General features: G+C 33.0%; 1 protein-coding gene and 1 long non-coding RNA gene across 3 annotated transcripts; one reads left to right on the top strand and one right to left on the bottom strand.

Annotated features, from left to right (window-relative positions):
- Positions 1-8,305: 8,305 nt before the first annotated feature.
- LOC114329662 (NAD(P) transhydrogenase, mitochondrial) lies at positions 8,306-103,905 on the bottom strand. Of its 2 annotated transcripts, none has more exons than XM_050647346.1 (19): positions 103,654-103,905; positions 49,899-50,159; positions 40,100-40,254; positions 39,775-39,915; positions 39,408-39,530; positions 38,326-38,513; positions 38,111-38,266; positions 34,765-34,969; positions 34,489-34,707; positions 33,307-33,533; positions 31,841-31,929; positions 31,101-31,299; positions 26,617-26,783; positions 22,690-22,827; positions 22,356-22,576; positions 21,312-21,463; positions 20,938-21,202; positions 19,333-19,575; positions 8,306-10,049 (listed from the first exon to the last, which is right to left on the bottom strand). In XM_050647346.1, the coding sequence occupies exons 2-19, from the start codon at positions 50,129-50,131 to the stop codon at positions 9,940-9,942; spliced, it is 3,231 nt and encodes a 1,076-aa protein (XP_050503303.1). In that variant the 5' UTR covers positions 50,132-50,159; positions 103,654-103,905; the 3' UTR covers positions 8,306-9,939. The 2 variants fall into 2 exon arrangements, with proteins under 2 accessions (XP_050503303.1, XP_050503304.1); XM_050647347.1 differs by lacking the exon at positions 103,654-103,905 and adding an exon at positions 73,619-73,747.
- LOC126882406 (uncharacterized) lies at positions 79,020-81,189 on the top strand. The gene is made up of 2 exons (XR_007697328.1): positions 79,020-79,536; positions 79,864-81,189. It is a non-coding gene; the product is annotated as an uncharacterized LOC126882406 (long non-coding RNA).
- Positions 103,906-126,960: the final 23,055 nt, after the last annotated feature.

Genomic DNA, 126,960 nt, shown 5'->3' with positions numbered 1-126,960 from the left:
AGAATATGGTACTCAGAATGAGGTAGTCAACTGTGCAGAAAAGAACTTTCCGGCACAGAACGTCACTTTTCTGCACTCTAATGTCAAATATCTTATACTGTGAGAAAATATCAAGTTTGCTAACATAAAATTGTACAGAAAAGTACAGTTTGAATAGAGGTTGTAAAAAAGAGTATTGTACGAGAGCATAGGCATAGATAGTACACCTTCCCTTATATGCGAGCAGTATACTGTATACTAATTAAAAACCCGTTTTTCCATGGTCAGTCTTAAAAATTTTGCAACATGGCACGTCAGTAGCGTTCGACTTAGGAATGGGAAAAGCCTACCGGTTATAACGTAACACCGTTTTCTTTTACTCCACAATAATCTGTTCTTCCGGTTTTTTTGCCCAGGTTCTAATCAGTTTTTCCTTTTAAGTAATAACCAGTGAAAACCGGATAACTTACCTATGGAAAAAATAATGACCAGAACAAAAGGGCAAATTCTTTACCACCTCGCGTGCGAGTGAAACATTTTAAGATGATCAAAACCGAAACCGATTTTACAACACTGATGGCCGATTTCTATTTTCGATCCCAATTGGCTAGTTCCAACTTAAAGTTCCCCCTTCCTCATCCCACTAAAAATACATTACACTACCACAATACAAGCCGACGCCGTTGTATATGGATTAATTATCTTGATACCGACATATTTTTCAATAGTATCGATATGGATAATATTGATATCGAGTCTAATTGAGTATCGCAAACTAAAGTGCATTGCAAATGTAACATTGTAGCCTATTTGCTATTGGCTATTGTTTAAAAAAAACGAACCAGTTTTTAGAATAACCGGTTTATTTCAAACGAGCGCTAGTGCGAAAACCATTTTCCATCGTTTAGTAGTCTAGGCAGATTATCGGAGAATAAGGCCATTTTTAGGAAAAGTTATTTACCAGAAATTGTATTGCTGGAATCGAATCTTATGATTGTATATATTAATAATATAGGTATGCAAAGTCCGCAGATAGTGTGCTACTTTTTTATAAACAAAATGGCGCCCGAAAATCGTGTTTTCTTTAAGTTTTGCTCCATAACTCCAAAGATTTTAACTTTACACCAAAGACATCCAAATAAAAATTCACCGCAATTAAATTCTGCATAGAGACGTGTTTTTCCCGATTTACTTCGACGAAAATTTTCCCCGGAAAATGCGGGTTTTTCCAACAAAATCTTTAATTTTCAACTAAAATTTTAGATAAGTAATTGTATATCAATAAATAAATAACTTGGTAATATAAAAGCCCTTTTCGTACAAATTATAATTCCAGAAGCTGATGGAAATTGAATGAATAGTTTAGCAACAATTTAATTGTTAATTAAAATTTACGGTCGCTATAATAACCACAATAATTATGACACATAAGAATAACTACGATTTTTGTATAAAAAGGCACTACCTATCTAATTTACTTTACAGAATTGAAATTGGACTATCTAGGCGGCCTCAGGAATATTTTAAAATTATAAACAATTTTTTGGCTTATAAACAAATAGAATATCTCGGAAAATATTAAATTGCAGTAAATCATGAAAACGGTATTAGAAAAAAAGCGACAGAACGCTGCTTTTAAAAGAAAAAACGTTTAATTGTAATGAGTGGTTCCTGAGATCCAACCGATCAAAGTTGACCGGCATTTACGGCAAATATATAAACAATAGGATCATAATTTTCGAACCATCACCTTTTTATTTTTGTCCTCTTTCTCCACACCAATTTTCGTATCTTTAAAATACTCATAACATATATTGTTGTAATAAAAACTATCGATATTACTAGTGAAAATTGCCAAAAATAGCAAAATTTCAATAAAAAATCAGGTTGGAGAAAATGTAATCTCAAAGTTCAAAATCGGCATATGTTAAAAAAATGCATTTTCTCAGCTTCCCATGGAGCAATTTTCTTCATTCTTTTTTTGTTCCCAAGTAACTCGAGTAGAGCCATCTAACTAACACATTATTAAATGTCAAAGTTGCTTTTGCTTTGTTATAATAAATTAATTTATTGATTATAACAAAAATTTTTAACTTGTTTAAGTAATTATACAGCTTTCAAATGAGAATATTTGTGTTTTTAACGTTAAAGGATACACTTCTAGTAAGTTTATCTAAACAAATTCTGCAACTGGAAAAAGTATGTGTTTTTTTTTTCTTATAAATAAATTAATCTATTATACCAAAACAAAAGTAACTTTGAGATTTAATAATGTGTTAGTTAGATGGCTCTACTCTAGTTACTTGGGAACAAAAAAAGAATGACGAAAATTGCTCCATGAGAAGCCGAGAAAATGCATTTTTTAACGTATACCGATTTTGAATTTTGAGATTACATTTGCTCCAACCTAATTTTTGATTGGAATTTTGCTATTTTTGGCAAGTTTTTACTATTATAATATATGTTATGAGTATTTTAAAGATATTAAAAATGGCGTGGAGAAAGAGGACAAAAATAAAAAGGTTATAGTCCAAAAACTATGATCTTATTGTTTATATCTTTGCGGTTAATGCAGGTTAACTTTCACAGGTTGTATTTCAGGAACCACTTACATACTACAATTAAACGTTTTTACTTTTAAAAGAAGCTTCCTGCCGCCTTTTTTCTAATACCGTTTTCATGATTTAATTTAATTTAATATTTTCCGAGATATTCTATTTGTTTATATGCCAAAAAATTGTTTATGATTTTAAAATATTCGTGAGACCGCTTAAATAGTCCAATTTCAATTCTGTAAAGTACATTAGATAGGTACAGTGTCTTTTTATACAAAAATCGTAGCTACTCTTATGTGCCATAATTATTGTGGTTATTATAGCGACAAATTTTTAATTAACAATTCAATTGTTGCTAAACTGTTCATTCGATTACCATCTCCTTCTGGAATTATAATGTATACGAAAAGGGCTTTTACGTTACCAAGTTATTTAATTATTGATAAACAATTACTTATTTAAAATTTTAGTTGAAAATTAAAGATTTTGTTGGAAAAATCCGCATTCTCCGGGGAAAATTTTCGTCGAAGTAAATCGGGAAAAGCACGCCTCTATGTAGAATTTAATTGCGGTTAATTTTTATTTGGGTGTTTTTGGTGTAAAGTTAAAATCTTTGGAGTTATAGGGCAAAAATTGAAAAAAACACGATTTTCGGGCGCCATTTTGTTTATAAAAAAAGTAGCACACTATCTGCGGACTTTGCATACCTATATTGTTAATATATACAATCATAATATTCGATTGCAGCAATAAAATTGCTGGTAAATAACTTTTCCTTGTATTTTGCTAATTAACCCAGAGTATAGGTGTGGTGACCGACGTTTCTCTTGTCTTCCCTAGGTTTCCATTCTCATAACCTCTTTGTCCATCGCCCTTCTGCCTCTCTAGCTAGTGTTCTGCCATCTCCATTTTAGTTTGGCAATAATCCTTTCGGTGACGTCAGTCACCTTGATTCTTCTTCTGATCTCTTAGTTTTTTGTCTCGCAGAGTTATTCCTAACGTGTATCGCTCCATTCTTCTCTGTGCGACTCAGAGTGTTTCTACTCCGTATGTCAACACTGGGACGACGCACTGATCAGATACTTTTCTCTTCAAGAATGTGGGCAGCTCACTTTTAAAAGTTTCTTTCACTTTTCCACACGCTGCCCAACCAAGACCGATTCTTGTCTTCAGTTCAAGGGTCTGATTAACCTTGCCAATCATAATAGCATGTCCTAAACTAAATTTCCATAAAACATGCAGTGCATAACAACGATTTTTGTTGTTAAAGGTGTTCAACATTTATCTACTCGTTCAAACCGTCACATCGTTTTTTATATACTTTTAAACAATTTCCGTTATTTTCGGCTGATGGTATGTAATTTTCGTTTACAATAATTTCCTATCTTAATTGTCACTTCTATTCCTCCGTTTCTATATTTTCCTATTTCTATCTCCTATAAATGCTCTGACTAGTTTCTAAAGTTCCCCCGTATTCTACTCAGTGACTATTGGGAGCGTGCTAGTTCGGACAAGCGACACCTGGTTTCATAGCTCGGTAACATTTTTCGCACTTTTAATTATATTGGCCAATCATATTGGTCCTGGTTACTGCACAATTGTCAAGGCCATAGCCCAAAAAAATTATAAGAAGAAAAAGTAATATTAAGGTTATGTTATTAAAAGGTAAACAATTGTATGTATTAAATATAATTATTAAAATGCACTACTACAAGCAAAATACAATGAATTAAATTTACCTTTATATAATAATTGCATATAATATCAATATTGTGGAGCAACATATAATATTTCTTCTACATTGACAGTAGATATGAAATATACGTCAATTTGACAATTTCAATCGACAATGAATTATTTAAGAAAGTTCCAAGATTTCTGGGTTATTCGCGCACGATCGTTTCTCGTATCCCTTCCGCAAGTACTTGCACACGGCGAATCTGCTTCGGCGCTGTCACATGGCGTTGAAAACCCCACCAAAAGAGAGGCTTCCTATAGGATGAGTACTCGATACAAATCCTTTTCCAATTCTTCCTCCATAAAGAAAGTAACATACTAAATTAGAATTATTTCGTGGCCAGGTCTTTTTGCCAACCTGGCCATTTGGGACCACTTTGAACCATTTCAACTCAATTTCATAGCAACCTCCGAAGATAAGGCATAACACCAGCCGAAGACCACCCTAGGGTGCTGCAGCAATCAGATCACCCAAGAAAAAGCCGGCCGAACATCGAGAATATCACATGGGAAATCTTAGCTAACTGACATCAAAGAAGCAGGAGAAGTCGGCCGAACATCCGTCGACTGGAGTCCACAACAGCGGGAATTCCTGGAAAAGTTCAGTTAAGTTCATAATTGTTTCCTTAGCTTGGGCATCGATTCCTGATTCGCTGATTTTAATTTTCAAGTTGTCAATTATTTATTTGGTTACATAGTAAGATATAAGCAATAAGATGTAATTAGGTACTACATAGTTGAATAAAGAATATAATGTGTTGAAAACTTGTTCCGTTAATAATTCAAATTTCTTCACATTAATTAGTTTATGCCGAACAACACACCCCTGAGGGGTCTCAATTTACAGAAAGGTGAGCCAGCCGCTTCAGTATCAGTATATTATTTAGTTCTCGATTATTAATTTTTATTGTATAGTAATAGTATATAAATTATTGTAATCACTAAATACATAGATAGTGAAAAAATGATCCTATTAATTAAATTAATGTATAATTTACGCGATAACGTAAAACCTGAAAACCAAAAATATTCAAAACCTGAACCAAATAGCCATCTCTTTCGTTGCTGATGACGACTTCGCTGTCAACTAATGTTTACATCTACTGCACAGCTCATGCCAATAAACTTTCGGTATTTATATTTATCTATGAGTTCTATTTCTTGTCCACTAATAGGGCTTTTCAATGATTCTCATTTGTTTCTGTCATATGTCGTATATTAATATTATACACAGATTATACAACAGATGACAGAAGCTCGAAACAAAAGAATCGTTGAAAAGCTCTATACGGCTTATCAACGAGCTTTTTATTTGTTTCGAGCTTCTGTCATATGTCGTATAATTCGTGTATATTATTTAGTGTGTTCGCAGAGTAGTCAGGGACTAGTCCGTGACAACTTCTAACCTCCTTGTATATTTATCTATTAACGGTATTATTTATATTATTTTAAAGTGGGCATGCGATTTTCTGATAATTTCACTGACTAAGACTCTGCGAACGCACTTATTAATATACCTAATATGACAGAAGCTCGAAACAAATGAGAAGCGTTGAAAAGTCCTACAATGATGTTCTGCTTTGGTACGAAATTTGTAATAATTTTTGTTTTCGAGATAAACCTACATTTTCTGTAGCCTCAACGAGTTCTTGCACCATCTCTCTTGCTATTTCTACATCCTCAGCTATTTTGACTATATCATCGGCGAAAAGTAAGTTATTTAGATACACGGTTATTAGACTTTATTACGGTTGTCTTGACCGACGGTGGTGGGGAGAGTTATATTTTTGACTTTACGTCACAAGAATACACAATCCCATATTCTTAAATGATTTTCGATCATTGAATGTGTGTTATTGTGTATATATGTGTATTATTTGTGTTATTATTAAATAATAAGACAAATAATACACATTCTATCTTATACCGGGTGGTGAATCGTAAAACGGGCCATAGGAAACTCAATGTAAAATTCTAAATTATTGAATTCCTGCCTCCCTAATTATTTTACATCAAAAGTCATGAGAGAATACTTGTAGAGAATTGAAATCTGTATTAAAATCAAAAGTTAAAATTGTTCTACGATTTAAATGCATAGGTATGTATATAAAAGTTAGGCCACACGTTACTATTTAACTGACAGTGCTCACACCATTGACTGAATAAAAAATCTTTATTATTAATACTTTCTCCGCAACTGAGGGTATCTTATCAATAGGGCTTTTCATCGATTGTCATTTGTTTCGAGGTTCTGTCATATGTTGTATAATCTGTGTATAATATTAATATACACAGATTATACGACATATGACAGAAGCTCGAAACAAATGACTGTGAATGAAAAGCCCTATTGTATTGTTTTTAAACAATAAATGATAAAATAAAAATATTGACAGTTCAAAAATGTGAAAATAATGGGTCTATTGAACAAAAAGAAGTATTTGCTTTTACTTCCTCGTATTTAAGTATTTACTTAATAGTCATTAAATAAAGCATTAAAGAAATGGCTTTATTCAATTACTAGGTTACTAGTAAGTAAATACTTGTAAATAAAAGCAAATATTTCTTTTTATTCAATATTTGTGACATTTGCATGTGATTATTGAACTGTGTGTGGCCTAATTTTGGGCTGAAAAACTGAAATGTATTACATTTTTACAAAATTTTGGAATATGTTTAATTCGTAGACCAATTTTAACAGTTGTTTTCAATACAGATTTCAATCCTCTACAAATAGTTTCTAATGTCTTTTGATGTAAAATAATTAGGGAAGCTGGAATTCAACAGTTTAGAATTTTACATTCGAGTTTCCTATGGCCCGTTTTCCAATTCACAACCCGGTACCTATTCCTAGTTTACTTTATATTTTTTATTTGTAATTTTGGTGTTGTTTCCCGTAAAAACTTATTTTGAATTATTCATGAAAGTTGTAGATCGTACCTATTGTAGGAGTTTAAAAAAGAATATATATTTATAAGGTAGGTTAAAACGTTATATTAAAAGTTCATTAAGTATTAACATAATAATAATAATATTGATGACATTTTAGAATGCCAGGTACAGGCTGTAGTGTGGCCAAATTTATTAGGTACCTATTATTTAAATTTTTACAATAAATTATACAAGTAATTCTAATTCACATAATCCTAGCTGACCTCTAAGGATAGTATGTATTCAATAGTTAATCCAGTATTAATGGAAAATCATCGACAAATGTTCAGTGTAAAATGGAGATTGAAGTCCTAGATTTCCGTAAATATTACTTGGATAAATATCAACAGTTTTCCATAATTAGGTATTATAATCCACTAAACATCTTTATTTCTTAACTATCTTGACTATTTTCCATACATAAAGACATAAAAATATCGATTAAGAGGAAGTAAGTACCAAAATGCAAAATTTTGACGCAAGTCAAAATTCTCAATGTTTTAATTGTATTCATTTTTTTCGAATCCTGAAAAAACTAATAAATATTTTTGAAAATTTTAAACACAGAATGAAAGACTACATTATTACCGAGAGCAGAAAGTCCCTGAAAACTTCTATAATGTTTATTTTAATAAGTTATGGGGCTGAAAATAGAAGAGAAGTGTGATATTTAATTTCAAATATTTCATTCAAAAGAAACTGCTTGTTTATTTTAAGGGGCTTTCCGCCCTCGGTAATAATGTAATCTTTCATTCTGCGTTTAAATTTTTCTAAGATACTTATTAGTTTTCTCAGGATTCGAAAAAAATCATATTACGATTCAAATGACAGTTACTCTCGTGACGTAATCGCACTCTTAATGTTCATTAGTTAGTCGATCTAGGCAACCGTAGTAATGTCTAAGAACCGTGGTTTAGATATTCTCCATTTATTTTTATTTCCTTTGTTAGCCAATCCCAATTCTTAAAAGGATGTTCTAGCACCGTATTAAAAAGGTTAGGTGACATTGGGTCTCCTTGTCTAACCCCCTGCTCTAGCGGGGGGTAAACAAGCTTATTCTTATATACTTAATTTTTTTATTTCTAAATAGAAAAATAATTAAATTTTATACTAAAATCTTTATTGCTCTAAAATGTAGAAATAAAATATTCACAAAAAATCATTATTAAAATAATTTAAAATGATGAAATTACAATGAAAGAATTGAATGACATGCAATTTATACTAAAAGTAACATAAAAATACTTATTGCTCGAAACATCGCAAAAAAACAAATAAAATGCAAATTAAAAACAAAAAGCTGTGAAAAAATACTTTTGGTTCCTGAGAAATAAACTAATATCAGACATGATGTGATAGCGACACTCAGACTATTCTTCTCCATTATTATTTGAAGTACACAAAGTTTTTTCACATTTATTTACAAATATATGGACATTTATTTCAAAAAAGTCTAAAAAATATCACTTTTTTCTCGATCTTAGTAAAAGGTAACATTAAACAGCTTTTAAATATGTTATCGACAGTAGAACCATTTGACAATGTGTTAAGAATTGTTCGGTAACACCAGAAGTATGAATGATGATCATTCTTCTAATAAATGCAGTACACTTTAATTTTGATACAAAAATTATCAATAGTAAAACAAGATGGCGCTCGTAAACATACCATATTAGCGTCATGCGGAGATTGAACATTGTAGTCGTAAATTCATTCAAAGATACAGACCTATCTTTGTCTATATAAAATTATATTCAAATTTTACAATGATTAAAATACGATACAGGGTGAACACGCAACACATTAGATTACTTATATACAGTAATATATCATAGATTTCATTCTAAAGGATAGACGATAGAGGTTGACACAAACCTTCAAATTTTAAAACATGTGTCAATTGCCAAATTTTGTAATATTAAGGTGATACAGTAGCGATCAACAGGTAGCCAAAACACGTTCCAAGATTGCGGCTGTAATTTTGAATATTTTTTCGAGATATTTGGCACACGTATTCGTAATATAATAAATAATGGCGGTACAGAGCCCAATTTGAAAAATATATTAATATGTAGAAATTACTCCGTAATTAAATACAATATTAAAAAACGAGCCTGTACCGCCATTAAGAAGAACAAAAAAATACACTTTCTTCAAATAAAATTTTTTATCCGATGCCTAGATTTTGTGTCATTTTGGAACTACTAATGAAATAAAAAATTTTAGTAGTTCCAAAATGACACAAAATCTAGGCATCGGATAAAAAAATTTATTTGAAGAAAGTGTATTTTTGTGTTCTGCTTAATGGCGGTACAGGCTCGTTTTTTTAATATTGTAATTAATTACAGAGTAATTTCCACATATTAATATATTTTTCAAATTGGGCTCTGTACCACCATTCTTTATTATATTACGAATACGTGTGCCAAATATCTCGAAAAAATATTCAAAATTACAGCCGCAATCTTGGAACGCGTTTTCGCTACCTGTTAATCGCTACTGTTTCCTCTTAAGTAAGGTCTTCCTTTTATTATTTTCAGTATTATTTTCGATAAGATGACTGTCCATACACTTTTATCTTTCGGAAAAATTGCAAATACATATTTATGATCTAAATATTTTTGGCACAAGGTTCCGCAGCGTCATTAAAGTTTGGCATTCACCCTGCTATAATACTGTTCAATGTTCCAATGAAGTTATGTACAAAAATTAATGCCTAAAAATTAAAACTATTAACCTATTCTGCTGTAACTTTGGCTAATAACTGATCACATGTCTTCTTAGCGTCACCGAGCAGCATAGAAGTGTTTGGTTTGTAGAACACTGGGTTATCGACAGCGGCATAACCTGAAATTAAAAAAGAAAAAAAAGATAAATCAGTTCAATATATTTTCTTGATATAAGAATTATTAAAAATAGTGTATCTACTGTTTTGTAAACATTATAAACAATGCGTTACCTTACAACGGCGGTAACCTTGTCGATTCAGTAAAGTATTTAAAGTGGTCACGACCTGACATTGAATTAAATATATTTAAGCAGGCCGGAGAAATAGAAATAATAATATTGTCGTAATTATTCTAAGATCCAGGCTGACGTATGCCAGTTTGATTCACTTGATCTTCCACTTCTGTTTCGAGCTTTTCGTAGCTAGATAGTGTGATGCCTAAATATTTAAACTCCATCACTTATTCTATTATCTGACCCTCCAGCTCTAATTTACTTCTTATTGGATTTGCTGTTAAAATCATGCATTTTGTCTTTTTTGGGGAAATTGACATGTTAAATTTTCTGGCGGTTATATTAAATTAATGAATCCAACGATCTGTCAAACTATTCCAATATGTCTGGCGGCTGGCATGCAATACATAGGGCTTTTCATTCACAGTCATTTGTTTGGAGCTTCTGTCATGTGTCACATACTATTAATATATCTACGTCACACGTTATTGGTGTTACCAAAGACGTATTACGTAGATATATTAATATTATGTGACACATGACAGAAGCTCGAAACAAATGACAATCGATGGAAAGTCCTATGGAAGGCATATGATAGTATAGTGTTATTTTAGTATTTTAAAGTAATTTTCGTATTTTATGTCCATGTAAGTATTGCTAAATACTTCTGTGACATAGTAAAAAATATTGCTTACGTCAATAAACTTTAATAAGTAGTTAAAAATTTTTAACTAAGTAACTTGGAAGATTGAAGAAAGCTAGGTTAACAAATTTTATGTTTTATAAGTTTAATAAAAAATAATATTGAGCATCCCTAAAATAGATTTTAGGTAAAATCATCGGGGTAATATATATTTTATTATTTTAGGTACCTAGTAATACCACATTGTATCTTAAATTTGAAATTTTAATTTAAATAAAGTATCCAATAAAATCGCTTGTGTGCAGTGGTGCCAGAGAAATTTTTGTAAATGCACCGGAATGACTGGAATAGTGACACAAAGTACTAAACCAACACATTTTCTACAAAAACTTAAAAAACGTCGTTTAATTATTTGAAGCAAATTTCTTATGTCACAAAGGTCACTTTTAGGTTTTTACTTTAGGAGACTTTAGCATCAAAAGTTTGGTTGTTAATTGTATCAAACTGGTACAATTGTAACAACTCTGGCAACGCTGAACTGCCTGCCATATGTCCTGTCATAAGTCCTGTCATTAAAAATCACGTGGTTTGGGTTGCCTAATTGGTGCAGGGTGCAGCATACGTTATAATCATCTTGTCTTTGAGAGATTAGTATTGCATCTTCTGCATAGCAGATTATTTGTTTAAAGTTTTTCTCCCAATTGGTATCTTTTTTTAATTCTTATATGCCTTATCACATTGTGAGCTTCAATCGAGTCAGTTAGTTCATCTTTTACTTTTATTGTGTTGTTCTGGTAGATGTTTTCGATCGTTTTAATTATTCCTCGAGGTACCTCCCTTGAGTGTAACAAATTGACAACGTCCTTTAAATTGACCATGTCAAATGCCTTCTTAAGGTCCACGAAACAAATATGCCGGTTTATTGTATTCTAATAATTTCTCTTGACCTTGTCGCATTATAAATATGGCGTGGAGCATGATCTTCCCGACCTAAAACCTTGTTGTTCTTCTGCTAATATTATAATTTCATTTAGTTTGTTTGTTATCGCTTTGGTTGTTAATTTTAATGTTGTGTTTAATAAGTTAATCCCTCTGTAATTCTCCGGGTCCGATTTGTCTTCTTTTTTGAAGAGAGGTATTAGAATGCTTGATCTCCATTCTCGTGGTATTCTGTTTTGTTCTATTATTTTTTATATTAGTTTTAATAGTTGCTTAGTCAGATCTGGTCGTACGTACTTTAAGAGTTCGTTCGATATTCTGTCCTCTCCTGGTGATTTTCTATTTAAATTTACTTAATGCTGCCTTTACCTCTCCCTTCTCGATGTTTATTTCTTCGTTTGTCGTAACTTCAGGTGTTATTGGTTCATTATCGTCATCTTCTCAAATAGAGATCGGAAGTAGTGTGGCCATGTTTCCTTCTGAATGTGTTGTGTTTTTATTAATTCGTTCATCTGTTTTCTTTGCCCCCTGATCATTCTCCGTACTTCTTTTTGTGTTCCGTAGAAGTCGTGTTCCATCTGTTTTGAGAAGCTCTACCAGTAGTCCATTCTTTAACGGTTTTTGCTCTAAATTTTAAAGAACCGCTTGGATTGACATGAAATTTGACATACGTATAGCTTACATGTCAAAGAAAAAAAGTGATATTGTGCCGATGTGTGCTTTTGCCCTGGGGGTGACTTTCACCCCCGCTTGGGGGTGAAAAAATATATGTCTAAAATAAGTCCGGAAATGGGTAAACTGACTAATTTTAAGTAACTTTTGTTCTATAGAGCTTTTTCGCCAAGTCAACATTTTTCGAGTTATTTGCGAGTGAATATGTTCATTTTTCAACAAAATAACCACATTTTTAGACGGTTTTTCGCAAATAACTCAAAAAGTAAGTATTTTGTCGAAAAAAACGTTCCTAGCAAAAATATAGCCCATAAAAAAGTAAAAAAAAAAATGATGTACGCGTTAGGTCTCTGGATCTCGTAGAACCAGAGTTATAGCCAATGAAAAATATATTCATATTCACCAAATTTCAAATAGAATATTTCGACGTGAAATATCCAAAAAATTAAGCACTGTTTGGGGAAAACCCATATAACTTTTTTAAAGTGTTTAAAAAAGCTTTATTTCTGTTTTTACAAAAAGTTTCTAGCATTAAATTTAAGCAAGTTACGTTCAAAATAAAAATGGTCCCTTTTGTTTTTGCAAAAAAAAAATCGAGAAGACCACCCCCTAATTAGCAACTTAAATGAAATTAATCGTTACCGCTCCACAAATTATTTTACTTATGTTGTGTTTATATGATCTGTAAATTTCATCGATTCAAAGTGCTTATTTTTGAAAAAATTTGGTTTCAAAGTAAAATTTTTAAAAATTTAAATTTTGAAAAAAATGTTTTTTTTTCAAAATAACTTAAAAATTGTTAGAGATACCAAAAATCTCGAAAAATAAAAAAGTCAGGTTTACTTTTCTGAATATCATGTATTTCTTTGTTTTTCTGTTAGACAAAAATTGATTAAGATTTGGTGTTTCTAAATTTGCATACATTCGTGATCAGTGACTCGTTCAACCCCTTTTAACTACAGCCCTTTCAATAATAAGGACTTTGAACCGATGAAACTTACAGATCATATAAACAATATATACACGAGTCAAGAAACTTGTGAAGTCGTAACAATTAAGTTCATTTAAGATACTAATTAGGGGGTGATTTTCTCGATTTTTTTACCAAAACCAAAAGGGACTAACTTTATTTTGAGTGTAACTTGTTTAATTTTGATGCTAGAATTTTTTTTTATAAAACAAAATGAAGCTTTTTTTTAAACTTTAAATAAGTTGAAATGAGTTTTCCCCGAAATGTGCTTTATTTTTGGTTATTTCACGTTAAAGTATTGCATTTGGAATTTGACGAATATGAACCTATTTTTCATTAGCTATGACTCTGCTTCTACTAGGTGTAGAGACGTGATATATACACCATTTTTTAAAATTTTTTACAGGCTATATTTTTGATAAGAACATTTTTTCGACAAAATACTTACTATTTGAGTTATTTGCGAAAAACTTTCTAAAAGCGTGGTTATTTTGTTGAAAAAATGAACATATTCACTGCCAAATAACTCGAAAAGTATTGACTTAGTGAAAAAACTCTATATAACAAAAGTTACTTAAAATTAGTCAGCTTATCCATTTCCGGACTTACTTTGGACGAATATTTTTTCACCCCCAAGAGGGGGTGAAAACCACCCTCGGGGTAAAACCACATATCGGCACAATATCACTTTTTTTCTTTGACTTGTTAGCTATGTGTTTGCCAAATTTCATGTCAATCCAAGCGGTTCTTTAAAATTTAGAGGTTTTGCAATATTTTACCATTAAAGAACGGACTACAGTGTTTCTTTTTTATTTGTTTGACTAACAGCCCAGTAAATGAATGGGAAATTCGGCGATACCGTGTAATTTTCAGGGGCAACCCGAATTGCATGAAAATTTGGATTTAGGTTCTACTTACCCTCCACTTCAAAGTTGAAATTGTGCCGTTGGTTGCTTTTACTTGGGGGGTGACAGTCACCCCTTCTCGGGGGTGAAAAACATACGTTCAAGATAAGACCGGAAATGGATAAATTGACTGATTTTAAGCAACTTTTGTTCTATAGAGTTCTTTACGTAAGTCAATACTTTTCGAGTTATTTGCCATTGAAAATGTTGATTTTTCGACAAAAAAACTACGTTTTCAGACGGTTTTTCGCAAATAACTCAAAAAGTAAATATTTTATCGAAAAAATATCCTTAGCAAAAGTGTAGCTTATACACTTCGGTTATCACCGAAAAATTAGGCACTTTTCGGGAAAAATCCATTTAAACTTTTTTAAAGTGTTTATAAAAAGCTTTGTTTTAATTGTTAACAAACGTTTTAGCATTAAATAAGCAAGTTACGCTCAAAATAAAGATGGCCCTCTTTTTTTTGTAAAAAATCATGAAAATCTTGCCGTGTTTAGCTCCCCAAATGAAATCAATCGCTACCGCTTTACAAACAATTGACTTACCTATTTTTTATATGATCTGTCAGTCTCACCGGTTTAAAGTGTTTATTTTTGAAAGGGTTATAATTGAGAAAGCTTGAATGGGTCACTAATCACGAGTGTATGCAAATTTTGAACAGCCATATCTTAACCAATTTTTGTCTTACGGAGAAACAAAATGAAACTAGCATATTTATAATAGCAAAATCTACATTTTTTTACTCTTTAAGATTTTCTTATCACTAATACTTTCATGAATGAAATTTTTCAAAAATTTTTAGAAATTTTTTTTGCTATAAAACCAAATGTTTTCAAAAATAAGCACTTCAAACCAATCAAACTTACAGATCACATAAACAATACACATACAGTTAAAATAGATGGTAAAGCCAAAAGATTAATTTCATTTAGGGTGCTAAATAGAGGGAGGTTTTCACGATTTTTTTTTACCAAAAAAAAGGGGCCAACTTTTTTTTCAGTGTAACTCGTTTATTTTTGATGCTGTAAACTTTTGTAAAAAACGAATACAGTGGAACCTCGATTATCCGTCAGGGCACCGGACCCAGGGTATGACGGATAATCGAAAAGATGGTTAACAGAACATTAACAAAACTTAATTGATAAACGACTAAGTGACACAATCAATGTTCGAATTTGAATAAAATTTAATTATGGTGACACACAGATATTGACTGTAATAATTATTGTGCTGTGCATTTTTATTTTCAGCTTGCCATTCTAAAAATAGAATTTTAAAAGCAGGGTATCATTAATTTATCACCTATTTAAATTGAAATTTAATCCAGAGTTCTGAATAAGAACAAAAATTATTTACATAAAAAAATGCGGTGGTGGCATAACTGCACGTGTACATTTCAAGGAATTTCGTTTGGCTTATCGCAATGTTCAAACAAAATGAATTGATGACTAAATTTTTACTTATGTAGTCAATATTACTTATGTAGGTATGGACCCTGACGGTTAACATAGGTGACGGTTAACAGAGGTGACGGTTAACAGAGGTGACGGTTAACAGAGGTGACGGTTAATAGAGAGACGGATAATCGAGGTTCCACTGTAATAAGCTTTTTTTCGATACTTTAAAGATGTTAATAAGTTTTCCCGAAAAACGCTTCTTTCTTCGGTGATTTCGCCTTGAATTATTCGATTTGGAATTAGACGAATAAGAACGTATTTTTCATGAGCTACAACTTTGCTTCTACTCAATTTGTAGACTTTACTGGTACACCATTTTTTTCGTTTTTTTTATAGGCTACACTTTTGCTAAAAATATTTTTTTCGATAAAATATTTACTTTTTGAGTTATTTGGAAAAAAGGGTCTGAAAACGTAGTTTTTTTTTTGTCGAAAAGTCAACATTTTAAATCGCGAGTAACTCGAAAAGTATTGACTTACGTAAAAAAGTTTATAGAACAAAAGGTGCTTAAAATAAGTCAATTTATCCATTTCCGGCCTTATTTTAAACACGCGTTTTTCACCCCCGAGAAGGGGTAAATGTCACCCCCCAAGTAAAAGCAACCAACGGCACAAATTCAACTTTGAAGTGGAGGGTAAGTACAACCTAAATCCAAATTTTCATGCAATTCGGAGTTGCCCCTGGAAATTACACTCCAAAACGGTCATTTATTGGGCTATAAAGTATTCGTTTCGTTTTTGATTCGTTTGCAGTGGTTGTATGTATGTTATGTTGCGTTTGTTTTGTTCTGTATTGCAAAAAGGATTTCTTCTTTTCTTCACATCCTCACTAAACCATGGGGCTTTCTTTTTTGATAAATTTGTTAGTATTCGTTACTTTTTTTCTAGTGATTTTGAAGCGGCAAACATCTTTAAGTCCCTCTTTTTATCACAGGATCTGCAAATGTATTCGCCAGCAGGACATCTTGATCGACCAGTTTCGCCGATATGTATATGACTAAAATAACAGCAGACGGAATATACAGCACAAGAAAAGTTAGTTGAAATTAGTGTTGCCCAAATGCAAGACCAAGACGAGACTTGGAAAGTCTTGGTCTTGGTCTTGCACCAATACACCTGGTCTTGGTCTTGGTATTGCACTCCCAGTCTTGGTCTTGGTCTTGCAGCAAGAGTCTTACAAGTCTCGCAGTTACTCACTAGCATATTGCTATTTATTAAATATTACTTTAGATCTTAGAACAACGTAAACTTATAGGTACATTTTCAGCTTGACTTAAAATAGACATAGTAAAAACCAACCAAATTAATAAATGTCTAAACAACTCACATTGGGTGGGTTTGAACCCACGATCTAAACTATCCCTGCCTATAGTCTAACGTCTAACTAACTGAGCTATCTACCATGTCCCACGGGAGTCAGTCTGTTTCTTAATAAAATTTTGCATTTTGTAGTTGGTGTCCTTCGATAGATTTTTCAAAAATATTGAATGTACTTTTTAATTTTTCGATCTGACATTCATTTCGTGAAATATTCGCTTTTTTGTGAAATTTGTGACTCACCCATTTCCTTACGCCCCGCTCAAATCGTCAGATTTTTTAAATATACACTGTTTTGCATGTACATACTAAACTTAGTACCTTATCTTAATCTGACGATTTCGAGTTTTTCTAAGGATATATATTTTTTCGGGCCTTGCTTAACAAATTCCCCTGTATTAAAAGCCTATATAGGTATGGTAGAGGTACATTTACAGGGTACATCATTTTATTTCAATTTTTTATAAGATATATTTTTGCTTAGAATATTTTTTTCGATAAAATACTTACTTTTTGAGTAATTTGCGCAAGAACCGTCGAAAAACGTGTGTTTTTTTTTTGTTGAAAAATGAACATATTCAGTCGCAAATAACTCGATAAGTATTGACTTGGTTTATTTGTAGATGAATAAAATAGAACAAAAGTTGCTTAGAATTAGTCAGTTTATTCAAACTTGACTTATTTTGAACCTTTGTTTTTTAATCCCCCAAGAAGGGGTGAAACGTGAAACTCATCCCCAGGGCAAAACCACACATGTATCGGCCAGTATCTCTTTTTTGGCGTGTTAGCTATGTGTACGCAAACATGTCAATCCAAAATCCAAGCGCTTCTTTAAAATTTCAAGTTTTTGTAACATTTTACCGTGAAGTGAATGGACTATATTCAGGGTAGCCGGGCATTATCTTATCTAGTGCTTTTTCAGCAAAAATTTTGTTTGGCCTATTGATCTAATATCTAATTGCACACTCTGCAAAAAGTTTATAAGTAGGACGTTTAGTTTTTACGATATGGTATTATTCCCACTAACTGATAAGGAAAAACAATTGACTGGGTGTCGGTATATTAACAGTGGATATGCTATTCCTATTATATTTTTATCAACAAAGGGGACATTATATCTTTAAAAGTTTCAATGCGAAATTCGATATTATTATACTGTCGGCGATGCGTCACACACACAACACAAGAAGATTATTGTATGAAAGGTATTCTCAAAATCTAGTACAATTACTTTCGGAGCGAAGGCGTTGTCTGATATTAGGAAAGAATGAAAATAAATATTTTATTTTTACATTGTAATAATAAACCTCTGAGTGTTCTTATATGGATATTTAATTCGCTATACATATATGTTTATCGTATTGTTCATAATGCGCATAAATCCAATTTTCCAAATTTTTGTTACATATTTTTTTGCGTCTCATTGTCTCTAAGCATATTAGGTCTGGATCCCGCGTATGAAAAAAAAGTTGATTAATAGCAAGCCGAAAATTTGTTAATAGCTTAAGGGTGTCTAGTCGGACAAACTTTGATATATGGGAACACTGGAACAGGGGAAGTTTTAATTGCGGAACAGATTAAAAATTTGGAACGTCAGACCACGAAAACGTCACATGTATTTTGTAAGACAAAACTTCCAATTGATTTGTTACCCTTTCATTAAATTCTCATGCAAAAATCAGACTACTATTTATCACCAAATGGGCATTTTAATGAGTGGAACACGTAGAACATGTCAAATGACAGGAATTATGACAGGTGATAAATATCAGTCTGATTTTTGCATGAGCGTTTAATGAAAGGGTAACAAATCAATTGGAAGTTCTGTCGGACAAAATACATGTAACGTTTTCGTAGTCTGACGTTCCAAATTTTTAACTTGTTCCACAATTAAAACTTTCCTTGTTCCAGTGTTCCCATACATCAAAGTTTGTCCGACTAGACAGCCTTAAGCTATTAACAAATTTTCAGCATGCTATTAATCAATTTTTTTTCATACGCGGGATCCAGACCTATATTCCCGAACTAATATAGTCCATAAAACGACACTCAGTCCTAACTGCAAGACGCAAGAGTCTCGCAGGCTCAGTCTTGTTCTTGCTCAAGTCTTGCACGGTTAGTCTTGGTCTTGCTAAAACGCAAGAACAAGACCAAGACTGCAAGACCAAGACCGATTTTGGGCAACACTAGTTGAAATATACTCAAGTATACATAGTTTTTATTATTAAATTACATACTTAGCTTCAAAGAATCTGTTTACTTACCTACACCTAGTGACCTCTTCATCACAATGACATGTTCTGCATTCCAAACGTTTAATACAGGCATACCAGCGATGGGTGAGTTTGGATCTTCCAAAGCTGCACTGTTAACTGTGTCGTTAGCTCCAATTACTAACACTAGATCAGTTTCTGGGAATTCATCATTGATTTCGTCCATTTCTAGTACATCATCGTATGGAACACCTGCTTCTGCTAAAAGAACATTGAGCTGTCCCGGCATCCTTCCTAAAACAGAAATGAAGACTTTGATTTAACATTTCAAATAATTTACAATGATATATCGAAGTTTGTCTTTATGTTTTATCTGACATTTGTCATATGTTGTATTTCCTGGATTTAGGTAGTTGCTGGCCTGGTCAGACCCATGCTTGCTGATGCCATTTGTCAGTAAAGGATTCAAAATATTCCCTTTCAGTTAAATTTGAAATTTTCGACATTGTGCCATTATTTTTTCAAGTTAAATAAGTTTTAATATGCAAAACAGAAACACAAAATTACGCTTTGTTCAAGCATATTTCCTATCACCTCCCACGCTTCACAAACATGACAATCAAAATAGCCGATTCGAAGCATATATGGCATTTGAAATGTGGGTCTACCATAGAATGTTGCGCATACCATGAAGCGCACCAAGCACAAATAATTCAATAGTAGTAGCAGAACTTAACATAAAAAACGTAAACTCACCACAACTATCAACCAAAATACACTCAGATATTTTGGACATATAACTAGAAGAAGAGAAGGCATGGAACGACTGATAGTTAAAGTCAACGTAGAGGGCAAAAGATCCAGAGGAAGATCTATTTTTTTTTGGGAGGTGGAAATCTGTATCACGAGCCGCCTACCGACTAAACCCACCTCCTATTTCTCCAGCCGACGGGTCTGGAACCGCTCTTAGCGAGCATATCTGACCCATCGACCTTACTCATAGCTCCCCTCTGGCACTCCTAGCGTGCATTCCATGGATTGGTTGGCCGCTCGGCCGTCCGCCCCGTCCACGCCCAGCACAAGACAGACCGGTGAAGCGACCGTCTAGCTCAACCCGTGCGCGGGTAGTCGACCGGGGTGCTCCCAACCCAGGATGGAACTAACCAGAGAATGTCAGTTGGCAGTTATGAGCAACTCCAGTCATTCATACTTTCATCTATGCACGCTTTCGAAGGAAGATCTCTAGCACGATGGTCAGCCCAAAAAACGACATGACTGGTTACTCAATCTCTGAAGCAAAACTACACGCACAGGAGAGAGATAATCGGACAAAAATAGTAAACAAATTACATGACGCTACTACATCCTTACGAAGGGAAAAAGATAGCGAAATATGCAAAACAAAGGTTTTTATACCTAGTTGGAGCAGATGGTTGGTGGCCTTCTTTCTGGCCATAAAAAATGTGTTCAACTGTGCGAATTGGGGAGTAATTACTTCTGGACTACCTACTAAGTTTTCTACTACTAACTTAATCCTGAAAATATTTCGATGTTTTAACTAATTCTTTTCGATAATTTTAAAAGTTAAATATATCAACTACAGAAGGAATAAGTCTTTATGCTTCCTCTTAATCATTTGAAAAATTATTAATTTACCTGCAACAGGATGAATAGCAAATCTAACGTGCTTTCCTGCTTTTTTCAATTTGCTGACCATTTCAGCAATTGGATATTGTGCTTTGGCTACACAAAGTCCATATCCAGGTACAATAATTATATTTCTGGCATTTTTAATAGCTTCTACAGCAGAATCAATGTTGATTTCAGTGTGGGTTCCAGTGATTTCCATTGGTTTGCCAGTACCTGTACTTGATGTGCCATAACCTCCCAAAATAACATTTGCTAGAGATCTGTTCATTGCCTAAAATGCGAAAGTCGAGTAAAATATTAAATTTAAAGTAAACGAAATGAAAGATAAAATAAAAGCACAAAAGAAATGTTAGAAAACTTGCTCAAAAATATATGCTTACTTTACACATAATGTAGGATAAAATAGCACCAGAAGAACCGATGAGTGCACCTACAATGGTCATCAAATTGTTGTTTAACATGAATCCTTCAGCACACAACGCCCAGCCAGAATAACTGTTAAGTACTGTAATAACAACAGGCATATCCGCTCCTAAAACAAACAATAAAAAATATAATAGGCAAGGTACAAATAATCTACAAGGAATTTGTACCAGATTGTTCAGTATCCCTTTAATTTTTCATTTCAAGTGATAGCTATATACAAGCCGAAGGATTTAGAGATGCAAGATCTTATACATATATGCTTGCTACATAATAAGGAGCTAAACGCTCTGGTGTACTTCACCTTAACTTAATAAGCAATTTATTAGAATTTCGAATAGTACTACTACACGTACAATCTGATGCCCACATTGCTGCTGTATTGTGGGCATCCCAAAAGGTTGCTTTTGATCATGAACCATCTAGAAGGTTGATAGGAAAGCATATGGGACTCAATCTTGGGTTCACGCAATCTAAGAAATTGATTAGTGTACAGTCTACAGGATACTAACAACAATGCATTAAAAAAATTCAAAGTTTTATTCACAGTTGTTCTGCATTGCTGCCATTTTCTTCTGTCGCCTTTTTTTGGCAACTATAATTCTTATTTAAGTGAGGTAATTGTTACCTTCCGTTCTTCTTTTAATTGGCTCAGTGTTAACCAACGCTATCTGCTGCATATCTACGTTTAATTTCTCTGCTTCTTGATCAAGCTCTTTAATTGTTTTGAAGCTGAAGTTCAGTTCTATTCTGTTTTCTAAATCATGTACGAAGCCTATCCAATCCGTCGTCTTATTAGATAATGTTGGGTTCTCTTCATTCTATAATTATATTTAATTATTCTTCTATGGCTTACTGTCATTATTATTGAGAATAATCTGATATTATGTCTAGCTTCTCTTGTATTTTAACATAATTTTGTGGAATTTTTCTGGCAATAGGGAAATCTAATAGGTCTGTTATCTTATTCGGAATACAATAAATGATAGAAATTATCTTACCTCCAATAGCAGCAGTTAATGTGAGACCCATAACTGAAGATAAAGCAGCTGTGGTTCCAAGAGCGCTCAAACCTCCAACCATGGTAGGATCGTAGAACAAGTAACCGCCTGCAGCAATATTAGCTAAGAGAAGACCACTATTCAAAGCATGTCGACCAGGTAGCAACAAGGCGTTTGATTTCAAAAGACCTTGTAGTTTTCCGTAAGCCACTAATGAACCGCTAAAAACGTACATAGCAAAAATGTAGAGAATTGGATCAAATAAACGAAAAAGAATAAGTGTTGTACAAGTGTACAACACGATATCTCTATCGACTTATACACATCTTCTTACCTGAATGTAACGCCTCCAATATATGTTCCTAAGAACAAAGCTGTTTTAATGACATTGGCTGCAGGATCGGTGGCAAACGTTGGAAAATCATGGATAAATGTAGCAACACAGGTCAGTACAGCTGCCAAACCAACCAAACTGTAGACAAATAAAATTTTAAAGTAGTAGTATTAAACAAAATCATAAAAACTAGTAGGTAGGTATATAAAGTAAATAAACTTACGTGTATAAAAATCGGTCCACTCAAAAATTTGGTCGATTTAAGTGATTTTTTTATTATATTATAGCCCGATTCTTTAACAGTATCGGTGTAATAATATTGGTGCTAAACAGGTAAATTTTTATTGTATACCGGGTGTACGAATCAAACTGTGTTTTTTTCTCAAAGTTCCCATCACTCTGTGAAATATTCTAGCATACTGAAATTAAAACCCAACTGCAGGTTCAGGTTTTCTTAATATTCTGTTTTTGACTCATTCGTTTATGTAATAGAAAAGTTAGGTACTTTAACAGCTAGACATGTTCTTCATCAATACACGGTGTTTCTAAATAAGTGCGACAAACTTTAAGGGGCAATTCTGCATGAAAAAATAATGACAGTTTGCTTTATAAACGCATGTTTGCAAATGTTTCGTTTCCGAGATACGGGATGTTGAATTTTTTCTTACAAACTGACGATTTATTTACTGCTCTAAAACCAGTTGAGATATGCAAATGAAATTTGGTAGGTTTTAAGAGATAGTTATTGCCGATTTTTTGACATAAAATTAAAAATTTTATATTCACCATTAGCGTGCATACGGATAATATGATCAGCCATACGTAATGACGTAATCGACTATTTTTTTAAATGGGACTAGGGGTCGTGTGCTAGCTCATTTGAAAGGTTATTCAATCCTCTATGCAGTAATATAAACATTAAGATCATTTTTTAGACAGGGTGTCCAAAAAATTTTTTTGAATTATTAATTAAACAACTAATTTAATTTAAAAAAAAATTTTGGACACCCTGTATAAATAATCATGTTAATGTTTATATTACTCAATAGGGAATTGAATAACCTTTCAAATGAGCTAGCACACGACCCCTATTCTCATTAAAAAAATGGTCGATTACGTCATCACGCCCAGATGGATGACGTCATTAGTATGATATAATATGTCAAAAAATCATAATTAAAAAATCGAATTACATTATTTGTTAAAAAACAATTTGTTACAATTAAACATTTTGTTACAATTTTAAATTTTAAAAACATTTTGTTACAATTAAAAACAATATTGAAGAGGCAGCAACAGAAGCTCTAGGAAAACGCAAAGTCATACTGAACAAAAGAAATAACAACAATACACCATGGTTCAGAAAAGAAATAAAAGACAAATGTAAAGAGAAGAGAGACGCCTACATGAAGTATAAAACATCAAACACTCCAGAATCCAGAGACACCTATAGAAGAATACGAAATGAAACAAAGCAATTGGTAAGAAGAACAAAAAATGAACACTGGGAACAGTTTACAAAAAGGATGGAAAGCGACTTCTACGGAACACAAAAACAAATATGGAGATTCATAAGAAACCAACGGAAAGAAATGGCAGAATTGAAGGAATACAATAACATACCAGCAAACGAATGGGAAAGATACTTGACGGAACTGTTTAAAGGAAAGGAAAATCATAATCAAAATAATAACCTACCTGAATTAAGACACGAAATTGAAATCAGTTTTCAGGAAGTAGGGGTAGCCATAAATTCACTCAAAAATAGGAAGTCACCAGGACCAGACGGAATAACCAACGAGCTTCTAAAATACGGAGGAGAAAGTATAACCCTAGAGATGACAAAACTTATACAAAAACTAATATTGCACTGCAAGATACCAGACGCATGGAGAAACAGCATAATGATACCAATGTTCAAAAAAGGAGACAAAGAAGACCCCAACAATTATAGAGGTATAAATCTACTAAACACCGCACTTAAGCTAACCACAAAAGTCCTAACCAACAAAATCAATAAACTAACAACTTTATCAGATGAACAACAAGGATTCAGATCCGGAAGATCCTGCGTAGACGCCGTATTTGTACTGAGACAAATCACAGAAAAGGCCATTGAGTACAATAAACCAGCATATCTATGTTTTATAGACCTGACAAAGGCTTTCGATCGCATCCAAGTCGAAGACGTCTTACATTTACTGTATGGAAGAAACATACCAATCAATATTATACAAACCATCGAAAACATCTACTTTCATAATCGAATACAGGCAAAGATAAATGGAAAACTAACGCAGTTTATACCAGTACAAAGTGGAGTCAGACAAGGTGACTCATTAAGCCCACTGCTCTTTAATATAATAATGGACGAAATAATAGAAGCAGTACGTAAAGGTCGTGGTTACAGAATGGGGAATAAAGAAATCAAAGTATTGTGTTATGCAGACGACGCCGCCGCATTAATCGCCGAGACAGAAGACGATCTCCAAAGATTAACACACATCTTTAATACAACAGCCAAGAAATACAATATGATAATATCAGCAGAAAAAACCAAATGTATGACAACATCTAAATACCCACTACGATGTAAAATCGAAATTGATGGGAAAATAATAAAGCAGGAAGCAAGGTTTAGATATCTGGGAATTGATATAACCAAGTATATTCAAATGGGAAATAAGCCACAATTTTACCTAAAAATGATTTTATTAACGTTTCGACGCCCAAGTCTTGGGCGTCGAAACGTTAATAAAATCATTTTTAGGTAAAATTGTGGCTTATTTCCCATTTGAATATACTTGATTATAAAAATGCCACAAGAAAATAGCTTCAGAACAACATTGATATAACCAGTTACGGAGATGTTGAAGAGGAAGTACGACAACAAAGCTTAAAAGCAAGTAAAGCGGCGGGATCTCTTAATGACACAATCTGGAAGAACAAACACTTAAGACAATACACAAAAGCAAGAATCTATAAAGCAGCAATTAGACCTATATTAACATACACGGCGGAGACAAGGCCTGACACATCTAAAACGAGACGACTACTAGAAACAACAGAGATGAAAATACTCCGACGAATATCAGGGAAAAGTCTGTTGGATAGGGAGAGGAGCGAAAACATAAGAAGATCATGCAATATAGAAGACATAAATGGATGGGTGACAAAACGGAAACAGGAGTGGAACGAACACATTAGTAGAATGGCAGAGGATAGGATAGTACGAATAGCACGAGATAAGTCACCAAATGGACGAAGAAGTATTGGCAGACCAAGAAAAAGGTGGCGCGATAACCTAAACAATTTAGGAGGATAATATTGAAGAAGAAACAGGCTTTAAAGCCTACATACAAGAAGGAAGAAGAAGAAGAAGTATTTTACATTTTTTTTATATTCTGTAAATAAAGCAGTTTAGAGGGGGGGTCAAAATATAGTGAATAGCCCTGTACATTCATTGGGGCCGACCGACCGGCTCTGTCTCGTCATACAGCTGACCGACTATAATAACTTTTATTTATATTCAATTTAGAATGAGTGTACTGATTTTCAGCCTTAGTAAATGGATTTAATTGCCTCCGCAGGTAAGCAACTTTGACAAGCTGTCAGTACCACCTGTTCTACGTTTCGCTTGACCGACCGCAGTATGTTTCTCTACACAATCACAGTAATCAACTGTGAAATAACTAGCTTTAGTAAATTCAGAGAAATTTTTCAGCGCTGCCTGTTGGACTATTACATTTTTTATTCTTATGTACATCTATTTTATTGCGAGCTATGCCGATATCATTTTACATTATTATGCAGTCTCCGTTAATTAGGATTTTTCTCAATGGTTAGTAAAATTAAAGTCGGTGAAGAATCGGTTACACGTTACACCAAACATAAACTAAAAAATAATGGACTAGACCTATAACGTACCTATGGAAAGCTGCAACAAGTTGTGGCAGGTCTGAAATTTGAATTTTCTTGGCTATGAAAGTACCAATACCCCCACCTGCTACCAGGCAGGCGGCCATTTGGGCTAGTACTTCATTGGTTGGTGAAAGTTGACCTAACGTAGCTGCTATCCCTCCAGTAACCCCAATCTAACACAATAAAAATGTATAAGTAATAATAAAAACACTATATTAATAAAAACAAATATTTAAATACAGTGAAAAATCAAGGGAATTCAATGTATGCACATATCGCACCATCAATGCAAGACTATCACAACTCAAAAATTACCATTTTTTGTTTTCTATGAATCTGTAATAGTAATGGGTAGTCTAACATAATGAAAGATTATTATAACTCAAAATTTAATATAAGACATTATTAAACAATATTAATGTTAAGTTATAATACTCTTGCATTATGTTAGACTACCAATTACCATTACAGATTCATAAAAAACAAAAAATGGTAATTTTTGGATTGTGATAGTCTTGCATTGATGGTACGATATGTGTGTTTTATTGATCACAATACAGCATTCGACTGTGGCAGATCGGACAAAATGTGGAAAAAATTGGAGGCAAAGGGTGCTCCAAAACACCTAGTGGCATTGCTAGTCAAGATCTACGTAGAAAAAAGTTTTCTCCAGCTCTCCAGCACATGGAGAACTGTCGGAGACGTTCAGGGTTGGCAACGATGTAAGACAGGGCTGCGTAATAAGCATCGTTCTGTTTGACATAATATGGAGAAGCCATTATGCGCGAAGCAATCTAAGAATGAAAAAGGGACATATCCATTGGCGGCAGAGGAATTAACAACTTAAGTTACGCAGATGATACAACGCTTTTCGTCGAACCCTTGGAAGCATTGACGGAGCTGTTAAAACGAATAGAACGAGTGAGTTTGAAAGTCCATAAACAAATTAAAAACAAAGATTATGATCATAGATAGAAGAAATAACAACCAGCTAGACATTGTCAGAATAAATGACATCGAAGTGATAAATCAATTTTTGTATCTGGACACCCTTATAACCAATTCCTAAATACATGGTGCACTTAAGAAATAAAAAGAAAAAAAAATGTATAAACATTCTCAATTTCTTTGCAACACGAAAATGCAGCAGCTGCATAATACTCTGGTTAAATCGGAGAGTGCAGGAAGAGTCTATACCGGTTTCGGAGGTCTTTTCCCCTCATCAGTAGTCCCATATCCTCTTCTCTCCGATTTCTTCACGTATCATACTTTGGGCCTTTCCGAATTGCAAAGAAAGAAATGTCACGGATGAACTAGAGCCATCTACCGAAAAACAAAGTAAGTTATCAATCGAAGTAGCACAGAAAACGACAATAAATATCGTTCCCATACCACCAGATTGACAACAGGTGGAATACTTTCTTTGGTTACACCTCCTGAGATTTTCAAAATTTATAAATCATACAGGATGCCGAGGAAATTAAGATGAGAGAATTTTAAATAATTCACAACTCATCTGCTCAGCGTGGTAAAAGTTCCAACAAGAAAGATTCCTTAATACTCCTACAAAAGAGTAAATGAATTAAAAATGTATAAACATTCTCAATTTCTTTGCAACACGAAAATGGAACAGCTGCATAACACTCTGGTTAAATCGGAGAGTGCAGAAAGAGCCTATACCGGTTTCGGAGGTCTTTTCCCCCTCATCAGTAGTCCCATATCCATATATGAGAGGGAAAAGACCTTCGAAACCGTTATAGACTCTTCCTGCACTCTCCGATTTAACCAGAGTATTATGCAGCTGCTGCATTTTCGTGTTGCAAAGAAATTGATAATGTTTATACATTTTTAATTCATTTACTCTTTTGTAGGAGTATTAAGGAATATTTCTTGTTGGAACTTTTACCACGCTGAGTAGATGAGTTGTGAATTATTTAAAATCCTCTCTTCTTAATTTCCACGGAATCCTGTATGATTTATAAATTTTGAAAATCTCAGGAGGTGTAACCAAATAAAGTATTCCACCTGTTGTCAATCTGGTGGTATGGGAACGATATTTATTGTCGTTTTCTGTGCTACTTCGATTGATAACTTACTTTGAAATAAAAAGAAGGTTAGTCATCATGGTCAATGAAGCTATGACAAAGCTCACCTAAGTATGGAAAAGCCACAACATCACCATGGATACAAAGACAAGGCTTTTAAAAACAATGATCGTCTCCATTTGTCTATATGGATCTGAATGCTGTTCTTTGAAAGAAGTTGATACAAGCACTATAGACGCGTTTGAAAAGTTTTGCTGGCGAAGAATGTTGCGAATAACCTGGACCGCAAGAAGAACCACCGAGTCTATTCTTAACAGACTTCGAAATCGAAACATTGTGACCGAAAAAATCACCGCTACTTTGGTCACGTGGTGCGTAGAGATGGTCAGAAGAAGCTGACATTGCAGGGGATGATACAAGGAGCGAGAGCCTGAGGAAGATGACCAACAAGGTATGTGTACCACATTAAAAAAAAGATCGGAGCTTCACAAAATCTTTGCTTTCGAGCTGCAAGGGATAGAGAAATATGGAAACAGTTGAACAGAAATCACTGAAAATTCAAGTTAAATTTAAGGTGGTACTATGTCCGAATCGGACAACTGACTAGTAGTATAGGAAACATATGAAACATGGAATAGGATATATATGAGGTCGAAAGTCGCAAAATGGACATAAGTCCGGTTTTATTTTTTTTTTCTGTAAAATTATTTCTCCCTAACTATAATGAAAATTAAGAAGAAACCCTAGGGAGATTAATCACAAATAAGTGGCTGATTTTTGGTATAGGTTTCATTTAAGGGCAATTGTCCATTTTTTAATTACAGGGTGTTACATTTTAAAAAACCCCTTTTTATACCATCTGAACCGCCTATGCTGGAGTAAAAAAACTTTCAGCGATTATCCATGTACTGGTATTATTTACAAATTTCTATAATGCACCCCCATTTTTTTCCGGAACGAACCCAAAAAAAGAAGAATTAATAAAGAAGGTGATTTTCTTGGAATCCTTCTCACACCATGGCCTTTATTATATATCATTATATATATATATATATATATATATATATATATATATATATATATATATATATATATATATATATATATATAAAATCAAACAGATGAAATAGAGAATGTGGAAAAATCAAATAAATAAATGAATAATAAAAAAATAAAATAAAAAAATCAAATAATCAAATGAAAAATAAATATATATATATTATACATCATGGCTTCATATATCATTTTGTGCAAGTTCTTATTACCCATACATGGACACCAAAATCGATTTCTTAATGCAACCCCTGTAGCCAAAAAAAAAATAAATAAAGGGGGGTTGAAAAAAATTTTTTTTTTGCTTTTTGACCCATATGGACATACGCTGCATCAATAAGGTTTTTCATAAATATTTATGATTATTGCAACATCAATGCGGAAACTACCCCTATTCTTGAAAATAAACTGCAGAAACTACCCCCTATCCCTTGGAGAGCATGTTTTGACGATTTTCTCATTACCTGTGCATTTTTTTTTAAACAAAACTTATACAGAATTAAAGACCACTATTTTCTCTACAAATAAGGTCCTATGCATTTTTTTCGTATAAGCAACCGTTACGGCACAGTGGCGCCGTAAACCTCAGAAATGCTTTGGCGGGCTCCAGTTTTTTTTGTCACCTAATTATTTTATGGATAACGTACTTAGGGAAAATAAAAGAACACACTGTCTGCTACACATTATAATCTATGCATATTTTATTTTCTTTGCACCCTAAAGCCACAGTGGTGGCCCAAAATAAATTTTTGATTATTTTTTTATTAATTCTCCTTTTTTTTTGGGAGGTTCCGGGGAAATATGGGGGTGCATTATACAAATTTGTAAATAACACTAGTACATAGATAATCGCTGAAACTTTTTTTACTCTAGCATAGGCGGTTCAGATGGTATAAAAAGGGGTTTTTTTAAAATGTAACACCCTGTAATTAAAAAAATTGCAATCGCCCTTAAATGAAACCTATTCCAAAAAATCAGCCACTTATTTGTGATTAATTGCCGCAGGGTCTCTTCTTAATTTTCATTACAGGTAGTGAAAAATATTTTTTTTAAAAACAACTTTTTTTAAAATTTGTCAACTTAGGGGCGCCACCCCCGCTAAACGGTGGGTGATAGACATATGCTGTGGGGAAATAATTAGTAGGAAATATAGTCCTCTTTACTATTAAGTAATTTTTTTGCAAAACGTACAGGAAGGGCTACGTTTTGCAAAAACCACAAATTACCCCCTTTAAAGGGACGAAATTTTTTAAGAAAAAGTTAGTCTCGCAATAAACACTCCTTGATATACCAGAAAAAAAATAAAACCGGACTTGTGTTCATTTTTGCGAGGTTCAACTCTGTTTCCTACACTATAGGAAGAAGAAATATAGTAAAAAAGTGAATACTTACTATTCCTAAATTATTTCCTAATCTTGAAGTTGCCTGCGAGCTTAGACCAGCTAAAGCTCCAACACAACAAAGCGAAGCTGCTAGATAAGCAGCTTGATGAATCTCCGCTAATCCATTCATGGAGGCCCAGCCATAGGCACCCAAGAAACCAACTGCGGGGATGGCGTACAACGAGTTATATTCCTTCGGATCTCCCGGCCTGAAAACGTGAACTAATGAGTCCTTTAAGTAATACAACAAAGTTACAATCACACACAAAAATCTTACTACAGTTCATGAACGTAAAAATCAACTATTACCCCCGATTTCGGTGAACCTCCATCGACTTGCATGAAAATTGGTGAGTTAGTGAGTGTTGGTTAGAGGATACCTCAAGAAATAAAAGTGACATGGTGCCAACTTGCGCTTTTACTCTGGGGTGGATGCCACTCCTTCTGGGGGTGGCGCCTCGGGGGTATTTACCCCCAAGAAAGGTTAAAGGGCAAGTTTACACCATGTCACTTTTGTTTCTTGAGGTATCCTATAACTACTCACCAATTTTCATGAAAATCGATGGAAATCGGAAGTGAAAACCTTCAGTGACTGTACTATCTAGAAAGATTTTCTTTCAATGTGTGACAGTACTACGATAACTTGACAGCATACTTACCATTTAGCGATGCGCTGTTTTCGAGTTAAACTCTGCAGTATCAAATTTGAATTTAATTATAATCGAAAATAAGGGAAACGAAATAATTTACCTTTTAAACATGTCTAACATTCGCTTAGTGACTAAAAATCCTCCGAATACGTTGATGAACGACACAAAAGCTGCTGTTGCTGCCAAAGTCTAAAAAAAAGAAAATACATGTTCATAGACATGTTCAAAAAAAAATTTAGAAAAGTATAAAGGGTGTTTTACGAAGAGCTTATAATCTATATATCGGAAACAACAAAATCGCACGATTTTTAAGAAAATTGGTTTATGGAGATTAAAAGTTATGACGAATTTAAAGAAAATATTTTGACAGACATGGGACTTCCAGGTATACCGGAAGTTAACAGCAACTTTGATATTTTAAATGAAACACCTTGTATATTATTGAATTTTTAGAGTCTGCGTGTAAGATTCTAGACAAAATTTATATCAGGTAGTATAGATCAAAAATTTATATTTTTTGAGTTAACTTTTTTCATAAATTTTGGCAAATAGAGACAAACTTTTTAAACCACAGTAAGTCATTAGTTTTAAATGAAACACCCTATATTTTATAATTTCTAATTTTCAATTTCAATTACCTTTCAAATAGTTTTAGGGTTCCCTATCCGCTGTGAGCTCGTAGGTAGAGGGGATACTTAAAAGTTCGTGAGCGCCAGTAGTGGCAAGTCAGTGAACTTCGGATGGAAATTTGACATACATGTGAAAGTGAATAAATTTAAAATATTTACATTAAAAACATAAATATATAGGAAAAATTATTAGTTGGCCAAACCTGTGGCATATATTTTTACCTTAAATACGTTTCAAATACTAAAATTTTGTTTTTTAATATTTTAAGATATAATTAATCTAGTGCCATATACACGATAAGTGTGAAACTGTTTTAAGCAGAAAAGAAGGAAACTAATATTCGCAGTCAATATAACGTCAAAATGATAAGCGAAATCTTAAAAAAAAATAATCATAATCAATAATAAATTCTGGACTTACTGATATTAATCATCGATTACAATCTAATTACTTCTTTGCATTGTAAATATTACACGGTAAGAATTGAAGAATGAGTTTAAAACAATTATTTACTATTATTCGCAATACTTTTCTCATTAGCTTTCCAACCGAAATTGCACTAGTAATCCGCTACGTAGCGATACCAGCGAAGTTCACAGCGAATACCTAAAGTTAATGAGGTGGTCAGGAGGGCCATAAACTTGGATAAATTGTTTGCAGTTGGCGGGCAAGTCGCACTTACTTATACATTGCTTGCAGTTTTCAACTTTTTATATTTTTTGCTGAGTTGCTTTTTAAGGTTTTTTGTCCGTAATTGAATAATTAAATATGTTTAAAAATGACAATGTGTACATACATAGTCCTAGTAAATTTTGCTATATTATATGCAGTGAAATTAAAAAAATTCAAACGTAGGCAAAACTAAAAATCGATTTTCTATAATTCAAACAAGCAAAATTTACATACCGAAACATATTTTCGAGTATTTGTACGTACCTCGACCGAATTTGTAGGATAATATCCTCCATTCATCAGAAGTAATCCTCCTACAGCTGTGATTCCGGAAATGGCGTTCGTCACGGACATTAAAGGCGAGTGCAACGCTGGGGTAACACCCCACACTGTGTGGTAGCCAACTATGCCCGAGAGCCCGAGTACTGATAACATAGCTGTAAATTCAGGCTTAGGAGAAATCATTCCCAGACCTAAGATCGTGCCAATACCTAAAACATATCAATTGTTATAGAATTATAAATATTAACAGATTTACAAAAATCTAATAAATGTTTCTATTTATGGGAATATGATAAGAATATAACGGTTTCCTTTCAAAAAAGCTCAAAAAAGAACTGTATTAAGCGATCAACTTCATATAAGACAAATAAGCAAAAAGTAATACACTGTGCTAGTTGTAAAATATGTCAAGCCTAATGTGGCAATTCAGGCAATTTTTTGTGTGTATAAAAACAGCCTACCTTTTTAATTATTTTTATTTTCCTTATTGCTATTAAGATATAATCAACAATTCTACGTGTGTTCTAGGCCCCTTTTTAGGGTAAGATCTGTTTTGTGCCTTTTGTTTCTGTACTGTTTATTTCTTCGCATATATTATTTTTGAATTTCCTCATTTAGCCATGGTCCCAGTTTATCCTAGAATGTAGAACACTTTCATCCTAGTGCATCCTAAGGTATATAGACTACTTTCAGACTAATTCATCCCAGTTTAAAGGCACCTCGCATCCTAGTATGGAGTCCCCTTTTATCTCAGTGCCACCAATGTGGATATATGTCAAATGAATACAATTGATTAAACGAACCAATACAATGGCAAAGCTTGAATTCACTGTTTACTTTTTTTACTAAATACCACTTATTTAGGAACTAACTGACTTGGTGTGTATATGACACCCCTTTTACTACGTATGGAACTTCTAAGAAGTATACAAATATTCTAAGTTCTCAATAATATCTATATATTTGCCGGCAACCTGGCAATAGAACTTGAGAGTATTTAATAATTTCACACGCGTGGGGTCTGATTAAAAGCTCCCAACATGGTCCATCGAGCCGGATCTAAAATCAGAGCCGTATTCAATGTTCTTCAATAAGGTTTATTCACTAAGTCCGCAGCTTGATGCATAAGTTTCCGATTTAAACACAGTATATCCATTAACGTACCTGTTGTGAGAGCCAGTGATTTATTTAAGTCAGCTTTGAAAGGAGAAATTGCCTTAGGTACTGCCTTCAAAGTTTCCAGTTCTTGTTTCGGGGCTGTAGCAGGTGTCGGTTGTGTTTGGGGAGGTGGTGGTGGCGGCCACATGAGCTTTCCCTTGTCTAAAATTATGCTTCCACGTATAACTTCGTCTTCCAGATTTATATTGAAGTGATCTTTTTCGCCTAAAACACAAAGTTTCAGAATTCTATACAGATGTCATAGCTTTGTCATTTACCTACCCATCGATAGCAGAAATTTGGAGATATTGTTGGCATAAAGCGTCGAGCTTTGAGTTGGAAGCATACTAGGAAAGTCTGTTAAACCAACATGGACGACATCTTTGTACGTGTATATTTCTCCTGGTTTGGTCGTTTCAAAATTACCCCCTGCTTCAGCTGCTAGATCCACTACTACGCTACCTGGCTTCATCGATTCAATGTGTTCCTAAAATAAATATTTATTAACTTCATAGCTTATTAACTTATTAACTAAAACAAATTCCAAATTAGTATGAAAATCATACTATAATATATAGTACCCAACAAAAGTGTCGACCTACAACTATTTGAGGGTAAAACAATGGTTTTATGTGTGGCACACTCTTCTGTACCAAAAGAAAAACCAAATGTAAAGAGCTGGAAAAATTTTTGGCTCAAACTAAACATACCACTCACGCCGCGCGCCGGCTTCCTGAGCTATCAAGTAGAGTAGTAAATTAGTAAAAACGTCAAATAGTTGCTTTATTCATGTAATCGTATTTACTGTCCTTTTTAAGTTAATATAGTCCTTCCATCTTCTTCTCGGTTTTTCTTTACCTTTTTTCCATTAACTTCTTATCCTTCGACCACATACTTTCTCTTTTCTTCGTCCGTCTTAGCTAAACCATTGCAGTCTTTGTTCTTGAACCTTTTTTGAGACTGCAGTCAGCCTGGCTGTTGAAATACGAGGGTCGTTTTTTTTTCAACCTCCGTTTGTCCATAAAAAATTCCCGTGAAGCGTTTCGCCATTGCGGTGCGCAGTGGGCGACAGCGCATCTCCCCCGCTACACTCTACATTAATCCCGACTTCCAGGCATCAGTCTGTACTGTGCTACACACAAAACAACATGGCCGCGACAATTAGTTCTCCCGCCAAGTGTGAATTACGCGCTGTCATTCGCTTTTTGCAGGCAGAAGGCAATAGTGCAGCTGCAATTCATCGAAGGATGTGTCAAGTGTACGGAGAAGGGTTTATGAGTGATGGAGTTGTGCGTGAATGGTGCCGAAAATTCAAAAAAGGACGAAATGATGTGCATGACGAAGGGGGTCAAGGTCGCAATTCTGTCGTTACTGATGAGCTTGTTCAACGTGTTGATGAAGCGGTGAGAAACAACCGTCGCTTCACTTTAACATCGTTGGCAATGGAATTTCCACAAGTTTCATTTGACACACACACTTGACACATCCTTGATGTGTCAAATGAAAGCGAATGACAGTGCGTAATTCACACTTGGCGGGAGAACTAATTGTCGCGGTCATGTTGTTTCGTGTGTAGCACAGTACAGACTGATGCCTGGAAGTCGGGATTAATGTAGAGTGTAGCGGGGGAGATGCGCTGTCGCCCACTGCGCACCGCAATGGCGAAACGCTTCACGGGAATTTTTTATGGACAAACGGAGGTTGAAAAAAAAACGACCCTCGTACTTTAAGATAGAGGAAATGATGATGCAGCACCAGCAGACCTATTGCGATTTGAAGAATGATCCAAACACAAACAATACGTCTCTATATATTATCCAGGGAAATTGATTATGCAGGGAAAGATTCAAGGGAAAAGAAGCATAAGGAGACGCAGAATATCGTGACTGCCCAACCTGAGAGAATGGTACGGATGTACAGGGCTATTCACTATATTTTGACCCCCCTGTAAACTGCTTTATTTACAGAATTAGAAAAAAACGTAAAACACAAAAGTTATTCGATTTTTAAATTATGATTTTTTGACATCATCTGGGCGTGATGACGTAATCGACTATTTTTAAAAAATGAGAATAGGGGTCGTGTGCTAGCTGATTTGAAAGGTTATTCAATTCCCTATTCAGTAATATAAACATTAACATGATTATTTATACAGGGTGTCCAAAAAAAATTTAATTAAATAAATTGACACAAATAGAAGAATGTATGTAATTTATTTAATTTAAAATACCTACATTCTGCTGCTGTCAAAAAACAGAAATAAATGTTTATTGAACAAATAAACATTACTTTTCACTTAAAGAATTCAATGTTCAAGCTGTCACCGATCTGCCTCTTGGTAGTTTAAACATTGAATTTAAGAAAAAAGCAATGTTTATTTGTGCAACAAACTTTTACTTCTGTTTTCTAACAGCGAAAAAATATATTTTGAATTAAATAAATTAAACACATTCTTCTTTTTCTGTCAACTAATTTAATTTAAAAAATTTTTTTGGACCCCCTGTATAAATAAATATCTTAATATTTATATTACTGAATAGAAAATTGAATAACCTTTCAAATGAGGCAGCACCCGACCCCCATTCTCATTAAAAAATGGTCGCTTACGTCATCACGCCCAGATGGATGACGTCACTAGTATGATATATATGTCAGAAAATCATAATTTGAAAATCGAATAACTTTTGTATTTTACATTTTTTTCTAATTCTGTAAATAAAGCAATTTACAGGGGGGTCAAAATATATAGTGAATAACCCTGTACATCAAATGAACTTTTCAGAGCAGCCGTCTCTAAAATCCGAATAGCCATGATGATTGCTGACCTCCGTCGCAGAGGTGACACTTAAGGGGTTACATAGGTCTTACGGGTAAAAAAAGTGACTTTAAAAAAAATTATATCTCGAAAACTAAAAATTATTTTTATTTATAATTGGAACATGTAAAAGTATAGTACTTAAGGTACATACTCTCAAAAAAATTTTCAGCCTAAAATATTCATTTTTGTAGAGTTGAATGCAATTTTTCGACAACAGCCCTTTTTTGCGGTGGGCAGCATAACTAAGTCCAGTCTCATCTGAAATGAAAAAATCAAAAAGTTTCTTGTAGTTTATACCTCTGGCTAGTGAATGAAAGAAGAAATCTTTATTAAGTGAAATTGTTTTTGTTTTATAAAAAAAAACTACTTTAAAAATGGTAATTTTTGAAAAAATGAGAAAAATTGGGGTCGAAAATGTGTTTAACTTATGGAAAATCTTCAAATTTCATTTTTTAATTCCTTCGTTCATTCACAAGCCAGAGGTATAAACTACAAGAAACTTTTTGATTCTTTGATTTCAGATGAGACTGGAGTTAGTTATGCTGCCCACCGCAAAAAAAGGGCTGTTGTCGAAAAATTGCAGTCAACTCTACAAAAATGAATATTTTTGGCTGAACATTTTTTTGAGAGTATCTTAAGTACTATACTTTTACATGTTCCAATTATAAATAAAAATAATTTTTAATTTGCGAGATATAATTTTTTTTTAAAGTCACCTTTATTTACCCGCAAGACCTATGTAACCCCATAAAGAAGAAGAAGATATTATCCACTTAAGAGGCAATGTTACTAATTTACTGTTTCACTTACTTTTAGCACCAAAATGGGTGCCTTCCTTCCAGGTATCAACGCAGTGGAAATGATAATATCGACATCCTTACACTGTTTTGCAAACAGTGCATGTTCTGCATCAATAAATTCTTTAGACATTTCTTTACTATAACCACCCGCAGTACCTCCTTCTTCCTGAAATAATTGAACAACAATTAGACATGGTGCCATCTTAACTATTTGTTGTAAAATACCTCAATGCTGACTGTCAAAAACTCCGCTCCCAAAGACTCAACCTGTTCCTTCACAGCTGCTCTAGTGTCGAAGGCTCTTACAATAGCCCCCATACTTTTAGCTTGTCCTATGGCAGCTAAACCTGCTACTCCACCACCTATTACCAAAACTTTTGCTGGAGGGACTTTTCCCGCTGCAGTTATTTGACCTACAAATTATTAAAAAAGTAAAATTAGGTTATTAACTACCAATGGTTTTCCTATTATTGTTGTGCGGAAACCTTAGACATAATAAGAACGGACTAGGGTAGGTATAGGTCGCTTAGTGAATAGGGAACTTGCATAAAATTTTAAATTCGAAAAAAATGTTATAAATCACAACAGAACATAATTTAAAATATGTATTAAAGATAAAAAAGTTTTTTTTGTCTTTCGTTTGGCCCCTAAAGACGATTAAAAATTCAAATTATACCAGCGGCCCAAAACGCGTCGTGACGTCATATGTTTGTGTGTTTACATTCTGCACCAACAAAGTAAACAAAATCGTATATAATTTTAATTTAGACATTATAAACGTCAGTAGAAATTACGTTTGATCGTTTGAACTATTTTAAATTCATAGAAAACTTGTACTTTTACAAAATGACACTAAACAACACTTATAGTGTTTTCTTTTATTTTCCATAGTAAACCTTCTTTCATATCCTTCAAAAACTGTATCAAAGTCCAATCTCAACAAACTGGTATATGTATATTATTACAATGCCATACGATAAATGTCATTAGATTATAAATATTTTCACTTATTCCGCGACGATGAGCTGGCCAGATACCCAAGTAGGTGGAGACCAATAAACTAAAGAGTAAGAAGAAGAATATTCCTAAATATAACCATAAATATAAAATATAACCATAAAGTTCAACTATGTGACGTCACGGGTCTTTTGAACTATTTGAAATCACAGAAGATTTTAAATTTGTACTTTAAGTTATTATGAGTTTTTGAAGCGTGAAATTTTGGAAATCTCATTTTTAAACAAAACTGAACATTATTATGTAAAAAAAATGTGCAAGTTCCCTATAGAGCTGAAACTTTTATTTACCTGACAAGAATCGTGGAAAATGATTTGCTGCCTCCACTACTGCTCTGTATCCGGATATATTTGCCATAGAACTCAAAGCATCAAACACTTGGGCTCTTGTTATTCGAGGTATGCAATCCATAGCTAAAAAATTAAGTGCAATGTACATTGAAGCAAATGTAATGAACCATAAAAAATTACACCATAAAAATATTTTAAACCACCCGAAGCCAATCATGAACAGAAAATTCGGAATCTACATTTAGTTTTAGTATAAAAAAATGTGCCGCACTATATTTTTTGAAAAAATTGAACAAATCACCTCTATAGAGAAGTATTCATTTCAATAAATGTGTAATATTTTAAGTGTAAAGAGAAATATACTTACCAAATGCGTTAATCTTTCTTTCGGCTAAACTATTTACCAGATCTTTATTCAACCCTGGGTACAGAAACGAAATGAGTGTTGAGTTTTCCCTAAATTTAATAACTTCTGGATCTAAGGGTTGTCTTACTTTTAAAATAATATCTAAAATGAAAAAATAGATGTGAATTAGAACATAATAACATAACAGTAAATATTCTATACCACGTTAATAAAATAAACTGATAGCTTGTTCATTTTGGATATAAAGCAGTTTAAACTTTCAAAATACCACTAGTACAACAATTAAAAAAATATTTCTCACTGATTTTTTAAAGTAGTTCCTTACCAGTTGCGAAAACATTTTGGTTGTCGACGATCTTAGCACCAGCATGTTCATAATCCTTATTTCTAAATTTGGACAATACTCCAGCATCTTCTTCAATATTCACAGTAAATCCTTTCTTGGTTAACGTGTGTGCCACAGCCGGTGTAATTGACACTCTAAAACATGAAAGTGTATTACAAATAAAAAAATTAAAAGTTGACTTTACTAAGTAACAAGACATTTACTCGACACACATAGTACACAATACTCCCCTGAGCTAGAGATAGTAATTACGTGCTAAAGATTGCAAACGAAGGCCCGAAAACAAAACAGCTTTAACCAGCGATCTTTTATGTAACAGCGACCATTTATCAGATTGATCGGGGTAAGGTTATACTACCACAAGCCACAATATAAACCAAAGAGATTATGCTTAAACGCTTCCAGTAACAAAGAGAAAGAAGTGTTGAAGAAGACTATAAAAATAAATGAGGCAACAAGGCCGACGAGTAGGACCCAATCTAGCTATAAACGTACAGGGCCAATCATAAGAAGCGCTGCCAAGGATCAGTCAAGTAAAGCGCGCCAAGATCGACTGTTTAAACAAAGAATATAGACAGTAAATAGAAGGTACTGCCCTGTAACGTTTTAGCATAGGATTTTGTGTTCTTACTGAGTAGGTGCATAGACCTGACAACGACTACGTAACTTGCGCGATCTTATCACCGCCCGCGCCGAGGCCGCAACATCCCTCGTCAACAAGACTGCTTATAAACGTGACCATATGTTCCATATAAAAGCTTCTTCTAGGAGAGTATTTATTCTTTGTTTTAAGTATCGGCTTTGAGCGGGAGAGCCAGTTTACTTCAAGCAATAGACAGAAGCGTTACTACCTGAGTTAACAGTGCCAAGTGCTAACTTGCCGAATACTCAAAGCACAAATAATTTGATACAGTGGAAACAGTCTCTATCTTAAAAGCACTATCAGAATGCACAATAGATCACAGGTATGCGAATATTATTCGAAATATATAAGAAAATGTGACAACAACTGTTAACCTTCATTGCATGACTAAGAAGATAAAAATTGGCAGAAGGGTGCGACAGGGAGATACCTTGTCGCCAAAAACTATTTATAACAGTCATGGAGTACGCATTTAAACGACTAGAGTGGGAATCAAAGGGTATTAGCATCGATGGAAAGATATTAAATCACCTCCGATATGCCGATGACAATGTTCTCATAACAGACGACTTAGGAGAAGCTAGAGTTATGTTACAACAACCACAGCAAGTAACACAGAGAGTCGGTTTAAAGATAAATGATGGAAAAACAAAAATGATAACCAATAATAAGAAACGAGGAAGTTCGTCAGTGAACTGGAGTCGAAAATATTATCAAACGTATTACAATGCAAAAATGTAGACGGGCGGGACATGTTGCAAGAATGAAACGACGGCAGATGGACAAAAAAATTGCTTGAATGGAAACCACGGGCAGACAAGCGAAGCCGAGGAAGATCCCAACGCGATGGACTGACGAACTCAAAAGAATTGTGACCAATTGGATAGCAGAGGGGCAGAACAGACAAAGATGTAAATATCTGGAGGAGGCCTATGTTCAACAATGGACAAATCAGGGCTGATTGATGATGATCCTACCGAAACGTCGTCAAAACAATGATTTTTCTTGATATAGTGGAGTCACTGAATGTGGATATGAGCTATTACCTCCGATTTCGTTCAACCTCCATCGATTTGCATGAAAATTGGTAAGTGATTAAGAGGATATCTCAAAAAACAAAGGTGACATGGTGCCAACTTGCGCTTTTCTTCTCGGGGTGAAAATTATTTTATTAAAAATAACCCCATAATTAGATAGGGGGACAAATTCTAAGCAAAATTTTTTTACATAAAGTTATTAAAATAAATCAAAACTTTTTGAGTTATTAAAGATCAAAAATTTTAATTTTTCTTAAGAAAAATGCATGTTTTTACCGATTTTTCATAGATAACTCAAAAACTATAAGTTTTTACAAAAAAGTTATTATTACTAAAATTGAAGCTAATAAAAAAATTAATAAATTTCTTCTAGAAAAACCTTTTAATGTTAACTAAAAGTGAGTTACCTATAGGTAATTAATTAAATGTATATTTTTTTCGGCGAGTACCCAAATCAAGTATTCAAGCTTAAATTACGGGAAAGGGGAAAATGATGCATTTTATAGCATAAACTTATAGCCAGGGAGGTAGTGTCAAATTTGACCGGAGCATTTTAGCATGGCTCGTTTCTTATTATTTAGGTAGGTGTTCCAAAGCTTATTAACAAATGATGTGTCAGCTGGCCCAAAACCGGGGATTTTAGGCAAGAAAAGCTAAAATATGAAAGTTAATGGACCAACGCTACAGCTTAAATGTCAAATATTTATATACGTTACTCAGAACATTTAATGGACTTGCTTACTTGGCACCTACCTTTCACTCAGAAGATCGGGGTTCAAATCCTGGCGCGGAAAATTCTTTTTGTTTTTTAAATTGACATTTTATTTTGAAAAATATTTATTTTTATAATACCACGTTTTTATTATTTATACGAGACAATATAAAAAAAATCTGTATGTCTTTTATAGAATTATGCATAGAACTTATGAAATAGCATATATACATTTGATCATAAATATTATGATTGACCTTAATAAGCAAAATTGTTGTACATGAACCCCTGAAGCTTCTTGAGTTAGTACGACCAATCTAAGTGAAAAAGGGGGTTAGCCTCCCCACCCCACTCCCGACATTTTTTTATCTTTTTAGACAAACTGTTTTTTGCATAATTTTATGTGATGTAAAACCAAAAGATACATACAACCCTAATTTTTCACTTTTCTATCACCAACCCCCATTTTTTTAATAGCAATCTAATTATTTCCCTGTTCTCTATATTATAAAAATGAATTTTTGTCTGTATGTCCCTTATAGAATCGTAAACTATGCATTTAATCATATTATGATGACCTCAAGCAAAGTTTTTGTACTTACATGAACCCAGGAAGGAGTTAATACTTAATAATATATACTTAATAATTAATAGAGTTAAAAGAGTTAATACTTTTTTATTATTAACTAGCTGACCCGGCAAACTTCGTACCGCCTTAAAACTAAATAATGTTTGAATGTTTAATACCTAAAATTACCAGAAAGCCAAAAAATACTAAAAAATATTGCGTACCCATACTTTTTTCTACCAAATGCATAGTTTACGATTCTATAAGGGACATAGGTACAGACAAACATTCATTTTTATATATTATAGAGAATAGGGAAATATTTAGATTGCTATTAAAACATGGGGGTTGGTCATAAAAAAGTGAAAATTTAGGGTTGTATCTTTCGGTTCTACAACATATAAAATTAAGAAAAAACAGTTTGTCCAAAAAAATAACAAATAATATCTCCCTTTTCACTTAGATTGTTGGTCTTACCAACTCAGGAACCTTCAGGGGTTCATGTACAACAAATTTGCTTATTAAGATCAATCATAAGATTATGACCAAAAATGCATAGTTTGCGATTCTATAAAAGACATACAGATTTTTTTATATTGTCTCGTATAAATAATAAAAACGTGGTATTATAAAAATAAATATTTTTCAAAATAAAATGTCAATTTAAAAAACAAAAAGAATTTTCCGCGCCAGGATTTGAACCCCGATCTCCTGAGTGAAACGTAGGAGCCAAGTAAGCAAGTCCATTGAATGTTCTGAGTAACGTATATAAATATTTGACATTTAAGCTGTAGCGTTGGTCCATCAACTTTCATATTTTAGCTTTTCTTGTCTAAAATCCCCGGTTTTGGGCCAGCTGACACATCATTTGTTAATAAGCTTTGGAACACCTACCTAAATAATAAGAAACCAGCCATGCTAAAATGCTCCGGTCAAATTTGACACTACCTCCCTGGCTATTATTAAACATTTGTGAAAGTACTTAGAAATATCTGTCAAATGTGATACCGAACAAGTTAATAGCATTAAAATTTATGCTCCAAAAATTTTTCAAGCTTTATCTTTTAAAAAATTTTCCAAAAAATGTTATCGTTTTTTTTAATAACTTCGTTAATTTTTAGATATCAGGTTCACCTAAAAACGGTTTGAAAGCTAAAATTGCAAAGGCTATTAAAACGCTTTGAAATTAATCTTTTGGACACCTTACTTTTTTAAAAATGAAAGAATAAATGGCCACGGTTACATGGTTCTCGCAGCAAAAATTAAGCTTTAAACGTTTCTATCTCGGTTATTTTTCACCCTACAGAAATGGTAAAACAAGTATAATATTTGATATATAAAAAACTAAAATTTGGGTATTTACAATTTTTTACGTATATTGAGTATTTTTTTAAACGCTTTTATTTAGTTCAATAGTTTGCGTCAAATCTTTAGACGTTAATTTGAGTGCCTTTTCTCCAATGAAAATGAATGAAAATTTGCAGACATATGCATTCGCGGGAACAATACACGAATAATCCATAAAAAAAATTTTATGTTTATTATTTGTTTAAATAAAAAAAAACGATTTTAATCGAAAATGCTTAAATTCTCTTGTTTTTTACAATGTAAAAACTTGAAACTTTTACGTGCTGTAGCTAATAGTATAAGAGCTGTGAGACATTTTTGAGTAGGTATTTTAGGCAACCTGAAAATTTTTCAGGTGACTTTTCCATGATAGCCTAATACAAAAATGCCGGTCTGGCTGGAGGGTAGCGGTTATTTTCCCCAAAAATCCCCCCCAAAGTTTAAAAAAGGGTAAAAATTGTTATTACAAAAAATATCATTGACGTGACTTTAAAGTAAATTTAAATATTCAAATATAAAAAAATAAACAGGCCAGGCGATTTGAGGGCGATTTTAGCTGTGTAAGATACTTGCACGGGCGTCCCAGGATTATTTTCAGGGGATGCATCTGAACTTTAGAAGATTTCATCTGAATCTGTACATACTATTAACGAATATGTTAGTTATGACGAGTTACCCACATGTCTAAAGAGAAAGGTATTCGATCAGTGCGTCCTCCCAGTCTTGACGTACGGATCAGAAACACTTACCTTAACTAAAGCCTCGGCTACCAAAGTAAGAGTCACGCAGAGAAGAATGGAGCGGTCAATGTTAGGAATAACTCTGCGAGACAAAATCAGAAACGAAGAAATCAGGAGAAGAACAAAGGTGACTGACGTCATCGAGAGGATAGCCAGGTTGAAGTGGAGATGGGCAGGACACGTAGCCAGAATGACAGATGGGCGATGGACGAAGAGGTTATTGGAATGGAGGCCAAGAGAAGACAAGAGAAGCGTCGGTCGACCGCCTACAAGATGGACTGACGACTTAAGAAAGGTAAATAAAAACTGGATGAGGGCGGCGCAGGATAGATGGGGTTGGAAACGAGGGGAGGAGGCCTATGTTCAGCAGTGGACTTTTGAGGCTGGATGATGATTAACGAATATAAAATATACAACTATACATACATAGCTATGTACATTCCTTCCGGACAGGGAGGTGCAATTGTTATTTGGACAGGGTATTTTTTAATATTAAAAATAAATATTCTAAAAAAGACAGGTTTATTTGGTGAAATTTTCCAACTGCCATGTGATCAAACAAATTACGCGTGCATTATAAATGAAAAGCGCTATAGGTAAGCACCAGTGTGAGAAAGAGCGTATACCGATAGCTGTTTGCGTCCTCTGTTGTAACTGAGCCAGTCCGTTCGCTCGAGAAAAATCACGTGACCTGGCGATACCTATGTTGTTGTAAGTAACTTTTTTTTAATTGAAGGAAAATAATACGGACTATACAATAGATTTTGCAAATATGATAGAAAAAGACAAATTTATTATTATAAATATATAGGTAAAAAAGTATAAAACTATAAACTAAATTAATTCTGTGTCCGAATCTTGTACTTCTTCTTCAAACTCCTCATCTGAGCTTAAATATTCATTCTCTTTTTCTTCGTCAGACTCCCCTCGAGACTCAGATTCCTCTTCTACCTGATCTATAAATAGTTGTAATATGTATTTAGAGTTAATTAAAAATTAATTAGTGATTAATTAATTGAGTTGCTACGTATTCTTACTTATATAACCAATACTTAATACCTTTCCTTATAAAACCAATCACATCAGGTTTTTTATTTCTTAGTATATGACCAAAGTAGCTCATTTTTTCCTTCATAGTGTTGAGTATTTCTTTTTCCTTTTTCATCTTTCTTAATGTTTCCGTGTTTGCTACGTGTTGTGTCCATGATATTGTTTACATTATTCGATAACACCACATCTCAACAATGGCAAGTCTTTCTTCAGATGCGCCCGTGATTGTGCAGGCTTCGACTGACCAGTCTGAGGAAGAAGAAGAGAATGAATATTTAAGCTCTGATGAGGAGTTTGAAGAAGAAGTACAAGATTCGGACACCGAATTTATTTAGCTTATAGTTTTATTCTTTTCTACCTATATATTTATAATAATAAATTTGTCTTTTTCTATCATATTTGCAAAATCTATTGTATAGTACGTATTATTTTCCTTTAATTAAGAAAAAGTTACTTAAAAAACTATAATATATAATAATCACTATAACGTTTCGAGGCACAACAACATGGGTATCGCCAGGTCACGTGATTTTTCTCGAGCAAACGTACTCGCTTCGCTAGAACAGAGGACGCAAACAGCTATCGGTATACGCCCTTTCTCACAGTGCTGCTTACCTATAGCGCTTTTCATTTATATGCACGCGTAATTTGTTTGATGACATGGCAGTTGGAAAATTTCACCAAAAAAATCTGTCTTTTTAGAATATTTATTTTTAATATTAAAAAATACCCTGTCAAAATAACAATTGCACCTCCCCGTCCGGAAGAAATATACATATACATAACTATGTATGTATAGTTGTATATTTTATATTCGTTAATAGTATGTACAGATTCAGATGAAATCTTCTGAAGTTCAGATGCATCCCCTGAAAATAATCCTGGGACGCCCGTGCAAGTATCTTGCACAGTTAAAATCGCCCTCAAATCGCCTGGCTTGTTTATTTTCTTTATATTTGAATATTTAAATTTACTTTAAAGTCACGTCACTGACATTTTTTGTAATAACAATTTTTACCCTTTTTTTTAACTTTGGGGGGGATTTTTGGGGAAAATAACCGCTACCCTCCAGCCAGACCAGCATTTTTGTATTAGGCTATCATGGAAGAGTCACCTGAAAAATTTTCAGGTTGCCTAAAATACCTACTCAAAAATGTCTCACAGCTCTTGGACCATAATGATATGAACTAAACATAATTTCACTTTTTACGTTACGTTGGTTACGTTATGCTTCATAAATAAACAATAAAGTTTCAAATTTTTTGCCGATTCCGACTACTTTCCATGTTAGTACATCATATGTTTTATACATATTTTAAGAAACATGACGATATATTTTAATGTTTGAAAAGTGTAAGACTAAAAAGTAAAAAATAAAAAAATATGAAAAAAATTTTTTTAAGAAACGCTTTTCTTTAGTTACGAGTGACTAAAATTAAAAATATTATAAAAAAACAACTAAAAAGTACAAAATAAAAAAATTGAAAAAATCTAACACATTCGTTAAAGAAAAGCGTGGGGCGAAAACCGTTTATTCGATGAAGACGCGGTTTTTTTGACGAATGTGTTAGATTTTTTCAATTTTTTTTATTTTTTGCTTTTTAGTTGATTTTTTTTATAATATGTATTTTTAATTTTAGTCACTCGTAACTAAAGAAAAGCGTTTCTTAAAAATTTTTTTTCATAATTTTTTATTATAGTTATTATCAAAAGAAAATGAAAATGACGATAATCTTAAAAGATCTGATTTTTTAAATTATGTTTTTTTCAAAAATATGCATTCTAAACCGGTGAAAATTGTTAAAATCATTACTTATGCCACAGAATAGGGCTTTTCATCGATTGTCATTTGTTTCGAGCTTCTGTCATGTGTCACATAATATTAATATATCTACGTCATACGTCTTTGGTTTGTATTATTGTATATACCAATAACGTATGTCGTAGATATATTAATATTATGTGACACATGACAGAAGCTCGAAACAAATGACTGTGAATGAAAAGCCCTATAAATAACCATAGAATAACCACAGAATAAATAACCATACAGAAGCGAAACTCCTGCCGAAAACGGTAACATAATTTTCATGCTCATGTGTCAACGTAACTGGTGCAACCTCACTTTTGCGACTGACGTGACAGTTGTTTATAGTTAAATTTTATATTTATATATGTTTTATTTTATATTTTATAGTTAAATTTTATATTTCATATTTAATTAATAACTACTTGTCAAAAATATTACCTAATTTGGAATGGCCTATTCCTTAGAACATCAAGTTCTATTCTGTAACTGGTGCACAAGGTCAAATATTTCGGTCTCAACAAAATCAATGGAAACGACAGTCAGATTCGCTTCTGTGTGGTTATTTATTCTGTGCTTATGCTAATACAAAGAAATTTTTTTAAGGATTATTATAAATTTTAATTTTTGTGGAAATGGAGTATGTTTTATTTTTTACTTTTTCCTAAAAAATTCGAAAGGTTTCTCTTAGTTTCATCATATCTTGCTTAATTTTGATGCTATTAACTTCTTCTGAAGCTCATTTGTTAGGTATTCTGAAGTACTTCGATAAGTGTTTAGCATGTATATTTTATAAATTGCATCGTTTTCCCGTTATTTAAGCTTGAATACTTACATTTGAGTACTCATCGAAAAAAGTATACATTCAATTACCCATAACCGACTTTGAATTAACATTAGTTTAGTACTTTGAGCAAAGAGTGTATTCAGTTTTTTATTGTATTCAATTTTGGTAAGAATAACTTTTTTTAAAAGCTAATAGTTTTTGAGTTATACGTGAAAAACAGCTTTAAAACATGCATTTTTTTACGAAAAAATAAAATATTTGATCTTTATTAACTCAAAAACTATTGATTTATGTTAATAACATAATATAACAAATTTTGCTTAGAATTTGTCCCTCTATCGATTTATGGTATTATTTTTAATAAAATAATTTTCACCCCAGAAAAGGGGTGGCATCATGTCACCTTTGTTGCTTGAGGTATCCTCTAACTGATTACCAATTTTCATGAAAATCGATGGAGGTTCAACGAAATCGGAGGTGAAAACCTTCAGTGACTGCACTAATAGCAAACAATGAGAACAAGCATTTGCTAGATGGTGTGAACTAAGTATCTGTAGTTTTCCGTGTTTGACTCCGCGTTGAATAATTTTGGTTTTGGGAAACACCATTGTTTTGACGTTTCGACAAGGTCGCACTTGCCTTTGTCAAGTCGGAGCAAGAATCATACAGTGTGATGAACCAGTTATGGTACAGCTTTCTTGGGATTTGCCGAAGCATTGTGTAGATGTGGAAGTGTGCAGGTTTATTTGGTTTTTGTGCATGTGTGCCATGTTTAATTCACAAATCTACAGTTGATAATAAATCTACAATGACATAGCTGATACCTTTAATAGGAATAAACCACAATTTTAATTAAAAATACTTGATACTATTTGTCGTTTCTTTTTTGAACTCGAAAATAGTTCTTAAAATATAAATTACACGAATAAATCGAAATTTCCTTTTCTGCTTACTCAACTTAGGTTTTACTAATCTTCAAAATTCATCTCTTGTTATACCTATCTATTAAAATATAATTCGAATACTAACTATACCTTCCAATTCACGTACCCCCAGACAAATTCTCTATTTAAGTGAATTCTCTTACCTTTTCTCATTCTTCCACACCTCTTTTGGTACTCCGATGCTTAACTTGTTGTATGGAATTCCCTTAACCTCCGACGCTTCCTTATTTGACGGTTTCCCAGTAGAAAAATACCGTTTACCAGCATGTTCTGTGTATGATTTAGCCTTTTGAACTTTCTGCCAATTTGTTAGTAGGTAGGTAACGTTGTTGATTTGCTTTCTGGAATAATGGAGACTCAAAATGCCTTTCGCCATGGTTTGTTCTTACGCTGTCCACATTTGCCTGCAAATAAATAAATGGGTAAGTAACGCAATAAGTAAAGGTAGTAGTTACAATAAAATAAATCTTAAGTTATAACGTGTCAAAAATTCGGTTGTTATTACACACACCGGTAGAATTAGCCGAACACCTTAAAAATGGGACATGTTTGATGTCTCGAATTTCCTAAACCACTGGTCCGATTTGAGTGATTCTTTTAGTATGTTATAGCCTTGTTATTTAAGAATACCGTTGTAATAATATTTTTGCTAGACAGGTAAATATCATTTTATACCGGGTGTACCAATCATACTGTGTTTTTTTCTTAAAGTTTGGAACACCCTGTGGTTATTCTAGCACATGTAAAATATTAAAATTAATACTCGATTGTAGATTTAGGCTTTCTTAACATTTTCCTTTTTGATTCATTTACTTATGTGAGATAATAAAAAAGTTATGTGCGTTAACAACTATCCACGTTTTTCATAAATAAATCCTCATAGGAGGGGAGGAAAGTATACTAAATTTGCAGTTACTTGAGCGTTATGGGAACCTATTGGATTGTGAAGAGTATGTGCTAAAATCAGAAAAAGGTTAAGTTAAGTTTTCCATAAAGTGGGGGACTTTTCATTTTTTAATTTAATTTTCCATTTGAAACAATCATTGTTCTCCGATTATAGTGCTATCTATCCATAATTAGAAAAAATGTGTCGAATAAAAGTTGCTTATTTTTACGTAAAGAATCCAAATTTGCAATAAAAATTGGGGGCTCCTATTTAGGATTTTAAATTAAATCCCCCACCTCACCTCCGTGGGGGCTCGTGACATCCCCACGGAGAGGGGAGGAGGTAAGTTAAAAATTTTAAATACGAACCCTGCGATATTTCGCGAAATGAACATTAGATCGTAAAACTGCAAAATACACCTATTAAATATTTTTCAAAAATCTACCGAATGGCACCAAACACGGTCCCCCACGGAGGTGGGGTGGGAGGTTACTTTAAAATCTTAAATAGGAGACCCCAATTTTTATTGCAGATTTGGATCCTTGACGTAAAAATAAGCAACTTTTATTCGCAACATTTTTCCAATTATGGATAGATGGCATCTGGCATCATAATCGGAAAAAACGATTGGTGGAAATGGAAAATTAAATTAAAAAATGGAGAGTTCCACACTTTATGGAAAACTTAACTTTTTTTGGTTTTAGCACCCACTCTTCACAATTCAATAGGTCCCCATAACACTCGAGTAACTGCAAATTTAGCACAGTGGCGGCTTTTGGGGGTAGGCAGGATAGGCCGGGCCTACCCAATAATTTTAAGAGCTTTGAAATAGAAAAAGACATATTCAAAAATTATGTTAAAGCATGTAAATAACTTTTAAATGTACTAAATCACCCAATACATTAGCGTCGTTAAGACAACTTTGTAATTATAGTCTAAGAGCTAGAGGCGAGAAATCATCGTCATAAGTAATATGGAGTTTGGCATGTGAAATGTGTCTATTGTATTTTGATAATTATGACCCCTTTCAGGCTGACACCTCAGTGGATACAGGGAGTAGCAATAAGGGATGAAAGGGGAAAGTTGGTGCAGTCATTAAATGTTTTCACCTCCTAGTTTGTTAAACCTCCATCGATTTACATCAAAATTGGTGAGTAGTTAGAGCATACCTCAAGAAATAAAACTGATATGGTGCCAACGTGAGATTTTACCCTGGGGGTGGATTCCACCCCTTCTCAGAGGTGAAAACTATTTTATTAAAAATAACCCCACTAATCGATAGAGGGACAAATTTGAAGCAAAATTTATTACCCCTAATTATTAAAATAAATCAATACTTTTTGAGTTATTAAAGATCAAAGATTTGAATTTTTCGTGAAATAAATGCATGATGTAAAGCGGTTTTTCGTAAATAATTGAAAAACTGTAAGTTTTATCAACATAGTTATGATTACCAAAATTGAAGATAATAAAAAATAAAAGAGATTTCTTATTCGAAAAACCTTTGAGAATTCGCTGTGTCTAGGTACACGCTAACGTGTACGCAAATAAAAAAGTTAGGTACACGCGAATTAAACTTCATCAAGCCAGTGACGTCATTATTTAGCGTGCGCGGTGACTTTATATTTTGGTACACGCTATTTTGATATTTTTAGTGTTTGTTTGATAGAAAATATTTTTATTAAGGGAAGGGGAAGGGAACCAAAACTATTCAGATGTTTCAAACTTAATTGTAATAAAACAATATGCATATAAAAGTATATATTCAGGTTAGCAAAATAAATATTAGTTAACATGATATATACAAAATACTGCTAAAATAATTTTTATACGTAAGTTAATTATACCAGTTTATATTGGTGTTTATTTTTATTTATACAGGGAGTTGAACTTGTTACGATTTTCATAGAAAATTTGTTATAACTTTGTAAATACCCTGTATAACATAATATAAACCTTTATATTTTTGTGATATGGAAGTTAAGAATATTTCGAACATAAAATAAAATACAGGGTGTTACATTTAAAAAACATAAGTTTGGTCCGCCAGTATATTATCGAACGCCCTGATGTAACATTCTAACTAATTTTAATAATTTTGTAATATGAAGCTCAATGTTTGCTAAAATTTTTGATACTAACTTTTTATTGCTATCTATTACTATAGCGGATCTACTGAGCTTTATCACACTAATTAATCGCCCCGTATATTTGATCTTATTACTTCTGCTACCGTTAATCACGAATTTTTGTCTCTTATCTTTTTCATACTGTTTTAGAATGTTGTTAAACTCATTAAGGCCCGGTCTTTTCACCTACGAATAAAAGTTATCCGGAGGTTTATTTGACAGATTTACATGTAATCTGCCGAATAAACTTCCGAATAAATAGTTATTCGGAGGTGAAAAGACCGAGCCTAAAAGAACTAAATAATTGTTCACACTCCATATAGTTAATTAAAAAAAACACTAAACAAGTAAAAAATAAGGAAACTCTTTACAAATCAATATTAAAGTGTAAGACAAATTCTAACCACACTCTGACACTCGCGATACTTATTAATACCACAGCATACACGCGGCTCAAATTAGCGTGTACCAAAAAACCCAGTCATAGTATTTACGCGCTAAATAATGACGTCACTGACTTGATGACGTTTAAGCGTGTACCTAACTTTTTTATTTGCGTACACGTTAGCGTGTACCTAGACACAGCGTTGAGAATTAATAAAAAGTGAGTTATAGGTGATGTAATATATATTTTTTTTCGGCTAGTACCCACATCTATGTATTCAAGCTCAAATAACGGGAAAACGGTGCATTTTATAAAATATATTTACTGAACACTTGTCAAAGTACTTAGAAATATGTATCAAATGAGCTCCCGGAAAAGTTGATACCATTAAACATTATGCTACAAACATTTTTCAAAGTTTAGGCTCCAAAAATTTGGAGCTTAATTATTATATTATTTATATAAGTTTTTAAAATTGTTTTAAGACATTTATATAAAATATAGCAAAAATGTGTTTGAATATTATGTCAAATGTGCCCATTATTGGACACCCTCAGTTTCTGTACATATTCAGTTTATACAGGGGCGGTTCTAGACCAAAAAACGTGGGGGGCAAGGGAACACAACCGGCGAATAAACAAGATAACGTGCCTTTTTAACGAAAATTATAATACAAAAGTACTGTAAAAACTGTAGGGGGGGGGCAGCTGCCCCGCTGCCCCTGGCTAGAACCGCCACTAATTTATATCGATAGAAAAAAATCAATTAAATATCGAAATAATATAAAAATAATATTTTAGTAACATACATATTATTTCAAAAATATATTACTTTATATAAACTGTAAAAGAATTGAAATATCAAATAAATAAATATTACTTATTAATTTTAATGTAAGTAATGTTAAATGGCAGGTTACAAATTTTTGGTGCTGTCTACCCAATGATTTATGTATTATGTATATTATATTGTATAATATACAGTGTGTCTACTTAAGTTGGACACATATATTACGGGACACTTTTTTATTTTTAATTTTACGAAATAACGTTATAATTCATAAAAAGTTCTGCATCGTCTAAAACCTACGATTCAATCATCAGATAGCAAATTTTATCTATATTATAGGAGGTATTTTTAAAAATATGAATTTCGCTCAAGATTTTTTTTCACACTGTTTTAAATTATTGTTACTACGAAAAATTGTTTGGAATTAAAAACTGTGTTCTAATATATGCAATAGTTTTTATTATTATAATTAAATAATTAATAATTATTATAATAATGTAACTATTATCTACATTCTTCTAATAAAAAGAAAATTAATTTTTTTCTCAAATTAGAGATACCTACCAATCATCATTTTCATTTATAACTCTTTTATTATTAATTTTACGAACAAAAATTATTCTTCATAAAAAGATCTGCACGGTCTAAAATCCAAGATGCAATCATAAACATAAGATTATATAAAATTGTATCGATTTTAGTCGATGTGTAAAAAATGTGAATTTCGCTCAAGAAATTCGCTCAGTAAAGTGCCTTTATAGCTCACAATATTTAAATAGTAGGATATAATTGCACATTAAACATAATTTTTAATTCTAAACAACTTTTCATAATAGCAATTTTCCATATTAGGAATTTAAATACATAAAAAACAAAGTTTTCGTTATAACAATGCTTGTATTTTTAACTTGTTATATTTAAATTGTAATAAAACGAACTTGATAATAAATTATAATAATAACTTCATTCCCGAAATTCCTTTAAAAATTATTCTGTCAACAAATTTCAAAATAAATATATAAATAGCGTATGTTTTAATTTTCCCTTTTTCCTAAAAACTCGAAAGGGTTCTCTTATTTACATCATCACTTGCTTAGCTTTGATGTTATAAACTTCATCTGGAGCTCACTTGATAGGTATTCTTGAGTACTTTGACAAGTGTTCAGTAAATATATTTTATAAAATGCACCGTTTTCCCGTTATTTGAGCTTGAATACTTAGATTTGTGTACTAGCCGAAAAAAATATACATTCCATCACCTATAACTCACTTTTTATTAATTCTCAAAGGTTTTTCGAATAATAAATCTAGTTTATTTTTTATTATCTTCAATTTTGGTAATCATAAATATTTTGATAAAACTTACAGTTTTTGAATTATTCACGAAAAACCGCTTTACATCATGCATTTATGTCACGAAAAATTCAAATCTTTGATCTTTAATAACTCAAAAAGTATTGATTTATTTTAATAATTAGAAGTAACAAATTTTGCTTAAAATTTGTCCCTCTATCGATTAATGGGGTTATTTTTAATAAAATAGTTTTCACCCCCGAGAAGGGGTGGCATCCACCCCCAGGGTAAAAGCGCACGTTGGCACCATATCAGTTTTGTTTCTTGAGATATGCTCTAACTACTCACCAATTTTCATGCAAATCGATGGAGGTTTAACAAAATAGAAGGTGAAAACATTTAATGACTGCACCAACTTTCCCCTTTCATCCCTTATTGCTACTTCCTGTATCCACTGAGGTGTCAGCCTGAAAGGGGTCATAGTTATCAATATACAATAGACACATTTCACATACCAAACTCCATATTACTTATGACGATGATTTCTCGCCTCTAGCTCTCCGTCTATATGTAGTTACAATAAAATAAATCTTAAGTTATAACGTGTCAAAAATTCGGTTATTACACACACCGGCAGAATTAGCCGAACACCTTAAAAATGGGACATGTTTGATGTCTCGAATTTCCTAAACCAGTGGTCCGATTTGAGTGATTCTTTTAGTATGTTATAGCCTTGTTATTTAAGAATACCGTTGTAATAATATTTTTGCTAGACAGGTAAATATCATTTTATACCGGGTGTACCAATCATACTGTGTTTTTTGGCTAAATTATGGAATAAATTAATTTTCTCTAAAATGGACAACTTTGCAGAAAAATCCCGAAACAGGTCGATTTTGATTTTTAAATTACAATTTTTTGGCATATATTTCATAATAGTGACGTCATTCATCTGGGCGTGATGACGTAATCGATGATTTTTTTAAATGAGAATAGGTGCCGTGTGGCACCTCATTTGAAAGGGTGTTCAATTCTCTATTCAATAATATAAACATTAATATCATTATTTATACAGGGTGGCCAAAAAACAAATTTTTGAATTAAATTAATTGACGAAAAAAGAAGAATGTATGCAATTTATTTAACTCAAAATACATTCTATCACTGTCAGAAAATAGGAAATAATGTTTATTTGGCAAATAAACATTGCTCTTCGCTTAAATTAAATGTTCAAACTGCCAAGTGGTAGGTGGGAGGCTGTTTGTGATTTAATTTAAGCGAAAAGAAATGTTTATTTGTGAAATAAGCATTTTTTTCTATTTACTGACAGCAATACAATGTATTTTTAGTTAAATAAATTACATACATTCTTCTTTTTGCGTCAATTAATTTAATTCAAAAATTATTTTTTTGGTCACCCTGTATAAATAATGATATTATTATTTATATTACTGAATAGAGAATTGAACACCGTTTCAAATGAGGTGCCACACGACCCCTATTCCCATTTAAAAAAATCATTGATTACGTCATCACGCCCAGATGGATGACGTCACTAGTATGAAATATATGCCAAAAAATTGTAATTTAAAAATAAAAATCGACCTGTTTCGCGATTTTTCTCCAAACTCGTCCATTTTAGATAAAATTAATTTATTCCATAATTTAGCCCCTCTCTGTATAATTGGCTACATTTTGAATATTTTTTATAGAATAATTAAGACACCCAGTAACAAGATACAGACTTGTTCGACTTTATACTAATGAACCATAATATCTACCAATAGAGTTAACCGTGCAATAGAGATAAACCTTCACCTTCACGTAGTTGTGTTTCCATCAATTTCAATTAAAATATTCTACCAATTACTAACTGGTTGATGACATGATTTTTCATTTATATTTAACATATTTAATGGATTGTCATATGGTTGCACGCTATTGCTATTGTATTATTTAAACACCGTTTTATTAAAACCAGCATTTTTTCATGTAGAAGCAGAGGCGGCTTTACCTATTGTGCAGGGTGTGCGGTGCACACGGGCGCCGGGATGTTGGGGGGCGCCGAGCGCCAAAGAGCGGGTCGTTTACTTTGTTTCAACATAAAATATGCTTTAAAACGATTAATGAAAAATTACATTGGCACTTAGCGCCATAACAGACGGGCGACTGTGGCCGGCCACTCTGTGGATCAACAAAAGTAGTTTACCGTGGGTTCTTATGGCCGGTTCTTCTGTGGCCGGCCACAGTCGCTCGTCTGTGATGCAACGTCCACTCCACATAAGAACCCACGGTCAATCATCGGAAACTACTTTTGTGGATCCACAGAGTGGCCGGCCAGAGTCGCCCGTCTGTTATGGCGCTTATGCGCCATGAAATAATGTTTCGGGGACGTATCAATGGCAAGATTGAGAGGTCGGGAGGCTTATTCCAGAGGCAATTTGGTTTTTGTAAAGGGAAAAGCATGTTGAGTCTATTCGACACTTTGCGCAATAGAGGGGATGAACACCGTTGGGTGTTCGATGTTAGAAACAACACTGTTGTTGTTCGATGTTAGAAATGCATTCAATGCGCAGCAATGGAACGAGGTAATGAAGGTAATGGAGAAGTGAGAATGTCCTGGATACCTGATGAACGTGGTAGCGGACTATCTTTCTGAGAGAAGAATTATGGTGGAGAAAGGATCTGTCTTGGGCCCGACGCTATGGAACCTGGCATATGACGGGATGATGAACTGTGGATATGGAGAGGGTACGATTTTCCTTCGCATTCGCGGACGACCTCGCTTGTAGTGGCGGGGTTTCAGATCTTAAATAGCGGGTACGGAACGCAGGCGGCGTTGTGAAGAAATGGATGATACAGTAAGCACTGAAACTTGCAGCAGAGAAGACCGAAGCCATCATTCTGACAGGGAAAAGAAACAGGCAAAGTGTGGAACTACAATGTGCAGGGGCGTGTCTAATACCCAAGAAACACTTAAAATACCTAGGAGTGACGTTGGACCAGAACGGAAAGTGGAGGGAGCACGTGCGTGTGGTGACCCAGAAGGCTGCAAACAGTGCGGCTGCGTTGGGGAGGGTGATGCCCAACATTGGGGGACCCAAATCCGAAAGGAGTAGGGCCTTGCACGGCGTTGTGCAGTCGATCGTCCTCTACGCGGAACCAGTCTGGAATGAAAAGAACTGTATGGGAGAAGAGACCTAGAACTCACTATGGCCGAGAGAAGACAGGAAAGAGAAAGGACAATTGAAAGATGGCAAGAAGAATTGAACAACACGGAGCATGTGGCACAGTGGACAAATATGCTGCTCCCGAACCCAAAATATTGAATGGACTGTAGTCACAGGCGCCTGGATTATTTCCTAACGCAGGTGCTCACAGGACACGGGTGTTTTAGAGCCTACCTCTCTAGGTTCAGAAAGGCTGACACTGATGAATACCTATACTGCAGACACCAGGACACTGTTACACATACGATGCTAGAGTGCAACAGATGGATAGTAGAAAGGAACATAATGGAAAGAGAGGCAGGTGTAAATTTTGTGACAGTGTAATGAAGGTAAAGTGCTTCGGAAGTGATGTCGACCTTGCAGCGGCCATTCCTCTTTCGGAGCGCTGGATGACAGAGGATGGTCTGGTTTGGCAGGTAGGCATTCGGCATAGCCTCGGCGACGAGAGGGCGTTTTAAAGTACCTCTACCCTAAAGTAAAAATGAATCCTGCACTAAGGTCACTCAGGCGGCCTTCTGGACTGAGATGTCTTCCCATGTCTGAGATAAAGATTCCAGACCCTCCCTCTTTAAAGGTGAGGAAAAAAGGTAGGTACTTATTCGAGTATTCCATTTTGACTGCGCGTCTACCAAAGGGCGCCAGGGCATTGACTGCACACGGGCGCTACATGGGCTAGAGCCGCCTCTGTGTAGAAGTAATAATTGGTTGCTGTGTGCACTCCTAAAACAAGTTGTAATTTGATCAGACTAAATTATATCGCGTGAGAAGGACTTTTGTGCAACAAAAAGCATTCAGGTTTCAGGTGGTAGAGCAGTAGACCTGGTAAAAAATCATTGATTTCACGTATGTAAAAAGCTTATACAGATATTTCAAGGTTCTAAAAGGTATATAATATATATAATATTTTATAAGTGGTAGTTGATGAAACAATCCGTGAAGCCACAACTAGTCCAAGTAATGAAGCTTAAAATAGGTCAAAACCTCGCAATTTTTACAGAATGGATCGATTTGCTTGAAAATTTGAGAATAAGTAGTGGATAGTCCAAGGATCAGAATCTATATCATGCCGAAAGACGCTTTTACCATGGGGGTGGTTGCCACCCCATCTCGGGGGTGGAAATTTGTTCTTATATTTTAATCACAAAAGTTGGTAAAAACGTTCATTCTAAGTAAAAAACGTTCTATACATTTTTTTGATAAAATTGATAGTTTTAGATTTATTCGCTATCGAAAGTATTAGTTTTATATCGAAAAAATCAATGTTTTTAAAAGTTTTCTGCTAATAACTCCAAAAGTTTTGGTTTTATTAAAACAATTTTACTTAACAAAAATGTACCTTTTGAAAAAATAAACAAAACCGTTTTTTTAAATTTTCTTTAAAACCAATAGTAATCGAGCTATACTTTATTATATGATGGCTCTTCTTCGTCAAATGCTAAATATTGTAGTTTCAAAGTCAAAAGTCGGGAAAACTATGCATTTTTCGAGAATAACTTATTGAAGCTAATTTAAAGTACTTAAAAAGATCTATCTCCAGAAATAAAAAAAAGTCTCTAGCTTAAAAATTAAGTGACTTATAATGAAAAGAATAACAGTCCCTATTTTTTTCAGCGAAAAAGTGATCGCAATCAACCCCCTAATCACCACCCTAATTAAAATTAGCCATTGACCTTATTTGGTCTTTTTCATTTATGTATTATTAATAGGTTCTAGAAGTTTGACTGACTTAGAATGATTAGTTTTTAAAAAACTGGAGTTAAAAGTGAATGACGAATTTTTGTAGTTTGGAAAAAAATGGTCTTTTCTTCAGAATAGCAAGATTAGCATCAGAGATATGAAAAAATATTTAAAAATTAAATTGTAGCTTATTTAATTCCCAAGAACATGGTTTACAGAAATTTTTTCTATGGTAAAAATTGAGTGAGCTATTAACAATTAAAACTTGTAATAACATGCAAAAACCACCTTTACCAACCCATTCAAAGTCACCTGTTTTTGCGACTGAGAATTTTAAAAAGATTTAATATCAACACTCTTATAGATCTTGTAAAAACCAATCAAATTATTTTTACCAAACTTTCTAAGATAAAAAATAAAAAAGTTACGGTTAAAAAATCAATATAGTTTTTTTGAAAAAAAAAAAAAGAAGAAATCCAATTGGAAGCATAATAATATAAGTTAACGGTGTTTTTAGTCATTGGCCTTATTTATTCTTATTTATTTATGTATTATTAATATATTTTAGAAGTTTGACTGGCTTAGAATAATAAGTTTTTAAAAAACTGGAGTTAAAAGCGAATAACGAATTTTTGTAATTTGGTAAGAAATTCCAGTTTTTTCAGAATAGAAAGATTAGCATCAGAGATAGGAAAAAATGTTTTAATATAAAATTGTAGGTTATTTAATTCCCAAGAACCTGGTTTGAAAAATTTTTTCTGCGGCAAAAATTGAGTGAATCATAAATGAGTAAGTATATCGAAAAACATTGATTTTTTCTATACAAAATTAACACTTTCGATAGCGAATAAATCGAAAACAATTAAATTTATCAAAAAAATGTATAGAGTATTTTTTGCTTAGAATGACTGGTTTTATCAACTTTTGCTGTCAAAATATAATAAAAAATTTCCACCCCGAGATGGGGTGGCAACCACCCCCATGGTAAAAGCGCCTTTAGGCATCATATAGATTTTGATCGTTGGACTATCCACTACTTATTCTCAAATTTTTAAGCAAATCGATCCATTCTGTAAAAATTGCGAGGTGAAAAGCTTCGGTTCCTGGCCTAAACTAAAAAAAAATATTTTTTGCCTATAAAAGATTTCTTATACATTTTAGAGAAAAATGGATCAAATAAAAGTTATAGATCATAAAAAGTTCTTTATTTTGAGCGTCCAAATTAAAATACATAGACAATTGACTGAGATAAGTTCAAAAAAACCATTATTTTTGAAGTAATTTAGAAATATTAATAACTTTGATTTTTGCATAATGACATGTAATATAACTAGTGAACATTATGGCACTTAATAGCTATTCAAGTGTTCTAAATTTCAAACATATCGACCAAACAGTTCGTAAGTTATTAAATTTGTTTATTCGAGAGGGCGATTATGGTAGGGGAGCAAAGTATGCTAAATGTGCAGTCACTCGAGCGCTTTGGAGACCTATTGGGTTATGAATAGTAGGTCCTAAAACCAAAAAAAGTTAAGTAACATTTTCCATTTTAGTGGGCGCTTGCCATTTTTTAATTTAATTTTCCATTTCCAACAATCGTTTTTTCCGATTATAACGCCATCTATGCATAATTCGAAAAAGTGTTTCGAATAAAAGTTACTTATTTTTTCGTAAGGAATCCAAATCTGCAATAAAAAATGGGGGCTCCTATTTAAGATTTTAAAGTAACCCCCCAACCCCACCTCCGTGGGGGGGCGTGTTTGGTGCCATTCGATAGATTTTTGAAAAATATTAAATAAGTATATTTTACAGTTTTTCGATTTGATGTTCATTTCGCGAAATATCGCGGGATTCGTATTTAAAATATTAAATTTACCCCCCACCCCTCTCCGTGGGAAGTCGTGTTTGGTATCATTCGATAGATTTTTAAAAAATATTGAGAACATATTTTTTAGTTTTTCGATCTGTCATTCATTTCGCGAAATATTCGCTTTTTTCTTGTGAAACTTTGGGACTCGCCCATTTCCTTACGCCCGGCTCAAATCGTCAGATTTTTGAAATATACACTCTTTTGCATGTACTTAACTTACCTTATCTTAATCTTACAATTTCGGGTTTTTTTAAGGATAGATTTTTATTTTCGGGCCCCCCTTAACGAACTCCCCTGTGTTAAGAGCCAATATATGGTAGAGGTACATCTGCAGGCTACCAGGTTTCTCCCCATATGATAATCTGACGCGCTCGAGTAACTGCAAAAATCCCCGCTTGGGCTCCCCTACCATTATTTAAACAACTGTACTTGTTCAAACAGTCACTCTGGACTCTGGAGGTATTTTGTAAATCGCAATCGATTCTTTGAGGCTTCATTTTTAAGGTATGTATAATAAAAAAAAACCGTCAACATTGTATTAAATTTGTTGTTAAAAAACAGTTTGAAAAAGGGCTGGCTGAAAACATTTATCTTGATATACATATTATAAGTAAAGATAATTTAGATTTTAGGAGTCAGTCGAAAATATATCGGTAGGGTTAAGCAAATAAATATTATAAATTAATTGTGTTTTTAGTGTTAGTCTTAGAAGGCGTTAAATAAAATGAAATAAACATTACACTATAATAATATAGGATCAACTCAAAAGATAATCGTGGATGAAACAGCTTTGCAACTAAATTCACTGTTGTGGGATCAACCCTCAAGATTACAAAATATTTGTAGATAATGAATGCCAATATTGGTGGCTACTCGGTATCTGTAAGCAAAAGAAGGCTATGTTCCACAATGCAGTACTAATATTCTATAAAATATTCTATTGAGAGTAATCAAAATTGAATATTATGTTATAATTGATATTATGAAAGAAGTATAAATTCTGTACCTTACCTTATCAGATTATCAATATAAGAAAAATTTGGATAACTACTTAAACATAAATAGAAAAAAAACCTAAACATAAAAAATTAGATAAAGTGATTGACATTTGCATTTTTATTTTTAAACTGTCAGTTACATAAGTCGTCTTCTTCTATATTTTTCTATAGTCTCTTGTCTCCCGATCCACAGCAACGTTATACGTTTTATATAAACACTGTCAAGAGACAATGTGTTACAGGGATGACCTTTATCCCCAACTCTATTCAAACGATAAGGAAGTATGGAGAACAAGCCTACGTTCTTTCCGATGAGGCTCCAATAAGAGCCGAAAATCGCGATTCAAGGGACTGGACTGCGCTCCGTATTCTAATTGAAAAGTAAGATTGTTTTGCCTTCGCATTGCAACTGAATTAAAAATAAAAAAAATTTATTTTATTTTTATATTGGTATTTACTCCTTCGAGTAACTAGGTCCATTTTCTGTTGGAATTTACCGGCTGAACAGACGGGGTCGTGAATTGTAAGTTTTTTGAATTCCCTCTTGTCTTCTTCGCTTCAGCATCCATTTGGCTTGCAAATTTTAGAAGCCTTGGAGGTGTTACCAAGGAAATGGACCAATAAGTTTTCGATTTAAAAATCTTTTAGTAATATTTTAATATCTTCTAAATATTATTAATAATGCTATTAGGATCGAAAACTTCATCTTTCACATATAAAATAACTTGAGGTGGCGAATGTCATGACTTCAATGCTATTTTAATTCACTTAACACTTTATTATTTCTTGAACGTATATGTGAGTTTTTTATATACTTGCATATTACACATTGCATACAGGATTGGCCACTTATGTGTGACGTTAGTAATTCGTTAAATTAGAGGTTTGATGCATACCTTCCGGCACTTGCAAATCGCCCTAAGTGGCGCCTTTGTTGCTTTAAATTTGCAAATTCCGGGGTTATAAAAGACCATTGCGACCATTAAGTTCTTTATTTGAAAGACCTTAACAATACACCATAAAAATAAAGAAATCGAAGTTAAAGTTTGCACTAAAAATGGCACTTTAAAAACTTGGTTTACAATAGTAGTGTTCGCGCAGTACAAATCGAGCATACCCAGAGTAAGTTCGGGATTAGTTTCCAATGCGCAGGCGTCAACGTAAACTTATCCTGGACATGCTCAGAATTTTTCGCTCCGCGAACAATTTTCGGATTCGCAATGCAATGACGGGTTGCATACATTAAAGTTAGTGAAGGAAGCCTTTTGTTGTCTCTTTCTTATTTCGAAATAAATGTCAAAAAAACTGCAAATTCAACAAATTTGTATGTCAACAAAGAGAAAGAGAAAAGAGAATAAAGGCAACAGGCAAAGGATTAACTTTCTATTCAATAATTCAATGCCTTTCTTAAGGCCGCGTCTCACCATCAAATTATTTGATCAAACAGTTTGAGCAAACTCCGGAAGTACGTCAAAGTGACGTCACAATTGCAGTTTTTTTGAAATTCTAAAAATCTGTGCTCTCACTATCAGTCTAGTTTGATCAAATTTTTTGTATTGAATTGTCTAACTTTTTTGTACTTTATTTAAAATTAAAATTTTTCATTATTATCCACAATGAACACTCAGGATGTGACGTCACTAACTGTCACTTTCAGTTTGCTCAAACCAGTTTGATCAAATTATTTGATGGTGGGACGCGGCCTTTAGAAGGTAGAAATTTGATTAGAGTCTTTCTTTATTATTTCCACAATATAATGTGGTTATTTCCACTCTGAAATCCAGCTTACATTTTTGTAGAGTAAAAGATTGTTGATATTTAGATATAAAAATTACCTTTAACGCCTTTAACTTCCTGGGGGTTGAACATTATCTGAAGGAAGGAATAATTTAGTAAAACAATCATTTCCAATTTTGATATCTATGTATTGAATTTAATGGGTTGTGGCATTGTGTTGTGGTTTATTACACCACAAAAATAATGAAATATAACAAGACACAAGAAATAGTTTCAGAATAAGTTTGATGTATTGTTTATGTTTCATTATATTCAATAAGAGACTAATTTAACTCATAAATTAAACTGAAAAATAAACCACAAGAATATGTAGGTATAAAAAATGTACTTATAAGCTCATTTAGATAGAAGAAATTAAGTAAAAACAGAGTACAATTTATTGAAATACATACTACCGTAATAGATAATTATTATCGAATATCGAATGAAAATAATACTAGAAAAGGTACCTACTTATTTATAAACATACGAAATGGAAAACATTGACAAAAACAACTAAAAGAGCTTTAATATAAAAAATATTAAAATTTGTTTGAAGAATATTTAAATGATACAACACTTTACATAATTTCAAAACTTTAAAAACCAGAATCTACATCTACAAGCTGTTTAACAAAACAATATTTTAGGTTAAGAATTGGAAGGAGTAAGAACAGAATGTCAAGAAATTCTTCCCAAATATTTTGTGCGCCTGTGCGAACTTAAAATCCGAAACAAAATCCTCGAACGTCGAGAGGGTATTCCGGACACGTTCAGGATCTTTTTTCTGTACTGCGCGAACACCGAATTAAAAATCCGGAGGGTGTTCAGAGGGAAAGATTTGGACTCCGCGAACGTCCAATTTTGTAATGCGCAGGCGTTCTCCCTCTGGGTATACCCAGGACGTACTGCGCGATCAAAGCTATTAATAATGGGTGCATTCAGCAGACGCAATCGCTAACTAATCGATTAGTAATCGATTTGTGATTTACATGCTAAATGTCACAATTTATGTGGCATTCAGCAGAAAATCACTAATCGATTAGTTAGCGATTGTGTCTGCTGAATGCACCCATTGTCCTTCTTCTTCTAGGGCACTACAGCCCAAATTGAGCCTTGGCCTCTTTTATTTTTTGCCTCCACCCTTGTTTGTCTGTGGCTGCTCTTCTCCATACACGGACTCCTAAAAGTGCTTGTGAGTTGTGCGTCGCTGCTTACTGTGTCTTCACAGCGCTTTCTTGGCTTTCCGACCGGTCTTCTAGCGTTTACTCTTTTTGGCCTATTCTCTCCCATTCTTATCACATGTCCAGCCCATTGCAATCTTATAATCTTATAATTAATATTGTCCATATATCCTGCTAATTTGCAGCAAAACAAAAACACATATTATTACAACATTGAAATAATAAAAATGCAAATGTAAATGTTAAAGTAATAAATATGCTATTAGTTGTAGATTATATTTTAACAATTAACAAAAACCAGATACAAACTATCATTTCTGATAACGTTACGTCACTGAAACGATAATTTAAATATGTAGTTTAATAAATTCCTGCTTAGCAAATGAATTTGTTAGCGATAAAACTAATTTTGCATGAAAAAAATTGAAAACTAAAGATATTTAATGATTTTTTATACTAAATTAATTAAATTTTTACTTGGTCAAAATTTTCAATTTAGTTTTTGTATTATACCGACGATATGGCTTTTTTTACATATTAATTACATTTCTTGTCTTTTTCGAACTTCGCATCTTTATTTAGTAGCTTTTTTCCATATTATAAGCCATCGGTTGTTGTAAACCGGTCGTTCTGCAGCCAGTTGGGGTTGGATCGTTGTACATATTCTATTAACTCATGATATCCATTCCGTTATTCTGGAGCTCTGTACCAGCTTACACAGGTCTAGAGTTTAGGTACCATATGTTTTTGCAGTTACTTGGTAATCTCTGAAAAGTGTTTGCCACCTGAGATCTAATGACTCGAAGTAATGAACGATATGGTTGACTATTTCAGGTCCTCTAGTTTAGAGTCTGCTGCTTAAGTCTCCGTTAAACAGCCTCAATATAAGAGGTGTCTCTAGATTGGCGCGTTTCTAAAAAGAAAGCCTGTTGTAACACTGAGCTGTTTCCTGATTGTTTTTCCATGTAGTAATATTTTGCTACATGATTGATCGAGTACGTTTTCCCAATGTGAGTTGTTTCCTTGGAATCCAGGCTTTTCCCGTCACGGACGATGTAGCTGATGTTCTTTTCTCCGGAGTAACCTAATTGAGTCCCAGAATTTATAATCCGTCTTTCCCTTTCCAATAGCCGAGTTGAGTCCCGAAGATGGGTAAATTCAGTCCCGTGCCTACCTGGGGCTTAGTCGGTGTACGTAATGTTTTCTAGGAATGAGAAAACAATAATTTATTTTATAACATATAATTTTATTACAAAAATGCAATCCTAAAATATTTACAGTAAACAATATAACCACATTTACATGCTAAATCTGTGCTAAGTAAGGTATTTAAATGCCAGTCTATGTATATGTATGTTTTTTTCTATTTGGCAATAAGAAGAAAACCAAAGGTATATAATGATCTTCTTTTAGATCATGGATGGAGAACATTTGCATAAAAAACTTTGAGCAATATTCAAAAGTTCAATTGCTGTTGTACTAAAACAACAATTTGGTTTTTGTATGTCGTTTACCATTAGAAAATCCTCCTTTTTGTTGGTATTCACTGGAAATGTTTTAATGTTCATGAGTTTCTTCCACACTTTTTGGCAATTTAGGCAGAAGAGATCGTCGGGCGTTATACAATTTTTCTGACCAATTCCACATCTTTGGTAGCCAAGGTACTAATATTGCCATTTCGTAATTTAGACCAGGGCGCATCTGTAAAAATATTAGTACATTTGGACGTTGAGAGGTGACTCAAATTTTTTTGCAGAAATTGCTTGAAAATAAATCAAATAATAATATTTGAGTTATCCTCCCTCTCAAAAAGGTCCGGAACATTGTTTAAATAATCAAAATGTCAAAAAATTAAGGAAAAATTCGATTTTTTTCTTGGTTTTTTGATTATAACTTTAAAAGTATTTATTTTCGAGAAAAGTTGTACTGACATAAAAGTTGCGTAATTAAATTTCCTACAATATAGAATTAGTTAAAAATTTAAGAAATAGTCACCCTTGTTGCAAAATAGCAATAATTGTGAAAAAAAACATACAAAAACAAGTATTCGCATTTTACGTTTTTCAACCATTTGTGCTACACTTAGGACCTTCATATTTCACCTTAAAAAATTACATGATACAGTAAAACAATACTGTAAATTTCACTAAGATCGATTCAATAGATTTTGCAAAATAAATTTTGCAATCCAGCTTTCGTAAAAAAAATTCATTTTTTCAAAATGTTACAGGACTGAAAATAAAGCAGATAGAAAGTTGAAAAATTTTTTACATATAGAAGTGTACTGTACCTTTCATTTGCAATTTTGCAAAATTAAAATCGCTTGACACCACGGCGTCAGGAATTTTTTTAAATAAACATTAATTATTGGTGCTACGCGCAGGACAGCGGATAGGTTGCTCTGATTGGGCATTCCAATGACCTTTGATAATGATTGATACATTTTAATTTTTATGACATTTCGATATAAATAAATAAATTTGTTTATTGCAAAATAAAAACACATACTCTATCCTTTGAAATAACACTTTTATTAGCAAAAACTTTCTTTGTTCATATATTTTAACTTAAATAATAAAAGTTTATTATTTTTAAACATATGCAATTGTTTAAACAATATTTCACAAACAATAATAAAATTAGTTTGATTTTTGTGGAATTAAAAAATTAAAACACAACAAAATATAGAGTAAGAAAATAATATATTAGATAAAGATTGGAAGAAGTTTTGGTGGAAATCAACCTGTGGAATCGAACAACGCTGTCCTGCGCGTAGCACCAAAAATTATTGTTTATTTCAAAAATTTTCTGACGCCGTGGTAATTAATCGATTTTAATTTTGAAAATTGCAAATGAAAGGTACAGTACACTTCTATAAGCAAAAAAAAATTCAACTTGCTATTTGCTTTATTTTCAGTCCTGTAACATTTTGAAAAAATGAATTTTTTTTGCGAAAGCTGTATTGCAAAATTTATTTTGCAAAATCTATGGAACCGATCTTAATGAAATTTACAGTATTGTTTTACTGTATCATAAAGTTTTTCTGGGTGAAATATGAAGGTCCTAAGTGTAGCATAAATGGTTGAAAAACGTAAAATGCGAATACTTGTTTTTGTATGGTTTTTTCGCAATTATTGCTATTTTGCAACTAGGGTGACTATTTTTTAAATTTTTAACCAATTCTATATTGTAGTAAATTGAATTACGCAACTTTTATGTCAGTACAACTTTTCTCGAAAATGAATACTTTTAAAGTTATAATCAAAAAACCAAGAAAAAAATCGAATTTTTCCTTCAATTCTTGACATTTTGATTATTTAAACAATGTTCCGGACATTTTTAAGAGGGAGGATAACTCAAATATTATTATTTGATTTATTTTCAAGCAATTTCTGCAAAAAAATTTGAGTCACCTCTCAACGTCCATCTCAAAACAGATCCGCTCTGGACTAATTCCTCATGCAAAATTTTCATATCCCCATTTTCATAGGTCGTTCACTGATATCTTCTACGGTCTTTCACTTCAAGGAGTTACATAACATTTGACGATTGAGTACATCTTCGTTTAATTAACTATGATTGTGGTCATCCATAATTTCCGTCGCTACGTTGTCCCCTTGGGTTTTTAAAAATGCTTTACATTTTTCTTTCGTCTGCGCACAACAAATCCAACGCTTGCCGTCATTTTTTAAATAATTTTGAAAACGATGTTTGAAGCCATTCAACACAATCAATTATTGTTTTTCTTTTTCACTAAGAACGATTTTCATTGGCAATCAACTTAACACTGTATCGTATACAGATAGATCGCACTCTATACTAAATATTTTGTGGTATACATATTACTTTTTATTTGATTACCATAAATGCATAACCAATAAAATACTTACAAATTAAAAAGCTATTAAAAGGTAATTAGAAGGATTACGATGCCCGGGACTCAATTCGACCATCTAAATATTTTGACCCTTCTTAATTCAGGTATACGGGACTCAATTTACCTATGCCCCTTTTCTCAAATGCATCAGCTCTTTCATTGTTGTAGATTCCCTGGTGACCTGCATCCCATCCTCCTAATGAATTCTACGAGCCCTTATAGTCGCTGGACTCATTATCATCAACCCATACGCGTCCACTGTTGAGCATAAGTCTCCCTCAGCTTTTTCCATCTGTGCGGATTGCGTCCAGTTACTGATAACACGTTTCAGGTCGTCAGTCCATCTGGTTGGTGAGGGTCCTCTGCTCCGTAGTGCTTCTTCTCGTGGCCTCCACTCGACAATACATTTTGTCCATCGGTTGTCTCATAATCTGGCGACGTGTCCTGCCCAATTCCACTATAGCGACGCGATTGTTTTTGTTCTATAGTCAACATCTGGCGCTCCTTAGCCCTCTTCTTCACTACCTTTTTGGGAGTGTTAATGTTTCCGCTCCATAAGCGAGTCCAGATAACACACACTGGTCAAAGATTTTTATTTTGAGACATATGAGTAAGTTCACATAGTTTAATTTACCAAACGCTTCCCAGACTAATCCGATGCGACGAGGGAACTCACACGTCTGGTTATCTCTGCCCAATAGAATTTCATGTCGTAAGTACCTACTTATACGATGCAGCGGATGCAGTCTGCTTAAGATCCTTTTAACAGCAATATTACGATTTAGTACCAGATTAGCCATTATTTGCGTCTTGTTCATGTTAATCTTTAGTCCGACCTCTAAAGGTTCGGACCAACAACGCGTCGAAGAACGTGTTGAAGCGGTTTACCAATTTAAACGTCAGCAAAGAAAGATAGAAAATATTTAATAGTGCAAAGGAAAGAGAACACACACTTTTATGATAAAATCAGTCGGACCATCATGTCCCCAAGAATATGTCCCCACACCGCCAGTGTGGGCGGTAGAAATTTTATTACATTGGTTAATTCATACAGTGCTAAAAATCTTAACAGAACGTAGTTAGACCACTACGTAGTAAAATTACCACGGCACTGACATCAGCTCCCTAGCTTAGTCGAAAGGGGGACACTTTAGTACCTGTATGTTAAATTTCTTTGAACTGTGTCATTTTACCGAGAATTCATCGGAAAATGATCCACGCTCCTTAGAACAATAAAAATAGGGTAAAGAGGCAATACATTAGGGTTTGGTATTAGCTTAAGACGGAATCCCGTATTCAGTTTTTATCTTTTTCTGTTAAATTTTTCTATTTTACTCGGTCTGCCGTTCCAACGTTCCATGGGATTTCTTTTTAAGGAAGCGTGATATAATTTTTCCAACATTATTATTGCATAAAATCTGCTTCTTCTTTAGGTATCGTCTCCTCTAAGGAGGTTGGTAATCATCACGGCTATTTTCACTTTTGAGATTGCAGCTCTAAACAAGTCGACGGAACTGCAATACACCACTTTCTCAGATTAATGAACCAGGAGATGCGTCTTCTTCCAATACTTCGTTTTCCCTGTATTTTCCCTGCATTATAGTTTGTAGCAACACATATTTATCCGCTCTCATAACGTGGCCGAGATACTGTAACTTTCTTATCTTAATCGTATTCATAATTTCCTTATCCTTTTTCATCTTTCTGAGGACCTCAACATTTGTTATTCTATCTACCCAACTTATTTTTTATATTCTTCTTTATAAAATCTGCTATAGGGACGATATTATCTGCGAATCTCAAATGACTGAGCTTCTCTTCATTTATACCATACTCATTCATATCTGCCTTCTTTATGTTCTATTCTAAGAGCGCTGTCAATAGCTTTGGAGACAGTGTCTACTTGTCGTACTCCTCGCAGTATACAGAATTTATCGGTTTCTTATTCAGATAGTCTAGTCGCTAGCCGTGGTATTTTGGTAAATATACAGGGGCGTCATTTGGGCGTCCAGGGGGGGGGCATTTGCCCCCCCCCCTGGCCCTGAAAATGACTGAAATTTATAGAAAATACATCAATATTCATCAGAACATCATATATAATGTATTGTATATATAGTGCTTGCCCCCCCCCCCAAACAAAATTTCAAATGACGCTCCTGTAAATATATTTGATTACGTTAGTGTAGCAATGGTCTCTTCGGGATTCTGTCACATTAATTAGCTTCAGGACAGGTTAAATTCAAATGATTCGTGATTTTTACAAAAGAATTCTTTGTTATGAACAACCACGCGTCCCCATAGACATGATGTCTCTATCTGCTTTAAACTATTCACATATTCGTCAAAAATGGCAAAAACGTGCGTCTTATCAGGTTTTTTGGTATATTTACCATGAACACTGATTTAGAATTGATAATGATTTATGATAATTTAACGACCTGCATACATAATAATTTTATTTTAATCACACTTAAACATTGGGCAATGTTTAAATAATATCTATTAGAAATAAATAATTTTTTGATATATACAACACACAACACGATTGCGACAAATAATATTTATATAATATATTTAAACAGTTTTACAGTTTATTAGAAAATATTATCTTTCTGCCTTGAATTCGCCTAAGATTAAGTAATACTGTACACAAAAATGTAACAATCAATTAGTAATAGCAATAATATCGTAGATAATCATCAATGATGAATACACGCACTACCTATATATAAAATAATCTGTTTCATCATTACAGACAAAATTTGAAGAAGATAGTAGATATATGTACCTCTACTAACCTTCACTAATTTCTATAATACATAGTATTATTATTGCGATTTTTTTCGGGTTAGTCGCTTATCGCATTGGAGGTCTTTTTTGTCTTTTGTTGTCTAAGGAGTCCACAATATTATTATGTTATTAAATCCTTTCATTTTCTTTGTTTTATGTATTTTATGTGATCTTCCTTACGGTGATCGTAAAATTGAAATCTGATATTTCTGGTCACAGATCACGGTTATCGAAGTCATCCAGCAACTGTAGTTATCGGTGATTCATAAATCACGGTGAATGAATCACTGGTAATGAAATCACGTCCCAAGCAAAGAGTTCAAACATAGAAATTCTTCAGAGGTTTCAAAATAAAATTCAACAAGTTATGGTCGACACCCCTTGCTATGATTCCAATAGTGTTAGAATGGATCTTCTACTAAATTTGAGACAGACAGTTGCAGATGACAAAATATGGAGAATATAAAAAAGAATACCGAAAGAAAGCGAAACAGTAAGAAAAAATAGAAAGAATAGTAAGAAAAAATAGAAAGAAAACATGTAAAACATGGAAAGCTGCTCAAAGACTAATAAGTCAAGAAAAAATATGATGTACTTAGTCCAGAAACTAACACAAGACAAGGTACCCATACTGCATAGGAGTAGCATATTTGTCTACATCGATTGAATTGTGTGGACCCGTCATAAACTTCACGAGAATAAAGAAATAGAATTCATATAAACATTGTAGAATATTTTGTGGAAAGAAAAGAGAAATATGTAGAACAATACTAGAAGAAAATGAGGACTTTCCAAAAATTATTAGGATGGTATTTAGCTTTTCTTGAAAAATATTAATTGTATTTTTTCGAGAGCAGTACTTATCTATTAGAGATGCACGTATTTTCAACTTATTTGTATACTTAAAAATTATATGTACTGCCACTTTAGAAAAGTTCTGCAAATAATTGATAGGATCATAATATGATAAGCCACTTACTTGCACTACTTCACACAACTTTGATGCATACAAAAATTCTGTTATCTATTTACTGGAATTTACAGCTAAAAAAGTTATGTACTCGTAGTTACAATATATAAGTACGTTGTTACCGTTTTATAAAAATAAAACTAACTGTAAAAGGAGTACAAATGTCGAAAAGTGTCATGGGTCATTTTGCGGTTATCTTTATTACGACAAAATGAACTTGATTGTAAATAAAATATAAACATACATGAATTGACGCAGTGACAAAAGAGTTATTTATGCGAGGAGTGAGTAAAATTTACTACTCGAGAATGATTTTGTGCCCAGGGAAAATTATCGAGGCTGGTCAATATATTCTAATGAGATGTTTTGAATGACAACTGTTGTCTCTCAGGTTTTCAGCCAAGGTATTGGTTTTCTTCCCACACTCCTTCAACCCCTCCAAGAGATTTATCGGTTTTCATCGATATTATTGCATGAATAACCCCTGCTTTAGTAATCTAGGATGTTCATAGCGGAAGTCACTTGTCTCTGATATTGAAATAATTCCTCTATGTATTCCTACCACCAATTTTTTGTTCAGTCTCCATAATAATAAATTGAAGTTATATTTGCTATTATCCAATTTGTTGCCACATGTATACACAAAACGTGCTGGGAATCCACCTCATCACCCAACAATAAACCTAACAAGGACTTCTATTCTGAAGCCATTACACAAAAAATTGGAGAAAAAAGCATAATTTGATAAAGCAGCAAAAAATGCTAAGTGACCTAAAATATACATCAACTGCAAAATGCCTGAAAGAATTATCACCATTAGAATCCACAGTTGCACCCTTTGAAGGCTACCAGAAGATTGCAACGACCATAACAACATATAAGTACCACTTACAAAAACGAATAACATTGTGCACGCACTGATAACAAAAAGGTAAATATATTTCTCTATCTATGTATCTATCTATCTCCCTTCATTTGTCAAAAGTTGAACGTAGGCCTCCCCATTATTTTTCCACTTGTTCCGATGGTAGGTTACGGAATCAATTAAAAATAAGTGTAAATAATGAACAATAATATATTTATTTGTATCGATAAAAAAGACGTGTTTTGCTTATATCTCAAAAGGATGTGTTGTTGACGTACCGCGTCTATCCCGACGCCCGCTGGGGCGTGACTCAATCGTTCGCCTGCTGTGTCGATACTGACTGTGACTGAAAAAAAACCACAAACGCTAATATGTTTGTGTTTCTACAATATGGCTAGAAAAGGAAATAAATTACTACATCTGGCGTTTTAAAAGTTGAGAACCTTTCTGTATTTTAAGAAGTTGACATAAAGAGCGTGGCAATCTGCCTCGGAATCTATTAGTGTTTCCTTGAAAAAAACATTAATTTTATACAATCTGCTTAGGGACACATTTCCTTAACGGCCCTTGTTAGCATATGATTTGTATATTAAATGTTATTTCGTTTTGAGAAAAGTTATTAAAAATTTAGCATTATTATTAAAAATAGTAATTAAAGCGTATCGCTATACACTCTTCTCGGTTCAGTGCTAATCCTGTCCATCTGGTCCCTGCGTATCTTTTTAGGTCATCCGACCATCTCATCTGTGGTCTGCCCTTTTCTCTTTTATGGTCCCAAGGTCTCCAGTGGGTTGCTTCATTCCATCTTCCGTCTCTTTGTCTGCTGTTGTGTCCTGCAAATTTTCATTTGAGAGTAGCTGCATGTTTGTTTACGTCTTTTACTTTGGTTTTATTTCTGATCCATGTATTTTTTTTTATCACTTAGCTTGATACCCAGCATCTGCCTTTCCATTGCCCTTTGAGTCTTGGTCATCTTTTCCATATTTTCATTTGTGATCCACATTGATCCACATTCCACATTTATTATACAGTGTGTCAATTTAAAAAGTTGCCACCCCCTATAATTTGGTCCCTACAGAAAATCTAAAAATATGCAAAAACACGTCAAATTTATTTGTGAGACATTTTGTAGACCAGTTTTCAACTAAATTACATCAACCCTATAGCGGGGGCGGACACAACCCCCAAAATCGTTAATGGAAAGGGGGGTTGAGTGATACCTCATTTTGTAGGTCATTAAATTACCTTTTCAAAAATACCACATGCCTTATATTTCTTTTCAATACTTTTGGAAAAATCTTGGACTCAATACTCTAAAAAATTTTGGTGTTCTGAACTCGATACTTAATACCTTTACGGTTTTACTTGATTTTTCCAAAAATACCTCAAGAAAATACTCTAAATACTTCAACACCCCAAAAAAAAATTCAATTTTGAGTTCAATACTCCAAAAAAAATTTTGGAGTTCTGAACTCGATATTTAATTATTAAAATTAATTATAAAAAAATAAAATTATTGAAAAGAAATATAATGTATGTGGTATTTTTGAAAAGGTAATCGAATGACCTTTAAAATGAGGTGTCACTCAACCCCCCTTTCCATTAAAGATTTTGGAGGTTGTGTCCGCCCCCGCTAGAGGGCTAGTGTAATTTAGTTGAAAACTGGTCTATAAAATGTCCACCTCACAAATAAATTTGACGTGTTTTTGTATATTTTTAAATTTTCTATAGGGAACAAGTTATAGGGGTGGCAACTTTTTAAATTGACACCCTATATACTTTTGTGTGGAGGTATTGAACATATTTCTGTTTATCAGGATATAACTCATTTTTCCGAATGTCACCCATGCGAGTCTTATTCTCCTTTTTATTTCTGCTGTTTATACATTATATTTCTCTAACAGCTGGAAACGACCTTTACTCCATTACTCTGGATAAACTCTGGATTACAACCAGAAGATGAGGAAAATATATATGGACTGCTAGCCAAACGTATCTGCCTATTAAACCTTTTAGGGTTTTTTATGGATCTTTTCTTTTAGGGATCTTTCCGGTCATTTTGTTTCAAAAATTAAGACCTGTCAAACGATATTATGTATTTATCATTAGGTAAATCGGCGTACAGAAAACAATTGACGTCTGCCTTATAGATTTTGAAAAGGCGTTTGATAGGGTCCAACATGATGGGCTATTTGAGCATCTAAAAATGATTGGAATAGATGATAAAAATCTGAGACTGTTACAATATCTATATTGAAATCAAAAAGCTTCTATTCTCTTAGACGGCAAATTAATAGACAACATATTAATTCAAAGAGGTGTCAGACAAGGTTACGTATTATCCCCAAATTTGTTTAACGTGTACTCGGAAATAATATTTAACGAATCCTTGGGAAGGCAATGTGAAGTTCGAATTAGGGGAAAAACTATTAACAATATCAGACATGGAAATGACACAGCGATCATGGTTGAAAGTATCGAAGATCTTCAATTCCTTATGGATTGCGTCACAAGAGAATGCTCGAATAACGGACTTGGCATAAATACCTACATCAAAGAAAAAGTTACTTGTAGTTAGTAAACAAGACGTTGGCCCTATGCAACTAATTGTCAACAATGAGCTGATTACAAAAGTTAACGATTTTAAATACGTAGGATGTTGGATAAACGAGACGCTAAATTCTGATGAAGAAATTAAACTTTGTATAGACATTGCAGGAGGGGCATTTATGAAACTTAGATCTATACTGTGCAATTCTCAACTGAACTTACAACTAAGAATCAAGTTCCTAAAATGATATGTGTATCCTGTATTACTATATGGATGTGAAACCTGGATCATGAAGGTTAATATGTTAAACAAATTAGAAGCCTTCCAGATGTGGTCATATCGTAGAATGCTCAAAATAAAATATCATGGGTTTAACGCATTTCAAACATAAAAGTCTTAAACAGAATGGGGCAAGGCGAACTTGACGAAGATGATAAAAAAGAGAAAACTTGAATACGTGGCATCTGGGGCATATAATGAGAGCTAGCAGATACTGGATACTGCAGTTTCCTGCAGATACTGCCCAAGGAAAAAATTCCTGTACTGGCTGTATACCATAAATCACAAAAAATAAAAACCTTATCTTGTAAAAGGTATATTTAAAATCCCTAAAAAGGGCTGTATCACAACAAAACGTTTTCGGAATCAATATTCCATCATTAGTGTTATCACAGGTTTACATGCTTTAAGCCACCAAAATGTACGGGTAAAAACTCTTAAATTGATATTAAACAGTTGGGGTTACATTATGTTATCTGATTTTAAAGGATGTTAAAAATATTTCCAGATTAGTTGTCACCTAAACTATGCCATGTAAGGTCCTATCTACAAATGTCCAACCAATATGGTTGATGTCATGTGCTGCCAGGGGTTAATCTGGAAATATTTTTAACATCCTTTAAAATCAGATAACATAATGTAACCCCAACTGTTTAATATCAATTTAAGGGTTTTTACCCGTACATTTTGGTGGCTTAAAGCATGTAAACCTGTGATTACACTGATGATGGAATATTGATTCCGAAAACGTTTTGTTGTGATACAGACCTTTTTAGGGATTTTAAATATACCTTTTACAAGATAAGGTTTTTATTTTTTTTAATATTCATGGCTCCGAAACCTTTGTCAATGGACTGGTTTGTCAGCAGATGAATTATTACATGCCGCGCAAGATCCAGAACTATATAGGCAAATTGTCATGGAAGCTACCCAACAATTGTAATAAACAATATAAAATGTATCGTAACCCTGAAATTTTATGTGATAAATATTAAAATAACTCAGTTACTATTTGGGGTATTTGAAGTGCCTATACTTAAATCATGTGCAAATATACAATGTTTTTGATATCAAGATTTATTTTACTCGTTATTAAGATATTTAATAACATTTAAAAGTTTTTTCTAAACATATTTGAAGAGTACGACCTAGTGACATTGACCGTATATTTCAATTCATAAAGTAAACCGAATTATGTAGCATGTGATTGTAATAGGTACATATCTTTATTGCATTGTATTTGTTTTAATATTAGTCGCATTACACATACACAGTGTTCCAAGGTGAGCATTTTAGTCGTTTTGACAGGCAAATCTACGTTGATCCTATTGATATGCTGAATTTACATTGAAACAAATTCAAAACAAGATTATATTCTAAATTATTTACAAAGGTGTACTTGTTACACATGGCAACAGATGTCTCGATAGTCGATTGCTTTAAGAGCTTTTATAGAGCAATATTGCCCGTATGCACGCCAAGGGTGAATATTAAATTATTAATTGTATGTCAAAAAATGTTCTATAACTACGTCTTAAAACCCACCAAATTTTATTTGCATATCTCAACTGGTTTTAAAGCAATAAATAAATCGTCAGTTTGTAAAAAAAAATTGAACATCCCGTATCTCGGAAACGAAGCGTTTGCGGACATATGATTATAAAGCAAACTGTCATTATTTTCTCAGGTAAAATTACCCCTTAAAGTTTGTCGCGCTTATCTAGAAACACCCTGTACTGATGACGAACATAGCCAGTTCGTTAGATTAGAATGACAGGGTTCCAACTAACAAAATCGCATATTTGGAGTTATTAGTGTGAAAAGGTTCCAACTGATCTTGTTTATCTTTTGTTCTGACAACAGCGCTGTCTAACAACTTAATTCTGACTTATTACAATGCCAAGGTTCCATCTGTGAACATAAATAAAACAAAACTAGAATGACATGGTTTCAGGTGACACATGAAACCTTGTCACTCAACCAATAATTAAGATTTGCATGTATTCGTTTGACAATGTTTCAACCATGTTTCAACTGCAACAGCTGTTCATGTTCACTGTCTAGTATTGAGGTTATGTTTTTATTGTTGTTTATAACAATGACGGTACTAAATGAGTTGCGACGACTTATTACTGAGTTATTAAGTGAGGATGAAGAATTAGAGGACTCTGGTGATTCTTACTCCCCATCATAAGAAAGTTTAAGCGATTAAAATGAAGAAATTACTGACAGGTAAGCTAACCTATATTTTTTATCGTTGAAACCTTTACTTCGTGGAATCTAGTCATTTTTATGAAATCAAATTACAAATAACGTTAAAAATTCCATAATTTATTATTTAAATCCACATGTTTCAAAACATTAAAGTTTTATCGCTTTAGTTTAGTTTTTTTAAATAGCCTACTTTTCAAAAGTTCTATTGCACATAATCAATTTTTAAACTTCCATTTGGAGAGTAAATAGACTTATGGTATTTCAAATGATTCATTTGATGTTTTTAAACTAGTATATAGTCATAGTCATACTATTTTAGCAGCTAATTCTAGTGGTATTTTGCAGGCGACCCAGAAATAAAGCCAAGAAGCGTGTTCCTGCAGATATTTCAACAACGGCAACCAAATCAAAACCAGCCTTGATGCCCATTGATCTCCCATCAACTTCAACCGCTGGCGCTCACTAAACTACTTCAAATATTCAAATGATGAGGTCCATTTGCCTATAAATCCGGTTGGGGAAGAATTTATTATTGATCAGGTAACAAACACTAAACCTCCTCCTGTTAAGAGAAGAAAAAGGGATGTTTCTTCTTGGAAAAGCCAGAAACGTTATATCAGCCATCAAAAAGGGGAATCTTATGTGAGTCGTAGAGGAGTTGTAGTGCCCGCTAAAGAAGTTAAAAGTTTGAAGGACTGTTTAAATGACTGTAAATTTAAATGTGGGGTATCTGTTAGTGAAAATGAAAGAAAAGCTTTGTTTAAGGCGTTTTATGGCATGAATCAAAATGGAAAACATCAATATATCTTGGGTACAACCACAAAACATCAGACAGAAAGACCTAAAGATAGGAACAGAAAATCATACAAAAAATTCACTTTTAGGTACTTCTTTAATGTTGGTAACCAAAAGGTACAAGTCTGCAAAAATTTTACTTAGGAACACTAAGCATCTCACAAAAACCTGTCTATACGGTTCATAATAACAAAGATGAGGTCACCAATACACCCAAGCCGGATGGTAGGGGTAAAAGTGCCCAAAGTTCAAGACGCCTCAATGAAGAAATAAAAGAAACTGTGAGAAATCACATAAAATCTTTTCCCAATGTTGAGTCTCATTACTGTAGGGCCACAACACAAAGAAAGTATCTGGATTCAAACCTCAATTTAGCTAAAATGTACAAACTTAACACCGAAAAGTGTAGGGAGGAAAATGTTGTGCCTGTTAAGCTAAGTATGTATCGACGTATTTCATCCTCTTAAGTATTAAACTTTCAGTTGTTCCCATTCTTCCAAGTTTCAGTTTTAGAATTCACACAATCCCTGCATTTGATCTCATTCAAAACCTCTTTTTTGGAAGAGAATGCAGTGACCGTAATCTTGAGGTTTGCTGTATCGGCGTCCAAGAAAGGAAGAGTGACACAAAAAAGCAAGCAAAGAGAAGCCGAAGAAAACGCACCAATCTGGAAATTGATAAAACCCAAACACCTAGTGAACTCCAAGGCAACACTCTCAGCGGAAAAAATAAAGGATATCAAGTCAATGTTAAAGTTTATGCCCTTGCAAGACAAAGCGTTCTACACCACATTATTAAAGCTGTGAAAATGTTGATATAGGTCAAAAACACTTACTGTACCTTTCTTTAAAATAAAGTCATAGTAATTGAAATTTATACTAGTGTAATTACTTCAGAATCCTATTAACTATACCTATGGATCAGACTAAATAAATCATTTACTTTGGTATGAGAAGGTTCCACCTACCACATAGAACCTTGTCACACATAAAATGTCAAGTTTAAAAAGTGACAAGGTTCCAACTGTAAACAAAAAAAATTGTAAATTTCTTACTAAGGAGCATTTTTTTCTTTTTTACCAGCCAAAACCTTTCTATGTATATAACTAAGAAGTGTGTACACAAAAATCAAACAATATATCAAAAACACTTGTGTGGTGTCAAGGTTAAACTTTGGGGACTGTTTTCTCAAAACTAGGTTGTGGTTAGTTGGAACCCTGTCATTCTAGCCTAACGAGTTGTTAAAGGACCTAACTTTTTTATTATCCAACATATGCGAATGAATCTAAAAACAGAATGTTAAGAAGACCTGAGGCTATAGTTGGTTTTTAATTTCAGTATACTTTATAAATGCTAGAATAGTCCACAGCGTGATGCGAACTTTGAGAAGAAAACAGTTTGATTCGTACACCCAGTATACAATGACAGTCTACCTGTCTAACAACAATATTATTATTATTTGCGTCACGATATAAGAAATTTGGCCTGACGCTGGTGGGTTGTCCCTACCGATTTAGTTAGTATCATAATAAATAGTTGATGTTACTAATCCCTCAATTATCTTTGCGACGGGTGGCAATAGTATTGGAACAGCTTACTAGGGCCGGACTTTATATTATTTACAGAACTGAGTCGTTACCTGCCAATTTTTATGTCCAATGCGCTCATTACGTGAATTTTATGGAGTTAGATTATAATCTGTTTTATATCGTTTTCACTTTAAACAAAATGGACTTCCGATAATGAAGCTTTCTATCTTTAAATAAAAAAATTGAAGAATCATTAGCAAGTGCATTCGTTAAAGATAAGATATACCTCTAATTATTATTCTATAGCTTTACACATAATTATGTATGGCTTGCTTGGAGTATGGCTGGCTTGGAGGGGAAAGTTTTTTACTATCGGCAAAAAACAATAAAGATTCAAAGCTGGATTACCATGAAAATATGACGAGTAGCTTGTTTAAGGAATGGTTTGAAAAGAAGGTGTTGCCAAATTTGCCTCCAAAAAGTGTCATTGTAATGGATAACGCGACATATCACAGCGAACAAATTGAAAAAATCCCCGGTGTAGGTTCGACAAAAAAACAAATATCTGATTTTTTGTATGACAATGATTTGTACTTTGAAGAAACATATACAAAAAAAGAAATGTTGGAAGTTCTTCACACAAAAGTGTTTGAGAAACAGTTTGTTATAGACGAATTAGCCAAACGTGATGGTCATAATGTATTGCGATTACCTCCTTACTACTGTGTCTTCAACCCCATTGAATTAATCTGGAGCCAACTTAAGGAAAGTTTACGGCGAAACAACTGCTGTCCCAAATTTAGTAGCTAATCGGTGTCACATGTTGTAGAAGAAATAAAAAATATTTCCCCAACACTGTGGCAAAATTGTGTTTCACATGTTATAAAAACGGAAGACCATTACAGAACATTAACCTCACATATTAAACCAATAATTATAACATTAGATGATGACGATTCTAGTGAAGATGACAGCGATAGTGACATAGAGTTGTAATTTGTATTTATTTTTTTCCGTCTAAACTTCAAATTTTATTTTTCTATGTTATTTTCTATGTTATTTTTTATAATGTTATCTTGTTGTTTATAATGTTATATTTTTTAATTCTGATTTTTGCTACCACTCGTTTAATCTTTTACTGTTATTATCATTATTTTCCTTAATTTCTTTAATTTGTTCATTTCTCTTATTTCATTGTACATAATAATATACCTATAACTACATAGATATAAATACGTAATAAATATAATGATATGATATTTAAATTTATATTTATTATTCCAATCCAATTAAAATACTATATCTACTTGAAGACTTGAACTTTTTTTAAGGGGATGGGTACAAACTTTCGGCTTTAAGCCGTTACGTTATTACCGAGGGCCGAAAGTCCCTGAAAACTTCTATAATGTTTATTTTAATAAGTTACAGGGTTGAAAAACTAAGAGAATATTTAGTGTGATTTTTAATTTCAAATATCTCATTCAAAAGAAACTTTTAATTCATTCCAAGGGACTTTCGGCTCTCGGTAATAAAGTAATTTTTCATTCTGCGTTTAAATTTTTCAAAAATACTTACATATTAGTTTTCTCAGGATTCGAAAAAAATGATTACATTTAAAACACATTGAAAATTTTAACAGGCGTCAAAATCTTGCATTTTGTTCCATTCCCCTTAATTTTAGCGAATCCGCTCCTGGAGGGTTTGTTGTTTGTTATTATGATACTAAATCGGTAGGGACAACCCACCAGCGTCAGGCCAAATTTCTTATATCGTGACGCAAAGAATACAACGCTATTGTTAATGAATAAGGCTATAACATGGTAAAAAAATCACTTAAATCGGACAACGGCTTTAGGCAATTCGTGACATCAAATTGACCAAATTTTTAAGTGGATCGATTTTTTTGTACCTGAGTGTATTTAGGACTTATAGATATTGAGAAGGCGTGCGACGTAGACAAGTGTCGTAGAATTAATTAAAAATAATAATAAATAAATAAAAAAATTACTTTATTTAATTTACTGCTTCGCTGTGGCCTACAGTACAGCCTACTGTATTTTACCACTTTTTTTCTTTGGAAAATACATCAAAGTCTCTAATTTTTTTCTAATCCAAATTAGTATTTTAATTTATATTTAAAAACACGTTAAACCGTCTTTATACATATTTAATGTCTATATAGATAATAACAACAAAATAATTTATCAATATTCAATCCTTCTGACTAGAAAATCCGGTTCAGAACCTGAGTTAGATTAAAGATAAGGACAATGACTTATATTATTATCGTTGTTTACTTTTCGGGTATTTCTAAATCAGTATGTTGGAAAGTAGTAAATAAATCAACAAACAGCGATAAACTATCAATTTTAACCATTTTAACCAATGTTCTATCACTTTTCGATATTAATGAAATATAATAGAGATGGAAAGGGCTGCTATCTATTTAGGTGGTATTTACTTGATTATCATTATGATTGGGGTGATTCTTATCCTGGCTTAGGGGTCAAAGTACAATAATCGAAAATACTGGAAAAATCTGCCCCCTTTAATCAAAAATTGACTTCGTTTTGGTTCAGCCACTCTGTATATGGGGCAGATTTTTAAATCGTATTTGTCCATTTTTTACATTTTCCAGGAAATGAGAAAAACCGCCACTCCGTTATTAATAAAGTTAAAAAATACACAAAATATGAAAAATGTACTTTTTTATTATTAATGTGCCCTATTTATAAGCAACAACAAACTTTGTCCTCTCTTAAAACAGTCTTTTTTAGAAAGTCAGTCAACGCCGAACTTATTTCTACCACACCTCTTCCTGCTTAATGCTCAAGCCATGAATAAAAAAAGAATGTGTAATGTGTGTGTACTTTGTACGCGCGTAAGAAGTTATACTTCTATTATATAATTTCAACGAAATAAATATACTTAACAGTTACAATCCAAAAAATTAACAATAATTACCAAAAATGAACCAAAATTTAACAATGCCAAATATATAAAAAAAAGGATGAATCGTCCGGGACTTGAACCCGCAATCTCGCGATTTCTCGATCTCTGGTCCAATGCTCTACCAACCAGACCATCAAGGCGCATGTTACTGACGTTTCAGATATACATAATTACACATCACGGTGACAAGTGAAATATAAAAATAGATGTTTTATTATTTTACTCCCAAGGAAGACAAATCCAAAGACACAAAATTATAATAAATAATACATTTACTAAAAAACACTAATATATTATTTTAATGGCTTCTTTGCGCTGATAAATAATTTGAAAGATTAGCAACTAAACAGATTTATGAAAAATTTTACTCTCAATCGCGCCTAAAGAAGTATAACTTCAAAAAGAGGAGTTTTTGTTGACATATCTGTCACACAAAATGCAAAATAAAGTCGTTATAATATTATATGGTAAAAAAGCATTGCAAGACAAACGAATCGCATTTTGTCCAAAATAGTGCTATTTGTTTTTCTCTCGCTAATGGCCAAAATGCATTTTGTTCATCTAGGATCTAGGTAATTGAAGCTTAGAATGTCTAGGAGGATACACAAGAATAAAAAACCGCTAAACGCCGTAAAAATGAGTGGCGCATACAATATTCCAGCTACAAAAGATCTGATATGAATATTACGTGGCGCGAAAATGTATTTTCATTCTGATGCAAAACAAAATTCTAGTTTGATTTTAAAAGATTTTTTCATAATATTTGCCCAATTTGAAGTAAAACGCGCCACAAAAGAGTAACTTTGATACAGTTTGAATTTTGAAACTATTTTGTGGCGCGTTTACTTCAAATTTAGCAAATATTATGGAAAAATCTTTTAAAATAAAACTAAAATTTTGTTTTGCATCAAATTAAAAATACATTTTCACCACTCATTTTTATGGCGTTTAGCGGTTTTTTATTCTTGTATCACGAGTTTTTCAAAGTTATTTATAAATTAAATGTATAAAGTTGAATGCAATGTTTCTCGATTACACGCTAAGCTTTATAAATGGTCGCCTTTGTCGCATTATCTCCCAAATGATCTAGTGTCCATCGAATGTACACTAGATTTTTTTTCTATTCGAAACAGATTGAAAAAAATATTGGGATGGCCGGTAAATGAACTCGGATTGCCCGTTGCCAGATCAAATTAGCGTCGTAACAACTACAACTACATAAACCATTTAGGGAATAATCGTTAATTGGATTATACTTTTGTAGCTTAATAACTTCTAAACGGCTTAACCGATTTTGTTCACTAAACATGAGTTTGAAACGTATTGACAAGTAGTATCTTATGCATCTAAGGTCAAGTATGATAACTGAAGCTATTACAGGAATTATTGAGCTTGAAAACCCGTTTTCCCATAAGAAATAGATTTAATCATACTTATGAAGCCTATAACTTAAAAATTCGAATTTTCCCGGATATAAGGTATACACCGTTAGATTCGTCTAGAGTTCTTCTACAAACGCTCAGTTATTGGCGTAATTCGTAGGTTGAAATTTTGAGTAATTGTCGAAAAACCAAAATTTTCAAAGTTTAGTTTTTCACTTTTTCGGCTATACTGTGTAGTCAAAACTCACAAACTACATCGGTTCTGAATCGGCCCTCACCCCCTCTTCAAACACAGAAAAAAAATTCAGATCGGTTTAACTTTTCCACACACATATATACATACATGCATACACATACACAAACATTTTCCCTTTTTTAAATAAAAATTGACTCATATTTCTGAGCTCGGTAACTTTTGAACGGTATAACCGATTTTCAAAATTAGACATGCGTTGGAAAGGTAATGATCGCTTCTATTAAAAGCCGCAAAGGTCGGAGTTAAATTTTCGAAGTTTTTGGAAGTTTTGGGGACGAGAACGAAAAACAGACCCTAAATAGGAAGGACCGTAAAATCCACACCCTTGGACCAAAATGGATGGTTGACATATCAATGGGTGAGTCTTTTCCTGAACTTTAAGATGGGATTTGGCCCAATTTTCAATTCAGTCAGATTTAGAAAATCGAAAATTTCGTGTATATATATAGTGTCGCGTGTAGGGGGTGTAGGTGTGTGCCACTGGCGAGAACTGCCGTTCTCTGGTAAAATGATGTTTTGACGAATCCAACGCCACCTTTAAGTCATAATGTGAAAATATGGACAAAATGCGATTTGAAAGTCTGCTCCTCATATATGGATTAAGTATTAAGTATTATCCTCATAATAGACAATTGTTATTTCTTGTTTGTAACATAAAAAATGTAATGAATTTTTGCTCGTCGTAAAATTGATTACTCTATTCATATGTTTACACTTTCGAAACAAAAATAAACAATAATCTACCTTATGACGTCCGTGGATCAAATGCTTTTTGTCTAAATTGAAAATAGTTGTAAATTGTATAATGATTATATTTAGTTATACTGGTTTTTAGCAATTACAAGGCAAATGTGTCTATACACAAGATAAAATTTATTTTGAATGCATAATATGTTTATTGTAACGATAGTCAAACAAAAATAAATATAAAAAATATAAGACTTGCTAAGTCAGATGGTAAAGTGAATAATGAAATCCCTTCTTCTTTTTTATGTGACTTGTCCAATCGTACAGATTGCTGGCAATGCCAAACACTTACACAGCAAGAAATAACACCAGCTTTCAGAACAAACAGCAACCGAAGCAAATAGATTAGGAACAACAAGAGCCAAAAGAAAATGCAATTACACAGTGGTGTATACAAACTTACATGTGGTAACTGTCCAAAAACTTACATCGGTCAAACTGGCAGAAACTTTAACCAACGTATGGCAGAACACAAAAGGACTTTCAATAATAAAAAAACAAATTCTGCGTACACTTACGTACCTTCTAGTCTAGATCATAATCATTCTTTTACTGACCAATATCAAATTCTCCATATGCAAAATAAAGGCCTTAAGCTATCTTTATTAGAATATATGGAAATTAATAACTTGAAAAATACAGATATAATTCTGAATGACCAACTCGAGACAAACAGCTCCCCACTCCTCAACCTATTCAGTTAAATACTACAAAGTGTAGCGACTTAATAAAATACATCACTTGAGAAAACATTCTGCCAAAACAGCTGTAGTGACATTAATTTGTAATAAATTTTACGGAAGTATTGAAAACCAAAGTTTTTAGTGTTTTATTGTTAGATAATTTTTTTATGTTTGGAATTTACTGTCTCACATTTTCCCTGCAGATTCCCTATTCTTCACACTTTGGAGTGTTTTTGTACGCTTTGATTATTTATCTTAAGGGCAGCCAAAGTTCGAAAATTGAATTTTTTAACTTTTTTGGGTTATGATTGAAAATTATTCTCTGAAATCTTCTCTTTCCAACGATATATACAACACTTTCCAACACATTATAGTATAAAATATCCATGGTTACAAAACTATTTGTTTTCTGAACGTCTGCCCTCAACTTACCGTGTACCGGTAGCTATACAGGGTGTTTCATTAATAATTGTCCACATAGTAACTGGAAAAACCTTAGCACAAAATACGAAGATTTAACCTAAAACACTTAAATAAAATATGGTTCCTTACTGAGTTACGGGGTGTTTTATCTAAAAATTTAAAAACTATTTTTGCTCAGCATTTTAAAACTATTCGACGTATCCTTTTCATACTTGGCAGGAAGTATAGGTACTGTACAAACTACTAAATTATGCTAAACAACCGTTTCTGGATATTACCAGAGGCGTACGACGGGGGAAAGTGAATGGTTGGCTCTTTCCAAATTCTACGCCACTGGCGGAATTGCTATTTTAGTTCAATTTTTGGATTCTCCAATACTTTCTATTAAAATAATATACTTTTCATTCGTAACGATAAAGTCATTAGTTTTCGAGATCTTTGAAGTTAAAAATGAAACGATACGGTTATTTTGATTAATGTATTGTGTCGCTTCATTTTTAATTTCAAATATCTCGAAAACTAATCATTTTATCGTTACGAATGAAGAGGATATTATTTACATAAAAAGTATTGAAAAATCAAAAAATTACACTAAAATAGCAATTTCGTCAGTGGTGTAGAATTTGGGAAGGGTCAACCAGCCACTATCCCCTGTCGTACGCCTCTGGTAGTAGCTAGAAACGTTTATTTATCTCAATTTAGTAGGGTCTACAGTACCTACACTTTCTGCCAAGCAGGCGCGGATACAGAGGGGGGTCAAGGGGTGCATAGACCCCCCTATTGTATTTAGTTTATAAGTATTTTTTTATTATTTATTATTGTTTTGTGTCAACCAGAGCTCAATTCTTTTGATACCATAGGTATCATAGATGACTGAATTTTATCCTTAGAGTAAGTGTGAGTTGTATGGCTAAATCTGGACAAAAAAATATTTGCGGTACGTCTGACCCTGCTGCCCTTGCGCGCCTGCTGCCAAGTATGATAAGGATACGCCAAATAATTTTAAATTACTGGGTACAAATAATTTTTAAATTTTAATCATATGAATCTTATCATAAATTAATCAAAATAACTGTGCCGTTTCATATTTAACTTAAAATATCTCGAAAACTAATGACTTTATCGTTACCAATGAAGAGTATATTATTTACGTAGAAAGTATTGGAGACTATAAAAATGGCACTAAAATAGTAATTTCTCCAGTGGCGTAGAATTTGAGAAGGGTCAACCATTATCTATCCCCTGTCGTACGCCTCTGGTAGTAGCTAGAAACGTTTGATTATAATAATTTAGTAGGGTGTATAGTAGTCGCACTTTCTGCTAAGTATGAAAAGGATACGTCGAATAGTTTTAAAATGCTGAGCAGAAATAATTTTTAAATTTTTAGATAAAACACCCTGTAACTCAGTAAGGAACCACATTTTAATTTAAGTGTTTTAGGTTAAATCTTCGTATTTTGTGATAAGGTTTCCCAGTTACTATATGGACAATTATTAATGAAACAACCTGTATAGCCTATTAGAGTGTTTTATGTTTTTGTGATTTCCCGAATACTACGTTAACTTTTGATGTCAAATATTTCTGAATCCTTGGATGATAGAAGGTCCAAATTTTTACAGTAGTTGTAGATAGATAATATGAAGTACCGCGTAAAGTTTTATTGAAAAATGTGTAAAAACAAGTAAAATAAAAAATAAAATCTAAACTTTTTTGGGTTTTTTCGTAAGAGTATTTTAAAAAAATTTAAAATAAATGTTTCTTTCACTCTAACTTTACAAAAATCTACGCGGAACTAAACAATACATATAGTTTCAAAATAAAAAAAAATTAGGCCTAGTAGTTCTTTGGTTACAGAGCTATGTGACATAATGTTAACACTGTCGTTAAATGGGACTTTGGGTGCCCTTAAATTTCTTCGTTTGTGGTTAATTCTTGTGTTTCAGGTAATAATGTCGTTTCTTGTTCCTCCATATATATGGAGGAACCAATGTTACAAAACTTTACTTTTCTGTGATCTTTTAGGCACTAATGTTTAATTTTAGTTGACTTTATTTATTTTTAATAATTTACAACTAAACAAATGAAAAACACTGAATTTTTATCCTTTATTTTACAAATTACGATATCTAATTTATTTATTGCACTAAATTTAATAATTTATCTAATTACACATTCAAAAATATACCGCGCCCGTTACATATCAAAGTACACCGACGTTTTCAAATTCACGACTATAGATATGTATGTATAAGTATTACTTCTTTAGTCAATACATGTATAGTTTTTTTATGTGTTTCGGGTCTCTTGGTTCCTTCATCTTCAATATTTGACCTCTTCGAAAGATCGATAATACATTTTCAATTCTTTTAAGTGAATATGTTATCATTAGTTCTACTTCTCTCTCCAATGGTGCCACATCCCAAATCAAGGCTTGTCTCCGCGAATCTCTGCTTCCAACATTGGCGGTTCTGCGCCGATCTTCTCCAGGTTTTCACGTCTCGCAAATTTTGGACGTTCGTTGCCACTTCATCCTCCCACCTTTACCGTGCGGCCTTCCTTTTGGTCTTTCGCCCTACATTTTACTATCTAGGTCTCATTTCAGCCATTGTTCGGTCTCCATTCTCACTACATGACCAGCCCATCGAAGACCCTGAAGCTTAACGAATTCTGAGATTAGTGTCTCTTTGAACAGTATCAATACTTCTTTTTCGTTGAAATTAATTGGTGTTGTATGGTCGTGTTAATTTTATAACAAAAAATATTGAACAAACATCGACCAAATATTGAGCAAACTATGGCTAATAATAGAAGTATATAATTTGAAATATAATTTTTAAAGGCTAATTCCTAACATTTTTGAACACTTATTTTAAATAAGTACCCGCAAGAGCAACCGCAACAGACTAATTCATATTACATAATATTAATTTGTTGGTTGTTGGGAACAATATGGAACAATGTTGGTCATACATTAGCTAAACTAAAAATAATGTTCCACATATAATATTTATAGTACTTAGATAATGCTTTGTTCTGAATAAGGCGAATCAACACCATTACAGAAATAATAAATATTTTAATTACTTTTACACTCCGTATGTAGGAATATTCAACATTATTTTCCGACACGTCAGAAAGGAAATGCATGTCGTTTAATTAAACAATAATTTATAATAGTCGAGGAAATGAAGCATTTTGGCTTGCAATTTTTTCGTCCAGCATGGATTTACTTAAAATTTTTACAGAAGGTAGGGAATAGTCCAAGGATCATTTTCTATATCATGCTGCTGTACGCTAAAACCTCGGGGGTAGTTGCCACCCCATCTCGGGGGTGGGAATTTTTTATTACATTTTAACCATGTTAATCGATGTAAAAACTAATTTTAAGAAAAAAATGTTTTTTACATTTTCTTCGTAAAACTAATATTTTTCGAGTTATTCGTGGTTGAAAGTAAGTTTTTCGACGGAAAAATCGACTTTTTTAGAAGGTTTTTTGAGAATAACTCGAAAAATATGCATTTCATAAAAAAAACTGTAGATATCAAAATTGTATCTTTTAGTAACACAAACGAAACTGTTTTTCTATAATATTTTTACGACCAATACAAACCGAGATACGGCATGTTAAAGGTTAGCTATTTTCGTCAAATGCATAATTTGAAATAATCAAAGCCAAATAACGGGAAAACTTTGCATTTTTCCAGGAAAACTTACATGATATTTTTTCAAGCATATAATATCTTCCAAAAAAAATAATAAAAAGTGTCTAGCATAAAAATTGAGCAACTTATGATCAAAACAAAGTCGGTACCTATTTTTCTCTACGAAAAAACAGTGAAAACAACCCCCTAACTACCCTTGTAACTAAAAATTGGTCTTCGCCTTTCTATAATTTCTTTTATATTTATATTATCAATACACCCAAGAAGTTTGACTTATTTAAAAGGCCTAATTTTAGAAAAATTGGAGTTTAAAGAAAAATTGATTTTTTGCAATTTTTTATCATTTTCTTCAAAATATCTCCGAAAATACTGGAGATACGAAAAAAATTATAGACTACTAAATTGTATCTTTTTTAATAGCTAAAATATCCTTATGCATAGATTTTCATTACAGTGAAGAGTTAGCGAGATATAGCTGTTTAAAACATCTATTTACGAGCAAACATCCCCTTATTCGAGCCCTTTAAACCCACCTCAATTAAAAATTAAGGGATCTTACGGAATTTAATTTACACATTCTTATTACTCTTCAAAAATCCTACAAAACTGTTATTGAAAAATCTTTTTATCGCCAAAAATAAAGGAGCTATGTTTATAAAACTATTTTTTTTTTTCGAAAAATTCGAATAGTCCGCTTATAGAGTATTTTCAATGTACCTATATAATACCACAGAGCCGGTTCGTATACTGGATGACTAAAAAACTATTTGTATGTGTATTTTTATACATTTGTAAATTCGTATTTTTGTGTAAATAAATGTTTTTGTAATTCTTTAATTCACTTTTTTTTCTGTATAGATCTATTAAATTGTCTACTTATAAAAATTGCAATGTTATTAAGGGTGGTTTTTAAGGGTTGAAATATTATGACATTATATCCTAACGCAATAAACAATCATTATTTAACCAGTCAAAACCAAATTTTACCTATATTAAAGTTTACAATGTTTTTATATAATTTTTGACAATAAGGGTAGTTTACACCCCTAAAAATAATCAATGTCCTTGAGCATGATATAGAATATGAAGTACAGGGTAAGATGATCCTAACCCCAAATTTTTATGTAAATTGATGCAAGCTGAAATTATTCTTTTAGGATAAGTAAACTTTTCATATATAGCTCCAACAAGGGTGGTTTTAAGGGTTGAAATATTGTGATATTATATCTTAAAGTACAAAACAATCATTATGTAACTAATAAGAAGCAAATGTTGACAGTATTAAAGTTTAAAATGTGATTTTATATTATTTTACAATTAGGGGTGGTTTTCACCCTTAAAAAACCAAAAGCGTACAACGGCTCAATATAGAAAATGAACTAGAGGGTGAAATGAGCCTAATCCCAAACTTTTGTACAAATCGATGATGGACGAAAAAATTGCGAGGTTTTGCCATTTTTCCAGCTTCATTTCCTCGACTATAAAATATTAATTTATAAACGTCTCGAAACGACATCTCGTCCTATACAGGATGTCACAAAAAGATTAGAACCTGCACCCAGAAAACGTGATGGGGTGTTAAAGTTAAAAAAAAAATGATTTTTCTAGTATGGATCCAAAACGATTTAAAACTTTTTTATGAAAATTTATATAGAAAACTTGCACCAGACAAACTTCTTACCTATTCTTTTGCTAGCTTACCAATAATATAAGAAAAAAGTTATTCCAAACCATCAATTTGGCTTGAGAAATAAACATTCCAGAAGTATCAATAATAGAAAAATAATTTTTTTCTACAACCACTATTCAAAGTGCACTTTTCTGCACGGTTTTATGTTAGCAAACTTGATATTTTCTCACAGTATAAGATATTTGACATTAGTGTGCAGAAAAGTGACGTTTCTGTGCCGCAAAGTGACGTTTCTGTGCCGCAAAGTTCTTTTCTGCACAGTTGACTACCTCATTCTGAGTAACGTTATATTCTGTTTACATCCGTGGACTACCGCATTCTGAGTAACGTTATATTCTGTTTACATCCGTGGTTAAACTTTAGACAAATATATAACCTATAAGACAATTATTATATTTAACTATAGCATAGAAACTAAATTATGGATGTTACAACTGTTTTATTTTACAATTTTATTCTTATTAAACATTTTATAATTATCCAAATAACCAATAAGGATTTAGCAACCTGTGCAAGAGACGTCGAATGAAGTAGGTTTTGTGTAAATCCGTGACTGCATAAATATAATGTCAATAATGTGTAAAAATTGTTTAAATTTAAACAAATTAAGGCAGTGCATTAATTTTTTAACTGATTTCTGTGCAATTTATTTAGGTATAAGGAATTTAAATTGATTAGTAGGTATTAATTAAATACAGTTTAAAATTTATCACATAGGTACCTATTATAATTAATCGTCGTTTGGAAATTGTGATTTTTATTTTTAGGAAAAACTGTGCTTGTAGAAAAAGTATAGTGTGAAACACGTGCAGAAAGGTAATTTCTCACTCGTTTGAATTGCGGCACTCGCTTGCGCTCGTACCGCAACTTTTCAAACTCGTGAGAAATTAGTACCTTTCTGCACTTGTTGCACAATATACTATTCCACCTACCTCTACCGAAAGTATACATTTCCGGACCTGATTGTAGGGAGCAAAGTTGTACTTTTCCTCCCTAGGGAGGAAAAGTAAAAGTGACGTCATGGTATTTCATTCATGAAATATAACTTATTGACGCCCTGTATATATCTATTTTCTATTACGTAAGTATCTATACATTTTATCGTTTATTTATTTTGTAGAATGGTAAAAAACAGTAAATTGTTATTTTGATTTAACAATGTTTAGATTAATAATTTGACTTATATTTGACAGTTGACAGTTATATTCAGGGCCGTCTTAACCCGGGGGTGCAAGGGGTGCGAAGCACCCGGGCGCCAAGTCCTAGGGGCGCAAGCCGAACTCTTGCTAGACTCAAACTTACGCTTCTTGTCCTTAAAAAAACTCCAAATAACAAAAAAAAACAAGTGAACTTTCGGTATTTTTTACAATTTTTAGAATCTTTTATGATGGCCAAAGTTAGTCAGTTTTTTACCGGTTACTGATACTACCGAACAAGGATTAGCAAATTATTTGTTAGAATGTTTGAAATTAATGAATATTGATTTAGATGATTTACGACGCCAAGGCCAAGGGTATGATAATGGGATAAATATCAGAGGAAAAAATATGGGCATTCAAAAAAATGTTTAGCCTTGATTAATCCTGGTGCTCTTATGTTCCTTGTGCAGCTCACAACCTTAATTTAGTGCTAAAATTATGCTGTTAAATGCTCATCGGAAATAACATAACAATTTGTTTTTTCAATTGTTCATGAAATTTATGTTTTTTTCCTCATCAACATTACGGTTGAATTTTAACTATTTATAATGGGAAATAAGCCACAATATTATTAAAAAATGATTTTTATTAACGTTTCGACGCCCAAATCTTGCTTTCATGTAATCGAATGAACTATCTTTCAGTAAAGTCGTCCCAGGAACGCAACTCATAAATATTGGCAATATCATTTTAAAGTCTTCTACTTTAAAATGTATCATATGTATCTGAATTGCCGTTATAAATGAGTCAAATTAAATAAATTATTAGAAGAATTTTTTTACTAAGCAACAACATTTTTGTTTATGTTAGTAGTATTTTGTATTTTGACAACGGCACCCGATTTGGGCGTCGAAACGTTAATAAAAATCATTTTTTAATAATATTGTGGCTTATTTCCCATTATAAATAGTTAAAATTGTAAAAATGCCACAAGAAAAAAGCTTCAGAACAATATTACGGTTGAATGTCATAATGAATAAGATACCCACTTTTACATTAAAAGCGCTTTCAAATACGCGATGTGAGAGTAGAATTGACTCATTAAAAATACTTCGTTTTAATATGGGGAAAATTTACGATGTATTATCCTCATATGTTGACAACAACTACGACAATGACACAAGAAACATCGCAAGCTGATTGATGATAAAATTAAAGAACTTTAAGTTTATCGGCTCTGTCGTGACATGATACAATATTTTAGCAAAGGTTTAATATTATTATCAACAAAACTTGGCGCCCCCTAAATTCTGCCGCCCTGGGCTATAGCCTATTCAGACAATGTGTAAATCTAGCCCTGTCAGTAACCACACTGACACTGCGTTTGAGCAGATATTAATTGACTCAGTATCAATTGGTAAAGAACTAGATTGTGAAACTAAATGTTCTGAAACTGTTCGTCCATGTCCCCGAAAAATACATCTCAATCTCAATTACGAGGCTGCATACGAGCCTCTTTTAGACTCAGGACAAAATTTTAAAGTTAACTTATTATTATTTATTGGACATTGTCATTGCAAAATTAGGTGAAAGATTTAAAATGTTGAGCAAACATAATTATAATTTTTCTTTCCTGGAAAATGTATTGAGTTGGAAAAACTCAGAAAAAAACTTAAAAACAACGCAATGTTTAAATTGAAAAATAAAACTAGCGCATGAAATGAGAATGAATTAGAATTTCTTACCAATATTTTTTATTAATAAAGACATAACCCCACTCGATATTATCAGTTATAATATGTATATTCTAATAATTTACTCTGTGTTTTCCCAAATTTTCGAGGTGTCTAAGAATATATTTAACACTTCCAGTAACAGTAGCTGAAGATAAAAGGTCTTTTTCTAAACTTGAATTGATCAAAAGTTATCTGCACTTAACAATGGCCCAAGATAGATTGACAAACCCGGCTTTAATACTTAAGTATAGAAAAGCAAGTAAAATAGATACCACCGAAGTAATAAAAACTTTTGCCAAATTAAAAGCTAGAAAAATTGACTTTGATATGTGTTATAAAATTGATCTTGTTTGAATACTGAAACCACGTTTTTTTTAATATAGTTTAATTAGTTTTAATTTTACCCTAACTATAACCTATATAATCTTCTGACCAAAGGGGGCGCAAAGATTAATATTGCACCCGGGCGCCGTGTGTGCTTAAGACGGCCCTGGTTATATTGTACCTACTTGTTAGTTTTAATTCTAATAAATTTTGTTGGTTAGTTACATAAATTAATTAATTAAAATGAAAAAATAACTTGTTATTTGAGGAAGGTGGAAAAACCATATGTATAACATGGGAGTAAAGTGCCTTTTCCTCCCTTGAATGATTACTGCCCTCCGCTACGCGTCGGGCAGTAAACTTCATTCTCGGGAGGAAAAGTAGCACTTTCCTCCCTTGTTATGCAAATAGCTATTTTCTATGGATGCTATTCAATGTGCAACTTCTCTCACTAAAATACTTACATATATTTAAAACAAACAATTTCTCACAGTGAGAAAAGTCGGCCATTGTACTGAGAAATATTTTTTCTCACGGGTTCTCCTACGGTTTTCTATACACATGAACGCCGTTTCCATAGTAACATGCACAATACAAACACAATTAATGTTGTCAAACAAAATGTGTTGAAGCAAAACTTGCCAGGAATTGCCATTCAAAACTGTTCACAAATAACTGTTAATTAGAATTTTAAATAAATAACGTATATAAATTTTAAGAATATTAAATTACCTACATGTATATGTATTTTATTTCAATTTATGCATATAATACCTAAAAGCACCTAATTTATTTAATTTTGAAGTTTGAACTCTTGACAAAACCGCATCCATAGAAAAAGTACAGTGTACAGCACATGAGAAAATTACATATTTCTCCCTCGCTTAATTTGGGGCCCTCGCCTCGTGCCTCGGCTCGTGAGAATCGGCTCGGCCGAAACTCGGAAGTTTGTTGGCTCGGCCAACAAACTGCGCTCGTGAGAAATATGTCTTTTTTCTCAATTGTTTTCTCAAAAGCATGAAACACACTGATTGTTATGAATTTGTTAACTGTACATTCAATAATTAATAATTGTAAAGACTGATATGTTTTCGTTCTTAAGTCGGTTTTAAACTTTGTTGGTATGTTTTTGGATGTTTTACATAACGCAAAATTTGGTGGTAAATGTAGCTCAAGGCATTGATAATCCAACCAGATATTAATGTGTTTTTTGTGAAAGTCCCATGTGCTATTCTGGATGTTTTTAACTTAAAAAAAACTTTTTTCTTTGCAAAAACTACATAAGGAAGTTTTTCACAATTTTTTTTCAATAAAAAAATGGGACCCCTCTCTTTATAGTGGTACATACTTAAATATTTGACGTAAGTTGTTAAATTTTAGAAAATTAATTACTTATAATAGACATTTTAGCATAGCTCTGAAGATGGCTTTGTAAGCCGAAAGCGCTCAGTTAGGAATTAATAAATTTTACACACTTTATTTCCCGGCTGGGTAGGAAATTTTTCTTTATTAAAAATTAACAAATAAATTATAATTTCTATCAGTGTGGGATCGGTACTCACCTGAGGGACCTTAGACGTTAAGATACAATAAGCGTCTCTTTCTAAGGAGAATAAAGTGAACTTTACTAAGTAACAAGACTTTACTCAACAAGAACACTACACATTACACTATAATCTAATTGCGACTGGCTGACTGATTAATATCTATGCCATTAAAAAAAATCATTTTGACGATATTTTTCCGTAAGAAATAGGATTTTTATAAGCGATAAGTCTTTATAAGGCTATTTCGAAGGATTAAAAAAATTAAAATTCATCATTATTATATGCACCAGTAAAACATCTCAAGCATTCAATAATGTTTTTTTCTTCTTTATTTTATTACACGCGGCAGTTTTTGATGGTTGACTTTATCTTTATAAGGAGTGATAATTTGTCTAATAAATTCAGGCAGTCCAAAAAAATTTGAAACTTTTACTTCGTTCTCACCTTCATCAGTGACTATACAGGGTGTCCAGAAACTCTCCTGGCAAACGAAGACCGAAGATCCCCCAGACAAACGAAAAATTTTAATATCGATTTTTCTACAACACGGTGTATCCTACCGACTTAAAGCAAGAGTATTAATACCTTTTAATACTAGAATACCTCAGAATTTAATAATCCAGTGTCAAAAATACTTATTAGAAGTTAAATACAAAAAAGTTATGCGTTAAAATAACCGTTGACCCAAAACGGACGCCTATCATCTCCCAAACGGACTCCCGCTTCGCATCGTTCGGCAAACTGCAGTCACGTGCGGAAAAGTATGACTTTCTGCACTTGTTAGGAAAATAACTATTGTAGGTTTTAAGAGCAAAGAGCAATAAGATTATTTAAATTATTTTTTAATCCTTATTTTTGAAAGGGTTGTATGTACGTACAGTAGAACCCCGAAAATCCGAACTAATTGGGGGGACAACCTGTTCGGATTCCGAAAAGTTCGGAGTATCCGAAAGTTAGCCTAACTAGTAATTCAAAGCTTTCATTGTCATTGATTTTGAGTCGCAAAACGTTCTCGTAAGACTGTGGACAAACTTTTGGACTCAAGGTGACTATGAGAGAATCGAAGTAAGTTTATGTTTAACCTTTACAAGCACTACATATTAATAGTATAGTATAGTTGATCCAAAAGATGGCATAACCCAGACATCCAAAGTGAAAGTTATCCTTCAACACCAAATTGTTCTATATGGTCCACACAATGTCCAGAAAAAAGTCACACCATTTTGAGCGTCGGGTTTGGGGGGGAGAGGGGGGAGAAATCGGTAAATTCGTAGTTTTTTAAGTTTTTCGCCAATATTTCTAAAACTATGCGGTTTAGCATAAACAACATTCTATACAAAATTGTTCTACATTAAATTTGAAATAAAAAAGGCCCTATGCATAATCTTTTCAAAATGAATGGTTCCAAAGTTACGGAGGTAATATAGTATAACTGGTCCAAAAAAAGGCCTAACACAAACATCAAAAGTAAAAGTTTTCCTCCAACACTAAAATGATCTATATGCTCCACATATTGTTCAGTAAAAAGTCACACCATTTTGAGCGTCCGGTTTGGGGGGGAGATGGGGGAGAAGTCGGTAAATTAGTAGTTTTTTTACGTTTTTCGTCAATATTTCTAAAACTATGCTTTAGCTTAAACAAAATTTAAAAGAAATTTAAAACAAAAAATGTTCTATACATAATTGTTATAAAATCAACGGTTCCAGAATTACGGAGGGTGAAAAGTCGAGGTTTTCGATACTTTTTATATTTTTTGGGCAATATTTATGATATAACTATACCAAAAACCCAGACATCCAAAGTGAAAGTTATTCTCCAACACCAAATTGTTCTATATGGTCCACATAATGTTCAGAAAAAAGTCACACCATTTTGAGCGTCGGGTTTGGGGGAGAGAGGGGGGAGAAATCGGTAAATATAAAAAGTATCGAAAACCTCCACTTTTCACCCTCCGTAACTCTGGAACCGTTGATTTTATAACAATTATGTATACATCCTTTTTTGTTTTTAATTTTATATAGAATATTTTTCTATAGAACATTTCTTACGCTAAAGCACAGTTTTAGAATTATTGACGAAAAACTTAAAAAAACTACTAATTTACCGACTTCTCCCCCATCTCCCCCCCCCCCCAAACCGGACGCTCAAAATGGTGTGACTTTTTACTCAGCAATATGTGGACCATATAGAACAATTTGGAGTTGAAGGAAAACTTTTACTTTGGATGTCTGGGTTAGGCCTTTTTTTGGACCAATTATACTATACTACCTCCGTAACTTTGGAACCGTTCATTTTAGAAGGGTTATGCATAGGGCCTTTTTTATTTCAAATTTAATGTAGAACAATTTTGTGTAGAGGGTTGTTTATGCTAAACCGCTTAGTTTTAGAAATATTGACGAAAAACGTAAAAAACTACGAATTTGCAGATTTCTCCCCTTTCTCCCCCCCAAACCCGACGCTCAAAATGGTGTGACTTTTTCTGAACATTATGTGGACCATATAGAACAATTTGGTGTTGGAGGATAACTTTCACTTTGGATGTCTGGGTTTGGGTCTAACTATACCATACTATAAAGTACGTCTTTATTTTTAACAAATTTTAAATGTCAAAGTGCTATTAATCCTGCATTGTTCAATTCTCTGGTTTTACTCTGTCTAATAAACATGTTTTTAAGTTTTTGTCTTGAATTTTTTAATTTTTTTCACTTTCCGTTGGTTCGGATTTGCCGAACGTTCGGATTAGCGGGGTTCGGATTTGCGGGGCTCTACTGTAGTTGAAAGGGATTGAACGAGTCACTAATCACGAGTGTTCACAAACTTTGAACAGCCATACTTAACCACTTTTTGTCTTACAGAAAAACAAAAACATCTAAAATATTTTCAAAAAAGCAAAACCTGCATTTTCCTACTCTTCGAAATTTTTCGAATCACTAATATTTCGTAAGTTACCTATTTAGAAAAATAGTACATTGTTTACCGGGTAGGAAAAGCTTAACATTCCTGGACGACTGTGAAGATTGCTAAGTCGAGGCGCAAGCCGAGACTTAGCAACACAGAGTCCAGGAATGTGGCTTTTCCTACGAGGTAAACATACTATTTTTCCGCAAATCGTTTAAAATTCGACAGATATTGATTGATTTAAAAAAAACGCGATAATTTTATTCCCAAATAAATGGTGCTTTGAAATTCCTAATAAAATTACTTGGGTTACTATGGAAACGTATTGAGGTTGAATTGTCAAACTTGACGCTTATAAATTTAATTGCTGGTGTTCTCGAAAGTAAAATGATAAGTGATGATGAAATTTCCATTCCTGGGACTCCTCCAGAGCTGGTTGAGGCAGTGAATACTGCTTCATTAGAATTATTGCCAAAGAAATCAAGAGAAAAGTACGAAAATGCATACAGACGTTTTATGGATTATCGCATGAGTAAAAATACGAGTTCTTTCTCAGAAAATGTTGTAATGGCATACTTCCTAGACCTTTGTTTAAAGATGAAATCTTCAACATTATGGGCCAATTATTCAATGCTGAAGTCAACCCTTGCACTTAAACACAATGTAGCGGCGCACATGGGTTCGCTCCCAACCCCTATAAAACCACTTTTATTGTACAAGAGTTCGCTCCGAAACTCATACCCGAAAGTTAAGTTATGACCGAAGGGTTAGGTCTTCCTACCTGAAGCCGGGAGCGAATCCATGTGCAGCCCAATGTAGATATATCTACATACTCAAAACTTCGTTCTTTATTGAAACGGCAAGCTCAAGGTTATAGGGCAAAGAAATCTAAGATTTTAAGGAAGGAAGAAATTGAAAAATTTATCCAGGAAGCTCCAGATAAAGAAAATTTAATGATTAAGGTAATTTACAAGGTTTTAATAGCAATGTGGTTTCTATCATTTATGTAGAACACTAACAACTGTACGGAAATATCATTTCCTTACAGTAAGGAAATGACATTTCCTTACAGTAAGGAAGTCCTGACTTTTTCTTCAAGAAATTTTGACAGGAATGTCAAAATTTCCTGGCGATTTGCGGAAAAAGGCATTTTTTCAAAATTAATTTTTTTTATTATAAAACCAAATTTTTTTTAAAATAAGCACTTCGAGCCGGCTTAACCGACAGATCATGTGTGTATGTATAAATAATAGATACATCTATAAAGTAAATTGTATAGCTCGGGATGCTCAACTAAAGGTTGATTTTCACGATTTTTTACCAAAAAAATGGACCCCAACTTTATTTTGTATTTTGAGCCTAACTCGCTCAATTTTGAAGCTAGAAATTTTGATAAAAATAAAGCTTTTGTTAAACACTTTAACAAAGTTTTGATGAGTTTTCCCCGAAAAGTGCTACATTTTTTGGTTATTTCACTTTGAAATATTCTACTTGGAATTTGACGAATAAGAACCTATTTTTCATAAGGTACAATATACAACTCTGTGTTTCTACTGGATTCATACACTTCATAGATACATCATTTTTGTCGTTTTTTTATAGGCTACACTTTTTATAAGAATATTTTCTCAATAAAATACTTGTTGAGTTATTTGCGAAAAACCGCCTGAAAACGTTGCATTTTTTTTGTTGAAAAATAAACATTTTCACTCGCAAATTATTCGAATAGTATTAGTAAAAAATCTCTAAAACAAAAGTTGCTTGAAATTAGTCAGTTTATCAATTTCCGGACTTATTTTGAACGTATGGTTGTTCACCCCCAAGAAGGGGTGGCTTTCACCATCCAAGTAAAAGCAACCCTGCAACCCAAACACTACAAAATAACATAAAGTAATCGAAAACATAGGTAGGTACGTTAGAATACGTTTTGCTTTGATGTTATTAAAAAAAATTGAATCATAGGTAGATTGTTTACAAAATCCATCAATTAGAGCCAGTCCGTATCTGTTTTATATACAACAACAAAAACTAACCCAATACTCGTAAATGCAACCGTTTAAACGTTATCAACATTTTTTATCTGATCACACAGATCAACCGAAACGTTTTGAGTCCACCACATAAAACCACTTGCCAATCTCAAGGAAAACAAAAGGCAATGACCCAATAACTACCCAAATAAAAATAAAATAATCCCTGTCTGGACGTGCCTACGTTAATAATAGTCAGCAACCACCTCAGCTTACAGATTCACCATTCACTTCCCACAGAAAATGCATTCGACGCCTAATAAAACTATTATTATCCTGTCCCAGTTCTACATACGATGAATTTGAATCATAAACAGGAAAAGTAACAAAAGTAAATACTTACCGATACCGAAGAACGAATTTTTGCTTCTTTATGTTCACGTTCACTGAATTTTTTTGTTCCGGCGACCGGCGAAATATGGACAACGATTGTACGTATACGGCAGATTGCTGGTAAACAACTGTTTTAAAAAGCGTTTTTCAGATGCGATTGGAAACGATTGAGTCAAGACAGAAATTTCATAGGCCGAGGCAGGCACTGAAATGAGCCAAAGGCATCAGTTTTGCCGGTGGGCACGTTTACACGGTCGACTAAACTTCGTTCTTTTCAGTATAGCTTATCAGTACCTGTTGATTCCACCAAAACATATGGAGTCAAAAAGTAAGAGATTTACTTTTAGATGTTTCTGTTTTACATTTATATTTTGATATTGGAACTATATATATAATGGATTTCTACGGCTGTCGCCGCCTCTCCATACCCAGCTTCCAATTTTTTCTATCGTAACACATATCTTCATCCAATTGCCTCCTGAATATTGTCCCTCCAGCTTCTCCGTGGTCGTCCTCTTTTTCTTCTCTCCGGTGGGACCCACTCTAATATTTTTCTCGGCCAGCGAGTCTCATTCATTCTTTTAACGTGACCGAACCATGTCAGCTGTCTCTTTTCAATATCGTCTATTATAGTTTTTTCCACCTCCATATGTTCTCTAATTGTTTCATGTCTTACATGTTCTAATCTTGAAACCTAACAACTTCTCCTCAAGAAGTTCATTTCTGTACTAAGTAGCTTCTTTTTATTTCTTGCACTTATGTCCCAAACTTCTGCACCGTAGATTGTAGCGCTCTTCATTATACTTTCATATATTCTTCTCTTTGTTTCCTTCCTGATATCTTTGTCCCATAAAATTGAATTGAGAGATCTAGTGATGCTTCTACCTTTATTGATCCTGTGTTGTATTTCATCTTCACTATTTCCTCGTTTGTTAAATATAGCTCCCAATTATTTGCATTGTTTCACACCAACAATATGTCCTTGTTCCAATGGTAGGTTTTCAATGTCTTCGTTTCCCACTATGAAGTATTCTGACTTGTCCATATTTATTACTAATCCTGCCTGTTGGTAAAGTTCATTTAGCTTCCGTATCATATAGCTTAAGTCATCTTGATCTTGGGCTATAACAACTTGGTCGTCCGCAAAGTATAATTTAAATAGGGAGTCGTCTCCCACTTTCAGTCCCATCGGTTTTACTGCTTTTGTCCACCTCTGTAAGGATTGGTCAAGGTATATTTTAAAGAGAGTGGGAGATAGACAACATCCTTGTCGGAGGCCTTTTGAAGTATTAAATGCCTCAGTGAAATTTTTGCCGTTTTTGATTCTGATGTTAGTGGTCTCATATAATATTTTAGTTGCTTGTATGAGTTTTCCATCGATACCGATGTCTTTCATATTGGAACTATGATATACAAAATAGCAGAAAATAATTCAAAGAAGCCACAAATCAATTTAGCTTTATTTATCTTACTTATTTCATCATTTCACCTATTTCATAAAAGAAAAAGTAGGAAGACATTAAATAAATGTAACCTAAACCTGAACCTCTGTCATAGCTGTTACGAGATGAATGTGAAGTGAAATTTGAACAAATAACAAAGAGGGAGTTCAGAAAGACTCCGGTCTCCAAGAAACTCGCTTTTGTGTTTTTACGTATCGCTTGCTATAGATTTTTTGGTTTAGACTCTTAAGCATATAGCCACTCACAAGCGAATATTAAACCTATACTGCAGGGATGTTTAGAAAAAAAGTGTCCAAAAAAGAGGGAATACACATGACACTTGATTCAAGCCTAAAACGCTCTAGATTAACATTACTAAAGCAGTTGACATCTGAACTTCAGCACCGTTGTATTATCCCCTGAGTTTATCACGATTTGTTTGAATATAGTTTTAGTTCACCAAGTTTAGTTTCATCATCATCATAAGTGGCTCGACAATCCGTTGTGGATCTTAGCCTGCTCACAAAGAGTCGCCACTCCTGTCGATTCCTGGCAACTTCCCTCCATCTTCTGACCCCTAGTTTAGTTTAGTTTGGATGTACCTTTTTTGAGCCATGATTTTCGGTTTCAGATTGATGAAGTAAGACATGAAAAGACCGACAGAAAGACTAGGATCTACAAAACTGAAATGTTGGAAGATGATGAACAGTGCAAAACACCTAAAATAAAGATCACATTACTGAAGATACTAAAAATTAATACCCTATGATAAGAATTAACTGTTACAAGTGATTATGTAGGGAAAGATTGGAGGTAAGAAGCACAGCACATAGGAAGGAAAAGAAGGTCTTGGTTGAAAGACCTCAGGGAATGGTACGCCTACTATTCAACTGTTCCGCGCAGCAGCATCCCGGATAAAAATTGTCAATGCGAGAGCCAACCTTCGTAACGGAGATGCACATGAAGAAGATAAGAATAATTCCAAACATAATTTTGAGCATATGGCATGGTCACTTATCGAATATATAGCAAAAAATAATTAGATAAACTAAGAAGATATCTATGGCAAAAAAGAAGATACACAACAAACTGTCTCAAGCTTATGTAGGAATCACAAAAAAATTGTAATAAATATTTTATCAATATTAAGAAAGCTTTAAATTTCCGTTCCTCACCATATTGCAAATTAATACAAGCAGCAATGGAATGATTAAAGGTCAATATAATAAAAATCTGGTAATCCTAATAATATTTTACTGGAGTTGAATAATTGTTCAAACTATTAGATACCTCGATGTTTAGACTGTTCTTCAGAGAACATATTAATGATCAATAACATAGAAAATATAAGAACTTATTCCTTTGAACCCCTTATATTACGTTTGAAAGAAAGATATTGGGACCCAACACTGCGCGGGGCAGACCACCTTATAAGAATTGATTATAACAGAACACCTAATAGAACTATAGAATGCTTCGTAGAACGACATTGGAACGCCAATGGGAAAACCAAGGAAGAGGCGGGTAGACGAATTGATAACCGATGCTAAAGATATATTGAGGGTGGATCACTGGACGAGACCAGCCAAGGAAAGATATGCTTCTTGGAGTCGGATGCTGGGGGAGGCCAGAACCCGACATGGACTGTAGCTCAGTAAGAGGGAGAAGAATTTATTGTGTTTCTTATTATGTTAATGTTATCTAATGGAAGTACATTTACAGATAAACGCTGAAGAATATCGCAAGTACAATTATTAAATAATAAAAAACTCTTTAAAACAGCTCATTTGGAGATGTTTATTATGTTTATTATGACCAAAGCATGGAAGACTTCAATATTTCAAAAATACCAAAAATGAGATTGGTCCACTCGTTAATATTTCCAGACTGACATATGGGTGCGAATCTTGGACATTTATGCCAATCAGAAAAGAAAAAGATAAACGCCATTGAAATGTTCTGCTGTAGAAGACTGTTGCGAATTCCATGTTCTTCAGAACAAATAATTCTATTGACTAACAAATTTTATAACAAATTTAGTTCTAAAAGAACTAAAAATCTGTAAGGGAGTCTCCAGCAGAATCGATCTACATTGATTAAAGTATTTTGAACATGTCATGAGGTCAGACATAGACAATATGGATAGACTAATCATTCAACGAAAGACAAAAGATCGAAGACCACAAGGAAGATATATTTATATAAGGAAATGGATTGATCAAATCACAGAACGTTCCAAAAGACCTACGTATGATGCCATAGAAATGACCATAACAGAAATCTATGAAGACGGACTATACACGATGTCACGACGACCATTAAGGCCGCGTTCCACCATCAAATAATTTGATCAAACTGGTTTGAGCAAACTGAAAGTGACAGTTAGTGACGTCACATTCTGAGTGTTCATTGTGGATAATAATGAAAAATTTTAATTTTAAATAAAGTATAAACAAGTTAGACAACTCAATACAAAAAATTTGATCAAACTAGACTGATAGTGAGAGCACAGATTTTTAGAATTTCAAAAAACTGCAATTGTGACGTCACTTTGACGTACTTCCGGAGTTTGCTCAAACTGTTTGATCAAATTATTTGATGGTGAGACGCGGCCTTTAAACTCCCTCTAGGTCAGGGTGTCAAGACTGAAGATAGAGTTTATTTTTGAATGATCGTGAAGATTTATATCGTTGAAATTAGTCCCAAACAAAATGTTGTATTTAATTTAAGAGGATGGGTACGTATTTTCGGCTGCGATGCTATTCAAACGGGGATTCATTTTTTTCGAATCCTGAGAAAACTAATAAGCATTTTTGAAAAATTTAAACGCAGAATGACAGCCTTACACCTAAAGGTAGAAAGGCTTAGGACTAAGTAAGTAAGTAAACGCAGAATGAAAGATTACGTTATTGGCGAGGGCCGAAAGTCCCTGAGAGCTTCTATAATGTTTATTTTAATAAGTTACAGGGGTGAAAAACTAAGAGAAAATTTAGTGTGATATTTAATTTAAAATATCTCATTCAAAATAAACTTTTTATTTATTCTAAGGGACTGTTGGCCCTACGTAATACTATAGTCTTTCATTCTGCGTTTAAATTTTTCAAAAATATTTATTGGTTTTTTCAGGATTCGAAAAAAATGAACACAATGCCCGTGGTAATATTTCCAAATCTATCTTTGTCATACAACGCACTCAGTCGAATAGAATATTTTCAGCATACTGTCAGTCAGACAGTGACAATCAGTGACAATTTTAAATATTTGACATGGCATCGAGAATATTTTGAGTTGTTGATTAAATAATGTTGGTATAGGGCTTTTCATCGATTGTCATTTGTTTCGAGCTTCAGTCATATGTTGTATAATCTGTGTATAATATTAATATACACGGATTATATAACATATGACAGAAGCTCGAAACAAATGACTGTGAATGAAAAGCCCTATATAGTGTATTTGATAAATAACTGATTTAAGACGTGAACTTAATAAAAATTTATTTATTGTGTATTATTTGTGGAAGATCCAAGCAGAGAATACATCAGGATAATATATTCTGTGATCCAAGTATTTTGTTGTTAAAGATGTTCAAAATTGTATGCGTTCCATAGTAACAATATATTATTAAAAAATCACTTAAACATTTTTCCTCTTTTCTCGATTGGGTATTAGTTTTTGTTGTACATATAAATGATTACAATCACTGAATACATAGTTAGTGAAAAAATTATCACATTTATTAACTGAATTAATAATTTGCAATTATAAAAATAACAGTTATCCAAGAACATTTAAAAGCCATCTCTTTAAATTAATATGACATTTTCAAGTAGAATGATATTCTAGTACTGTTTACATATCCATACCAGTGTGAATTTTACTATACGTAATTTGCCGTGTAAAGACAGAAAAAGTAGGGATACCCGTAAAATATTTGCGAATTATGTACGGATGGCCTTAATCTTATATACCTTTATATATTTTAATTTAATCTTATATACCTTTTACAATCAAACAATCTAGATGTTTATGAAATTTTATACAACCATGTTAATTGTTTAAAATTAAAGCTCTGAAAAAAAAAGAATAAAAAAAATTATAAAAAAATAATAATAAAATAAAATAAAAATTTACTAAGAAGATCTAAACCTCCGAGAGGTTGAATCGGGTTTAGGTCTTAGCGTACTAAAAAAATACAAAAAAATACATAAAAAACAAAAGCAAAAAAACTAAATAAAAAAAATAAAAAATATAATAAAAAATATAATAAAAAAAATGTTAAAAAATATAATAAAAAAAGAATGTGTGTGTACTTTGTACGCACGTAAGAAGTTATACTTCTATTATATGATTTAAACGAAATTAATATACTTTTTATTTATATTTTGTTTAAATATTAAACTAATTTATACTTACTACTTCTCAAACATTTTTATTAGAACAGTGCCAAAAATTAAAATAATAAAAGAATAAAACACACACAAACACATTAAACAAGCCACAAATGATGTCTGAAAATTAGTTGTCGAAATTTTTTTTAACTAAATACGTATTTTCTGAAAATACAATTATATAATAAATATACTTACAATCATAAAATATATTAAAAAAAACAAAAAAGAAAGTTTCTATTGGGACTCGAACCAGCGCTGATAAGAGCGGTTGGTATTGGAATTCACTCACCTTCTCTGCTTAGCCACGGACACTATGTGTCATTATTTACGAAGATCGACTAACTAAACGGATTAAACTTGTGATATTTTGATATTTTGAAAATTGATCAAATTATTTTAATTTTGAATTGAAATGATTTAGAATTGAAAAAATACAACAAAACATAGAGCAAAAAACCAATTAATTAGGTGAATATTGATAAAAATTTTGATGGTAATCAAATTATATAAATAAAATATTACATACTATGTATTTTGGCAGATCAAATATACCCATGATACATTAACAATTATTACGTACCTGTTGCTTTTAAAAACTATTTAAAAGTCACTGCAATATTATAAACTTTTTTGTTTCTGTCCTCACAACAATAAAACTAATATATTATACATTTGTTTACCTTTACCTTTACCTCCAAACCACAGCTTCCATATCGGATAATTTTTGACATGTCATTTGAACATCCAATCAGAACAAAGTATAATGCGCAAGCGCCGGGCTGATAGGTTTTAACATATAAAAAAATCACCCTCTATCGCCGGTAAAGAAGTATAACTTCAAAAAAAAATAAAAAAAAACAGAGTAAAAAAACTTAGTAGGTAGTAGTAATAGTTTTAAATTTAGATACTAAGCATATATTTTGTAAAAGAGAGAATTCAAAACACATTGAATGGCCAGTTGGTTGCTTAAACCAGTGCCAATAAAACATAAACAAACACACAAACACAATGTTGTATTTAAACAATAATGACTATGCATAGAATAACAAAAATATGTGTCCAAATATGTTTGCAAGATATTGAAATGATTTCTCAAGAATATATGTGACGTCCATCTCTACAAAAATATTTATAACTTATTCTTATCAATATTTTATTGATTGTATAGAAATGGCTTAAAATATCCACAAGTCAGATTTCTTATTTTTTATTTTTATGTGTGACAGTTTATTACTATGTACTATAGAAAAAAGTTTTGTTTGTTGTGCAAAAGAATTCAATGTATGTGTAAATGTTTACGAAATTGTTAACTCATTCATGTCCATGTCCCTTCCATAATAAAAAGGGCTGTAAACTATTTCATGCAAAAAGAAACTGGAAAGTCAAAATGTCATAACAAGGAAAGCTCATACAAACAATCTAAACAAATGAGGATATTATAACAAAAATGTTTAGTGACGATATAAACGAAATTTATAAAAACCATTATCACACCAAGAAAATTCAAAGTCAGTTACGCTCGGTTTCATAATCAGTTAAAGTGGACTTTAAATTTTAAGTTGATACCTTTATCAACCCGTGTTGAGCTGCCCCCCCCCCACTTGCAAAAATTAAAAAACAAATAGCCTTGATTTATGAGCTATTTATGAGCTCTCATATTCCGCAAATTAAAAATTTTGAGCTCGTTATATTTCCTATCGGATCAATTCGGATATAATTCCTATAACTTATATATTCTAAGAATAAACTATTAAATCACGTGCATTGCGATTATTGAGCTACAACTCCTTCGCAAGAAAACTACCCTATCTTCCCGGCTTAAGAGAGAGTTGTACTTAAAATACATTAAATTAATTATTTGGCGACTACATATCCTTTAATAATTTATGAGCTCCCAAATTACGCGCATTTAGATCAGTAAATTGCAATTTATTTTGTATAGTGCAGTCACTGAAGGTAAAAATCAACGATTACCTTCAATTTCGGGGAACCTTCATCGATTTTCACGAAAATTGGTCAGTGGTTAGAAGACATCTCAAGAAACAAAGGTGACATGGTGCCACCTTGCGCCTTTACCCTGAGGGTGGATACCGCCTTTCTCGGGGGTGAAAATTATTTTATAAAAAATAACTGCACAAATCAAAAAAAGGACAAATTATAAGCAACATTTGTTATATAAAGTTATTAAGATAAGTCAATACTTTTTAAGTTATTAAAGATCAAAGATTTTAATTATTCGTTAAAAAAATGCATGTTTTGAAGCGGTTTCTCGTAAATTACTGAAAAACTTGTAAGTTTTTACAAAAAAGTTAATAGTACATAGTTTAATTCGTATAGATTATATTCTAAGAATAAACTCTTAAATCACGCGCATTTCGACTATTGAGCTACAACCCCTTCGCAAGAAAACCATCCCATATTCCCGGCTTAAGAGAGAGTTGTACTTAAAAAAATTTAAACTAATTATTTGGCGACTACATATCTAAAATATCGTTTAATAATTTATGAGCTAGCAAAATATACGCATCTCAATTATTGAATTGCAATTTTTTTTTCTATAGTGCAGTCACTGAAGGTAAAAATCAACTATGACCATCGATTTCGATAAATCCCCATACATTTTCACGAAAATTGGTGAACGGATAGAGGATACCTCAAGAAACAAAATTAACAATAATAATTTGCGGTTTTAGCCTGGGGTATATATCGGCCCTTCTCGGGGGTTAAAATTACTTTATTAAAAATAACCCCACAAATTGAGAGAGGGACCAATTCTAAGCAAAATTTGTTATATAATGTTATTAAAATAAATCAATACTTTTTGAGTTATTAAAGATCAAATCTTTTAATTTTTGTGAAAGGAAATGCATGCTTTAAAGCAATTTTTCATAAATAACTCAAAAACAAAAGTTTTTACAAAAAAGTTTTCATCACTAAAATTAAAGCTAATAAAAAATATAATAAATTGCTTACTTAAAAATAAAGTTAATTTAAAGTAAGTTATAGGTAATTAAATGTATATTTTTTCTGCGACTATTCAAATCTAAGGATTCAAGCTTAAATAACGGGAAAGAGATGCATTTTATGTAACACTTACTAAATACTTGTCAAAGTACTTAGAAATACCTATCAAATGTATCAAATCTTTGAACTTTATTAACTCAAAAAGTATTGACTTATTTTAATAACTTTATATAACAAATGTTGCTTATAATTTGACCTTTTATTGATTTGTGCAGTTATTTTTATAAAATAATTTTCACCCCCGAGAAAGGGCGGTATCCACCCTTAGGATAAAGGCGCAAGGTGGCACCATGTCACCTTTGTTTCTTGAGGTATCCTCCAACCACTGACCAATTTTCGTGAAAATCGATGAAGGTTCACCGAAATTGAAGGTAATCATTGATTTTTACCTTCAGTGACTGCACTATACAAAATAAATTGCAATTTACTGATCTAAATGCGCGTAATTTGGGAGCTCATAAATTATTAAATGATATGTAGTCGCCAAATAATTACTGTAATGCATTTTAAGTATAACTCTCTCTTAAGCCGGGAAGATGGGGTAGTTTTCTTGCGAAGGGGTTGTAGCTCAATAATCGAAATGCACGTGATTTAATAGTTTATTCTTAGAATATATAAGCTATAGGAGTTATATCCGCAATACGATATATTTTAAGTTTTCTCAGCCTTTTTCTCTTAAGTTAAATCAATTAAAGGGTTGTTTGGGGGTGAAGGGGATGAGCTCAAAAATCGAAACTATATAATTTCAAGAGCTCATAAATAGCTCGTAATTATGTCGTAAAAACCGATTCAATATTCCTATTTTTGAAGTAGGGGGGGCTGACTCAGCCCCCCACTAAAATATTAAATTCCTGCTCAGTGGAACGAGCTCAAAATTTTTAATTTGCGGAATATGAGAGCTCATAAATCAGGGCTATTTGTTTTTTAATTTTTGCAAGTGGGGGGGGGGGGGCAGCTCAACACGGGTCCTTTACCCATGCCATTCATATGGGTAAATGTCAACGTGAAAGTGAACTTTAGTTAATGTTCACTTTAAGTTGATTATGAAACCGGGCGTTAGTAAGATATCAGACACTAAATTTTTGTATATGTTCCGATAAACGTGATTAATCCGTGATTGTGCATAATTACTGGTTATTACATAATACAATCACCAATGAACTTGGTAAATGTGATAAATTCTTCAATATTTATCAAATTTACCGACGAGTTTATATAATTCTCAAATCGTAATGCGAATGTGATAAATATTTTGACCGATGGAACCAGTAGAATACAGCGAAATTTTTGTATAATACCTATACTAAATTTACAATCAAGATGCAGTAGAAATAAACAAACCAAGACACGTGAAATGCTACTACGAGCACTCCCGAATCATAATTTACAATGTATATACTGTTGAGATCTTACTTTTGAAATCTAATGATGTTCTCAGATGTAATTTATCTTAATTAATTAATCAATAATTATCTCATCAATCAAACAGATCAAATACCAATATAGTGTCAATCTCAGGGCTAAATTATAATATCAATTACTTACTTTCGTGGCTTCAAAGTATTTCTCAGTGGATTCCTAATCGGGATAGATAAAAGAGAGTAAAATAATACACACATACGGATTTCAATTAGAAATTATAAAAATCGTTTATTTGATCTAAATGGCAATAACTGCTTAATATTTCTTATATCTTATCTTTCTATCTTTATTTAATACAACAGTTACAAAAATGGGAATCTTATTTCTTTTTGTCTCCAAATTTATTTTATTTATAATGAACTATTATGATTCATCAGTAACAAATTGATTTAGGTTTGATGAAATTTTTTTACTAGTGATTGTGTGGATCAATTTTCAATGTGGTATTTAATACACAAACCATACATTCATGTCATAACAAATTAGACTGACCTTTACTGATGATTTGACAATGTCTTCACACAAAACAAGTTTCCTATTGGCTTGGGTTGCGATCCAACGACTCGTCTAAGTCTTCCAGTAATGCCTCTGTTCCTTTAAAAACTACGCCTCGTACAGCACTCGTTCCTGCCTTCTCCTGATGCCGTGTTCCACCTTTTTTAAACACTTCAACAAAACCGGGATACTCTAGACTCAAGGAGTTATATACTATCTCGACTCAGCCTATCACTCGTTCCACGATATCTTACTTTTTAATTTTCAAAAACAAAACTACCTAACCCGGCGTTTCACTTTTTTGTACACTCTTCTCGAAAACTGAACTTCCCCTCTCCTCGCTCAAAACACACTGACTCTCATTGCTCATTCCTTCTCCTCCTTCAAAAATACCCCTTCCAGCATTCAAAAATCAACCAATCCCAAGCAACTTTGAATTATCCGTATTTACCAACACAAACTTTCCTTTTGCTAAATATCTTAATGGATTTCAAGAAAAAATAATATTCCCCATTTCAATTTTACTTTCCACATTAATCCTTTTTACAAATTTAATAACCTATTATCTTATTTACTAGAATATGAGTTATCGGTGGTTATTGACAACCTTTCCACGAACACTTTCTTTTTAAACATCACTCTAATTGTTTACTTGAGTCGTATTGTTCCTGGGGTTCGTAAACACTTCTCCGAAACACTTTCTTAAAAACTACCTATACATAATTTGTTTTATACAGGGTGTTCCAAATTTACATGCCCGCGGTCGAGAAAAACGAAAACCTTTTATTTTTATTTGAATTTTAAATACAACTATAGACTTTTATTTCTTATGTCAAATAGGAATATAACAATACATTGTAAATACTAAATCCTAAATCATGATTTCCAAAGTTTTACATTGTAAATTATGATTCGGGAGTGCTCCTAGTAGCATTTACCGTGTCTTGGTTTATTTATTTCTTCTGCATCTTGATTGTAAATTTAGTATAGTTATTAGTCAGAAAGATAGTTTTTCGTTGCACACGATGATATGGGAGATGGGAGGCTACAAATAACAATATATTTGAATAAGGGACTGGCAGGTCTTGTGAAATAAAAATCCTAAGTAGACAATTTTGGTATTAGAATTAGAAAATAATTTTATTTGAATTCAAATAAAACAGGTACATACTTTTAGGATATGAATACTTTTATCGGAAAATTTCAAGAATTTGTTTTTAATCAACAATGGCAATCAAATAAATGAACAAACAGTTATTAAGAAGCAAAGCCGAATTTAACAGCTATTCGTAGAAAATAAAAATAAATTGTTTATCTAAATTAATTACATAGTTTCAATAATAAAAAATTTTAAGACGGCGCGCAGCGGTTTAATTTTTAATTAAACATTTTATTTCTAGTTGCCAATTGGCAAGGATTAGATACTTTTTTGAAAGAATCTATGTTATTTTCTAATTACTAGAATGATTTCTATTCTAGCATGTCTAGCATCATTTATCTTATGAACAATATAATAAATGTTAGAGATAAACAATGTTACTTTGCTATTTGAAAGCACAATAAAATTTTATAGAATTTATTTATGTATGTAAGTTTCAATATAAATATAGAATTTTGCAGAATAAAATTGCACTATTGTAGAAAACATTATGTTTAAATAGTTAATCATAAAAATGCCACAAGGAAATAGCTTCAGAACAACATTATGTTTAAGTCTGATAAAATATAGTCTAGCTAGACAAGCTTTTCTTTATCTTTTCATATGCATGACAATACCAACAAACGTTAAGTTAATTCCTATTATTTTACTTTCTACTATTATTTATTTTTATTTGTTATTTTTTATTATACTATTATTTATCAGCTTGCTCTCACTTCTATATAAAATTCAAGGAGGTTGATCATTTTGGAACTTGATACTATATAAAATAAACAAAAAAAAAAGAATGTGTGTGTGTACTTTGTACGCACGTAAGAAGTTATACTTCTATTATATGATTATATGATTATAAACGAAATTAATATACTTTTTATTTATATTTTATTTAAATATTAAATTAATTTATACTTACTACTTCTCAAACATTTTTATTAAAACAGTGCCAAAAATTAAAATAATAAAAAATAAAACACACACAAACACATTAAAAATGCCACAAATGATTTCTGAACATTAATTGTCGGAAAAATTTTTAACTAAATACGTATTTCTGAAAATAAAATTATATAATAAATATACTTACAATCATAAAATGTATAAAAAAAAATAAAAAAATAAAAGTTTCTATTGGGATTCGAACCAACTTACCACGCGGCTGGTATTTGCGTTGTATTGGGATTCACTCGCATTAAAACTTCGCCACAGAGACAGCTTGTCATTATGTGCGAAGATCGTCTAACTAAACAGATTAACCTTTTGACATTTTTAACTTATGTAAATCAAATTATTTTGATTTTGAATTGAAATGATTTAGAATTGAAAAAATACAACAAAACAGAGTAAGAAAACAATATATTAGGTGAATATTGATAGACATTTTGATGGTAATCAAATTATGTAAATAAAAGTATTACATACTACTTATGTATTTTGGTAGGTTCAAGGTAGGTATCGGAGCCCGTATAACGACTAATAAATTTCGCAATCACTTGCGTCGTGCAAAGTGGCTATGTTCAAATATCATAACAAAATTTGATCAACTATTTATAAAACACTTACCAGTGAAAGATTCTTTAACTTTGAATAAGCGAGATCTGCGGCAGGCATACTAGTCACAGTTTGATGAGCTTTCACATTGGCATGCAACAATCATCTCTTCTATGTAAATAAGTCCAAAAATATAATATGAAAACTATTTAAAAAGGCAGTATAACCATTAACTAACTTTTTGTTTTTTGTTTTTCTTCCTACAAATTTTAAAACGCAACAAGCATACATTATAACCAAACCACAGTCCCACAGCTGTGCCAGAGCTGCCATATTGGATAATTTTTGTCATGTCATTTGAACATCCAATCAGAACAAAGTTATAATGCGCATGCGCCCGGTCGCTAGGTTTTACCATATAAAATTTCACCGTCATTACGCCCGTAAAGAAGTATAACTTCAAAAATGTATAAATATACACCGTTATTAGGCGTTAACGCCCTTCGGTAGGGATCTATGGAGGAGTATCACCAAGCCACAAGCCCTTTTCCCTTGCCGTACCGCTCCTCCACAGGCCGATCAGACTCCAGTTTATTCCAGAAAAAAATGCAATTTGGAAAATACTTTAGCAACAAGCAACAAGATCTTAGCAACAATAAATTTTAATAGCATTAACCAGTACAGAAGAAGTAGCAAATATTTTAATGTATTGGACCTAGAAAATTAGGCAAATAAATCATAAAAAATATAATAAATGTTAAAACTATTTGGCATCCTCCTTGTTCCTTGTCATAACTTGGTGACACTCTAAATAATGTTAGCTTTTAGTCTCCATTGGCTGCGTTCTATGCCAGATGGACGGCTTTGGTCTGCCCATTGTGTTGGAGATCTTTCTTTTGGTCTTAGGCCTTCAACCGTTTGAGCATTCAAACAGATATAGATTTCGATAATCATATAGGAGATCGATACTGAGCTTTATCTCTCGATCAACCAATAGTATCTGGAGAGTAACCAGACACTTCATGTGTGGAGCTTCGGTAGGCTAGCAGAAACAGAGCCAGCAATTTGTACCAGCATGTCACCATTTTTGATGAGGTCATCGAGGAACTATTTCATGACCAGAGAGAAGCTATTACATCCGTAGATAGCCAAACCGGAGATGTGGGTCCAGAGATAACCAAATCAGAGGTTAGTCAGGCAATAGACTCTATGAAAATCAATCAATCTGCCGGTCCAGATGAATTACCTAGCGATTTGATAAAGTTGGTCAACGAGAAAAACGTGGACATAATAGTAGAACTGTTCAACGCTATCTATATGCTACAGGAATCATCCCTAGAGAAATGTTGACATCAGCATTTATGTGTTTGCCAAAGAAAGTGAATGCCAAAGAATGCAGTGACTACCGAACCATAAGTTTAATGTCACATACCTTGAAAATTCTGCTGAAAATTATCCACGCCAGAATACACTCTAAACTGGAGCTGGATATTAGTGACACTCAATATGGGTTCCGCAATGGTATGGGTACCAGAGAGGCATTATTCTCCTTCAACGTGCTGACACAAAGATGTTTGGATGTTAACCGTCCTCTTTACGTCTGTTTTATAGACTACAATAAAGCGTTTGATAAAGTAAAACATGATCGACTTATGGAAATTCTGAAAACTAAAAACCTAGATGAAAGAGATTTAAGACTAATAGCACACCTCTAATACAATCAACGAGCAATAGTAAGAATTGAAAAAGAAACATCTGAACTTCAGATGTTTCAGATTCTGAAGAAATGGAAATAAAAGGAGGAGTCCGGCAAGGCTGAATACTCCCACCTCTATTATTTAACGCTTATTCTGAAGAGGTAATGCGAGAAACTCTGGAAGATGAAACAGTCGGCATAAGAGTAAATGGAGTAGTTAATGGAGTAAAAGTAGTTAATAACATCAGATATGCAGATGATACAGTAATAATAGCCGATAGTTTACAAGACCTGCAAAGACTCATGAGTAAAATAGTAAGGTGTAGTAGGGAGTACGGACTCTCTCTCAATATCAAAAAGACGAAGTTTATGAAAATTAGTAAAAACAACCATAATACTAACGAAATTTTGATAGTAGAGGGCCAGTAGATCGAAAGAGTAAAAAAGTACACTTACCTAGGAACACTTATAACAGAAAATAATGACTACACTGCAGAAATCAAAGTCAGAATCGAAAAAGCACGTTCTAATTTTATGAAAAGGAAAAAGGTCCTATGTAGCAAAGATTTAACATTAGCTCTTAAAGTACGCCTAACAAAATGTTACGTATACAGTGTACTATACTATGGAGTGGAATCATGAACTTTAAATGTAGAGACAATGAGACGACTTAACGCCTTTGAAATGTGGACCTATAGAAGAATTATGAGGGTTTCCTGGGTAGATAGAGTTACGAACAACGAAGTACTAAGAAGAATAGGTAAAGAGAAGGAAGTTGAACTTACAATTAAAGAAAGAAAACTACACTCGGACATGTGATGCGGGGCCAGAAGTATGGCATCCTACGACTGATAATGCAAGGAAATATAGATGGCAGAAGAAGCATCGGAAGAAGACGAATTTCATGGCTGAAGAACCTGAGAAATGGTTTGGATGCAGCTCAAAACAACTGTTTAGAGCTACTGCCTCAAAAATTAAAATAGCTATGATGATTGCCAACCTCCGTAGCGGAGATGGCACCTGAAGAAGAAGAAGTCACCATTTGTACTCTGTCATGTCTTGATATTATGTCATGGGATTAGGATGAATCAGTGTCGGTCCGGTCTTCTTAATTCCCACCAAAGCCATCATGGTCCTCCAAATCTCCGATTCGAAGTTGTGCCCTTGGTAGAAATGTCGTAGAAGTTGGAACTCCATGTCGGGAAATGATATTCTCAAACAGGGCTTTACCAACTGTAATTAGAGTAACTCGTTCCTATGGAGTCCCGGTGTTGTATTTATTGAGTTTTCCTCGTTGAAGTCTCATTTTGGGTTCCTTACAGTAGTATTATCTTCATCATCATCTGGACAAACAATAGACTCTCACAATGGCTTCCGATTCTATTTTAACATAGCAAAATTACATATATGTTACTTTTAATCGTCTTCTTATTTCTTTACTAGATAAGCGATCGCTGACTGTGGACTATGTTGTTGTTAAAAGTCCATGTTTCAGTTCCATATGTCAGAGCTGACAATACATACTGGTCGAAAGTTTTTGACAATTACGGCATTTGCTAAGTTTGATTTACTGGCAGATGCACAAGTATGCAAGCTAATAAAAAGAGTAAGAAGAAGAATAAGTTTGATTTAAATACTGTTTGTAATCTTCCAAATGCCGCAAAGCATAAGAAAAGGCAGAAAAGAAAAAACTGTAGAGAGGGGTTAAATAACGAAATTCTATCTCAACTAAGCTGTTTTTAATTTAGTCCTAAAAGATATGTTTTGTCAGACTACTTCCGATCTCTATTTGCTAAAGGCGACGATAATGAACCACCGATACCTGAAGCTACGGCAAACTAAGAAATAAACATCAGGAGGGAGAGGTAAAGGAAGCATTAAGAAAATTAAAAAATAGAAAATCTCCAGGAGAGGATGGAATATCGAACGAACTCCTAAAGTACGGAGGACAAGATGTAACTACACAACTATTAAAACTAATACAAAAAATAATAGAACAAAACAGAATACCATAAGAATGGAAATCAAACATCCTAATACCTCTCTTCAAAAAAGGAGAAAAATCGAACCAGGAGAATTACAGAGGAATTAACTTATTAAACACAACACTAAAATTAACAACAAAAGTGATAACAAACAAAGTGAATGAAATTCACTTGAAGCTGGCAATGGGATAAGACAGGGGGATTCCTTGAGTCCTTTATTGTTCAACCTGATTATGGATGAAATAATAAAAAAAGTAAGAACTAAGAAGGATACCAAATGGGAGAAAAACAACTTAAAATAATCTGCTATGCAGAGCAATACTAATCTCTCACAGTGAAGATGATTTACAACGTATGCTGCACCAATTTAACATAATCGCCAGAAAATTTAACATGTTAATTTCCCCAAAAAAGACAAAATGTATGATTGTAACAGCAAACCCAATAAGATGTAAATTGGAGCTGGAGGGTCAGGTCAGATAATAGAACAAGTGATGGAGTTTAAATATCTGAGCATCACACTATCTAGCTACGGAAGGCTCGAAACAGAAGTGGAAGATCAAGTGATTAGAGCAAACAGGTCCGCAGGTTGCCTGAATGATACAATATGAAGAAATAAAAATATCGGAAAAGAAATGAAAGGCAGAATTTACAAAACAGTCATCAGACCAATAATGACATACGCGGCAGAAACACGACCCGACACAGAGAGGACAAAAAGATTGCTCGAAAAATCGATGATAAAACTCTATGGGACATAGCTAGAAGTACATATATACGACGTAGGTGGACGACATTAATAATTGGGCAAGAAACAGAAGAATAGAATGGTATGACCACATAAGCCGAATGACAACAAATAGAGTCAGTGCCGGTTTATCCTAACTTCGGGCCCTGGGCGCTGGCGGTTTAGGGGCCCCCTTCATTGCTATTCGTTGTCAGTTTTTTAACAAGAAAGCACATGCATTAACTATAAAGGTTTATTGTAAAATCCATACAGTAATTTTTTTAAACAAGCAAGAAGAATAGCAAACGTAAAAAATAATCCAAAAAAATAAATAAAAAATAGAAAGTTCCACAAAACAACACATGACAAGCAAAAAAACATATTCTAAAAAATACATAAAGACAAAAATTAGATCATTTTTTTTCTTGAGTTGGTATTCGCAAACTTCCATATAATATTATCAGAATTCAGTTTTTCCAGTTCTTCATTCTCTATATACTATACAGGGTGTAACAAAAATACAGGTCATAAATTTAATCACGTATTCTGGGACCAAAAATAGTTCGATTGAACCTAACTTACCTTAGTACAAATGTGCACATAGAAAAAGTTACAGCCCTTTGAAGTTACAAAATTAAAATCGATTTTTTCCAATATATCGAAAACTATTAGAGATATTTTATTGAAAATGGACATGTGGCATTACTATGGCAGTAGTATCTTAAGAAAAAATTATAGTGAAATTTAGACACCCCATAAAAATTTTATGGGGTATTGTTCCTTTAAACCCCCCCAAACTTTTGCGTACGTTCCAATTTAATTATTATTGTAGTACCATTAGTTAAACACAATGTTTTAAAAACTTTTTTGCCTCTTAGTACTTTTTCGAAAAGTCAGTATTTATCGAGATATTTTGAATATTTGTCAAATCCACCACATATTTGTATATGGGTAAGTACGATTATGGAGACTTGGTAATAATCTGAAGATTTACATTTTTAGGTATATTTTGAACCATATTAAAAAAGTAGCCACATCTCTATAAAAGGTGCTTTATCGAAAAAATACAAAGAGGCAAAAAAGTTTTAAAAACACTGTGTTTAACTAATGGTATCACAGTAATAGTTTAAATGGAACGTACACAAACATTTGGGGGGTTTAAAGGAACAAAATCCCCATAAAATTTTTATGTAAACATATTAAAAAAGAAGCCGCATCTCGATAAAAACTGCCTTATCGAAAAAATACTAAGAGCCAAGAAAGTTTTAAAAATATTGAATTTAACTAATGGTACCACAAAAATGATTTAATTGGAACGTACACAAAAGTTTGGGGGGGTTTAAGGGAACAAAACCCCCATAAAATTTTTATGGGGTGCACAAATTTCACTATAATTTTTCTTTAAGATGTTCCTGCCATAAGAATTCCACATATCCATTTTCAATACAATATCTCTAATAGTTTTCGATATATTCGAAAAAATCGATTTTCATTTTGTAACTTCAAAGGGCTGTAACTTTTTTTATGTGCATATTGGTACTAAGGTAAGTTAGGTTCATTCGAACTATTTTTGGTTCCAGAATATGTGATTTAATTTATGACCTGTTTTTTTGTTACACCCTGTATTATACAATAGTGATAATGCGTCTAGGTTTTTTTGACCCAAATTTGACCTTAAATATGTTTTTATTCTTTTTAAAGCCGAAAAAGACCGCTCACCTGACGCGTCAAATAAGAAAAAGTTGCCTTTACATCCTGGATGACATAAAATTTTTCATAAAATTTGTTTATTCAAATTTTGGCATAACGTTACAAAATGGGTAATTTCATTATGCAAGTTCTCTTTGGTTTCATAAACATCGTTTTTATGTTTCTCGCATAAAGTATTAATTGACGTCTTAACATCTTCTTTATCTAGAGTAAAAAAACATTTAAAAGCTGATGTCACACCCTTGTAGCATTCAATTCGCGATTCTGAAAACAGCGACTAATTTTCTAGACTCTAAATTTTCTGCGACAGCGATTTCTTTGTCACCGCGACTACAAATCGCAAGTGGAGTGCTAGCCTTAGAGGCCACTGTATAATGCCAAATTGCAATTTTTGTAATCACTTTACTTTTGAATGTTTGAAAGGGTGTGTACTATTGTTTGCGTATATGTCATTTTCGAGAATAATCTATTCTTTATCTATAAATTAGATGTATGTACATCTATTTTTGTCTTTCGTTTAACTATTTTAAAAGAACTTATTTTGTTCCTATTTTAAAAGAGAACTTATTTTAAAGCCGAAAAGTGAGATATACCTATTATTATTTGGGCCCCACAATTCAAAATGAAATTATTAGAAACTAAAAAAACTCTGTTTATGCGATTATTTTGAATACAATTCGAGAAATAGCTAAATCTGATAACTTTCTGTAGTTTTTGGAAAAGGGCCCGCCACAAACACTGACACGGGGCCCCTGTAGAGCTAGGCTACGCCACTGTGTATAGGCGTGAAGAAATGTAATAACAGAACATAGGCTTTTTATTGGCGTATCTGCGTATGAGGTTTTTTTCGGAGAATATGAAGATTATTTAGCGTCTTCATTTTTTTTATAATTAAAAGGAACGGGCCCCTTCGGGCCCCGGGCCCCTGGGCGCCAGCCCCAAGCGCCCAGTGGATAAACCGGCACTGAATAGAGTGGTAAGGACAGCGAGAGACGGTTTCCAATAGGAAGACAATCAGTGGGAAGACCACGAAAACGATGTAACGGACAACTTACTAGAGGCACATTGAAAAAACAGACAGACTCATGTCTATACAAAAAGAAGAAGATATGTTTCGAAGTTTAGAATAAGAAAAGAAATCAAGGATCTTCAAACTAATAATAGTAATCTCCCGTTTTATACCGCTAACGCGGTCTTTTGATAATAGCGGGGTAGTCTGCTATCTCTAGGACCTATGGTATACAAGGAAGGTAACAGGACCAAAGTACGCTTCAACCGCCTATTATTACCTCTTGTTTTATCCAAAGTACTAATTTTATTTTAAGGCTGAGTCGATCTGGGGCCTATAGACATTTTAAAAATGTCAAACATCCTACTGCTTGAGCTATTCGGCCCTGTATCTTCAAGAAATAATTTTAAATTGACCAGAAAATTTATGAGATGAGGAAAACTTGAAATTTTAAAAAGGTAAACATAAGTTAAATTTTTTTATCAGAATAAAATAAAAATAAAACATTAAATGTTTTTCCAAGAAATTGTCTTGGAAATATAGTAACAATCTACTAGTAAACAACTAGTAAATAACTACCCGAAAAAAATTTCCACCCATTCTTGGTAATTTTTAATAATTGTTTTAGCAAATAAACGAAGTTCAAAGTTTCCACTATATTATGATCAATAACAGAATGTTTCGTAATAGATTAGCAACATTCTCTTGGGATGATCCTGTTAAATAAATAACTGGTAAATATTTATTCCTATTGGCATAATATAAAAATTTTCTTGAACTATGATCGCCCCAAATAAAAACAAGTATTTGCTAACAAAGCGTGTGTTCAATGTTATTTATATAATTATAATCAGTAGACTTTTTCCGGGCTTTGCTAAATGAAGATGAAATTTGGTTGGGGTCAATGTCAATATTTAATTGGAGCGTTTACACGTTAAGAGTATTATTAATCGTAATGAACAAGTATTAATCAATGTCCTGAAATCTGAAATCAAAGAAGATGACTACAACGACCTCAGGATCATATCGAATTTATACTATAACCAGCGAGCAAAAGAACGTGTGTAATATCTTGGACATTATTACACGTGGAGAGACATAGCTAACTTGCTCCAACTCATTATGTAGTGAAAGATCCAAGGAAAAAGAAGCATAGCGAGATGTCGAATATCATGGCTACTCAACCTGAGAGAATAGTACGGATGTACATCAAATGAACTTTTAAGAGCAGCTGTCGCATCGCGTCGTTTCTAAAGTCCAAATAGCTATGATGATTGCCGACCTTTGTCGTAGAGATGGCACTTAAAGAAGAAGATAATTATTAAAGAACCCTTTAAAGATCTTTTCCTTTAAATCTCTAGTTGGTTAACCCATAGCGGTTGGCAGTTGGCATCTCAGGAGTCATGAGGATCTTGAGGTTCTGCTGGATTTATCTCCTTTAGATCTTATTGTAGAGTACGAAGCCATAATGGCAGCCTAACGTCTCAACTGCTGTGGATATTGGTTGGGAATGCGTGCGCAAATGGGAGACTGCGACATTTGGAGAGAGGCTATCGAGTGTTGTGCTGGTTCACAGATGGGTCCAGAATGAAGGAGAGGGCAGGTGCTAGAGTGTATGGTGGCGGAGTCGGATTTTTAGTCTAGCAAGGCTTTCGGCTCCCATGCATGTCTTTCAAGCCGAGATCTTTGCGATCCTAATATGTGCTTAAAAGATAAGACTTGCCTAGGCAGGACGTCTATCTGCTCTGACGGTTAGTCAGCGCTAAGGGCTTTGAACGCGCTTAAAGTCAGCTCTAAGCTGGTTCTTGAGTGCAAGAGAGCACTGGATGATGTTGCGCTGACCAACAGGGTTAACTTAGTAAGGGTACCGGGACACACAGATATGAAGGAGAACGAACCACCTGATGCCCTGCCAAGATAGTGCTCCTCCACTCTGCCTGTGTGACTCTAACCTGTGATTAGGGTGTCTCAGTACTGGTTGAGGTAATCTTCAGGAGCTCCTTCTGGTTCCAGGACTTCTGAGTCAGTTCTGGAGGTATGAGACAGGCTAGACTCTACATTGTGGGGCCATTCAAAAGTCTTGCAGCACACCTTCTTCTCCTAGACCGTAAAAGATGCTCCCTGGTAGTCAGTATGCTCACCGGCCACTGTAGACTATACGATACTAGGAGGAGGAAATGTCCTCTGGAAGTGCCCAGCATTGGTCTATCAGAGGTGGCAGTTTCTGGTTTTGGTCTTTATGCAGATGAGCCAGGTGAGGGAGTTGTCCTTGAAGAGACTTGTGGATGTCTATGATGCCATAAGGTTGCTGAACGATTAGACGTTCGGGACGTAGAAAGAGCTCAGATTTTCAGCCCCTGCTGATTCTGACAGTGCGGTGTGGTCCCCAGAAACGTCGAACACCAGGTTTTTATGGACCTAGTCTTTATAATAGGGGTGATATAATGCACCCGCCATAGAAGGTCTACCAAGTGTTTGAAGGCCTTATAAGTGGACCTTGCCAAGGTATAGAGCCTAATTAATTAGAAATGTAAAGACTAAAATAGTTTTGTACACACTTATGACTACAGATAAACAGTGTATTTTTGAAGTGTGTAAGATAAAAAATTCCTAGCTGAGCGCTTTCGGCTTATAAAGCCATCTTCAGAGCTATGGTCAAAAAGTTCAAAATACCACTATGAAGAGAGATGGATCCCATGTACGATATAAAAATACTTCTATTTCTTATGCAGTTTTTTAATGATGGAAAAAAACCTTGTCTGTCTG

This window comes from Diabrotica virgifera, chromosome 3, assembly GCF_917563875.1.
Source record: "Diabrotica virgifera virgifera chromosome 3, PGI_DIABVI_V3a".
Taxonomy (NCBI): domain Eukaryota; kingdom Metazoa; phylum Arthropoda; class Insecta; order Coleoptera; family Chrysomelidae; genus Diabrotica; species Diabrotica virgifera.
Note: the sequence above shows the minus strand (reverse complement) of the source record. Positions and strands in the feature narration are given on the sequence as shown.

Excerpts from the sequence above, each read along its gene's own strand:
- LOC114329662 (XM_050647346.1), bottom strand. The coding sequence starts at position 50,131 with ATGGCGAAAGGCATTTTGAGTCTCCATTATTCCAGAAAGCAAATCAAC. Across the intron at positions 34,970-38,110 it reads CACCCATTTTGGTGCTAAAA|GAACACATTGAATCGATGAA; the intron begins GTAAGTGAAACA and ends TATTTATTTTAG. Across the intron at positions 19,576-20,937 it reads TGCTATTCATCCTGTTGCAG|GAAGGATGCCGGGACAGCTC; the intron begins GTAAATTAATAA and ends TTTCTGTTTTAG.